Source organism: Balearica regulorum, chromosome 16 (assembly GCF_011004875.1).
Source record: "Balearica regulorum gibbericeps isolate bBalReg1 chromosome 16, bBalReg1.pri, whole genome shotgun sequence".
Classification (NCBI taxonomy): Eukaryota; Metazoa; Chordata; class Aves; order Gruiformes; family Gruidae; genus Balearica; species Balearica regulorum.
In genome coordinates, this window is record NC_046199.1 from 4443195 (window position 1) to 4584100 (window position 140906).

General features: G+C 45.7%; 4 protein-coding genes across 5 annotated transcripts; all 4 read left to right on the top strand.

Moving 5' to 3' along the window:
• The first annotated feature begins 21141 nt into the window (after positions 1 to 21141).
• On the top strand, positions 21142 to 81792 carry PPP1R16B (protein phosphatase 1 regulatory subunit 16B). The gene is made up of 11 exons (XM_075768479.1): positions 21142 to 21279; positions 39766 to 40168; positions 70143 to 70213; positions 72212 to 72357; positions 74596 to 74699; positions 75022 to 75146; positions 77179 to 77304; positions 77661 to 77736; positions 78773 to 78902; positions 79627 to 79795; positions 80392 to 81792. Exons 2-11 carry the CDS (start codon positions 39922 to 39924, stop codon positions 80911 to 80913), a joined length of 1716 nt encoding a protein of 571 aa, XP_075624594.1. The 5' UTR covers positions 21142 to 21279; positions 39766 to 39921; the 3' UTR covers positions 80914 to 81792.
• A 5478-nt stretch (positions 81793 to 87270) lies between these two features.
• On the top strand, positions 87271 to 95249 carry LOC104631020 (protein FAM83D). The gene is made up of 4 exons (XM_075768520.1): positions 87271 to 87769; positions 90623 to 90790; positions 91690 to 91814; positions 92178 to 95249. The coding sequence occupies exons 1-4, from the start codon at positions 87317 to 87319 to the stop codon at positions 93130 to 93132; spliced, it is 1701 nt and encodes a 566-aa protein (XP_075624635.1). The 5' UTR covers positions 87271 to 87316; the 3' UTR covers positions 93133 to 95249.
• A 416-nt stretch (positions 95250 to 95665) lies between these two features.
• On the top strand, positions 95666 to 100948 carry LOC142604129 (protein FAM83D-A-like). The gene is made up of 4 exons (XM_075768654.1): positions 95666 to 96185; positions 97852 to 98019; positions 98600 to 98724; positions 98972 to 100948. The coding sequence occupies exons 1-4, from the start codon at positions 95733 to 95735 to the stop codon at positions 99360 to 99362; spliced, it is 1137 nt and encodes a 378-aa protein (XP_075624769.1). The 5' UTR covers positions 95666 to 95732; the 3' UTR covers positions 99363 to 100948.
• Positions 100949 to 102055: 1107 nt separating this feature from the next.
• On the top strand, positions 102056 to 137308 carry DHX35 (DEAH-box helicase 35). 2 transcript variants are annotated; one of them, XM_075768430.1, is made up of 22 exons: positions 102056 to 102210; positions 104446 to 104579; positions 104968 to 105060; positions 105903 to 105980; positions 108267 to 108371; positions 109632 to 109693; positions 110328 to 110397; positions 110980 to 111039; positions 113050 to 113162; positions 113510 to 113606; positions 114678 to 114836; positions 116182 to 116392; positions 118088 to 118212; positions 118976 to 119030; positions 124085 to 124180; positions 124588 to 124682; positions 125302 to 125379; positions 126534 to 126663; positions 128929 to 129010; positions 129555 to 129626; positions 131967 to 132078; positions 135535 to 137308. In XM_075768430.1, exons 1-22 carry the CDS (start codon positions 102111 to 102113, stop codon positions 135577 to 135579), a joined length of 2172 nt encoding a protein of 723 aa, XP_075624545.1. In that variant the 5' UTR covers positions 102056 to 102110; the 3' UTR covers positions 135580 to 137308. The 2 variants fall into 2 exon arrangements, with proteins under 2 accessions (XP_075624545.1, XP_075624544.1); XM_075768429.1 differs by having other exon boundaries at positions 131967 to 132105; positions 135535 to 135723.
• The last annotated feature ends 3598 nt before the right edge of the window (positions 137309 to 140906 follow it).

Sequence of the window (140906 nt, forward strand, 5' to 3'; positions counted from 1 at the left end):
AAGGCTTCTTACGTTTCCTGTGCCACAGCAACTTCAAACACTAACTGTTCTTTGCTAAATCTCCGCTAGGACACCAAGATTAGAACGCTTTGCTCCAGTTATTAATCTCCGAAATACTTAATGTGCTGTGTAAGACAGCATTTCAGAAGAAAGGGAAGATGCCCATGAACTGTCACTTAAAATTTAGGATTATCCCTCCAGAGACAGCCTGCAATGATCCCCTAGCAGCCAGTCATAAACCAGAAGTTTTGAAGCTTGTGTGGGATGAGCAGGGGAGGGGAGAATGCTGTAATGGATTTAACATTATCCCCAAAGTCATATGGTGGGATTTCCACCCCGGTTCGACATGTCAGGCACAGAGCAGCTGTGCTGATTCCCACTGCTCACTCCCACTGCTTTCTGCAGATAGTGAGCTGGTCCCTGAGCATCAGCTTCAACCAAACTACTCAGTTTTAAAGGACTCAAATCCCCGGCCGGCATGGTTTGCCAAGAGTTCTTCAGGCTCCTTTCGCTCCCTCTTTTCAGGTGCTTGGTTTCCTATATTTGGTTGACAACCAACTTCCCCTCCCCGCCTTGTTCATTCCACAAGCCCGGCTTTACCCCTCAAGAGTGGCAAAGTGCCATAAGTTCAAGTTTGGTTTGTTTTTTTCTTTAACTGCATTGGGTTTTTTACATCCGTAGGGATCTCTTCTTCCTCTTTTTGACCACTGCGCTTGGTTTCTATTTACGCAGCAGAGACCATGGTAAGAGTACTGCACCAAGAGTCAGGAGACCTGGATCCATTTTCATGTCTGTTTACTCACGACAAGCGGTGGCTGTTTGCTCTGGCCTCAGTTCTGGGCCTCAGCATCTGTAGCAGCAAAGCTAACCCGAGAATGGTGCTGGCAGGGGGCTTCACAGCGGGAAGGGGGGTGGGAAGGCTGGAAAGGGGTTTGTGGGGAATGAGGGGAGGTCAAATCATGGAGAAGAGGTCCATCTGTGCTTAATGCGCTGTGGGCCAAGTGGAAGGTCTTCAAACTGCTCATTGCCCAAAGCTGGAAGCAGCACGTGGTATGGTGAGAATCAGTCTATGCAGGCGTGCTTTTATTCCTAAGTAATTGCTATTGACCACTGTCAGTTAGAGAATGGAACAGGCTGGATTTATGGTCTGACTCAGAAGCTTTTATGCTCTTAAAATTCCTGGTTTGAGGCAGATAGTATTTTTTTTTTAGCTTTTTATTTATTTCAGGACTGGGGTGAAGTGTAAAGCAGCTGCTCTATTTATCTGTTCAAAAGTAAATGCGCTGTGCTGATGGCGAAAGCATCTTTTACATTGCCAGTGAGATTTTGTGAAAGCATCCAGGTTCCTGCATTTCCAGTAGCTGTAGTCAGGCGGTTAACATAAAGAGGATGCTCATCCCCAGGGAAGCTTGGTCCACTGCTCTTGGCAGGTCTGTCTGGACAAATGAGCTTTACAACATGCAAGGAAAAAGTATGGCGTTATTCAAAGTCGAATGAATTCCAGAGAAGAGAGACCTTTGGAAAGCATCTAAGCTCCTCATGTTTGAACTACTTGAGAACATGATGAATGATAGAGTATTGGATAGCAGGAAGGCCACGGTACATTGGGTGCCCTCCTTAGATGAAGGGCGTGGGTGTGTGGTGGGTGGACCTCTGGGTGGGAGAAGTTTTGAGGAGTGATGGCAACCTGCAGCCCCCAAAGCCTGGTAGCTGCTGTGGTGGCACATGGGGGTGGCACACGGGGCTGCAGTGCACGCGCTTTCCCGAGTGCCTGATGCTCGAGAGGGGTTGGAGGCTGTTGGCTGCAACTGAGGCCGATTTTCCTCCTCTTCTCTCTAAACTATCACCCTGTTTCTGCACCTCTTCCTGGAGCATCCTCCGTGCTCCTAAACAGCTCCCTATGCCCAGTGGGAAAACTGACTCGCTGGGAGGCAAGTTCAAGTCTGTGCAAACTGTTTTTGTGTAGTCTTAGCTTTCCACTAAAGATTTTGATGTGGAGATTTTGTTCTTCAAGGTGTTCTCACTCTCTTCAAAGGAGAATGACAATAAATAAGAAAAGCTAGCCTGCCTCACTGACACTTGTTTCTGCATTTGAACGGCAGCCCAACCGTGTCCAAATAAGAAACAGTTCTGTTGGTCTGGTCTTCCTGCTCTGAGGGCTAGCAGGGACTTTCACAGTGTTCCTCCACACCATTTTAGAAATAATTTCAGTTGCTGCCAGAATGAGCAGCAGTCCCCCGGGGCATGCAGGTCCCCATTCCTCCGGGGTGGCCTCCCCTGCCACCCCTTTCACCTCGAGCACCAGCTGCCTTCCAGCGTTTTGTCTGCTTAGATAAATCCGCCTGGTGTAGAAGCTATCAGCTAATACGCTGTCGGCAAAATGCCTTAAAAAGGTCCCAAACTGTTTTCTTAGGTGTATTCACAACGACAAGCCCCTGGGATTCCACCGTGTGCACAAGGAGGGTTGTCACAAGGTAAATGCCGTCTGCTAGCGCTGGGTTTGAGCTCTTAGTAAGCTTCTTGCATAACACCTTGCGTAGCTTGTCTAGTGTTAGGAGAAGCACCTCTGATTTCAGAATGTGGCAGAGTTGGTTTTTGGGGTTTTTTTTGGTCATCTTTAAACTTAGTTTTGTGTTCCTTGGGTTAAACGTGGATTAAAACGATGCTCCTGGCTGGCATTGCTTCTCAGCGCTAGGAAATATATTTCAAATCCTGATCCTTAGATCACTTTTTTTTTTTTGTTCCCACATTACAGCTTGGTTAAAATATACCCCACTCCTCCTCTCACCCCAGATTCCTGCCACATACCTGGCATTCCTTCATCCTTAATGAGATGGAGTGGGGGATTTCACCCTCCTGGAATTTTTAGAGGAATACTAAGTGGATTTCTGATGAAAAACCCCATTTAAGATACAAATCTCCGTGAAAGATAGTCCCTGCATGGCAGACCTTGCTTTTGCTGGTAACAGTGAACGGAGTTTCTAGTTCCTTGTTCAATAGCTACTTTCTGCTTAGGCCTTGCTGTAAGTATTGCTGTTGATGGAGACCACGTTGGAGCAAGGTCCCGATGCTGTCGATGAAGCAGAGGAGACCCGCATCCTTGCGAGCAGGGACACCAAATAGGGTAGGGACACCAGTGCAACTCCTGGGCTCTTGGCACTTGAAGTTTTACTGGTTGCTGCAATCTGGACAAACTCTCCACGTGGAGAAGGCAACGTAAAGGTTGTCAAGTCAAAGTAGTTTTCTTCCAGGCTTAGTCGTTAATTTACCCTAATAAAGATAAAGCTGCATTGGATCAAAGGTGCCTCCAGTCTGGTCCTGGTAATGACCTCCAGGAGATGTTGAGGGAGGAGTATAAGAACAGGAACAGTAGTGATATGTGTGTAAAACAGGAAGAAGATTGTAAATAATTACAGCTGGTTAATACTACGTAGCCAGGGAGGCATGCAAACGGGGTGCTCCTGGAGTCTGTCTTTACATGGGATCATCACCATCGCAGGGCTCTGCCCTCTTATGCATGTTGGAACAGACAGGCTAAGTTACCCAAATTACAGAGCTCCACGAGGACGTGGATTTTGGAGTAGCAACACCACGCTGGGCTGTGAACATCCACTTCGGAGGCACTGTGCTGTGTGGTGGATGTTCTTGAACCTCAGGGAAGCTGCTGTGATGGCCCCAAGCCATGCTCTGGCGGTGAAGGGCTGAGACGGGACCCTGCGTCTGGCCAGCAAGCCAGGCTCTGCCTCCTGCTTTGGGAGAGGGAGGTTTTACTGCAACTCCACGGGGCAGGTACAGAGGCACGGAGAGCCCTGGGTCCTGTCATCCTGGGGCCCCAGGTGGCTTTCGTCCTTTCATCCCGCTCTGCCGTGGCAGAGGGCCATGGGCTGGTCTTGCCGCTGAGGAAACAATGGAGAGGAAAGCTTTGATTTTCACCATGATGGACACCCTCCTGCTCAAGGGTGGTGCAGATGGAAGGAACTGGGGCAGGGGGTTCGGGGTTTTTTTGCTTTTATCCTTTGTTAACCGCTGGTAACTTCTTGTTGTGGGAACTGCTGTGACCTCTCTTTAGGTTTTGTTTATGCACTTTGGCTGATGTTGTTCGCAGCAAGCCTTTGATATTCAGCCCCTGGAGCATCCTCTGGCCTGGGAACAGGAAGAGCTGAGCCTGGCTGCCCGCAGACGCGCTCCAGCCCGGGAAGAAGGGCTGGTACCCTGCCGTGGTGGCACCACGCAGCGATGGACCTCCCCATCACCTGGGGAAGACGACTGCGTTGCGTGCCATTATGGACCGTCCCCAAGTTGATGACTTGTGCCCAGCATCCTCCCTCCTTGGGCACAGCAGTGTCCCACACCAGCTACAGACACAGCCCGCAGCTCGGGCAGGAGCAGCTGATGGTGCTGCACTGCCAGCGGGTGGACGAGAGGCAAAGAAGAATCTGACGTTTATGGGAATGTGTTATGTTTTTGTAGGAAGAGAAGAACTAGGAGGTTGCAGAGCTTTTGTACTGGGTTCAGGCTGCAGAGTCACGCCTGGACGAGCTGGGAGATGCCCAACATGTGGGATCTGGGGGAGCTTTGCTCCGGCCTCCTATCTGCAGTGTCCTGGGGGTGCTGCCGCTCCACCGACCCTTCTCGTCAGGGCTGAATTCAGGCTGGAAGGGATGATTCCCCAGCTCCTGAGGGCTTGACCTCCCAACATGCTGTAAAACTTACACGTCCGTACCTTTTGGGATCGCTCCTGTTGGCAGGAGGCTTCGTTTCTGCCCCGGTCCATTTGTCTGGGTATGGAACAAACCCGACTTCTGTAATGATGCAAAAACGGAGGGAATAGTTCGTATTTATACTACTCCTTAGCCCATTCTTTTGAATGCATTTAAAAAATGTTTTTCACAATGCAACAGACTCCCTAGGCAGCAAAGATGACAGTTCCCGGGAGCCATAAACCCCTTGAGTGTGTTTACCCAACTCAAAATGCACTTTATAATATTATATCACCTTCAGCCCACTCTGTTATTTTACATGCTGGGATCTGAAATACGTATAAGCACTGGTTGTGCTGTATGCCTCACAGAGAGATCGGAACAGCCTTTAATTGCAAATTTAGCGGCTACGGATGGCAGCTTTTACGAGGAGCCGTCATTTCAATCACAGGAGCCGGCAGTCATGAACAATTGGTTTTATCAGGTATCAAAGTACACCCTTACAACCTGGGAAGCAAGGCTCATCGAGAGGGGTTTTATCTCAAGCTCCAGACTTTATGGGGAAGGTTTAAGTAGACGGTCACCGTTTCAAGGAGGACTTTAACTTGCAAGTACTCTCCGCTACCCCGCTGCATGGGCTGGCAGCAGAGGGACTGAGCTGTACGGAGCCATGCCGCAAGTGGAGCTGGTTCACGTGTGAACGTCCCTGTTCTGCCAGAAGCAGATACTAAGAAAACAAACAAAAAAATACCCCTGCAAACTCCACTGTTCTGATTTTGAACCCAAAATAGCAATTTGGTATTTCCCACAGAAGGACCCCCCCCCCTCCCCGACTTGTTCTGAGCAGCTATACTGACAATTTCCTTTTTTTTTTTTTTTTTTTTTTTCCCTTCTAGAAGGGTGTTTTGAGCAGCTCCAGCTCCTTTTCCTGAAATGCAAACAGAAATACTCCAGGGTTTTCTGGCTCAGGAAATCACTCCTCAAATCTGGGGCTGATTTCTCTGGAGCCACATACACCAGCCGTCCCCACCAAGCCCTGCCAGAGGTGACAATTTCCGTGGCTCCAGCTTCGTGGACTTCGTTGTCCTCGGCATATTTTTGCTTCATGGGCTTTGTCAGAAGATGCTGAACCAGGCTACCCCTTTCTTTTTAAAGAAGGCATCGTGGCTTAAATCTAGGAAAAAGAAAAAAAAAGAAATCTAGTTTTATTTCCTAGGCATCCTAAGGACTTTCTTGCAATTAAAGCCAAAGTGTGTGTATTTTGAAAGTGTTTTCTCCTTCATGTTTCTACTTGAAAATAAAAAGGTTGTAGCTCACTAAGCATGGCATCAGTTTCTTCCAAGATGTATAATTTAAGCATTTTGAACTTAAGTGCAAGCCTTTAATGTCATAATTTCTTAATACCACTGCCACAACTGTTTAGACATATAATTCATTTGATTATAGTTTCATGTTAAATGAGGAACCATAATTAATATGATCACATTTAATTTCTCCCTTACCAAACATAAAGATAGAATAATTTCTCCAGAGAAAATAGAATTTCCTCAAATGACTAAATGGAAAGATTTTTTTTTTAATTTAGCATTTGGAAAAAGAAGTTTAAGCCATTAGGATCGAAGCAGGATATAAAATACAAAATGCCTTTTTTTTGAGATGTGGAGGGAGAATCCCAGGGAGCCTCGTTTCGTGCCTGCAGCATCCCCCTGCCCCGGCTGCAGACGAGGTGTGGGGGGAGCAGCAGGATTTGCCCTTTTCCTCCTCCCAGCACCTTTACAAGGAAAACCCAGAATAAAAAGCCTTTGGTTGTCGGAGCTCTCCAGAAGACAAGCTCTGGTTTTCACTACTCTCTCCCATTTTTGCCTTAGCTACATTTACTAGCCGTTTTGGGAAGCAGGAAATTGGTGGAGGAGCGGCAATGACCCTGCTGTCGTGCCCAGCCCCTCGGCGTATTCTCTTCGGAGCGGCTCGTGGGTGCTGTGCGTGCACCAGCTCAGCAGAGCTCTGTGAAACGTGGCAGCCTGAGCGCACGGAGACGTTCCCACCCACCCCCAAGTACCTGCACATCAGCGCCAAGCGCTCCGGTGTGGCCATCTACGTCAGGGATGCTCTGGAAAGGTGCGTGGGTGCATTTTTGTGATTTCCACTTGTACAAACTGGGCAGATCCTCCATGCCAGCCGCCCTACCTGCAGGTGAAGCAACCCGTGCAGCTGGCACCGTTTCCCATCCCTGCAATGCCCTGGTAAATCCCACGGGGTTCTCAATCCCAGTAATGACACCCCATCCCTTTACCTTCTGTGCAGAACACCTTCTGCCATCAAGTCCTCGAGCCTGGGAGCGTTTATCTTCTCCTGGTGGAAATTCAGCGCTAACGACTTCGGCCGGAGCGGAGTTACGCAGGCGGAACGTGCCTCGTGCGTACCTGATCAGATGTGCCGTAGCCTTGTCCGCACATCGCTGGTTCGCTTCCGAGCTGTTAGCCACCAGCCCCGATTTTTGGTGCAACGTAAATACTTTTGTGCTTTTTCCTTCTCCGCAGCTGCGCGCTGACACCCACTTGTCCCCCTCTCCGGAGGAAAAGGCCACTGTTACGCTCGTGTTTCACCCTCGGGAGACACAGCTGGGCAGGGCGTCATCAAGAGGGTGTCAAAACAACTTGTGCTCTAGAATACGACCTTCAAATTATTTGCTTAAACTTCTGAATGTAGAAGGAGGGGAATGTACTTCAAGCTATCTCTTTCTGCAGGGCTGAAAGAAGAAATAAGTGCTTATTTCTGCCTCAGTCGCTCCCTGAGCTGATTCCCCAGGAGTACTTTGGTATTAAGCATCCCTCCCAGATCTCTGCCGACATTATTAGCAATAATGGTCAATTAGGTGTACCGGGAAGGGAGGAAGAGGGAAGAACAGAGATGTCAATTTTAGCACTAGCAGGACGAAAGAAAATTAACGTTTGCTGAGCAGAAAGGATTTAGACCCTAGCAGAGAAGGGAAGGAAAAAGTGTAAGCCTCTACAGAAAGAACTATAGAAAATATTTAACAATGCTTTTTAGGGCTTGCCAAATAAGAAAACGCATTATAGCACTTTCACCTGCTGGCTCACACAGATTTGACTTTTGATTCAAGATTATGCAATGTGTTCTGCAGCCCAGGTTTTAAGCGGGGCCTGAAGGTAAGTGGATCCAGGAGCCATTGTATTGCTGGGGAGAGGAACGTGGGCTTGTGCTGTAGGTAGAAGTGGAAATTTGCAGCAGGTCAGGGCTGGGCTGCTGAGGGATTAGGTCAGGATCAGCTCTCAGTGCTGCCTTAAGGAAAATTGAATTTTTCACAGATAAGAGAAAGAGGAGGGGGGAAAACCCCCCCAACCCTGCAACTTAACTAATCACCTGCCACTAAGTAAGGCAGCATGAGCTCTTCACCACCTCCGCTTCGCTTTATAACATTCCTGCAGTAATTACATGGCACATTTGATTGGAGCAGTTCTAATCCTTGCAGAATAAAAGTGATTCTGCCCAGCTCTGGCTGTGTGCTTGGTCTGGGGTCTTGGTGGCTGGTTAGTGGAGGAGGAGGGTGGGGAGGTCAGGGAGATGGGTTTTAGTGTGGGGAAAATGAGTATGTGGGGTGTCCATCTGGGAACCGTAGCTTTATCTCACAGGGGTTTTATTCTCATCTGTGTGATTATAGAAATTCTGGGTCTGTTGACTTGCATTTGCTGATGGCTGCTGGTGGAGCAATAGGCAATGGGCCGTCTCACCTGAAGCAGGTACTGGTTCTCTGACACTTGTTGCTTTTTTTTCCTGCACTGAGGTAACCCTGGCAGCATCCTACCCCAGGTGCTCCCAAGCAGTGCTCTAACTCCTGCGAAACCCCTGCTCAAATCCCTGCTTGGTTTAAAGTTTGTGGGATGGGTGGTTGCTGAGGGTGGGATTTGAATGGTGCTTTTGCTGGGCAGGTGTCTCTGTTTCCTGCTGAGCAGACCTGCTTGCAGAAACCCTGTGATGGCTGCAGGCTCCTGCTGCCTTCCTTGAAGGAGGTTCAATCTAGATAGAAGATACATGTTTCCAGGCAGAAGACAACAGGGAAGAAAACTGCAGACAAGTCTAAGCCAGTGTTCTTGTAACTCTTAATTCAAGAGAAGGCTTAATGGTGACTCTTAGTGCTTCCTACTGTAGCTCCCCAGAGAAGAGCTCCCCAGAGAAGAAGGGAAGGGAAGCATCTCACCAGGGTTCACCAGCGTCAGAACAACTGACTGTTTCCCAGCTCTCTGCTGGCTGAAGATAACGTGCTATGGAGTCTCCTGTGTGATGTTTTGCTTACGCTCCTGAGACTTTTGACCTTCACCCCCAGAAACCCCCCCGTGCTGTTGCCGTAGCTGTGTGTGGCCAGGCTGAGCGCTGGAGGTGATTAAGGGTAGCAACATGGAAGGAAAAAGCCGGAGAGCTGCTGTAGCTTTGCTTTTTCCTCTTGCTCTGACATGTCTGTCGCAGTGTGGACAACAGCCTGGTGGCCCCATAGCAAACTTCTATGGCAAGGGCTCCAGCAGCGCTGCTGAATGCACTGATGAAACCAGCGCCTGTTTCTCACAGGCTTGGTGCCAAGCGGTGCTAGGAGGTCAGGGACCTGTCTGTTAGCGGTGCTGTGGGTTTAAGGCTGGGGCTCAAACAGAGTATTCAGGTTGAACAAGTTTAGTCAGGTGTGCCAGTGACCTGAGCCCTTTCCTTTATGGTCCTGCCAGTTCTGCTGGGGACTCGCTGAGCCGCAGCCGGGCAGTTGCCGTGCTGGCCGCTGCTGCCGGAGGGAAGGGGCTGTCATCTTGGATGAATGCATGTGGAGGACACAAGTTAACTTTTCAAGTTATTTTTCTGCTAGTGGTGCCCTGTGTTCTGGGTGCTGGGTTGATCTACACCGATGTGTCTGTTCATGGGTGTTTTGAGGAGACAAATCTGATCTGCTGGCTGCCATGGCACATCATGGAAGGCATCACTTGGCTGGACTTTAAGGAGGGGAAGTGGATGGCTCCCTCAGTGGAGAAGAGGTGGAAGGGTGTTGGCTGAGTTCTTGAGGGGTTAATCCTGCTGAGGCTTCATTATGTCGTGTGCAATGCTAGAGCACTTAGAGCCTTGGACAGGAGTCTTTTTGGTTATTTTTAAATTTGCAGCAAACAGGTTTCCTGTAGCTCCCGGTTGAGATGGTCAGAGGACAATAAGGCTGTGACGCAGGACAAGCCTGGGGCCAGCCAGGCACACACCTTCATCTGGGGCTGCTGGGTCCACCGCCGTGTTCCTGCAGTCCCTCTGGGCAGGGGCAGGTCTCCTGCCTGTCCAAGGTTATTTCAAGAGCTCTGGGTTATCTCTAAATTGGGTCTCCCCCGCGCTGTAGATGCATGAGAGCCAAAGGAAACCACGCTAACTTTCCTCTTCCAACACTGCTACGTGCCTGTGTCAAGCAGAGACAGCAAAAGCATCGGCTTTCTGGTAATAAGGAATTTATAGCAACCTGTTAACTCCAGTTCTCATCTTAAGAAATTAAACAAGAGCTGCCTGCTTGAATTAATAAAAAGAAACAGGAAAGGATTTTTAATATCCTTCCCCACACCTTTAATGGACAATAGCACAGCTCAACGCTGCAGCCCTCGCGCTCCCGGGGAGCACTGCAATGTCTCCCCAGCTTCGGGCCAGGCTCTGCGAGGCGGCTTCTAGGGCTTTGTCCATGTACCGGGGCACGATGCCACCACGCCAGGAGGTGTGCCAAAGGCAGGCTTCCAAGATGAGTCTCAATATCTGTGCATTCACGGGAGATGCAAACTGTGAGTGTTTTAAAGACAGTCAAACCTGAAACTCTGTTACACCCTGTGGGTATATGTATGTTACATATGTTACATATATATCTATACACACACACCTCTGGCTGAGGACTTAAAACTTACCACACACAGCAAAAGGCAAGATTTTTGCCCCTTTCCTTGGCAGAGCTGATATTTTGGGAGTGGGAATTACTAGGGGATTTGTAAGTGCTCAGTCTGATAACGAGACAAAGCTCCTGTTGATATCTGTGGGAGCAGACTTTAGCCAACATTCATTGCTTTTGGAAGCTTTCCTTCTCCCTACTGTATTTGCGATCTAGACTTTTTTTTCACTGCTTCCTGGTCAGGGGTAGGAATATCTCCTTGATACAAGGTACCAGCATTTTAACATCAGACTGCTGTAGTCCAGGTATCACAATTATTTCTTGGAGTGTGATTTAGGGCACAGCCAAGAAAATAGCTTTTACTGAGAGTACTCACCACAGCTGTGAGACTTACTAGATATAAATCTGTTTCTAGAGACTTTGCTGATGCCTCCCCCTCTGTATGCCTCTGAAAGACCATCACCAAGAAAATGTAAGACCTTACCAAAGAAGCTGAGCTATAGCACTTTCTGTTACATGTTATTTAGCATCCTGAAATGCTGAGTAGGGGCTTCTGAGGAACAACTGGGTAGTTTCATCCACAACACCTGAAGGCTTCAGTGGCTTGGTTTTTTTGAGCCTTCATCCCAAGCTGGCAAACCTGTGTGCAGAGGTCATTTGGCACAAGGCAGACCAGAAATCTCCCACTTTAACCACTGCAAGTGCCCCTTGGGAATAACTTAACACAGATGCCAAAGCGTCTCAGCAAACCGAGGAACGCCTTCTCCGTGCTCCAGCCTGCTGTAAGCCAGCCAGGGAGCCAGCAGTGCCAAATTCTTCCTGACCTCTAAGTAGAGAATCTGCAGAGTTGTATTTCTCTTGTGAGGATGAAAATATTGTAAGTCCTTAAGAAATTAAGACTATTCAGGTTAAGCATCACAAATTCCCCCTTCTTTCCTTTTCCTCCAGAATAATCCTTGTCAGACCCTTAGAAAATGGGTGGGTTTAGGGCAGAGTAGTGTAGTTTGGCGTGCAGAGCACTGGGGGCAAGCAGGCACTGCTGCGAGCTGACCCTTCCCTGCAGGGTGCGTTTAGTGCCTTATCCCCCGTTCAAGTTCTGCTGGTGGCCAGCACTGAGTCATTACACCATTAACTCTGCTGGGATTCTGCACTGAGCATTCAAGAGAGGACTGACTTAAAAAATCAGGGCTTTATTCCTTTGCCTGTGGGTGGAATGAAAAATGAGAGAAATTAAATGCTAAGCAGTTATCAAAATTTAGAATTGTCTCATGTAATAGCTTTACCCAATGTCTTATTATATCTCTGTAATGCCATCTTCTCTTCTATGCTTCTATTTTCCTGGGAAACTCGAGCAGTGCGGTAGCTCTCTGTTGATGTCCTTGCTAATGAGCCAACACCTCTAACGCTTTCAGCCTGAAATAGGTGTTTATGTTGCAGAGGTTTATGTAACGTAAGTGGCAAGGGCTCAGTTCTGATAACTTCATCCCTAGTGATGTGAGTTTTCTCCCATACAGTCACCTTTATAGTAGCTGAATAGCTGCGTGGTTAAACTCTGTTGTTATTAAAGAAGCAGCAGTAGTGCCCTGCAGGGAAGAAGGGACACGGGATGTCAGTAAAAAAATCGAAATGAAGCCCTCTGCAGCCTGCTTGATCAGACGGCAAATCTTCTAATTGCAACTAGGAAGTCACAGTTTTATTAAGAAATGGAGGTGTATATGAACAAAACTCATCTATGAAACAGCTATCATCTTGCTCTTTGTTTCTTTTTGCTTAGTATTTTTCTGTAAGTTCGTTCTTGTGTCAAAACATATTAGAAAGACAAACTCTGTAGGAGAGTAATGTCTGTTACTGGACTAGCTGGTACGACTGGGAACCAGACACCTAATAAGCACTCGAGCTCTCAGAGCAGGAAACTTCCAATTAATATTGATTAGAAACACTTTTTCTCATTACAACTACTATAGCATAGTGATATTTGTTACCAGCACTTTTCTTGTTACAGCTGTTGTCTTGAGTTTTGTTTACTCAGGATCTCAGTGGAAAGATGGTCTTTCATTTATTCCATAACATTAACAAAGCTAGGTAACCGGAATACATATGAAAGCAATTAGAAAAATCTTGACCTACAACAGATGCAGAGCCATACTCGGACTGATTGCTGAATCCACTGAGGAGATACCTTTCATCTGCTTTGCTAAAAACTCAATAACAGTGGGACAAGTCTGGGATGCTGCAAAATAAAACCCGAGTTCATGGCAGGAGTGACTTGTGCGTCCCTGTCACTGTTTGTGCACGGGGTTTGTTCTCTGTATGTTCTCCTGCTCCATTAGGTTGTCTTGATCCATCAATAAACCAGGTCTTAATAGCCTCGGGAGGCAAAAAAAGACATCCCAGTGTTACTTTTAGTGTTGTGTGAGTTGTGTAATACTGAATGTACAATGAGGGCTAGATGCCTTAACCTTGAGTCTGTGTTTTAACGTCAAGTAACTTTGATAAAGGGCTGAGCTTCTGGTGCCTCCTGACGTGTCCGTTGGTGTCGCTTACTTCCCACTGTCCTTAACTCCTAATTATCTAAATGTTCATTTATGGATTTAAAGAGCAAAGGCATCGTACCCTCATTTGGAAACACTGGGCACACGTGATGTGCTGGACTCCGACGGCACTGAGAACATAACCCTGGTTATCAGAGTGCAGCTGCAACAGGCTCTTCTGTCCGTACACTAACACGGCTATCAGGGCACCTCACCCATAAAACCACCCCTATGGAGGAGAAAGCCCTAAAAGTGGAATTTCTGTGTTTAAATCCCTATAACCCGCTCCCTGTTTCTCAGACTGTGTGTCTGAGCTGTAGCTTTCCTTGCATACAGCTGCTCAGACCCGGAGTCCAGTCCCGCTAAAACTAACGGGGGGAACTTTCATTAACTGTAGAAACTAGATCTGGCCCTAAAAGATGGACAAAGGCTTCTAACACCCATGCTCCTGGTGAGGCCTTTATGCCTTCAGCTATCAAATGTGTACCCGGCCGAGCAGCATCGTTAAAGATGCATGAACCGTCAGGATCTCCGTTTCCTGACGGCGCAGGCCCGTGTGCTGCCCAGGGCTCGGAGCGGCAGCTCCAGCGTTAACAGTCTCCTCGTGCTCCTCTGCTTCGCGGGTGGTCGAGACCTGACGGACCGGGACCGTCTCCGCAGTCAGACCGGCCAGGGAGAGCTGTCTGGTACACCCGTGTAAGGACTTGCTCAGAGTCAAGGGGGGGCTGCGCTGGTCGTCCCTGGGGTGCTGGTCCAGGAAATCAACAGTGTGTGGTCGTGCTCAGGAGAGGAGCAGGACCAGAGGGAAAGCACCAGAGCCATGGGGAACTCCCTGTGAAGAAACTCATCTGGAAACTGGAAGATGAAGCTCCTCAGACAGCAGAACTGGGGGACAAGCCATCGCGTGGCTTGTCCATCGCGAGGGTTACGCGATGCAAGTGCCAGACCAAACCGAGGGCTTGGGGTCATGATTCAGGAAACCTGCTTGCAGTTTCTCTGTTCCAAAGGGCTCTGAGGCCAAGTTTCTCTCTGAGATTGGATTAAAAAATACATTAAACAACTGTATATATCTAAACAGAAATTCTAGGCACACCCTTAAACGTTTCAGTTTGTCAAATACCTGAATCCCACAGAGGGTTTTATGACCAAACGTTCTGTGTGTTTAGTGTAAACCAGATTATCATACGGTATTTGCTTAAACCGGGGAGAAAGCTCACAGGAGATGACAAAGCACTGATGAGTTTCAAGTGCAGTGCACAGGAGATTTTAATTAATTGCCAATCAATGGCAAGGTGGAAAGCCCTTTAATGGCAGCAATATGTGATAGGTGGGTAGAAAATGTCGTGTTTCTCCTCTGACAGTGCTCTGACTTTTCCTCTAACCAGCACAATCCTCTGCAAAATTGACTTTTGCTTTCAAAATCAGTGTTGCTTTTTGTATTTACCACTAGACTTAACGCTGTTATGTTCCTGTGATCTAGGGGTGTATCGTTGGGTCTGGACTATTTCCATACATTCACCTTTTTTTTTTTTTTTGAACAGATTAAAGAAACCAGAGGTTAGAAACGTGTAGGGCTGCAGGTGTTTCTTAGGACGGTGTAGACCCCACTTTGCTGATGTACCGAACCTGCTGGCGCGGCTCCGCTCTGGGTTTCTGTGCAAGTCTCTGCTTTCTCTAGGTGCAGCCCCCAGGCTGGAGCGCAGGCTGGAAACACATAGCATGGCAATTATTTTCCAAATTTCTATCAGCTTTGTAAAAATATAGGTGAAGGACTGCTCCTGTTCCACAAGTGAATTGTGGGCTGGATGATTTCTTCAAGGCCAGGAACTGAGAAATTCAAGGATGCTATCAGGAGCGATGGCTTATTTCAGTCATGAGAAGAGATGGATGTAGTTGCAAATAAAATAGCATCGTCTTATCTAAAATCTAAACCGTCCTTCGGTTGTCCAGTGCTGATATGATTTAGGAGCATCTTGCTTTGCCTAATGTGATCTTTTATTTCTAAAAGCCTTCAGCACTGACCCTAGGGCTGTCCAGAAATGCCTGTTCTCAGGTAGCCAGAGAGCCTTGCTTCTGGTTCAAAGTCCTTTTGGAGGCTGTTTTTTGAGGTTCCCCTCCTCCTGAGTAGCTATCACGTTTAAACTCTCTAAGACAGCATCTATTGCTAATATGTTAGTACAAGGAGCTTGTGCAGTACGAGAAGTGTGCCATGCTTTTATGTTTTGACTGTAAGTTGTATCTAGCCCTTAAAACGTCTTCCCCTCAAAGCTTCTTACAGGCACAAAGATATTGAATTAAACCAGCTTACTTCTGACCTTCAAAATTTCCAGCCAGATGCAAAGTTTGCACCTTGAGACAATCTTTCTAATTAATCTTCCTAACCTGCTGTGAAGAGTAAGTACCAGGCGCTAACTGCCACCCGAGGATTGGAGGAAAGAAACTAGATGCAGGGTTGTGATAATGTAAAAGGGTTTTTAGGCAGAAAGAAATGCCGTGCTGGCCAGGTGGTCTCCCCCCAGAAAGTGCTGGAGGTGGCACCTACCCCACAAGTTTCTCTGCTGCAGGAGGAGGGAGGCCACAGCAGGGGACTTTAAGCATTAGAAAAGATGGAAGGATTAATTGTGAGATGAAAGCCATTGTTACTGAAGGTCTGCTGCTGCTCCGGTGGGCTCTGCGCCGCTGCAGTGTAATTCTTGCTTGTCACCATAGTCGGGAGGAGGAAACCAGAACCAAAGCAAACCTCCCCTTCCCTCTAACCCCCCCCCAAAAGCAAGCCCCATCAGATTTCACGCCAGCCACTCAAGTGACCCTATGGGCAGGCTCACCCGACGCAAGGGCGCTGGCAGTACCTCTAACGAAAGGTACAGGCATCGGTGTCGAGGTGGGGCGAGAGGTGCCCACTCCTTCAGCCGCGGGACGAGGAGGAGCACGCCGTTATTACACGGGAACAGAGGTTCACACTGTGCTGGGCAGGCGGCCAGCTCCTAACCACAGGGATTTTAACTCGTAACCTTGCAAGCCGTGGATCTCTGCCCACCAGTCTGTAATATTTCTTTCCTGTCAAGGCATGAAATCTTCTATAGGTCAACCTGCTCCTGGCTTTTTAAGTGTTTGGAGAGGTTTACTCTCCAAACCTGCTCCTGGCTTTTGTGTCTGGAAGTGGCCCTTCTGGGAAAGTGCTGGATGCTAACGCTGTGGCATTGCTTTGGGCTGCGGCTGGAGCTGGTACTGACCGTCTTGCTTGTAGAGAGTTGGCGTTTGTGCCTCCAGAAAAGAGGACGAATGAGTGGCAGCCCTTGGTAAGGGTGAGTTGTACAAATATTGGGGGGGTTGAACAGTTAATTTTTCTTCTTTTGGTGTATTTACAAGGTACAAACTGCCATTGGTGCCATCTCAAGTCTTAGTTTTTCTGTAGTGGTGAGGGTACACTTGGATAACTTGGACTGCTGGGAAGTCATTGTGCCACTTTACCGGCTTATGCCCAGTTTGGGGTAGGCTTTCCTATTGTGGATGCAGTGATGGTCCTCAAGGTCAGGGCCCCTCCTGCCAGCCTTTGCAAAGTTGTGTTTGTAATGATTTGATGATCAAGAATGAAAGATGAATTACTTTTGACTTCTCTTGCTACAACACTTTTTTGTTCTGCTATACCATGTTGGAGCCAGATCTGTGCACCCTCTCTTTTTGCCTCCTGGTTTATTCTTCATCTAATCTTTGATTTCCTCTCATGGCCTTCTACTGAAATCAGCATGAATATCCCAAATCTATCCCTCTGCCCCTTAGTCCCACATTTCTGCTGCTACTTTCAGCTTTCCCTTGGTGTCCTCCTGTGTCCTCTCTTCTCTTACTGATTTCCTCCTTCTAATTTTCCTTTTTCAGTCAGCTCCTGGTTATTCCATGTGCCCTTCTGTAAGACATTTGAGAGCCTTCCCATGACTTCAGCACTTTTCAAGCCCTTGAATCTGTTGTTTGTTTGCTTGCTCTTTGTTTTTTTTTTTTACAGAGAATAACCAATGTCAGTGTTCTTTCACTGTCATGTATCTTTCTCTAAGATAGTGTTTCACCAGTGACAATCCCCTGGTTTAAGCATCGCTTTCTTGTCCCTTGTTGCTTCCTTCTAGACAACCCACGCAGCTGAATCGCTCCTCCCCTTCCACCACCCCACATTTCCCCCTGCACCGCACCACTCATTTCCTCCCACTATCTCGGTTCAAAACATCTTGCCCTCACCATTAAGACTGCAAGCCTTCCCCTTTCCTACTGTTTCCCCACCTCCATCTCCCTCACCCTGTCAGTGCTCTCTGTGCCTCCCCTGTCCAGGTGGCTTTACCTCCTGTGCTGGGCAAGCCCCAGTGCTCAAAGCAGCCCATGTTCACCAACTGTGACCAACTTCTGCCTTCGCTTCTTGTCTCATGGCTTGTTTCTTTTCCCCAGCCCTTAGTGTGCTGCCGGATGTTGCCCACGAGCGTTGCCCAGCAGTGTTGGGACACCGGAGCGTAGGTTGCTCCTCTGCTTTGCAGAAGCTCATGCTCATTCGCAGCAGGTGTAAGTATGGATGTTGTCTACTTGCTTGCCTTCAGCCTTGCTTCTTACTGACAGCGGCTCTTACCTGGAATAAAATACATCAGGAGACTTTGTGTCCTGGTTTCAGCTGAGAGGATTGATTTTTCTTCATAGTAGCTAGTGTGGGGATACGTTTTGGATTTGTGGTGGAGACAGCATTGATAATATAGAGATGTTTTTGTTCTATGGACTTATTGTTGAGCAGTGTTTACACGAGGCCAAGGCCTTTTCTGCTTCTTGCACTGCCCTGCCAGCGGGATGGCTGGGGGTGGACAAGGAGTTGGGAGGAGACACAGACAGGACAGGTGACCCAAACTGACCAAAGGGGTATTCCATACTATATGACGTCATGCTCAGTTTATAAGGAGCTTGGGGGAAGAGAGAGGGGGGGTGGCGGCGTTCGGAGCAATGGCGTTTGTCTTCCCAAGTAACCATTACGCGTGACAGAGCCCTGCTTTCCTGGAGATGGCTGAACACCTGCCTGCCCATGGGAAGTGGTGAATGAATTCCTTGCTTTGCTTTGCTTGTGCGCGCGGCTTTTGCTTTACCTATTAAACTGTCTTTATCTCAACCCACGAGTTTTCTCACTTTAACTCTTCTGATTCTCTTTCCCATCCCGATGGGGGGGAGTGAACGAGCGGCTGCGTGGTACTCAGCTGCCGGCTGGGGTAAAACCACGACACTTTGAAAAATCATGAAAAGAACACTTTGCCAGGGAACTAAAACTGTAGAGATGGAAGCGTAAATTGGAGAGGGGAAAAATGGGGCAGCACCTTCAGGTCGTGCGTGGGGCTGCTGGCACAGCTCCTCCTACGGTGCCCGGCTCCCGCTGCAGCCTCCCTGTGCTCAGCCAGCTTCTGCTTTGACAAGCTGTCACCACGCGAGCGTACGATGAAGCGGCAATCACAAGCACACGCGCTCTGCACGCCTGCAGAACAAGGACCTGATTTTTACTGTTCCCCTCACTTCTGTGTTTTTCAGCTCCCAGCGCAGCCCCAGACTGGCAGCTCCCGCTGTGCCTCTGAGTTACGGGGTCTGCTCGGTGTCCTTCAATCATTGCAGCTTCCTACCTATTTTTTTTTAGTCCAGAAGACTCAACTGGTTGCCAGCTTCTAGTCTGACCTCTGAGTAATTTATTTGTTACAAGAACACAAGAGAAAAATCCTGTTCTTAGAGCTGAGTGCAATCTTACCAGTGAATAGTGAACTTGCTAAAGAAAGGAATGTGAAGGACCAAAACTAGCTGTTCAATCGGGTTGAACATTGGATGAGGTGGGGATGCTCGGAACTGGATCTTTGAAATGCTGGATGTTTTAGTAGTGCCTTTTAAGAAACTTCACTTTTGAAATAGCTTTTTTTTTAAAAAAAAACCACCAAACCTAAATCTTTATAATATTTTTAATTTTCACAAACCCAAAAACTTTATGCAGTGAATTTTGACTGCATTAGAAAACAAACAAATTGTAATCCTATTCTAGCTCCAAATCTTTGCATTGGCAACAGAATCAAGAACTTTGATTTGCTGGCAAAAATGAGGATGATGCAGATGCCTGCGGGCATCTCAACCTTTCCCTCTGCCCTGAAGATCTCCACCTTCTCCTTTCCTGGGCTCTGGGCACCACAAGAGCCTGCTGACGTGGTAGCTGGTCTTATCTTCCCAATTGCAATGCTCATACCCAAATTTGAACAGAAAATGAGTCCTTTTTTTTTTTTTTTTGATCCTCTAGCTGTTAAGATGCATTTCAGCTCCTTACGCTGACTCACCGGTTTGGTGTGGAGCCAGTTGATTTATGTGACTCCCCCCATCATTACCATACGTGCCTCAGAAAGCAGCTGTGCTTACAACACATTTTAAATAAACAGACAACTGAATTATGGACTTCAGAGACTGGTCCAAAGTTGCTCGGCTCTCCAGCGCCCTGGGCTAAGGCTCCGGCTGCCAGACTTGAGCTTCAGAAAGCCTCCTCCGCTCTGCACGGCCCAGGGCTGCCAAGGTCTCTCTCTGGCTGGTGAGGATCTAAGTCTAGTTGCAGATTCATAACTAACCTTTAACTTGGCTAAAATTTTTCCTATTCCTTCCATCCTGCACCTACACCTCTGTGGATCCAGTGAGGAGAAGGACATGGATGTACTTTCTTCTCGTCAGCTTTGTTTTCCAGATTTTTCATGTACAAATGCAGCAATAACACAAGTTTGTACAGTTAAGGCATGTGTCCATGTGTCACTTGGTGACGTTTAAAACATGATTCTGCCACGTTGCAGCAGTAATATTTGAATTCTGGACAGAGCTCCCAGACACTCAGAGTAAACTCCCACCTTAATCAGACTTTCACACGCTGGAGGATCCTCTCTCACACTCACGTACAATTGCAAAGATCCGGGTTTATTACGCGTGAACACTTACCCGCACATTGTGCTGTTCAAAGGAGCACACATTTCAAACCCAAAGGCATTTGTGGTGCTAGAACGTCAGGAGACGCAGAGCTGTCTCCCCGTCGATCTGTTAGGTCTGGGTGGAGGCCCTTTCCCAAGGAGAAAAAGGCCTCATGGTGATTAATCCTCCAAACCTTCCGAAACCTATTTCACCCCAGAAAAGGCAACCGATCCCAGACACAATATCTGACAGCAGCATGAGGAATCCTCTCTGCTCCGCTCCCAGCCCATGCAGGGGTGACTGTGGGCTCCCGAGTGCCGCTCCCTGGCCCAGGAGGCTTCTTGGCTTCTCTCCCAGCTCCGGTGACTGGCTTTGACTCCTGGCCAGGACTCTTATCTGCCTCTCTTTGTCCGTCTATAAAATGGGCATGAGGCATACTTCAGGAATGGCATTTGTTTTCGGCATCACTCACTGTGCTTTAAAAGCCAGACGTGAATGTTACATTGTCTTGGGGGTGGCTTTTAGTTTCTCCTAAAAAATGCTCTGGGGCCCCGTCCCTAGCATCGACCGGCTCTATAGCAAACAGGAACCTGCTGCCGGGCTCGGCTATTTACGCCGCAGAGAGGGCAAAACAGTTTCTAACCCGGATATCCTCCCCAGACCTTCCAACTTCAGCACAGGCAGCAGCATCCTGCACCTCGCGCCCAGCCAAAAAGTCAGAGCAAATCTTATCTACAGCCACACTCGGCAGCCTCAGGAAGGCCGAGGCGTGACTGCAACCCTCCACCAAAAATTGAAGACCTTTGGGTTTTGGGTTTTTTTTTTTTCATATTTATGTATTTATTTTAATTACCCCCCACCCGCCCGAATGCGGACAAGCTCTCGTTTTTCAGAGGCCCTCCCCGCACCGCGCGGGGGGGAGAACTCTGCACCGGCCGCTCTTGCAACATCCCCGGGGATGCTCCTTCGCTCCGCGCCTTCCACCTGCCGGGAGGGGCGGGCTGCGGAGCGCCGGTTCCGCGCCCCCTCCGCGGCCCCACCTCGGGGCGGAGCTGCGGCCGCAGCCGGAGGCGGGCGGGGGCCGGGGCTGCGCGGCGCCGCTGCCTGCCTGCCTCCCTCCCTGCCTGCTTCCCTGCCTGCCTGCCTGCCTGCCTGCCGGGGCGGCGGGAGCGCGGTGCCGGGCCCGCTGCGCTGCGCGGAGCTGCCGCGGGTGAGTGCGGGGCCGGGGGCGCGGAGCCGGGTGGGCGGCAGCGCGGGGAGCGGAGCGGGGCTGGCCCGGCCCGGCCCGGCGGGGGCAGCGGCCGAGCGGGATGCTGCGGGCGCGGCGGTGGGGCTCCCCGTCCCCCGGGCAGCCGTGTGTCCTCCCCACGCCGGGCGCGGCCAGGGCCGCGGAGCGCTCCGCGGGTGCGGAGGGGGGTCCCCGCCGCGGCCGGGGCAGCGGCTGCAATCACGGCGCGGAGTTTCGGTAACTCCAGCCCTGTGCAATCCTAGACCGGGCTGGCGAGAGTCACTTAGGTAATGTAGTCCGCTTCCTTTCCCGGGTAGCATCAGGCACCCGGCTAATCCCTCATTAAATTTGGCTATCTTTATCTTGGGTGCATCTAACGATGAGGACGCAATTACCCCTTTAAGGCAGTTTTTACTCCAGTGAACGACTGGCGTTGGTGTTTAAGTACACGTTTGTACTGCGGGTCATCGTGGAAACCCAAGATGCTGAGGATGTGAATTTCTTGGGTTTGTTTGTGGGTGGGTTTTGCTTATTGCAGTTAGAAATCCTCTCCCTTTTGGCACGATTCGAGTGTGGAAGAAATATACTGGAGGTAGCACACATATAAGCAACCGTAATTCCTGAAATGGCATCAGGATTGTAATTGCTGGTTTCTGTGTGAGATGGTGAAGGTCTCTCTCAGAGAGAGTCTCCTTCAGATACTGGCGGACCAGGTGAACTTCAGCCTGAACTTCAGCCCCTTCTCCAGCTCCAGGGTCTGAGGTGTCGGTGGTGGTAGGGATGCTCGGTTGACTCTATTGACAAGCCAACAAGTTCATGTTTATATCTCTGCTTACTTACCATGAAAAGATCTTTTCTGCACAGTGATAACTCCTTGAGGAGGAGGATGCTTCAAGCTGCAATGAATTAGCAGAGAAGGTGGCTTCTCACAAATTGTCAAGGAAAGCAGAGGGCTCACAAACCTGGGGAGGGAAAAACCCAACAACCCTCTTGGTTTGAGCCCTGCTGTGTTCCCTAAGAAATGCTCAGGGAACCTCAGGAGAAGCAGCTGCCTGGGCTGCCCTACCTTTCACCTTGACCCAGCCTTCCTTGGCCCGGGTGTCCTGAGCCCCACCATTACTGTTGAGTGCTTTTTCACGGGCGGGAGGGCCAAGCGCTGTTGTGGCAGAAAGCAGAAGGGGTTTTCCTGGCTGGAACTGAATTTAGTCTGGAGGGGGACCATGTTAATTGTGAAAGATGTATTAAATCCTGAATGTGAATACTTTTTCAATTATGTTTTTCCCTTCCTTGTTTAATCTCTACACTATGGGTTGGACCAAAAACTGTGGATGATATTGAAAATACTCTTGTTACATTATTTATATGGGTTTTGCTTTAAGTCCTGAGATATCTCATGAGGTTGGGGGGGTGGGGGGGAAAGCAGCTTATTTTCCTTCTGACTGGTAAACATAAGTGACTTTCATAAGAAAAATAAGGTTTAAAGTGTTGAACTTCAGATATCTGTGGTGGATGTGATGAAATGCTGAGATACCGCGTCTTCTTTTTGCCATCAAGATCACGTGTCCGGGCTGCCCATTTCTAACAATGTCTTGTTGTTGAGTCCGTCGTTGAAGGAAAAATGACTCTGTGTGAGTGTGCTGGTACCAATTGTACCGGCTCCTTGGTGCTTCTGCAGCCACTTTGTTGGGACCTTATTTTCCCTTGGTTTAATAATTTATAAAATGCCTGTTGCCTCTAGGCACATTTCATCCAGTAAGAAGAAAAACATCAACCAGTGTTTACTGGTTACGGAGCTTGAGGTTGACAAATAATGAAGCTTTTGTGAATGAGGGGATGTCTCATTTTTATCTTATATAAACTCACAAAAATGCAGGGTTTGTGCTAAAAGTCCTCTGGGGATGTTACTCCTTTCTTATCCCCATCCTTAAAAAGGTCTCTTGCCCCCTGGTGACTTAAAGTGAGTTTTAACTGTGACCTTCCTTAACCTGGTTTTGGGTCTACTTCTCCTTTTTGGTTCCACCTATGTCTGACTCAAGTTTGGCAGCTCTCAGGTTTTTAATGGTTGTGAATTAAGATAGAGAAATCAGGTCCCACATCTTCCCAGGTTTCGTTTCTTTGGCGTGAAAGAGGTCAGTCTCTTTTTTAGGCAATAAACTGCCCTCTCAAATTCTCTGCCAGATCCTTATGAACCACTATCATTAACTGCATTCTAAATCACTCATTGAGCTGGAGGGGGAAAATTGGCCGGCAGTTCATCTTGTCTCCTTTGAAACTGCTAAATGATGATTCAGTGACCTTAGTGGGCAAATTATATCACCAGCTAATTGGCCTGAGAAGAAAAACTTGCCTGATATCAAACAAAGTGGCTGCTGGTTTTCTTCACTCTCAAACCCTCTGCAGCCCCAGGTGATACCTCCAGTTTCAAATACTTACGGGCTTTTGTTGAGGCACTGGAAAGGGGACGAAGTAGACTCTTCTGTTAGCCATACCTGTGCATGGTACCCGCTCTGCCTCCAGCAGGTTTTGAGGGTATCATCCCTTAAAATATAAAAATCTTAACATTTCAAGCTCGCCTTTCTCTGTGGATAGGCCTCTCCTCTTCCTTCTCAGAGGCTGAAACTGCTCACTGGTGTGTAATGTTTTTGGAGGACTTGGCTCTGCCGGGGATCCCAGCAGAGCTGAATTTAGGAAGGAGGCGAAAGCATGGCACAGCGGCCCCGCTCATCGCCTTGCTGTCCCTGTGTCTGCTTTGGGAAAGCCCTTTTCAGGAGCGATGTGCCTCTCCTCAGACGTGGCCCGACGCTGGGAACACGGGTCACGATGAGTCCCCGCGTGGGCAGCGAGACGTGTCGTACGGCTGGTTGGACCGGGGAGAGCGGACGGTGTGCTCTGCCGGCGCTAACGGTCAGTCTGACCTCGCTGCTTGTTTGCTTGTTGAAAATAGTTCAGGGCTGGCGGCTTCCCTGCAAGGAGGGCTGTAACTGCGGGTGAGTGCCAGTGTAGAGGCATCCGGGCATGGCGCGTTCGGCTCTCCTGGCTGAGAGCGCTGCAGGAGTGAGCCGGGATGTGTGAAAGGGGTCAGCTGTTGGCTTTTTGCAAGGCTGTTAGTTGAGTTACACCACCTCCTGGGATGGCCTTGCCAGCTGGCTCATCCTTTAGGGAAGTTTAAAGAGGCTTATCGCAATCTTACTAGAAATCTGTCATCTTCTATTAATCTACTTGTCTCTCCTCATCTCCTTTCCACGTGCTCCCCTGCTCATTCATCTCGACAGCGCCGTTCTGCCCGTGCTGCTGCCGGATGACACCAGCTGTGCTGCTCACCAAAGTCTTGTTTAGGGCATGTTCATTTGTAGACTGTCGGTTTTTGCTGTCCAAAATGGTTTTTCTTTATACAGATAGATAGATACTATATTTTGAAATATTTTTTTTGAAGGTGGCACTCCTGAAAAGACAGCAGAACCTGGGTGCTTTGCTGGCTGGGGTAGAGCTGCAGGAGAATCACGGTACCCAGGAGCAGTCAGGCTTGAGCTCGGAGTAAGCCAAAGCCCACTCCCACGCCAGGTCCTGCTCGGCGTGGAGCACAGCTTGCCTTGCCGCTGGCGGCAGCGTAAGGGACTGGTAATTGTGGGTGTGAATCACTGGCTGCCTGCACCTTCCCCTCTGAAATCAGGATAGTTCCCACTTTGCGGGGGGTAGCGCTGCGCTTGGCTTGAGCAAACGGTACAGATGAAGGGCAGCGGAAAAAAGTGTCGAGCTATGGGAGGTGAGAGGGGTGAATGCTGCGCCCCGAGTCTCATGGCAGAGCAGGAGAGCGTTCATCAGAGAGAACCGATGATGCTGGACTGAGTTGGAACTCGGCGGCACCCCTTGGCACCTCTGCCAGCTGGGCCGAATGTTACTTTGAGTAACGCGATTCTTCCTAATGGACCTTTTCCTTGCAGGTCTCACAGAAGCGTGTCGATACTGGGGTTAACAGCCACGTAGGCACCAAGGGAAAAAAAAACAAATAGCTTGAGGAAGGCTAAGCCTTAATACCCATACAAAGCAAACAAATGGTGTATCGTTTGACGTGGATTAGGTGAGCTGTGAGATCTCTGGCTCTGCAGGCCCGGGTAGGAAATGCAAAGCCTTTGACAAGGGTGGCTTGGCTGTCCCTGCTTCCAGAGACAGCATCCGCGTGCCGATGTGGGTACCGGTGCTGCCAGGAGTCGTGTATCTGCCTCTCCCCTCGACTTTCACAGGGATGCGCTTTCCTCTGCACAGCACATTGTTTGCTATCCTTGAATGATGCTAGCTGGCAGGGAAAGAGATCAGTGTGGGTTTTTTCCAGAACAGTCAGCTGATTTCATCCCATGGGAAGTGTTTGAAAAGCAGGAGACAGGTGGGTTGGCATTCCTGCTTCGTAGCCTTCCATAATTCCAGCAGGAGAAGGATAAACCGAGAAGTGCGGTTGCTGGGTGCTTTTCTATGTTTGCATTTGAAAGAGCTTGATAGGCTGTGATTAATGAGGCTAAATGGAAGCTTGATAAATAGTAAATTCAAATGAACCTCAAACAAAAATGGCTTTATAAGAAGGGTTTTGGTTGTGTGCAAAGTGCAGATCGTGGATTTCATCTAGTGCTGTTTGGTTTATGGTTGGCAGAGTGCATTGCACGGGCTGTCCCTGCCGAGGGGTGTCCCTGTGTGCCTGCTGCAGGAATAGCTGCTGCGCAGCGGGTCCTGCCCAAGCGGGGTCTGCAGACCCTCCTGCAGGCAGTCGTTTCTTTCCTGGTTTAGGTTCATGTAAAATTCCTGAATTTGGACTTTTCTGTATCCCAGAGCTCCCCGTGTCCCCATATCCAGGCTCTAATTGAGGATGCTCTAAAAGCAGCAGGCCAGCTACCATGGCCTTCCAGATCAGAACCATTGGCCTAATCTATTTTTAAAGTGAATTAAACTAGAAAAAGGTACTGCCACTCTAGAATAAGCAGCTACCTGGGGAGTTAACCCAGAATAGTTGTTCTGCTTTGAATTTGCACCCTATCTCACTTCAGAATAACTTTCCATATATGCAAGCTCCGTAAGCACAGAATACAGGACGTGACTTAAGCAAGATCACCCAACAGAGCTAGGAAAACATCTTATAATTCCCAAGGTCGGTCTTCTCTGCATCACCTCCCGGTGATCCGCACACGCTCCTTTACTTAGGCATCCTTTTCTGTAATAAATCTGCCCTGTTTCTTGCTCGATCTCCTGCAGAGACCTGCACTCCTTTCCCACCCCCAGCTCTGCTTTGCTGTAACACCCTGACTGCCAGCTTCCCACAACCGCATCTGCTGTCCTCCCCTGTCCTCTGGCCGGCTGGTGTGCTGGTCGTACACGGCGAAACGAGCATCCCGAGCGCTCATCTCCCCAGAGATCTGCGGCAAGGTTGCTCAAAGATCTTTTCTTAGGCTGGATGGGACCTTATCACCTTTCTCGGTGAGTCAGAGCGAGCACTAGGTAAGATGCAGCGTCAGGTGCCTTTTTCTGAGCCGGGGCTGATAACTTGAGCTGGGCATAGGTGGCAGGCGTAAATTATTTGCAGCGGCTGACCCAGGCGCTGCTCTCGTGCTGTTCTCGTCTTGCGTTGGCTGGGAGGAGGTGTGGGGATATTTGCATGATGTTTTGAGTTGTGCTGAGACACTCTGCTGTTACACTGCTCCTTCAGATTTGTCAAGCTCAAGTTAAATGTATATAATTTTAACATCTCATGATTCTTTGGGGGCTGACTCATGGTTTTTTGGCCTGAATGAATCATAGCTCTTGAACTCCATTGCTAAATTCATTATGCAACAATTACAGGGTTGGAAATGCCACCCTAAGTGCACACAAACAAGCTGGAAGCAATTTTCCCTCCTTTTCTCTCACCCCGTGTTGCCAAGAGACCTCCCTTGTGAGTTAATGCTGAGTAGCTCTTGCCTCCACTCTGTAGGTGAGGGGCTGCTCACACCCTACATCTTGATGCTTTGCCCTTGAGCTGGAAGGGGCAGGAGGTGCAGGTTGGGTATTTCTGAAAGAGAAGAGAGGGGACAGCCTAGGAGGGAAGGCTGGAGATGCACAGCTTCGCTCATCGGCACCAGTTTCCTTAATTTTGTCCCAGCTGCTCCATGGGACGTTACGGTGTAGTCATGGCACCTCTAACGTTCTGTAGGGGAAACCCCGAGTATGAGGCGTTGCTCTACAGTGGCTCCATGTGGCAATATTGGATGTTGGCAGTGGTTCACAGGCACAAATTCAGCTTGGTTACTTGCTCAGCCGCTCAAAGGCCAAATACACATTGGAGGAGAAAGACCAAGGAAGATGTGAGCCCCATGCTGGCTGTGAAGTGTCAGTAATACTCACCATTGTCTTCTCTACTTTATGGTGCTAAGCTGAGATTTGGGGATTTGAGTAGGGCCTGGCTTTTTATTACTGAGGCCTTGAGCAAGAGTTCATCTGGTATGTGAAATTAAATGGGGCTTTGTACTGGGTGAGCTTTGCTTGCTGACTTGCTAAACCCACCAAAGCAGCTGGTGGGAGCTGTGCTATAGATCTGTTGGTGGGATGCAGAAGGGTCGTGTCCACCGTCTGTGGGATCAGATTTCTGGCTTGAAGATGCCCCTGCTACCTGAATTTGACTTTCACTACCAGAACACTGATTTTTTTCTGCCATCCAAATAAAACTGCTCCTCAGAACAAGTACTCAGGTGAGGTCCATACAGGATGGCAGGGTGGGTACCTGTGCCCGGGAAGCCCTCCAGAAAGTCTCCCTTAAGAGCAGCCATTCTTCCCAGCTGAGCCCCGGTCCTTAGATCTCTCTGTCTCTGGGAAGAGTCTCCCCCGGGCAGGTCTGGCTGTTCGCGCATCCCGGTACGGCTGGGCGTGGAGACAGCAGAGAAGGATGGCTGAACCTTGTGCTCGTGGGTGGACCAGGAGAGGGACCTTGGTTCTCCTTGGCCTGTGGCGGCAGAGCCCTGGTGCTTGTAATCCCAGAAGTGGCAGAAGCGAAGTAAGAACTAGACTGACGAGGAGGAGAGCAGGACCAGCAATTCTGGGACCATGTTCATAGTCAAGTTAACGCAAAGTATCTAAAATCATATTTTCAAACTAAGGAGCGGTAAATATTTGATGAAACTGAATGTCAGAGGGACTGCATTGTCAGAGCAGCAACTCAAGCCAATGTACCATCTCTGACTGTGGCCAAGAGTAGATGCAGAAAACGTAGAAAGTAGGGCATGGATGGTGACGTGCGGGTTGATAACTGCGCCTAAAAATAAGGTACTTTAGAAACATAAAATCTGCCTCGCAAGCAAGGCAGTGGCAAGCTGCTCTGCGTGTTTGATTTAAGGCTGAAACTGGTGAGGTTGGCACTGCAGAAAGCTGTGCTAACACTTGGTTGGTATTTTGCCACCAAAACATTTTGTTTCAGTCTGATGGTTTGCATCTAAGATAAGGCAAGTTGCTCTGGAGCTGTGCTTGGGCAGAGGTGGAAGCAAGAGGCAGTGGTGGGGCTGTCGGTAGAGATGCTTTTCCTCAGCCAAGCCCCGCCGGCAGCAGCCTGCTTTCTGTGCAGGGTTTCTGCTGATCTGCATTTTAAGGAGCCTTTGTCCTCTTGAAGTACTCTGGTTCAACTTTCTAGAAGATGCGCTTCTTATATTCCTGCAGGCTTCAAGGGAAAACGGTCTTGATTACTGGGCAGTAACAGTATCTGGTGGTGCTGGTCTTTGCTGCCGTTGTGAATGGGCTGGTACCGGTACCCTATAGAAATTATACGATGCTGCTTGTAGGAGTGTTACGGGGAGGTCTGGCCCACTGTGCCGTAGGTCCGTTAGTGTCAGCTCAGCAGCCTCAGGACCCCCTTCTTGCATGCTGGTGGCTGACCTTGACCTGCAAAGGCTAGGTGGACAGGAGGATGAATTGTTTTGAAGTGGAGGGGGGCGGCACGTGCGTTGTTTAGCAGTGCAATAAATAAGTCATTGCGGAGTTCGCTAAGGTATAAGGGCTGTGCCTTAGATATCAAATCCAGCTATTCAAGCCGTATGGAGCAAAACATCCCACACTGTACTGTGGATAATTCATTTTTCCCAAATTTTCTCTTTACTCTCCCAGCAGAGCCTGTGGGCACCCCACTGGTCCCTGCACAGCAGAGGCAGGTGGGCAACACCATCCTGAGTAGACGTACAGGCTCCCTGACGGATGCAGGATGGGTCAGGGGGCACCTTTTTGTGTTATCTGGGTAAGATCTTTTGAGGATTATTGGACTGGTTATAGATACGCTCATGTCCATAAGCATTACAGTTGAAAGCAGTTTGTTAGCAATAATTAAATACAACTGCTATTTAAAAAAGGATGAATCGGATTGTTGGGAAGAGCATCCTCTCTTACGTCTCCCACAAAATCAATATTCTTGTCAGGTGCGTAGCAGACACTTTCAAATCCTGCCAGTCATATCCAAGCCCACCACAAAGCACCACATCGTCCTGACAGCAGCGCTTCTTACCAGTCTCTCAAAACCCCTCTTCACGCTGCGATGGGCTGTTTGGCACGTTTGGCTCCAGCACCTGGGTGCTCTGAGTCTGGTGGTGGTTGTGCCTGGCTGGTGACATCTACCTCATGTCTGGGGGCAAATACCTGGTGGTAACGCACTCCATGGTGTGCTCCTGTGGTCTTGCAGTCTGGAGACCTCTTTCTTCTGCACAAGCTGGTGCTTCCCTCTGGACCTGAGCATAGATCACTTCTCTGCTGTGGTCCATGTGTCCAGCTTGGAAGTAGTTTATTATCTTTTGGCATCAATGTTGGTATAGGAAACTCCAGTATGGATGTGCAGGGACAAGTCTTCTCTTGCATACCAGCGTCATCTCACAGTGTGAACCCAACATGCGTTGTCCCTTCCTCCCATGTGATTGTTGTTGTGGTGGCTTCGTTGGCTGCTGGCGTTGTCACCACGGTGCTGTAAAGCCGGCAGAATCATGCCTTTGCCTTGGAAAGAGAAGAACAAGGCAGGACTCTCTTCTGGTGGCAAAGAAACCAGAAAAAAAAAAATTAAAAATAGAGGTACATAGTCCCATCAGATGGTAACTCCTTGTGGGGATGCTGTGTCCTACAGCCATGGGGGCAGGTGAGATGCCCACTCTCGCTGTCACCTCCGTGCGATGCACCTTCGGTGGCGAGCGGATGTCCCCTAGGAAAGGCAGATCCCTGTCAATAGCTGAGAGCCTGCAAAAGCCCCGCCGCCAAAACATCCCACGTTGGCACGGCTTGAGGTACCTAGGAGCTGTAAATGGAAAATCCAGGCACTTATCTAGCTCATTGCTGCGCCAGGATAGGGCTGTTCCCGGGATTTTTATTTTTTATTATTTTCCGTGGGCCAAAATGTGTTTAAGTGGCTTTAAACAATGGAAGGATTTCTGTTAAAAAGACTGGAGTGCAGGCAAATAGGGCTTTAATTTGTATCTTAAAGGAAGGGTGTGGGCTCTTGCGATGGTGTTTTTGAGATTCTGTTGGAAATTAGTGTTGGGTGTTGGGGTTTTTTTTCCTATGTCTCATTTTAAAACCTGTTTTGGGGAAAAAATTGTTGTTGTTTTTCAAATTACAGATCTCTAAATGTGTAGTTTAAAATGTCAGGAAGAGGGATGCAGTTTTGGAAGACTCCACACATCTGTCTGTTGCAGGGCTGATAAAAAAATGGAAGCTTTAACCAGAAAAACAAATAAAAGGAGGTAATATCACTGTCACAGATGGGTCGGGCTGCTTTCCCTGCAGGTGTCTGCATTGCAACCCACACTCACATATAATGTGCTGTGGAAAAAAATAAAATGGAAAGCCCAATCGGAGACTTATGCCCTCAATTAATTTTTGTTCCACATAATCGGAGCTGCTGCATGCCTTTCCTTCAATATTTAACTGCCTGGCTCAGAAGATGGGGCTGCTGTCGTGCGAGGGAAGTTCGGGATTCGGTTCATGTTTGCACAGAAATCCCTTTCTGATCTTTCTTTCTTTGCCTGAGGGCAGGGATCCTGCTGCTTCTCTGATGCTAGAGATAAATTTTGTTAGCAGACACTTTTCTTTGGGAGAGCAAAGGGGAGAGGGGAGTGGTATGTAATGAATTCTTGAAGAAATAGAATTTCCTTGTCTTCAAGCATCGTCTTCTCTAGAGTCTTACGGTGCTGCCTCGAGCCTGTGTCTGCGCCGTCTCGGGTACAGTCAGCGGGGACCTGAGGGGAGACCTTGGCTCGTAGTTTGAAGTATACAGTCCTTGTCTAAGGAAAAAAAAAAAAAGAATTGCTGCAATTAGTACATGCTCTCTGCAGATTTACAGGCTGTGGAATAGTTTTCTCTATTGCACTAGGTTAAAAGGGGATGGCTTGTTTTGGTGTGTAGTTTGAAATTGAGCCCCAAACTTAGTTTCTGATTTTTAACTTAATTCGAAATCACGGTTAGATTTTTCAAGTTCAAACGGATTGAAATGTCCCCCTCCCTTCTCTGCATGCCAAGCTGATGGCCAAGAGCCCAGGGTGTCTGTTTTTACTGATTCACCAATTGACCTGAAAGCAGGAGGCAAACCCGAGGTTTCACCCTCGGAAAGCAAAAAGGGGGCAGAGCAGTTTCTGCAGCTCCGAGGCACCCTCAAAGGTGCACCCAGCACCCAGACCAGAGCTACGCTCACCCCGGGGGCTGGAAGAGCCCACGCTGCCCGTGGACATGGAGGGAGAGCCAGCAGGAGCAGAGCTCGGCTGCATCTCCTCGGGAGCCTGGGTGGTTAGTAGGATGCTAGGGAATAAAAATGGAGAGGGGAGGAAAAACCCCAAACTTGTAGTGAGCATAAAAAGTATCCGCGTAGAAGTTCTGGATTCAGAAATGTACCTAGGCAAGGACAGGTTAATGCAGAAAAGTGGCAGCCTTGAGAGGTGTGTGGAGCAGCCGTAGGAAAGAACATTTGCTCTATGGAGCTTCTAGAGTAAGGCTTTCTAAAGCACCTCCAAGTCTTGCTGCCTTGCAGTGGGAATTGGGCGTAAGGAGCAGCTTTGCACAAGACCCACGTGGAGGGAAGCAGACGTTGAGTTGGTCTAGCTCTAATGCTCTGGCTTGCTCCTAGATCAGGTGTGTAAGCTGTGCTTGGGCTTGCGTCCTGCTAAAGCAGAGCCCTCCGTGGCTGCGGCCATGTCCACCCAAAGGCCCAGCTCTCCAGCTATCGATAGGAGCTTAATGGCTGGCGTATATACGGCTGGGGACCATCACCAGATCTGTTTTGCTCATCGCTGGGGTGCCGCTGGAAAAAGCAGCATGTTTCCAGACACGCCGATGTGAGGGAGGACTGCTTGGCACAGAAGTTCTTTTTTTTTTTTTTTTTTTTTTTTTTTTAAGAAAGCAAAGAAAGTAAGCCCATGTTGCAATATTGATAGGAAAAAGAATGTATATTGTGCTGTGTTGAGTGTTTACAGGAAATATACAGTGAAAATACTGAGGGGCTTTCCTCAAACAACTGCCAATATTGTTAAGAGTGGAACAGGGAGGAGAAAAGAAAGAAGCACTTTAAATTTTGTATTACCAGCGTTGGCTCCAAAGAGATTTTTTTATTTATTTTTTTTACTTGCTGTTTTGCTTTTTTTGCTGTATTTCATTCCCACTGCTAGGAAGGAGCTCACTGAAGAGGGAGAGATTATCTGGAACTAGAGATAAAGCGGCCAAACCAAAATGTTTTTAATTCTCTGGGGAAGATTTTAGCTTTAAATTTTGAGCTTTCCATTAAGCTAGAAAAACAACTTACATTGATGCACCTTTACCACCAAACTTACCTTTACATCAAGCAGCACTGAGACTTCCTTTGCTGCAGCCAGGTAAAACAGTATCTTCACTTTAAGACGGTAATTGGGGCACAGATTAAGTTACTTACTTTGCATACAAGAAACCTGTGGGAAAGCCAAGAATCTCTCCCCAAACTCCTGACTGCTGATGAGATCTCTCACCCAGAAGGTTTCTGTACCTGCTCTTCCTCAGCAGCGCTCCAGGGCAGTCTGTAGGAGTTGTGTTCCCTAAGGGATCTTGGCTAAAATATCTATTTTTTTTAAATTTGTTTTTGTTTTGTTTTTTCCTCAAGTGATGTTTCCTGCCACTTTCACCTTCATTCCTTCAGGAAGAACCATTCATTTGGTAGCGCTGAGCATCTGCTGCTTAAAATACTGCAGGAGCCCTGAGCGAGGAAAGGAGCTGTTTGCTTCTCAGCTACCGATGAAATTAAATCATGCAGCAACAATTTTCATAATTTTCACTCCTCTGTGTGTTAACCTGCAGGTGCTGTGGGGTTTGCAGCACGGTGCGGGGAGAATCGCATGGTGCGTGCAAGAAGAATTTGCTACCAGAAGCTGTTAGAGTAGCACCGAGGGACGAGTAGGGATTTACCAATACCTATTGCTCCAATTGCTGGAGCACAGGACTAGAAATAATAATCCTGAGGTGGTGGTGTAGCTCTTGCAGTGAGTTTGGTGCCTGAAGTCAGATGAGTGACCTTGTTCTGCGTCCATCTGCTCATCAGTGGATCCTCTTGACCTCTGGAGAAGGGTTCGTTGCATATTATCTTGAAAGTACTGGCTTAGGTGTGTGTCAGGCTGTTGTTTAATGGGCTGAGGAATAAAGATTTCAGTTTCAAAAAGAAATGAAACCCTTCAGGATGCTGGAAGTGCTGCGTTTTGGATTGCTTACAACTGCAGCCTTTCACCGTGGGTGTTCTCTCCTCCTCCTCCACTGGGCTTTGCGGGAAACGTGACTGTCCTGTAGCATTGGGGGGGGGTGGGGGTGGGGAAACAAGTGTTTTGGGGCCAGGATTCCTTGGAGGGGCAGGTGTGTGTCTGTGACTTGAACTCCCCTTCCCAGTTTGCCGTATGGTTGCTGTTGGTATCTGATCCTCTGTCTGTTTTCATTTGGAAGACCCAGCAGCGGAGTCCCCTCTTAGGAGCAGGTAAGGTTATAATAGTTTGAGCAGTTGTGTGATAAAGCTTGATGTTAACGATGCTCTAATGAAAAGTTTTTTCAGAAGGCTGGAGGAGACAGAAGCAGCTGTAATTAGGAAAGAAATCCTGGTTCTAGGCTCCCGTGGTCATAACAAGAAAGACCTTCTTATCTTGATGCACCTTGTACTAATTAAAAAACCAAACAACAAACCCCCAGAGTTCTTGATCCAGAACAGGGCTCGCTGTTTCCATCAGCAGGCCAGAAGAGGGGTTTGGTTTCCCATCTGCCCGACGGGACTGCAGATCGCTGCAGGGAGCAGCTTGCGTGACGGTGGTGGGGTGGGGAGTGCCTTGGCAGAGCCGGCGGGTTACGTTAGGAAATGACTTGGAGCGGGTTTCTCTGGGGAGGGCAGGGGGGACGCTGCTGCCCTTCTCACTTCCCGTCTGGGCTGCGGGGAGGGAGGGAACGGACCTCGGCTCTGTATGTCTGGTTAGCCCCATGGCACGTCCACGCTTTGGGGCAGCCCCTCTGTGTCCCCTGCCTCGTTCTCCCTTGGGGACAGCTGAACTCCTGTGCTTCTCTCTTCCTGCTGCTCCTGCCTGTCCCTCAATGTGTCACCTCCCGCTCTTGGTGGCTCTCTGGCCATCTGCCTGGTGTTACCGTTGCTGGGCTTCTGGGGCTGGTGTTATGGGCAGCTCTGGTGCTTCCTCCAGACCTTGGGAAGATCCTGGCCAACAGCTGAAACAGCAATCCAGACCATGCATCTCCAGCTGGTTTGTATCACCAGGCAGTGGTGATCCTGAGGGTGATGCCCGAAGGAGAAGCCTGGGAATTCTTCATTAGTGCTTGTTGCTGGAGGATGGGTTCAGCAAAAGGGCTGCAATGGGCTGGTCATCTAGCGTTTCGTGGGGCAGGAAGGGCACAGATTGGCCTTGGCCCTCGTAGGAAGCAGAAGGGGTAAATTTGGCAATTCCTCACCTTGCCATGGTGCAGGAGTTGATGCTGCTGAAATAAGTAAATGGGACAGCCACCTCCTCTGCAGGCTGCTTATGCGCTCAGATCCCTGCTATAGGCTTTCATGCTTGGTTTCCAATTCCAGCTGAGAGAAGATTAGCCTGGGGTAAGGAGGAGAGGGCTATTTCTGTCCCTCTTCGTGCCACTGTCTTGACTATATGCTGTAAACGCAGACGCTTCACCTAATCGGTTGGGCCCGATCCTGCACGCGCCTTCCCACAGGCAATCCGGTGACTGAGAGTGATCCCCTTGACGTCAGAAGTGGCTGCTCACATGCCTGGATCTTGAGTTTTATCTTTGCTTGAATGATGCACAACTTAGTTCAGCAACTAGAGAATTCTGTTTCATTTTAAGGAGTCCCATTCAAGGGTTGCTCTGCCATGGTTTGTGTTTATTTTTTTTGAAGTGGAATAAAACCGAAGTCAATTGATGACACTTAAGTGAAGGACTCTCGCAAGTGTTTGTGTTCTGCTTCGGTGTCATGCTGTGTTTTAAGTAGTGCCTTGGGGGAGATGTGATGGAGGATTTGCAGGTCTCCGCTCCAGCTTCATCGTCTGGCGGAGAGACAAGGAGGCTCTCCAGCATCACCCAGCAATGGGGCTGATTTAGTGGATCCAGCTCCAACCTCAGCAATACTGTGGCAAAGTGTCTGCAAGTTGAATGCTTTGTAGGAAGGTCAAGGGGGGCAGCTCTGATTGTGTGTTGGAACAGGAGATAAATGCACTCGATTTTCTCCTTTGCGGGATGCTAGTGCCAACTTCTGAATGTGAGATGGGAAGAAGAGCGTGTACAGGAGACGAAGGACCCCTCCAGGCAGGGTTGGTGGTACGGGGTAGACAGCATGTTGCAACCACTGGCTCACTAAACTCTCACTTCACAGAATCACCGTCTCTGCTTGTATTGCAAGTGAGCAACCAGTGCCCTGAAACAGTCCTTTGAGCTTAGTGAGACAAATCTTGTACTAAGGTGAGGCAAAATGTAGAGGAAATGCAAACTTTTTTTAAAAAAAAGTAATTGTGTTTGCCAATACTTGCATTCCCTTTGTAGGGACTGATCTTTGACACGGCGGGAGCAGGTCTTTCTCTGCCAGAGCACTGAGAGGACAGCGATGGCACGAGCGCAGTACAATAGCGAGCATCTTGCCTTCCTTTTGGCCCCTGAAATAGTCGCCCGTTGTCCCCGTGGGGCTGGGGGCCGCGTGTGTCTGGCAGGATGCTCTTGGCACGGCAGCAGGCAGATCTGCTGAGCTCATGGAAACACAGTGTGGTCAAACATGAGAAGCAGCCCTTTTTTTTTTTTTTTTTTCTTCTTCTTCTTTAAATAAAACAGAAACCAAAATGCGATGCCTTGCAAACCACAGACACCCACATAGCCAGCTTCTGTGTCGCTTTGCAGGTAAACAGATGCTGAGGCCTGGAACGGTGCTATAGTTAGGCTGACCAGTTTGTGCAGTGAGAAGTCAATGTGCTGCTGCTTTGGTACAAGGAAGAAACTAGGTCATCGGAAAACAGGCAGCTGGAGTGATGGAGCCAAAGTCTTTGTAAGGCTGTGGGGTCTGTGGAGGGTGCTAGGGAACTTGAACCTCAGTCTGGGAGAAGTTGAGCTGTGTCCTCTTCAGGAGGACCTCTCAGAGGTCTCACCTCTCTGTCCCTTTAGAGACTCATTTGCTGGTTGGTTTGAGGAGACGCTGGTTCCTGGTACTTGTGGGAGCAGAAGATGTCTCTTGGTGTTCGTGGATCTCCCCTCTCCATTTCATTCCCTCTGTAGCCTGCTTGAATCCCCCCTTTTGCTCTCTTGTGAGAGCAGAGGAGCTGCTGGAGGACAAAGACAAGCAGAGCAAGCCACGCTCCTCTTCCCTTGTAACTCAGTGTCCTGCTGCTCTTTGCAAGCTGTGGTCCTAATACCACCAAGAAAGCTTCTAGCTTTTCTTGGGTAAACAGAGATATGCTGAAATAAGGTTTATTTGCTTTAATAAACCTGCAGAATTAGGTCCTCGTATCTACTTCAGGTGTGTTTTGGAAAATATTTGTTCATCTTTCAGCGAACAATGGCAGAAGTGGCCTGGAAAAGGAGCAGGGTGGGAGTGCCGTGTGTGGTATGCCGAGAGGCATTTCCTGCCCTTATCTCCCCTCCTTCGAGGTATTGTCAACGGGGCTTCAGATCTGCAGCCCGTGTTACTGGAGCGGAGATTGCCAAAAAAGATACCTTCCCAGGAACGCCTGCAAGGGGCAGGAGCCGTGCAGAGCCGAGTTCACGAGAGGTAGAGAAGAGCTTTCCAGCCAAGCGCCTGTGCTTGGAAAATGCATCTGTCCTAAAGTAAAAGCTTTTTGGAAAGTGGATTATGCCACTCGTGTCGGCAGGGTTTCTGGGAGATGTGGTGAGTCCCGGCTCGTGGGGGCTGTGAGCAGGGGTCGGGGAGAGCTGTGCGGGGTTCTCGTGCCATGGAGGAGCTGCGGCACGCTTCCCTCGCTTTCCTGTGGCGTGCTCAAGTTGTGAGTTGATGTTTTATGTCTTGGGCAAGTGCTTGAATGTCTAGGTAGTATGTCTCTCATGAAAACCTTTGCAAGAATTTGGGTTTGTCCCTATGTAGAACTGAAGCATTTTTTTGCAATCTTAAGTTCTCACAGGACAGAACAGGTTTGGGTTTTTTTTGCTTAGGTCTATTCTGAAACCCTCAAAATAAGGTTTGCAGGTGCAGCTGAAGCTGCCCTTGGCCTTCTGCTGGCCCTTTATACTGAATAAAGTGACTGCCCAGGACCTGCCTGTGTGCTCTGGCTGAGTTTGTTTTCAGTTCTCAAACCAATTATCTTGTGGAGGAAATGGTGTGCCTGGCTGTCAGTCGGCTGAGATATTTATAGGTAAGGTCAAACCCCTGTGGAAGGTCTGTAGCAATGTTTGAAAGGAGTGGATGTCTCAACCTTGCAAAAATTCACTGGGATGTGGTGCATTTTGTGGTGGCGTGGACGTTTCCCTGCAGCTCCTCAGAGTAATGCCTCCCCCCTCTGCAGAGGGACGTAACGGTGGCTCTTCCTGGCTTGGCTGGATAGGGTGAGGTTTGGTATCCTCACCATGTCTCTCACCTGGGTTTAGTTCCCTCTCTTCTGCTGCTGTTTTTCCCATAGATGCTTTTAATCCATTGTTTATGATACTGTTGCTTCCTCTCTTTTGGAGTGGGAGGGTTGAGGAAGGCATGGCTTCAGCTGCCCTGTTGGGGCTTTCTCAGCTGCTTGTGAATAGTTAAGCTCTCCACAGTCTCCCTTCCCCATAAACTCTTTTTTCTCAAGCTGGCTGAACCATAAGAGCTCTCATCTCATGTGATTATTTGCAGCTTACCTCAATTTGGTACGCTCACCTTGCCATTCGATGTGCTCTGTACAGGTCTGTTTGGAAAGGACTCGTTCAATTTGCTTGTGACATTGGCTTTATTTCAAATGCACCTTTCCCTGTTCGACCGCTCCTTAAATCCGGGACGCATTCCCTCCTTCCATGCAGCAGGTAGTTGGGTGGCTGCCCATGGACCTCCTGGTTGATCGCTCTGCAGGTAGAGCTGCTCAGTGGTCTCTGATGTCATGGTCACACCAAGCGTCTGGGGCTGTGATTTAACTGCTCTCGTTGGTGTGGTCATGGAGCCTGTACAGCAAAACCAGAACTTGCTAGTGTGCGGTGAAGAAAAAACCTGAAGGGAGAGAGAAATGAACACAAAACCCCATGTTTTAAGTAGCTGCGGTGGTTACGTGTTACTCATACCTCCCTGGGAGCCATGGCCTATCTGTCCACCCTCAGCTAGAGCTGGGGTGAGAAGGGGCCGATGAATGAAGGAGAAGAGCACGGATGATGCTCCTGGTGGGTAGAGCTCCTCTGGGGAAACCTGTCTGGCCTCGGGGCGCCTGATGGGTGGCCCCACACATCTCCAGCCTCTGGATTATTTGTGCTGGGACAGCCTTGTCTGGTGTCTGTGGCTGCCCCGGGCTCTCCCACTGCAGACTTGGTCCCCTCTGCTCTGCGTTTTGCTGCTCAGACCAAAACGCTTCAGGGAGGCGGCGGCTGGCGTGCATCAGTGCAGCGCGGTCCTGGCTGCCGTGTTGGGGATGCCTGTAATGAGGGGCGATGGTTATGCTGGAAGGGGACAACTGGAGGGAAGGATGTATCTTAGTACTTGAATCTCTCCTGGGTTGTCTGAGGAATGATATCAAATACTATAGAAGATCTTTGCTTATTTAGACTTTCTTCTGTTCATAAAGGAGGGCTGTCTTGAACTATAGACGTGAATGCATTGGACACTAAAACTACTGCTTAATCAAGAAGGTTTTGCTTGGGTGTTTGGAGTAGATGAAGGGTGGAATCACAAAGGCCAGTGAGAAGAGCCAAGCAATTAAAGCACAGTTAAGTGAGCTGCCTTTTGAGATGGTAGGTGTTGCCTGTTGCATTTTCCAATGGACTGGTCTTAGTTGCTTGTCTGTGTGGGATGATTAGACTTGATCCTTCATGCTTTTCTCCTCATTTCAGGTTTCCACTGTATTCTCATCAGACACTGCGATGGGCCCTTCCCAGCTCAGCCTTGAGATGCTGGTATAGCAGCAGGCGGCTGCAATCCAGAGGACCTGTGGTGGGACATCACTTCCTGCTGGGACACCCTTCACCCCCTCTCTCTCAGCAGAAGCCATGGATGCCCACGTGGACCTCCTGACAGAGCTGCAGCTGCTGGATAAGGTGCCCACGCTGGAGAGGCTGCGGGCAGCCCAGAAGCGGAGGGCTCAGCAGCTGAAGAAATGGGCGCAGTATGAGAAAGAGATGCAGCACAAGAAGCGGAAGCATGAAAAGAAGAGAAATGCTGTTAACCGAAAGAAAGTGTCTTTTGAAGCCAGTGTTGCTCTCCTGGAGGCTTCTCTGAGGAATGACTTGGAGGAAGGTATGGCACTTGTATCTGGCAATTTCTTTGTCTGGCTATGTGTGAGGTCCGTGTAGCACTGTGGTGTGCAGAGTGTGTTGGCATCCATGGGCTGGCCTACTCTTGATGTGGTGTTGGTCTCTAGAGCGTTGCCATCTCTGATGTAGCTATGGGCTCCTCAAAGCACTGTGTGACACCAACGTTACCTAGATTGACACCAGGAGTGGGTGCATGAATGGCAGGTTAGGGCAGGAGTTATGACTGAGATTTGGGGAAAGGGAGGCGGTTTTCATCTCTTTACTTTTCACACTTGCTACTTACAGAAGGTGTGAAACACTTCTTCGCCTTCTAGGTGTGCCTATTCTAGTGGTTTTACAGAAGTCTGTTGTGGGGATTTACATGTCAGTGTAAATCTCTTCAGCTTCCCTGCTTGGGGGGATGGATTGAGAGATACATGGATATATGACTTTTTTTCCCTATTTAAAATAGTGAAAAACATGACTTTGCTTAATGCTTCCTATAGAGGAGAATTCCAAATTGTTCAGAAATTGGTTTAATTGCACCATTTCAAAGTGGATTAAAGTGCTTTGCTTTTGCTTCAAAATCTGAAGGGAGGAGAAAAAATATGTCTAAAAGTCAATCCCCATTAGCCTCAGCACAGCACAGGGGGAACCTGTGAGCTCTGGGGAGCCAGAGCCTACTCATCTGCAGAGAAAAATATTTCTCGGAGGAGACCTGGAGGTTGCTGCTCTGCCAGGCAGCGAAATTGGGGTCATCTTCCTGATCCCTTGGCATGGCAGAGACAAGGGAGATGCTTAGGAAACCTGGCCAGTTGAGTTGCATCTCTGCTGGTGCATGCTGCTCTGGTTTCCAGCATCTTTTGCAAGCAGCAGTATGTACTTGCCTTGTATGTGGGTGGAAGGCAAGGACCTCGTCATGTCCCTGTTTCTGAGAAGGCCTTTTGTATGCTGTAACTTGTCCTTGTGTCCTACCAGTGCACACTTTGCACCTGTTTGGAGATGGAGCACTTTGGACAGTGGTGCCTGCCTGGCTGGTGTGTTACAAGCGTTTGCCAAGCCCTGCTGCGCGTCTGTGGTTTTGCGTGCGTTTGTAGCTTCTCTCTGGGAGAGCAGACCTGTGATAATGCCCTGGAAACTGCAGGCTTTTATTTGTTTCTTCCTTGCTTTAAAGGTTTAATAGTTGCTTACAGCTCTCTGTTCCACTGAGCCTGTGTTCCTCACTCTGAGCCGTTGTAGTCTTCTAGGAGAGCCCCAGCAGTGAAGCCAACGAGAGCCCTCCTCTGAAATTGCGTCTGTTGGCGTTGCCTGAGATGACAGATTTGTGACTTGTATCGCCTCTGCCTGTGCTGGCAGATACTTGGTGGGACATGGCTTTGGGTTGTGTGCCCAGCTGCCCACCTGTGAGTGACAGCTCACCGCGTTGGGGTGAATAAAGAGTGTTTCATTATTCTCCTCTTTGTGCGGCGACGGTGCCTCTGCTCAGCGCTTGTGCTGGAGGGTGTGATGGGGCCAGGGGCTCTGTGAGAGGCCCAGCCTTGTACTTTTGCTTTCTGGCTTTGGGTCTGGGCAGTTTGGAAGGAGGAAAGCCCCTTCACTGTCTGCCTGACAAATACTTTCCTATTTTGTGTGAGGCGCACAAATGGCGGAGGTGTGGGCAAGCACGGCTGTGGTGGAGGGTCGCTGTGCGCCTTGCTGGCAGGGAGCAGGCAGGGCTGGCCTGTGCGCAGGCAGCAGCGTTAACACGCTGGTGTCGGGGGTCCTGTGGATGACAGTCCTGCACCGCATGTGGACACGGATACTTTGGGGGGTGCGGGAGCTGAGCTTTCAGCTCACAGCTTCGCTCTTTTCCTCCTGTAAGGGGAAAGTCCGTCGCTGCGGGTCTCTTGGCGCTATAATCGTGTTGACCTCTTTCCGTAGATGAGCCCGAGCAGTGGGCTTTAACCATCGGTCGCTCTTTCCGATGCGATGTTGGTCACACCAAAAGCGATAAAGACACTTCCCTGCTCAGCGGAAAATCAGCCTTTCCCGGGCATCAGGAAAATCAGCATCCCTGGTGCCACAGGTGCTTCCCCTCTGTAGCTGGATTTTTCAGATGCCTCAGGTTTTTAAATTCATTTTATGGTCAATTAATTTAAGTCCTAAAAATAGTGTGTGGGCAGGTTCTGTCCCTGCTCTGCCCCGTGGGACCAGTATAAAGGGGGGAGGGAGGAGGGGACAGCGCCAAACGGGGAAAATTCCTTATCAAGTGCCCTAGGCCAAAGTGAGGGAATTCGTGGCCTTTTGGAGGGCTGGGGTGATTGTTTTGGTGTATGAATCATCTTTTGTTTCCGTGTGGGAAGCAGAGGGGGAGGTGAAATATAAATGATTAAGAAGTTGAGAAGTTAGTGTGAGGAAGGTTAGAGAGCTGGGGGTGCACCTGGCACGTGTCACCTCCGAGCGGGTGTGCCATCTCCATTCTTTGCTATTTTTCTGTAGTTCTGCAGTTACTTTTAACATTCCCACTCCTGAAGTGGGAGAGGGGATGGTAGTAGGTGCTGTGCAATGAAATTGGGGAAAAGAAAGCGGAGCTGGGTAGCGAGTTGGCTCTTTGTCCAAAACATGTCTTGTGCTGCGGCCTAACCTCCTGATGGTGCAGTGGGGTGAGCCTGGTGGGATGGAGTCAGTGGGTGCAACACCCTGCCCTGCGCTTCAGGGAGCAGCTCCGTGTCCCTGAGCGCCTGGACGTGCTGACTTCGCTGTCCTTTGCCTGCACCTTGCTCAGGTGTGACTGAAAGAGCAGCGCTCATTTTGCTCACCTCCCATGCACCCCCAGGTATCTGCAGCACCTTCCCTTGTCCCAGTTTCCTTCTGCCATTGATGGCTGAGCCACCCTGGCTTCCCACCTAGCCCGTGACCTCTCTGGCTGTGCAAAGGTGATGGCCTCAGCAAAGAGGACTTCTTTCCCGTGTAATAAATCCAAGTTTGTCTATGGGCGACTGGGCGTGTTGCAGAATCGCTGTATCCCAGCGTGGTGGCGAAGCAGGACTGAAGGCAAGGGCTCCTGGGGAGCCTCAGCCCCGGTGTGGGCAGGAGCTGCAAAGGGGTGACGGCTCCTGCCTGCTTCTTCCTCGCATCTTCTGCAACAGATCTGTCAAAATATCCCAGGTTTAGCAAACAAGCTGCTATTAAAAGCTCCTTTGGATCTCTGCTGACAGAACCAGGGTAGCGAGTGTCCCACAAACATGCTGGTGGCAGATGTGAGCAGACAGTCACACTGGGGAGAAGTAGGTGATGGGCAGCGACCCCAGACCGAGGGCAGCGGTCCCCCTGGGCTGCAGTGTGCTGGCTGGGACCTTTGGTTTGGAAAGCTGAAATGTCTATGGCTCCGAGGTGAGAGCAGAGCACTCCCGGTTGCCATGTTGGACCTGCTCCGCTCTCCCCCATGGAAGAGCTGGGAAGGACATGCTGTGGAGGGGCATCACGCACAATCAACATTTTAAGTGGAAATACGTTGGAGCCCTCGCCCAGCTCTAGGCACGATCTGAGCTGGGTGCAGGGGAACGGTGCAAAGGGGAGGACACTGAGTGCATCAGAGCTTACAGGGAGCGGCAGTGCTGTGTACGACCTCTGGGCTCTTCTAATGGCTGCGAAGGAGACTTGTTTTATAATGCAGCAAAGCAATGCTTTGTAAGCTACCGTACTAAGTGCAAAGGCAGCTGTGACCCTTCGAGGCCATCCTGCAAAGTGACGGACCAAAATGGTGGGGAGGAGGCTGGTCCTGCCATTCCCAAGGCGGCACCTTGTCCCTGAAAGCACCCCCGGCTGCTGCAGGGCTGTCGTGTCCAGGTCTTTCTACATCGCTGAGCTCCTATAAAAGCATCCCCAGAGCACAGGGAGAGGAGCTGGTGTTCTGTAAATTGAAAAAAAAGAGATCCCAGAGGTGGGTAAAGTGGCTGCCTGTACAGACGTGTGGCACTTGCTGCCTGGAAGTCCCTTTGCGCACCCGGCCTGTTTGCAGGGGGAGCTCCCACTTGAATGGCAGAAGCTGGAGGTGTTCGCGTTAGCTGGGGGGTAAGCTGTGTTCCCTTCAGCAAACCAACAGAGAAATAAAGCCCCTGAAGGACCGATTCACCTTCCAGCAGTGCTGGAGGTGCCCTGGTTTCTCCTGCTCTCTGGTGACGGTCCCTGCAGGCACCCGCTGTCCCCCCCGGCCGTGGCTCCGGGAAGCATCGCTGCAAAGTCCTTCAGCTCCCACCTTCTGGCACTTGATCCTGCAAGCAAAACTTTGTCAGAGCCAGAGTGTTGCATAAAACAGCGTTTCTACAGAAGTTTAACCATGCAGATCCTTACGGCTGGTGAGCCAGGAAGTGAATGAAAACTCAGATTTGATGACCTTGGACTTGGCATCCAGCAAAACGGTTCCCATTAGCAGCGGACACAGGCTTGGGGCTCGCCGGGTCCTGCACCAGTCTGGAGAAGATTTCCGTGGGGAGGGTGTAAGTATTGCACAGCTTATTCCTACGAATACGTCCCCCACGTTTCCCTTCATGCCAACCCTTAAATCTCCTGTAAAGGTGCAGTAATGATGAGTGTGTAAACCCTTTTAGGAGCCATCCCCAGGCAGCTCCTCTGCGCTCCCTTTGCACCTTTCTGGAATAAACCCAACCTTGTCATTTGCAAAGGCACTCTAAAAAGAGGCCCTAATTAGTGTCTATAAATTGCTTTCTTTAACCTTTCCAAGTTGATGTGATCTGTTCCCTTGTTACTAAAAACCTTTTATGAGGTGCCTTAATTTTCCACCCACATTATTAGTCTCCTGAAGCCTTTTACAAGGGATTCCTGTGTCCGTGTCTATGAGCAAGTACATTTATCTGTCTGAGAAGACTTTTCTCCTGGGTTTCGTGCCCTTTGAAGGGCTCTGAAAAAAAAATCTCTTTTATTGCCTGCAGTCTGAGTGTATATCTAGGTATTTGGAGACTGAATCAAGTCAGAAATTAGAAGTTTCTGTTCAATAATAAAGGTGTGTTTTGAGTTTTAAGCTCCCTACATGTGTGTGGTGGGTTGACCCTGGCTGAGGGCCAGGTGCCCCCCAGAGCTGCTCTATCACTGCCCTCGTTCACTAAACAGGGGAGAAAAAGTACAATGAAAAGCTTGTGGGTCAAGATAAGGACAGGGAGAGATCACTCACTAATTATCGTCATGAGCAAAACAGACTGAACTTAGAGAGGGAATTCATCTAATTTATTACTAGGCAAAACAGAGTAGAGGAATCAGAAATAAAATGAAATGTTAAAACACCTCCTCCCACCCCTCCCATCTTCCCGGGCTCAACTTCACTCCCGGCTTCAACCTCCGCCCCCCTCAGCAGCACGGGGGGACGGGGAGTGGGGGTTACGGTCAGTTCATCACATGGTGTTTCTGCCGCTTCATCATCCTCGGGGGGAGGACTCATTGTTCCCCTGTTCCAGCATGGGGTCCCTCTCACGGGAGACAGTCCTTCACGAACTTCTCCAACGTGAGTCTCTCCCACAGGCTGCAGACCTTCAGGAGCAAACTGCTCCAGCGTGGGTCCCCCACGGGGTCACAAGTCCTGTCAGCAAACCTGCTCTGGCGTGGGCTCCTCTATCCATGGGTCCACAGGTCCTGCCAGGAGCTTGCTCCGGCGTGGGGTCCTCCACGGACTGCAGGTGGAATCGCTACACCCCCTCATCCTCCCTCCATGGGCTGCAGGGGGACAGCCTGCCTCACCATGGTCTTCACCACGGGCTGCAGGGGAATCTCTGCTCCGGCACCTGGAGCACCTCCTGCCCCTCCTTCTGCACTGACCTTGGTGTCTGCCGATGTTCTTACATCTTCTCACTCCTCTCTCTGGCTGCAAAAGCTCTCTCTGACTGTTTTGGTTTTTTTTTCCTTCTTAACTATGTTATCCCAGAGGTGCTGTTATCCCAGATGGCTTGGCCTTGGCCAGCGGCGGGTCCGTCTTGGAGCCGGCTGGCATTGGCTCTGTCAGACACAGGGGAAGCTTCTAGCAGCTTCTCACAGAAGCCACCCCTGTAGCCCCCCCGCTACCAAAACCTTGCCACGCAAACCCAACACAGTGTGGAAATGAAAGCCATCCTCTTTGGGAAGCTGTGCGTGAGAGCTCTTGGCAATGCTGGATTTTGTTAATTTTGTTAATGGTGGTTGGTATGTCTTCCAAAAGCAGATTCACATGTTTGGCCACATTTAACTTGGCTTTTTCATGCAATCTGGATGCGGGGTGGCTTGCATATGGCACCTAACTAGATGGCATCTGGGAGCACAAGCAATATTGAATATGCAACTTTCTGTGTTGTCATAACAAGTAAATAATTATTTTTTTTCCTAACTTCCTGGAATTTCAAACAGGTGGGAAAATCATTTCCATAAGAGCTTGAAATGCCAACTTTTCTGTTTGGCAACTAATGCTGAAAGTCCATCTCAGGTTTTTCTGGGATGAGATCCTCTCCCTCCCCAAATCTGGAGTCAACTTAAACATTTTGTTTCAAACCCTTTTTTTAAACAGAAAAGTTTGATCAGAAATACTTTCTTTAATTATTTTTAAAATAACAAAATAAGAGATTTCCTTAACTTCAGAAAGTATTCTATAAAATGCGACACCCTCTGTCATAGAAGAGCTTTGGTTTCAGTGTGTCAAGCTTCTTCTTAATCCCTTTCGGAAAGATCGGCGTGTCTGTTCTTGGGGTGCTGGCTGTTGCATGCACTGAAACACGCTGCTTGCTGTTTCAAGATGTGTAAGTTGGGAAACAGACTCTTTCCATACCTACGGACCAGAAATTCTGCATCTTTTGAGTTTCTCAATTCACAGCAAGGTTCACAGGACAAGCAGCCTCCCTCCTGCGCCCCGCGCAGTGAGCAATTGCTGTTCTTGACTAAAATAGGAACAGAAAACGTGCACGCGACTGCTCTCTGACTGTCCTTGCTAAGAAATGGTGATGTGGGGATCCTGGCTGGAATTTTTTTGATCAAGATTTAAACGCACACCCCCCCACCCCCAGTACACCTCTTGCATGCCTGGCTGCCCACCCCCAGCCCTGTGACCACATCTTTCCGCTTGCACCTTGTTTTGGCTGAGAGCATGTTCTCAGCTTACGTGATGGAAATGGGTTGGTTTCACATCGTTTTGGTTTCTGGTTTTACACGTGTGCCAGCTTCCACCATTTCTGATACTACTGAAAATATTTCTTATGTGTCTTACAATAAATAAATATTGGATTCAAACTACTTGTCCCTCCAGTAAGGGACAATCCCTGTTTGGATTCAAGGTGTTTTAAATCTAAAAGGGATTGGCCAATGACTGATTTTGTTTCTTACTACAATTGACTTACATCACTGAATCGGCTTCTAAAATTTGGCTACGATGTGTTTTGGAGGGGAAACTCATAACCACTGTCTTTTTGGTTGCATGTACCCCTAAATGCAAACTGGGCGTTTCTTTGATTTATTAGTATTGTCAATGGTTGCTTCTTAATGCAACTGTGAGTAAGGTGTGTTCCCTTTCAAAAGAAGATCTGGGCAGTGCGGAGTAAAGGCTGAAGCTCTTAGGGTTGTGCATGCAAGGTGCAGTAGGTAGGATACGTAAGGTCACCATCTGCTCTGCAAACCCTGCCCGGCCAAATCACAGCAGGTAGAGCTCAGGACGCAACGGCCGCCTTCGCTGGGAACGTCAGGATTTTTGTCAGCCAAAGGCAGATTACCGATGGGACCTTAATTCAACCAGGTGCCCAGGGATGCTCGTGCGTACAACAAAGTGCTAAATCCCTGGCGTTTAACCTCTCCCTTCCCTGTGCTGGCTGCGCTGCTTCTAATGCCGTGGAGGCAGCATTGCATGGCGACTTATTTTCTGTTACCTATAGGCTGCCAAATGTCGAAGCCAAAACTTCCCAATCTGAACCTGATAACGCTTGCTGATACATCGCTGGGTTTTTCTAGCTAGTAACTTCCCAGCTTGGTTTTCCTTCTGATTTTGCTGCGGGGGGATCACTGCCTGCCATCTGCACGAGGGGGACCAAGGCATGGAAGTGCAGCGCTGGCCATGGGTCGGAGCAAGCACTGGAAGCAGCGCGCCTGGCTGCCCGCTCAGCGGGATAACAGCGTGGAAGGGCTGACACTACAGCCCAGCCGGGGGGCTGAGCCGTGGGGTTTCTTGTAGGCAACGTGTTGCCTGCCTGGCTGCCTTCCAGGTGTGCGCTGTTACCTATGCTCCGATTAACTGCGTGTTTTGTCCCACTCCAATAATGAGAAACCAGAGAATGTAAAGTAGCAGCTCAGTCTGGGTCCTCTGGCATCTTCTGCATAATAAGCAGCAGCAACCCGGAGTGAAATATTGTCTGTCTTCCCACCTCGGCCATGACCTCTGATAGCCAAGGCTCTGCCTCAGCGCGGTGCTGTGTTCTGATATCTAATCCAGTTCTGCCAAAAGGATGGAAGGAGTTAGCCGGATCGCTCCCGAGAGCTCGCTGGCATCTGGAGTTTTGCAGCATCATTGTGTTTTCAAGTGTATTTTGTTAAAAACCCCAAATGCTCAACAAAAAAAAAAAAAAAAAAAAAAAAAAAAATTCCTCATCTTTGCAGATGAGGATTGGTGGGGAAATTAATGTTTCTTGAGGTGAAGCCTTCCTGCATGGCTAAACCTCACGTGGCTGCTTTACCCTGATGCAATTGAAAATGCAGTGCTTGGATATAGTTTCCAGACAGGAAGAACTTGGCTGTAAGCTGTGGCTGCAGGCTCTGCTTTCTGCCCCTTCTCCTGCTCAAGGAGAACTTGAAAAGTGGATTAAATCTATTTTTTTTTCTCCCCCCCCCGATTTAAATTCCTGCCCTTCTGGATTCAGCCCAGCTCAGCTGGTGTAGATTTCTTCTTCCTAGAATCATGGAAAATAAAGGTTGAGAGGGCCTCAACAGGTCATGTAATCCACCTCCTGCCCCAAGGCAGGATCAACTGTATCTAAAATGCTTGCTAATGAGGTTGGGGTTGGGTATCTTAGTGTATTTATAGGCATCTCCACAACACAAGAGCAGATACCTGTGCAAGCAGCCCTGCTTCTCATTCACTTCTATTTATTTTTTCTATTCACTTATATTTATCCCCCTTTATTTTGCTTTGCATCCCATCCTTATGCTTATTGACTGCGAGTTTTCCTACTTCCGTGAAGAATGCTCTAATTCTTCCTTTAATAGCAGTTGCTATGGCAGCTGGTTCAGGCAGTGCCTTATAACCTAGTGCAGAGCTGCTTTGACGTACGCTTTCACTGCTTGGTTTTTTTAACTCTGAAGCCTGGCCAGATCTTGGGGAAACCTTATTGCCTGCTGCAAATGTCTTGACCAAAAAAAAAAAAAAAAAAATCAGATTCTGGCACAACTATTGAAAATCTCTCCTAAGCCTTGCCTACCCTCTAACCCGTCACCTAAAGGATGCTAAATAGGCCAGGAAGTGAACTGTTTAATTCTGTCTGCTGATGCCTTTGTAATCAAGAGCCAAGATGCAATCAAGCACCCTGCACTCCTTTTAATTCAGGGAACAAGAGCCCATGTGCAGCTACTAGCAAGCGGATGCAGTTTCCACTGAGGTCCCTGCAATTTGCAGCTGCTTATAGCTGAATTTTGCCTCTGGATTCCCTAGATAGCATGAGGTAGACTGGCTATAAATGTTACTCATGTAGGAAACTGGCTTTAGTTGCTCTGTTGTGGTTCTTGTGCTCCATATACATTTTATAACAGTTTGTAGCATCTATCAGTTTGGCCAAGGATTTCAAGCTAGGTTTCAATTCCCTTTTTCCTGGTGGTCTTGTCTGCTCTGCCTGGTTTTGCTTTCAAAGTGGCACAGAGGAGCAGTCCCTGTCTTGAGTGTGAGAGCACCAAGATCTGAATTGGTATAGGAAACTGCCAAAGTCTCATTTCAGTTTGATTTGTGTGCCGTTACCTGGGCTGACAAGAGAGATTCTATTAGTAAGGGAAAAAAAAAAAACCAAACCCAAGAAAAAAAACCCCATAACCAAACAAAAAAACCCCAGTTGTTGTTGTTGGTTTTTCTCCTCAGGACTACTACTATAGTGCTCACCTCTAAAAGGGGGGACAAGAGCAGGAATTAACCTGAAAGTCACCCTCACACTGTTCTCAGCAGTTGCACCAGGCCTGTTTTAACCCAGCTGATGGTTTCCGTAGTAGAGAAGTATTATCTGCACACAGGTTGTATTTTGTCCTGTGTTACACCTACATTTGTCTGGAAACATCCACATTTTGAGTGGGTGGGGGAGATTCTGGCACCTTCAAAGTGTTTCCAGTCTGGTCTGATTCAGAGCAGCAAAGGTTGGAGATCAAGTGCTGATACTTGCATGGTTCTGGTTGAAATGATAAAGCTTGAACGTAGTGAGACACAGTGGCTTGGTGTATTCAAAGTCTTTCAAATCACCCAATCTGAAGGATCTTCTATGTCAAAACCAGCTATTTCAATAAAAGCAAAATTATACCAGCAGAATATTTTTGAATGAAAACATGAAGTCCTTGCACAGGAACAGAGCAGCTCTGCTGTGCCAAGGTTTCGTTGCTACAGGACATCTACGGTCTGCCCAATGGCTTGGGATAAAAAGTCCATGCCAGTTCCCAGCCTGTTGGAGAGGGGAAGGAGGAATGCCCCTGCAGTGAAGGGCAGCCATTTTACTCATGTGAAGGGCATGGAGAGAAGAGCACTTCTGCATCTATGTACCAACGTTGGGTTCAATTCTCATGTGTTGTCAGTGGAGACAGGTGAGATCTGAACTGGGGGGCTGTGATTAACCTTCTGGAGAGTACGTCAGGTCTACAGAGACCAGGTCCTCTCTTAGAAACCTGGGCTGGAAGACACGCGGTGGTCCTGCGGAGAGCAAGTTTCAGCCTACTTAGGAGCTCAGACTCTTTCTGTGACCCTCAAACTTTTCAGACCTGGTTTATTTTTTCACTTCAGATCCTGTCTTTAATTAGCAAGGCCAGAGCAGGGCTTCTTGGGAACTTAAGTGGGGCTCTTCTTTTAATTACAATTTTGGTTTGGTAGCCCGAAATAGCAGGAAAGAAAGAGCCGGAGCTCCAGTGAAGGAGGACAGTCCCCGTGGATCTGCAGTGGCATCCTCCTGGCTGTCAGGCGGTCAGTCGTGGGGTTGTCTTTCCTCCTAAAGCTGATGCTGTCAAAACAATGATGCAAGTCCTGAATGTGATACGAGGCTCCAGTCTAGGCTGTAACCAGTCAGCTTCCAACCTGCTGCTGGATGCTGTGCCAAAAACACAGCGTATCTGGGTTGGTAGGTGGCAGCAGGTCATGGAGAGATGCTGGAAGTCCCTTATTAGAAGGGCCAGTGAGTTTGAAATTTCATCTTAAAGGGCATCTATCTAAGCAGGATTCCCTGTGTGCTTTCATAGTAAATTTATTCTTCCATAACTTTAATCATGCAGTTGTGAAATAGCTAGGAACAAGCTGCTGCTCTGCTCCCAACCCAAATTATTCTCATCTGTGGCAATTTTCCATCATTCTTCAGAGCAAGAAGAACTGTCATTTGAGTACTGGTCAGCACTGAATCTGTAGCGTGGATTCAAGATTTGCGTCATCGTTGCACTTGGTGCTTTAAGGTTTCCCGTGTGTTTAGTAACGGGATTGTTTGCAGTGTGGATCTGTCCAGTTATCCTGAGGGGAACAAAAGAGCAGGAAACATTTCTTGCTTCACTTACATTCAAAGACTTGTCTTCTAGCTGAAGGGCAATATTTGTTGACTGATTTCCTCCTATGAGGTGGGAGTGACAGCTTGAATTGCAGCTAGAGGTGGCAGGAGCCGTGCCCAGAGCAGCGCAAGGGTGACGAGACAGAGGTCTGGCCATCTGGCTTTGCTTGATCCTTGTATTTGGGTTTGAAAGCTTCCAGAAACACACTGCTCATTCAGCCTTCCTGGACCAAGCTCTGGTAGGAGCACGTTCAGCTACCATTAGCTGGGGGCTTCTTGTGAATCCCTGAGCATGTTGGCACAGATCTCTAAAGATACTTGGCTATTTTAACTTCTGCTGAAGTCAGCTTGGTTTGGTCACCTAATGCATTTGTGCTCCTTAGGAATAGAGTCCATCTGAAAAATCCTCAGCTCCTTTCTGTTGGGTGCTGGTTTAAAGACCACCCAGTTAAACACTCCTACCCCACAGTATTAAAATGCACTGACATGGCACTTTGTCCCCCTCGGGCATTGTCCCCATCGGCACCAGGAGTTCCCTGCAGCAGTGGAAACATCTCATCTCTTTGCTGTGGGGAGGAGTGGTTCCCTGTGGCAGCTATTACCCAGTTCTGGAAACCAACCCTGGTGTCATGGGCTCCCCACCTTCCTCCTTCCCTTCCCACAGGAAGAGGCTGTGGGTTTTCCAGCCGTGGAACAGGAAAGAATCGGGGATCCTGTTTGCCCACCCACTGAGCTGCTCACATCTATTTAAAGCTCCTTGCAACATGGTGCTTATCGCTGTGGCACCTCGTTTGCCAGCTGTCCTGTCTCTGCTATGCCCTCTGGAAGGAGTTCCTCCATGGAGCATTGGGCGTGGAGGTCCTGAGATGCCACAGCTGGGATGCTGGAGAGCGTTTCCAAACCCAGCAGGCTGATTTGAGGGGTTAAGACAGCAGCACTGGTTGCTGTGTAACTGGGAAATGAAAATAACAGCTTTGTCACCCACAGACCATGAGGTCTTGGGACCTGGGGGCAAGGGAAGGATATTTATTCACACTCCAGTGGGCAAAGTTGGTCTTGCAGTTTTGCCCTGTCCCAAAGCAGTTTCTTTCTTAGATCCTAATAACATCCAACTCAGTATCCAGCTCCTTGGGAGGTGTCAGGTAGTGTCTGACCTGTGTATGAACATGGAGATTTAGTGAGAGTCATGAAAAGCCTTGGCTGCATTTATTACCTCTCACTAAAATACGAGAGGACGTTGGGTACTGGCTGTTTTGTTGTGGACTTCCCTTTGCTCTTGTTGGGAGGTCTGAGTTCTCCGCGGCTGTGACAGAAGCCTGCAGCACAGCAGACCTGCTGGATGGGAGGCCACCTTCCCACCGTGCACAGAGATAGCTTCAAAGCAGGAGAACCAGGAGTCCGTCCCGTGCACAGGACCTGGGAGTGCTCTGCGCTGCTGCAGCGTATGGGGGAGTCTCACTTCTGCCCAGGAGCAATTTGTGTCATCGTTACAGCTCCGAGGGCTGTTAGCAAAGGCAAGCAGGGTGACAGAGTTGTGACTGGAGAGGATTTGCTGGTGGAAATGCTTGTGGGGTAGGTGAAGTGAAGGCTGGAGGTCTCCTTGCCAGAGCAGGATGCACATGATGCAGGAGCATGGCGAGCGGTGCAGCCTGGCTCTGGGACAGCCTCCTGGAGCAATAAAAACCTCATTAGACTTGGCACAGTTTGCGGTGTACAGGGTGATTGTGTAAAATGCTGACCTGTGGGCTTAGGCGTTTAACCTGAGCAAAATTGCTATGGGCTGGGAGCGGTATTTGCTTTGGAAAGAAAATGTGTACCTGTGCTGGAGCATCCCCTGGGATGCACGCAGCTCCGGAAAGCACTGGGACTGGCAGGAGGGTGCGGGGATGCGGTCAGGGCAGCCTTCTCCGAGACTGCTGGTGGGGGAAAGCCTTCTGCGCTGTCATCACCCCGGGGAGCGAGTCGTTCCCGTGGGGCTTGGGGAGAGCGGGTGCGCAAGGGGCTCTGTGAGGCTTTTTACCCTGCCAGCCTGCGTGCATCGTGCTACAAAGGCGCTTGCATGGGCTGGCCCCGGTGTTAATGAGCAGCCCCGTAGCTGTGCTGTGCATGGCAGAGGGTTTTCCGGTAGTAGTTAACAAGCGAGCGGAGGAGCAGGAGCCAAGGTGCCCAGCAAGTCACTGAGTGGCCACGTTTAACTAAAATCAGCCCCTTGTAAGCTGTGGTGGCAGCTGTGCATAACAGTGAGCTAATCTCGTGGGGGAGAGGATTTGCTGGAAGAGGTGATGGCTCCCAGGTGCCCTGGCAGTGCCACGGCAGTGCAGGTACCAGGAGTTGTATTGAGCTTCCCTTGGGGAGGCCGGCACCGTACCCCTGGGGTGCATCGTGTTGTCACCAGCTACAGTGCTGCGAGCATCCCTGGGGAGGGAGAGCACCGACGTGACCTGCCTTAGTCCGAATGCCGACTTGTATCAGGGACCACATAACCACAGCAGTGTGCGTCCTTGGAGAGGGATGCTTAGGGACACGCGTATGGGCACAGCCAGCGCTTGAACCAAATCCTTCCTGCTGGCTGAAACGGGCTGAGCCAACAGCCTTGGTCTGGCAACGCGGCTTCGACCTGCCTTGTAATCAGGACAGGCTGCCCGGTGCAGGGAGAATGGCACTGCCAGCAGGCAACGAGCATCACTTACTCTAATTAAATTTGGGGGGGGCTTTATTTATGGCCTTTCTTTTTTTTTTTTTTGACAGCTGCTTAACTGGGAAAGTAAGCTGGGGGAGGGAAGCTGTCCTTATTTAAAAGGGTCTACCCTTAGCCCGTAAATCTGGGCCAGATCCACTGGTACACACTGGCAGCTTTGTGCAACCCTGGTAAGGAAAGCGACCATAAATGTCACTTTATAGCTGTTCTGCTTTGCTCGATGAATCTGGATCAGTGTCTCTCTCCCTCCTAATCAGGTTAGTTTTCTTTTGATCTACCCCTGTTAGGGGAAACCTAAACTGATTTAGCTATTCCCATCCATTTTCCATTCGCCTGATGGCTCTTTCCACAAGGCTATCTCGGCTCTACCCTAATTACTGTTGAGTTGTCTGATGTTGTAGCAGGTGACATTCTGGTGTATAACTTTATAAATCTTCACCAGTACTCGCTGGGAATTTTTTGCCAGATGTTTTGTTTCATTTTTGGACAGATTAGTTTTAAATTGGCAAGTGCACTAGATTTAAGGAGAAGACAATTGCTACTAGCTGTCAAAAAAGAAACACTAATTATCAATCATGTTTTATTGAGCCTCTGTTGAACTGATTTGCTGTAGAAAACATCATTTTCTTGTACTCTATCTTCAGGAAATCTGATTTTTGTGAGTTCTGCTCTCTCAGTAGAGGTGATGTATGCTAGAGCATAAAAGAGAGGAAAAATTAGCTCAGGATTAAAATCTGTGACACCCTGGAATTTAAATCACCTGGTTTTAGGAGCATAAAACCATTATCTGTGCTGGTGTGCCATAAAATCATTGCAGATGTGCGTTCCTTGTCGCTTCTCCACGTGAGCCCTGTCCATGCACGTGATTTACAGCGCTTTCCCGGACGCAGCAGGGTTTAGCGAATGCGGTGGCTTATTTGTTTGCTCTGAATAGGGCCCGGTTTTGAAAACGAGCCTCGAGTTACTGTGAGACAAGATAAGAATGGTTGGGGGAAATTTCAGTGTTCCTGCCTCGCTCCGAGGCTGGGCTGCGGCGCTGCGCTTCCCGTGACTCAGAGCGGCAGCAAGGCACCCGCTTCCTTCCGGGTTTTGCAAAGCTGCCGGTACGGTCATTAAGAAAATCAGGTTTTTAGTGAGTTACTCTCCGCTGCATTGCGTTTGATGTCTAAAATATATCTCGCTGTGCTCCTGTTGTCTCTAACGTACTCGAATTGACTGCTTGGAAAGGGGCGTCTTCCGACGCGGCTCACGTAGCTTCTTCCTGACTCCAGGCTGGTTTCGTTTTGCTCCTGCGATAAGTTGAACAAGGGTCAGCAGTTTTTATCGAGCTATTTTTCTTGTGAAAGGGAAGCGTTATCTGCGAGGGGAGATATGGTACCCTGTGTGACATGGACGTGTGGGAGCTGATTCACGGATGTGGGCAAAGAGGACCCCTCGGTGGGTCAGCATAGCCTGGCCCCGTCTCTCACTGCTGGTTCAGTCCTGGGGGGCGTGCTTCATCAACAGCAAATTTCTCTTTCGGAAATATCGGCAAGGAAGGGATTGCCAGCCAAGAAGTTGGGGAGACCTTGTCATTCAAATTTAGTCCACTCTCTGAAGAAACTCCTCGATTTAAATACTCTGGGTGGAGGAAGAAGGGACCGGGTGGTTGCAAAGCATCCCAAAACTGCTGCCAATGTCAGGGCGTCTTTATAAGAGCTCCTGCTTCTCCCACAGTTCCTGGAAGAACCTCTTTCTAATGCTCTTGGACTTTTACTGCAGAATAGAAATCCAAGGGAGGGTTTGCATATCTTGCCCGGCTACTCTGGGGCTCAGGTCTATCTGAATTCCCATCCGACCGGGGCTCTGGTGGGCTGGTGCTGGGGGTGGAGGAGACGGCTTTGCCTTAGGTCTTGTTCCCTTCCCACGGTGACTCTGCAGATCACAACTGCCGTGATTTGTTCCTCTCCACCTGCAGTGGGGATGGCCTTGCCTGAACCTCGCCTGTGTGTGCTCAGCATTCATCTCCACTTTCATGGGTGTTTTATTTACTAGAAATCCCTGGTGTGTATCTTCTCCTTTTTAATCTCCTTGATGCTGTTGCGCATTACAGGCATGAAACACCTCAAACCAATTTGGTTTATTGGGTCTGTCTCGAAAAACAACCCTCTTGAGGAGTAGCCCTGCTGGGGAGCAAGGCTTCAGCAGTGAAGAGGTTAATGCGGTCCGTCCCGAAAACTATCTGTGCCTCGTGCCAAGCCTGATTGTCATCTTGCTCCTTTTAGCCCCTGCAGTTGTTCTGTCCCCAGGGCCCGTGTGTGGCCATTTGATCTGTGAGGGATGCGTGTTTGTGGGGAAACTGTCCCTTGCTTCAGTGCTTCTAGTGCCCTGTTAGGTGGAAGAGGCTGCTGCTCCTTCTTCTGTCCTTCAACCGAAGGTATGTGGTGATGTGTGGAGACCTTGGCCAGCATAACATGCTCTGTTCCCCAGTAATAGGTTGCACAGATCACACTTATGCAACCAAGACCTATTTTAACTCACTTTTTGCTGGTGATCCCCTTTTTCCCAGGTGTGCCATGGATGTGCTGGCTGGAGGAAAGGCAATGGTCCTGTCGGGGCATGGAGCCAAGCCAGAGGTTAGAGCTGTAAGATCTGGCAGCAGCAGGGCAGGAGAAGCGTGCAGCCTTCACCCGCTCGCTTTTCAAAGGGGAATATAGCTAGAATTTGGTTCAAGGTTTGTAGGTCAGGTTTCCATTATACAACCGTACTGGTTGCAGCTGCTCGTGTGAGATCCAGACCTCATTGGATGCTCCTGGTTTGGAGGGCTTCTTTCCCCAGGAATTATTCTTTACGATGAGATGTACAGAAACAAATGGGATTTCTCTGTTGTAGCACTAACTGGGGTGGTAGTGGAGGCTTGGAGTGGGATATGCTTCAGTCTGTGAAACATGGGAAACATCTCAGAAGCAGTTGTTACAAACAGCTGCTTGGAAAGAAATCAGTGTTTTTAAGATTGTTTAATTATTTCAGACAAAGGTAGGACCAAAAACAGTTGAGGGAGGGATCTTACTATTGATTACAGATCTAGTAACGAGGATCAGATCTCCTGCATCTCCCAAAACAGGTACAAGTCCTCTTGGCACAAGTTGCACTGGGCATGTGGATCTCTGCCCGTGTTTGAAGGATAAGACTGCTTGTGTGAGGAAGAGTATACTCTGTTCTAGTGAGTGAGAGTGCAACCTGCCTGTTCATTTCACAAGGGATAAAATGATCCGTGGCATCTCCAGGACCCAGAGCACCTTGATTCCTGTCCTCACGGTGGTCTTTAAGGGCCCTGACACCCTGGCTAACCAGCCCTGCGCTCATTCTTGAAGGACTTGCTCTCAAAAAAGACACTAAGATGCTATGGGCCTCTTCTCCTGGATGTTGGTCAGCAGAAAAATATGTGTAATTTCACCAGAAGCTGCCAAAGTTGCTCAGTTAGTGCTGGCGATACTGAATTTTGGGTTTAGTAGCGGGAGCGCTGGATCTGGCCCAAGTGGTTGTACGGGACTGCACATCTGCCCGGTGCCGCGCACAAGCCTCACACCCACTCCTGGTTCCCTGCGCTGTCACTGGGATCCATCTCTGCAACCTGTAATTAGTGCTGTCAGCAGAGCAGTGTAAGCAGCCACTTCAGCATTAATTACTTTAATGAACTTACTAAGGTGGGTTTAGCTACTAAAGCATTTTGTTGTTACTATAAATTTTTAAGTCAAAATATTAGACTGCAGAATCGATGGGAGATGACGCAAAGCTCGAGCCTGGCTTTTCTCTTGTCTTAATGTGGGGGGTTTTTAGGTCATTAAATCATGCAGCCTTTCTCTTCCGTTGCACAGAAGCTGGCATGGCCGGCAGTGTGGCAGCAGAGCGTAAGGAGGCTCTTCTCCCTGTTTGCTCATACGTAGGTGTAAGGGATGCAATGAGTACGGGGCAATCTGCCATTCAAGCCCAGAAGATGGATGTCACCTTTCTTGCATTGTGACAGCTAAAAGGTGGCCCATGATGCTTGGGCTCTTGTAGTGTTAAATATGTCATGAAAAACTCCCTGATGTGAGGGATCTGCTGGTGAGGGAGCTCTCTTATAAGCAAACAGGATGGAATAAAATGGTTCATTAACAAAACTGGTTTTAATACAGAAGTAAGCAGAGTTTTCACCACTGCGGAGAGGAGAATGGTCCTACCATTGCTAATGGCAAAACTTAATGGGGAATTTTAATGGCTGTTAATTATTTTGAAAACTGCAGGTTTCTTGGGAAATACAATATACTTTGGCAAACTGAAGCTTTTCTCCACTGTTGCAGAAAGGAAAACTGTAATTCCTCTGAGCTGACTCTTGCTGAAGAGGGTATGGGAGGCATTTGAGTTGCGATACTAATGTGGAGAGTCGGAGAGGGTCTTTCATCCCAGGACAGGAGACCTCTCAAAGGGGCGAGGGGGGAGAATTGGGATGTATTGCTTTCTCTCTGCTCCCTGCTGTTGCCTGCAACTCCTTGTTCCCACCATCGAAGAGTTATGACTTCAATGTTCAGAGATACTACGCTGATAAAAGGGATGCTTTAAACCTGCGCAAGAGCTATAGGAATTATGTATTTTTTAATTTGGTGGTTTAAACTATGTATTTAGTATTAATACGCTCAGCATGTAATTACAAAGCAAAATAAATTTAAAACCCAAAAACATCCCTGTACGTGCTGAGACTAAAGTGCTTATCCCAGAAACAGGATAAAACATGAGTGACCTGGTCTGAAGCATTAAGGCAAAGCATGTTCTGGAGGAGAATTTCAGCTCTTTTCCACTTTACATTAAGTATTTGCTAATGAGGCCAGAGACCCCTCTCCAGAGCAGTCTGGTAAGCGTTGGGAGTATTTTGCTCACATCCCCGGTGTGAGCTGTGCCTCTGGGTTTGGACCCGAGCCTTCTGTCCCGTGAGGGAGCATCCCTGCTCCGCTGCCACGATGTATCCGACTCCTCTGCAGTCTACCAAAGGGTTTTCTCTCTCTTCCCTGCTCTGATCTGAAGGGTTTTTCTGAATTCGAGTCATATTCTGTAGATGAAAGCGTTTTAAACTGACTGAGATGGCTTTTGAAAGCAAAGGAGCCACTTGCTGAAAAGGAAAGTGGTGTCGACCCTATGCATGGTTTCTTTCTTTACTGCATCAAAGTCCAGGAAGCTCAGCACAGGAGAGCTGGCAGCAAAGGCTGTCTCGGTTTGTGTTTGCGTGGGGCTGGCGCTTTGGTGTCTGAGGATGTGGCAAGGATGGGTGAAGGCAACAAGTTGAACTTTTATTTCTTTCTGAAAAGTCTAAATAACCTGTCAAGCTCTCAAGCCGCTTCCCCATGGACCAACCTCCCAGCAACAACGAAGCTATATTGCATCATCCAGCCCGGGAACACTCATCTTCCGCTGCTTGAGGTGGTGGGAAGCAGAAATCATGTAGAACTTGTGAGAGAAGAAGTTTGAGTGTGTTGTCAACTTTGTGCGATGAGGCAGGTGAAATATGTATTATGCAAAGTATATGCAAAGTACTTGACAGACTTCAGATCAGCCCAGGTTGTGTCATTGCGTGCCCACTTGTTTTCACCTAATTTAAAGGCCTTTTGTGCAGTCTCTGAGGAGTCATGGAAAGGGATTTTAAACCTTCTTCAATGAGATTAGGAAAGGTTAAGGAAATGAACTGTTTGCCCACTATTCTTGATAATAGAGCACTTTTTTTTTAACTTGGATGCTCAAGATAATGGGTTATAAATTTGGATTACACTAGTAGCAACCTGCAGCAAATGTATGCCATGATCTTTATTGAGCAGACTATCCTCAACTGGGTCAAGCCCAGGGCCCACAAGGTGGATGGTCTCGAGCTTCAGCCCCTGCCTGGGTGGACTCATAACTGCAGCTGCCGTCACACAGATTCTTAGATACCTTCTGTCAGGCCTGTCTCACTGATTGTAACTAGTACTGTAACCGTGGAAAAACCCCTGCATTTCTGCTGAGCTGAGGTGCTGCCTTCTGATTCAGCTCTTAAATGTATGAACCAGTTTCCATACAGCACCTTTGATGATGATGTTCACAGATAAACTCCTTTGACTTCTCTGACAAGGGTTCGTTGGGTGCCAAGGGCTGGAAGAGCGGCCCCTGTGGCTCTCTAATTTTGCGGTTATGTTGAAAACAAATTTGCAGTATGGAGAGTTGGGGTGCACAGGTGTTTTTTTGGAAATGCCCCTGTTTGGTATGTGGCCGTACAAAGATTGCCCATGCCTCCAGGTCCCTCCCACCAAGGAGGAATGTGCCACCAGCTGTGGGACTTTGTGCGGTTGCCCACTGCCTCTGTGCCCCGTGCCGGCTTCGGGCTGTCGCGGGGGTGATGCTCAATGTCAGGAGTTGCTTTGGGACTGGAGGTGTTTTACCTGGAGAGCAAACTGAATGTGCGTATTTGTTAATACAGAAAAGTAGTTCTAGACCATGTGATTTGTCTGTGTGTGACAGGTGCTGAGACGAAGACTGAAGGAGAAGTGATTTGAATCTCGGGGGGAATAGTGGGATTTGATCAGCTCTGAAAACTTGCAGACTTCTGGGACTTGGGCTTGTGAGAGGGGAGATAAAAAAGAGGTTGTCCTGGCTGGGTTGCTGGTGAAGATCAGGGATGTTTGTCAAACGTAGGCTCGGCAACCAAACGTGCTTCATTCTCCACCTTGGTGACAGCACCATTCCTGATTCATAATTAAATGAAGCGTGCTGCCATGCTGCAAGCCCTTCGGATGAAATGGCTCCCCCACCTCTTGCGACTTGCTCTCCTTGCCCAGCCCAGGTCCTCGATGTGGTCAGCAAACAGGTCCAACCTAAGCGGTAGAGACCTTCCCAAGGGAGCGACACCAGCCGAGAGCTGCTGCCGAGTCACAGCTTCGGTTTCTCTTTTTAAAATACCCGTGGACATGATTACCGAACTCTTGTCAAATACAAGGTTCACCTTGGGGTCTGGTTGTCGTCAGAGCTGTTAGCATTGAGATTTCAGCAGCTTTGCCCAATTCCTCTTGGTTGTGCAGCCAAGAGGACAGGGGAGAGGAAAGAAGAGTTTTCTTGTGCTTGAAGGGCAGAGCTGGGACCTGGGACTCAAGGGCATGTCACACCTGTGCAACGGACCGTCACTGTGACCTTGGCAAAGAAACCTGAGCCTCCAGAGTCTTGGTCTAACTGGGGCTGAGATGTCACATCTGTGAAAGGAGGTGAATGCTGATTGTAAAATCCCGGGAGACAGCCTGGAGCTCGCTCCGCTAACGGCAGAGATCTCTGGATGAAAGGCTCTGAAATTCAAATCTCTAAATTGTGTAAAATTTGCTGCTGAATAATTACAGGTTGCAAAAACAGAAGGGCTGCTAAGGATGAGCTGATGCTTCTCTGGTAAAGTTCAGGTTGCTGCTGAACTTGCGTGAAAGTTTTGTCTTTAGCGTTTGCTTTTTAAAAGGAAACCACAATCTCTTTATTTGACCAAAAAAAAAAAAGAAAGAGGGGACTTTCTGCTTTTATAGACATTTCCCTTCCAGCACTGCGCAGCAATGCAGTGTTTCCAGTAAGAAACGGTGCTGGTTTAGCAGATTACACTTCTCCCATGTGGAGTGATGGTGTGAGACACATCTGGGCTGGGCGCGACCCGGGGGCTGGCTCCAGCTCCTGCCGCTGCCGTGTCACGCCAAGCTGGTTTCGAGAGGGCTGCATTGCAGAGCGTGTCCCAGCACACCACGCTTCTGCCTTACGCAGGCGCTTAGACCTTGGCTGTGTGACACCCTGTGTCATGAATGCAGCGATCCATGGGAGCAGACCTAAGGATGTGATTTGGTCCTGTATCTCTTAAAGGTCTTCATCCCCCATGTACTCATCCTAAACTAAAGGGGGACGAAGTTAGAGGGGAAAAAACCCCCTCAAAATGTGCTGATTGAGGTCAGAGCGGATGCTGCTGAGGAGCTGGAGCTTCTCTAAAGAGCAGAGCAAGGTTACAGGTGCACAACAGAGAAAAAGGGTCTCTGAAGTGGGGCAGGCTGAGGAGGAGAAAAGGGGAGAGCCCTGTCTGCCCGGAGCTCCTGGGCTGCAGTCAGTACACTGTCACTGTGGGGAATCGTTTGCTAGTAACTCAGGGAAGCTTGAAAAGCAGATATGTATTTCCCCACCCCTCCACCAAAACCTCTTCTCTGTTACCCTTTTCCTGTTTTATAATTGAGACTTTTAAAAAACATGTGGTTCAGGTCAACATACAGCTGCTTAGCTGAGGCCATAGGATGCCTGAAATACAAGCTGGGGCAGAGGCTGTTGACTCTGGAACCTAATAACACTTTCAAATGGCAAGATGAACTTTTTCCTGCTATACAGAGCGTATTAGAGTATCCTCTGGGAAATACTGGCAGGCTGGCTCTGCGTGGAGCTCGGGGGGGGGTATTGCAGTCTGCTCCTCAGATGACCTGTTATGTTATTGTGTTAATGTAACTGGGGAAGCTCGTCATGTGCTCAGATGGCTGCAAAAGTTTTACCTCCTGACACCATTGCTCCCTTTTATCAAAACACTTCTTAAGATGTAATTTTTATTAAAGCCAATTAATTTTTTTGCTACATTTCCTGTTTGGTACCCTGAAAGATTTATTTTCTAATAAGCTTAGTGTAGACATCACAGGTGATGACTGCTGCGTGCCTCTGTAGATAGGTTTTGGTCCAATACATCAAAAGTAGTTTCTGAACAGGCATATAAGTGGGATCCTCTGCGCTACTTGGATCAAAGACTTTGATGTTGTGTTGCCTGAATGGATTTGCATGTATTGTCATGACTTCCAAGACGAGCTTTTTGTAGGAAGAAAGCTGGAAGTAGCCAGAGCAGCAGGAAAACAGGAGGTCCTGGTTGAGCATTTCCTGACTCTGTAGGTGCCCTTCGACTAACTCTGCCTGAAACACGAAGGGAAGCGAGATGTGGTGCTTGCCTGCATGCACCCACCAATGGTTCAGGTGGGAACTCAAGAGATGGGGAATGCAGGTTCCTACCGAGCTGCTGCTGGAGGATGTGGCTGTCCCTCATCTCTCATTTTCCATTGGTGTTCCCCGCTCAGGCCGCTGGCTCACGTGGCTTCATCGCAGCGGGACAATTCCCTCTGGATGTTGTCGGTGCCTTCTGCTGAGCACCATCACGCTCTAAAAGCCAGCATTGCTCTGCTCATCGCTACAGCTTCTGAGTCACCCTTGGGAAATGTGGCCCTTGGTCTCCTTGATCCATACCTCCATAAGGCTGACTTAAATTGAGGTGGTTTTTTTAGTTCTCTTTAAATCCCTACTCCAAAATGCCTCTTAGAGAGAGAAGAGGCTCTTTGGCAGCCCAGGTGTCACTGTCGCAATGATACTGGGGAATCTGCTCTCCTGGCTCCCTGCCCACAGAAATCCTGCTGCAGGCAGCTGAGCCCGAAGGTTATATAAAACACTTATCCCTGTTAAAGCCCATCATCTCTTTAAAAACCATACCAAAATGATTTATTTATTCTTCCAATAACAGGTGAGGAATGGGAAACCAAGAAAATGATCTCTGACTTTAGTTTTCCTTTATGTATTTGGTATCTCCCACGTGGACCAATTTCCCTGTTAGTCTGAGCAGGAGGAGAGGATGAGGATGCTTTTGAACATAATGCTACGTCCTGAGAAAGGCTTGTCAGATGGCAGCATCCTCTAGTTTTTATTTTCCTTATTGAAATGAATTTGGTTTTGTTTCTGCTGCGTCCTTTGAGCATTGCTGGTTGCAGATGGGTAACTTGCACACTGTTACTTATCTGAGTAATCCCAGGTGGATGGCAGCCATTAAAGAAAGATGCTTTAGCATCACTAGCACTAAGTAGATTATTAAAGCCTGAAGTCCTTTAGATGCAGAAGAAGGAAAACGTGAGATGCAGTAGGTTTGGGCACCTGGCTGTGGCCCATTCATCCAAGACGCAGCTGTAGATGCCGGTCCCCCTATAGTAGTATTCTTGGCACTCTGGTGCTACAATGATGGACAGGGGTCAAAGCATGAAGCAAAAATTGATTGAAATAGACACGAAGGTGGGGAGAAAGAATTGGACCCTACGCATTAAATAAATGCATGAGTTGTTGCCAGCTCTCGCTTGCTATCAGAATAAAACCTGTATACGGACCAGGCTGCAGTGCATGCGCGTCCAAGCTCCGTGGGAAGAGCCTGCCATGCAAAGCAGGATCTCTGGGGCTAAGGAAGGGGATGCCCCGGTAAGCGAGAAGCATCAAAATCAGAAATAGATTTTTCCTGGAGAGAAGCGGCACCTGAGCTGAGGGTAGCTGCCTGAAACGTCCCTGCCCGTGTGACTATGGCACGAAGCAGATGGGGCTCTGCTGGCCTCTTTCCAAACTTCCCAGACTTTGTGGGTATGTTAGAAGGAATGTGTGTGCCCAGCTATAAACTAGGTGGGAAGTGTCGTAACAGGCTTTGAACCTTCCCGAGAAAGCTCAGTGATCAGTCACGTTGGGATGTCTTAGTTGCTAGCTCAGCAGGCAAACTGGGCCATATTTATTTTTAGGCATACTAAATGTTTGAAGCTGTCTGAGTGTAGGGTTTTGTTTTCTGTGGGTTTTTTTTTTTGTCTTTCAAAAAGCTTTTGCAGAGTTTGTCAATGGAGCAGGATGGGCTATCAGTTGTACGTTGCGGGGAGTGGAGGCTGAGTAAGTTCATCCTGTTATTTATTGCTCGGGGTTTAGACATGCTTTTAAATATGAATATCACAGTATGCTGTGTTAGGAAGCTAGATGCTTTGCTGGCAAAGCACTCATAGCTTCAATGCTGTTTTCCTGGCAATGTTTCTCCTGTGTAATAAGCATCCCTGCGAAACCATAGCAGTAAAAATGCAGCTTTGAAGTAGCTGAGCCTACCCATAGGACGGGGCCTGGCAGGCTGGGATCAGTCCTTCTAGACCTTTGCCCACACACCTGTGTGGCGCAGACACCACCATCACTGCTGGGAAGAGCTGCTTCCACCACGCTGGGTTTTTGATTAAAGCTACGCTTGGGTGGAAGTGACTTCTAGCAATGTGTAAAAGTGTGCATCTTAATCCAAGTGAAACTTCTCTTTGCTTTATTCAGTGAAATCGGGTATAAACGTGTAAGAAATATTCTACTGCCATAGAGACCTCAGTGCAATAGTAGCTTTTAAAGGTGGCCTGAGAACGAAGAAGTGAACTAGAAGAATTTAAATATTTTCAAAAAGAAATCATTGAGTGCAAAGGATCAAGATAAACCTGGATTTTTAAAAGTAAAGTGTGTTTAAGTAAACTCGGAGCCCGCAGGTAAGCCTGCTCGCCAGTATGGGCAGTTTGCCACTATATATCTTTGGGAGGAATCAGGACCTCCTGTCAGAAAGGTGTTTGGGGTTTTTTTTCACCCCTTGGTAGCCATATCAGTTTCAGTTGGATTTTTCTCTTATGAGTTATTAATACTTGAGGTATGCAAAAGCTGGGTATAGATGGGAGTGTAATAGTATCCAGAATTTTATGATGTAGCTTATTGACTGAGAGGGAACTGCACCAGCAAAGGCGTTTTTTTCTCCATGGAAAAGTCTTCATCTGGTTTAGGAACTTTTCTGGAAAAGCTGTTTCTGGTGTAAACTCAGTGGGAGGTAACATCGATGAAAAACAATAGTGCTGTAATATCTCTTCAGGTGAGAGCGCTGATTACCCCGCACTGAATTTTCCTTGGGGCCTTTGCAGTGGCTTCTTTGTCTTTCCCCTGATTTATGGGTTTGGGGGAGAATAAGCGAGGCTTGGACATGCTTGGGAGGAGAGGGAGCTCCTGAGAAGTGGGTGTGTTGTGTGCAGGGAGGAGAATCTGTCTGAGGCTGCCCCAGGACATGTGATGGAGGGTGACTTAAACCTAGGATGTATTTTCACAGCTGTTGTGGGAGTTTTTTCCATTTAACACAGCACAGATGTGAATGATAAAATATAAATAGAAGATTAATGTACACCATCTTGGCATGTGAGAGGTTCAATTATAGGCAGAGCAAGCAGAATAATGGAAAATACATTTGAGTGATTGTTCAGTTAATATAATTTGCAATGAATTATTCACAACAATTTGTTCACCCAGCTCTTATTGTAATCATTTTCATTCCTTCATTTGCTATGCATTTGAAACTGCTTCCCACAACTTGTGCTTGACATGTAATAAAGTATATCCACGCATCCAGCCCCTTCCCCCCACCTCCCCCCGCCTACATGCATAGAAGGACAGATTTTAAAGAGCTCAGCAGTTTAGGTACTGAGCTCTCTTTAAGAAGTTAATCGTAAGTGTCAAAGCGGAGGCTGCTCCTGCTGATCTGCCGATGTGACCCATAAAAGCCCATTCCATCAGGCTTGGAGTGCCCTCAGCTCGCAGAGACCCGTTTCCAAGCTGTACCTTGTGCATATGGGGGGATCTTTCTTTCATGCGTGGTGTGCTGAGGCTTTCGCCGACAGAAGGCGATCAGCTGGTGTCAAGTGATTAATCTGCATCCTTGCGAGCTGAAGCGTGCGTTTCCTACCTGGATGGCATCATTCGTGCCTGGAGGTGGGAGGTGAAGGTGTTGGGCTTCGCACCGGCAGGCTTGAAGAGAAGCACTTTGCTTGCTCATGTCCTTGTCCCTTATGTTGTGCCTTAAGCAGCAGAGCGGGTTGGTGGCAGTGTCACTGAGGGTCCAGCTTCCAGCACTGCAAAGCGTCGCAGTTGTGGCCCCCTCTTTCCTATTTTTAAGGCACTGGAAAACCCACAGATGCACATTTCTCCTGAAGGCCATCAGAAAGGAGGGCTTGTTCTTCCCGGCCACATGGAGGGCAGGAGGCTTTCACCCAGGCTGCTCCTGGGTAGTGGGCATGGGGAAGGTCCATGTCCTCCCTCCACAGGTCTGCCCTTAGGGAGCGGGGGGGTGACGAAGCTGCTCTTTGCCACCCCGTGCCTTGCTGTGGGGGTGGTGGGCAGGAATCGGGGCTGCGTTCTGCTGCGAGCTTGGTGGGACCTGGGTAAATCCCCTTGCTCCTAATAGGGGCCATGTGTGATAGGGAATGGCAGTTCTTGGAGACTTCTGCCTAGCTGTTGGGATTTGTTGTGTGGAGCTTGAGGAATATGGAAAGCAACATCCCTCTGACTTTAGACAAAAGAGCCAGGGCTCGCTGCTGCCCAGCCCTGTGCTCCCCTGCCGAACCCCGAGATGGAAACTTCGGCTTAGGGCTAGCCAGAAAGGAGTCTGATCCCTTCTTCGAGCCATGTTTGCCTGGACTCGTTGGTACCACATCCATACCTAGCCTCATTACCTGACTCTTCTGTGTTCTTTTCTGGTGTCTTGTGGTTGTCAGTCTTCGATGTGTTGGGAGATACTGGGGAATGTTCTGAGGGCTGTGGTGAGCCGGTCCCGAGGGCAGATGGGGGCCGAGGCAGGTGCACTGCGAATGTGAAGGCTGCTGCAGGGGTTAGTGGAGAACTCAAAGCTGCTTTAGGGTAAGATAAATCCTTCTCTGAATCTTAACCCTTCAAGGACTCTTACAAGCTCTGTCAAGCCGTGGTCGCAGAGCCTTCAACACAAAACCCAATGCTGCATAACCAGCTGGGATTTATGCTACTGCTTCTTCCCATGGAGGACAGCACTTGTAAGAGTAATCTGCCAGCATCTACTTGTCCAAATGTCCATAATCAGGCAAAACATGATTATGGAGCTGCATGTCATTAGTACACAATGGCTCTTAAATGACTGAGATTGAATTAAAACCCTAATGGCAGAGCATCTAAAGTAAATAAGAGACAACCAGATCCACTGGTGAATGCCTCACCTATCGCTCAGCCTGGATTAGAAGAGCAGGAGCTTGGGGCTGGCCAGAAACACTAGAAGCACAGTCATTAAATTGGATATACTGGCTGGGGTTCAGCGCTCTTATTACTGTCAAGCATGCAAGTGTCGGGGGGGTGAGCTGAGTGTAGGCGTAGGCTTCCTGCGCCGGCCTTTGAGCTGGAAAAAGCTCGGGCTCTTTGGACTCGCCGCGGTGGGGGATGAGTTCTGTTCGTTGTTTTATTCTGGTTTTTGGTATCAGTTTCATCGAGCGGGTGTCGATGCAAAAGTAAATTCTAGCATTTATTTTGGGTCAGGTGAAACAATCTGGTGACATATAGTGTTTTATTTTACTTCTATCCTGTTTTGCCTTCCTTTTTGATAACATCAGACTGGTGACTTCCATACAAAATTTCACTTTGGTTTCGGTTTGCCTTTCTCGCGAGTTTTTTTCTCCAGATCTTTTAAACAAAGCTTCATGAATCGACATTGTGGACATGTTTTCCATGTTCTACCTTGGATGCCAGAAGTGCCCAGTCCCCAGGGACAGCCCTGACGTGTTGGGGAAAGAGCTCCCTCTAACAGTGGGGCAGCCATGGGTCAAAAGCAGCAGCAGCCGAGGCTGCAGGGTGCTTTGGGAGTGACCAGCCTTGCAGTCGTTTGGATTGCCAGCTCTGAAGATGGTTATTGCCCTTTTAGTTTTGTTACTGTTCCTTATTTTGCAGCTCTGGTTTCGCTTAATGGTTGCATCTTTGCCAACAAATAAGATGGGACTTGAATATCTGTTGTTACCCTGGCCCCAGGGAGATGATTATGAACCTCTGGCTTGTGCCTGTGCTGTCAGTGACATTTGAGGTGGAAAAAGCATTAGGTAGTGAAATCTCTGGAGAAAAAGCACAGAATGAGAAAGTAAACAACAGAAGATGGGTATAGATCATCAAGATCTGTCAGCAATGTTGGATTTGAAGAGTTCCTGGTGTTGCTATTAATTTACTTCCCCTGCCAGGCTTATTGCTATTACCCTATGCAAGATCTGTACCTCAGAGCAAACTTTACCTTTTACCTAGGGGCTAATGGCTTTTCGTGTGTTTCAGAAATTGGCATTTTAATGGAATCAATCTTATCCTTTCTCCCCAAAGCAGCAATAAAAAAAAATAAAGCCTCTGGGAAGCTTTCTTCAAATACCCAACAGCTCATGCAAAGTGTCCAAAGCAACCCTGGTGTGCTTTAGATGTGGCAGGTCCCTGAATGTATTGGGCTTCTTGTCCCAGATTGGTAACTTCTTGAGGCAAGACCTCATCCCTCCCACAGTGAGATCTCTCTTATGGTTGTAACTCAGGACCCAAAAATCACTGCTTGCCTTTGAGGTGTCCTGGGCAGCAGCACGCAGATGTTGCACTCAGGTGTTGCAAAGCACAAGATAAAAATGAGATTGTTCCAGCACAACCGTATGAAAACGATAGCTGTAATAGCAAAGTCTCCTTTGGAAGGAAGTTGTATGCTGGTGCTCTCTGCTGGATAAAACCAAGAAGGCCTTTTGCTCACCGGCGCTGTGGTGACTGCAGGTTCACGCCAGCGTTGAGCTCTTGGCTGCGAGATCTCCTGCAGCTCTGCCCACACTGGGACACCCTGACGGTGCGGGTTACCTTTGTCTTGAACTGGCCGGGTCTAGCTGAGAGCAGGGGATGTGTTAGGATTACTGATCTGACTCCTTTCCTCCTGTCTCCTTCCCTTACAGTGTGCTACTTGCTGAAGAGCAACATCAGCCCAGACCTGTGCAATGAAGATGGATTAACTGCACTGCATCAGGTGAGGCGTGGGAGGAGGTCACAGCTCCCTGCCGCTCCGCGCTGTCGCGCCGTCCTGCTGCCCTCTGAGCAGACCTGTCGGGGTAAATGGAGAGAGCTCTTGTATTTCATTTGGTTGCTCAGCTCAAGCAGTGAAACTTCACTGGGTTGTACTGACGATCGTGTTTCTTGGAGAGCAAACTGAGATCAAACCCTTCTCTTGCTGTATCCCAGACTTTGTTCAGTGATAAAAAGAGCTTAGCACTCGGGGCTGGATTTCAGATGTGAACATCATCTCTCTCACCCTTTAATCTTTGCAGGGCTGGGCTGTAAACTCTTAAAGCAGGTTAACTCAAATTTAGAGACTTTGGCAACCCCTGAGTTTTGAAACTGGTTTAAATAATCGATGCACAGGATGTTTGGAGACCCTGCTGCTGCTCTCTGTAGGCTCAGGGACTTCCAAAGGTCTGTATGAGATGGCAGCAGCTGATGGCCAGTAAAATACAGACTTGTGGTGTCTAAGCCTGTGTCCTTCCTCAGAGCCTCTGCACTCATCCCATAAGGGTTCTTCTAGCCTTCTTCCTAAGGCCCCCCGTCCCCTCCCTCCTCATGAGTCCCACTTTGCAGTGCGAAAGCACCAGGAGAGTCAGCCTGCAGAAGGCCTGTGGGACTCGCCGTGCCTGGCAGCTGCCGCCTCCGCTGCACGGAACAGTGGCACGGTTGTCACACTCGCTCCGAGGGCGGAACGGGGACTCGTGGTTTTCTCGCCCTTAGTCCCTGCTGTAAATGCTCCCATTGACTTGGGATTTTGGATTCTTCTGCAAGTCGCTTGCTGTCTTCAAAGCTGGATGGATGTTTGCTTAAAAATGCAAACTGACTTCTGGAAAAATAAAAGGTCCCCACCACCACCACCTCTCTGCACACAGAGAAACGCTGATGGCCTCATTGCTTTCCCCACTAGCTACTGAAGCCATGGAGAATCCCACCTTGCCCCCTAAAGGATCAGTTGTTTGGGAGTTGAGGTGGGAACTTTGCATTCACTGGAATTAATTGAATCCCTGAACAGAGAGAAGCTGCCAAATGAACGTTATTGCCCATTAGCAGTGGCTTCCAGTGAAGGGCGCAGTTACGTTACTGTGATAACTTGGCTATGTGACAGGCACGATTTTAACCTCGCTTCCATATACAACTAGTAAATGGCAGTAGGAATACATAAAGGGTCCTTGTCAGATGGCTGCTTAAATGCTTGTTGTGGGGTGTCATTCAGCCCCGTTACAAGCCCATCCCGCAGTGCTGAGCTGTGGGTCTGCAGTAATGCACAGACCAAGAGACAGAACAAATCTTATTTTCGTGTCTTTATCACACACACGTTCATGTCAAGAAGTAAGCATGAGGTGGATCAAGGAGCAAATTCCCCCTTCCCAAAGGAAAGCCTTTGAGGTCCTTCTTGCAAGCTGCCTCTAGGACTGGCGTAAATGCATCGAGGATGCTGATACTTTTCAGGAGGTGAAATGCGTCATAATTCTGGGAATTCGACTTGCATTTCTTCAGATAACTGTGGTAGGTAGTATGAGCTGCTGGGAAGACTTTTACTCATCACATGCCAGTGTGTGGGATTTTCCCTAAGAAAAGGGAACGTCAGCTTGTCAGCTCATCCCTCGGTATGTGGTTATACTGGTTACGCTGAATTTCTGCTATGTTTGCTCTTGAATATGAAAGACCCAGTGGGACAGAAGCTGTGTGCATATTTGCTGTTGTTCCCTACTGGTTCTGCCCCCAAACAGAAAGGCTTTGTAAAACACCAGTGACCTTCAGTCTGTCCAGTGTAGGTGTTCCGCATGGTGCCTTTCTGACCTGGTTGTGCTCAATTTAGTGTTTAACTCTGTTGGAGATGCTTGTTGTCAAACACTGCAGGATAAAGTAGGTCTCCATGTCCATGTACCTTGATACAACTGAGCAGGTATGAGCCCTCATCTTCCCCAAATTTAAAAAAAAACAGTCTGCATCTCTTCCTCACCAGTGCTGCATAGACAACTACGAAGAGATAGTCAAGCTTCTCCTTAACCACGGGGCCAACGTCAACGCGAAGGACAACGAGCTGTGGACCCCATTGCATGCAGCAGCTACGTGTGGTCATATCAACCTGGTGAAGATCCTCATCCAGCAGTAGGTGGCTTTTTGTGTCTGTCCCTTTCTGCAGATCTGATTCTACCCGCAGCTTCTGTGGATGGAAACCGGACTGCTTAGTACCTTGTGAGATTGCAGCAGTGGTGATTATTCCCTGCTTTCAGGGTATTCATGGGGCTCCTTCCTGCATGGGGCAAAAGGGGATGGAGGAGGAAGAACAGAAAGGCTGAGGAGATGCAGTAAAGCCCTAGATGAATTCGTTCAGTTTCATGAAGCTTCTGGAGACTGGGCCACAATTTGCCATTTTTTGTCTATGTTCTGGTGTGTATGCACCTGTGTTTGTGCTTGTTGAACTGTGCTCGCTGGATGGGTAGAAATAGGAGCAGCCAGGAAGATCCACCCTAAGCTCTTAAACATGACTTCAGGTCTTCCACCCACTGCCAAAGAGACACTGATGTAGGGCAGCATGTTCATGTAGCTCAAATACTCGGCTGAACTTTGTGACCCGTCTTACTGGCTCTTAATTAGTAACTAGTTAGCTTCTTTTAATGCGTTTGTTCCTCAGCAATGAGACAGGGTGCTCGCACTGGACCTTCCACTTGCCTTTACCAAGGCCCTAAAGCTAAAGTCTTTCCTAGACTTGCTGGCAAGGAGGAGGAAGCCAGATGTGTTTTGAGCTGTTCCATGTGCAGCATTTAATAAGCACCTGCTGTGAATCCTGTCTGGAGCAGGTAGCCCTAACTCTGTGTGGAGCCTTCTCCTCCATTTCCTGGAGTGAGGGTATAGAGGGCAGAGCGTGCTTTGGGAGTGTTAACATCCACCTGGCATGGCAGTGACTGCTGCTTCTCCCTCGGGGAGAGAGACTTCTCCCTGTGGTGCTGTCATCTAGGAGACTAGCATTGAAAATTTGGCCCTTCTTTGGCGGTATGATGAAGGAAATGGAGCAGAGGATGCAAACAATGGTGTCTTGGAGGACATTTCCACTTGGGTTAGGAAATTTTTGGATGGAGGGCATAGAAATGAAACAAACAAATGTGGAACGATATAATGCATTCCAGACTCTTAACTGAAGATAGGGGAATATCATGGGGATGGGTGGCAGGGTGAAGAACTGGAGCTTACGGCCCTAGTTGTCTTAGACTGCCCTGTGGTAAGTAGTTGCCAGCAAATTTGGACTAGTAGCCTAATGTTGTAATCCCATGCTCAGAAACAGTCTTCCCTGGACTTTTGAGGAATGGGGTGATTTAATTTGTTTGCTACAATCGAAGTTGTGCTTTACAGGAGGTTTCACATCTCAAATGACTAGTTAAATGCTGCCTTTGACGGCAATGTTACTGGTGATGGGACCTGGAACCCTTGGAGACCATCAGAGGAAGCAGCCCACAGTTCCTTGCTTTTTTATTTGCTGATTAAACTAACACTGGAACTTTGCAAATGTGAATTTCAATGTCGTTTGCTCTGCTCAGGCAGAGGGGAAAAACCAAATAAACAGGAATCTAAATGCAAATGGATGCTGTCTGCTGTCTTTCCAAGGCTGGTAACTGTCAAGGTAGATCAAAATTCAGCTGGAACTATTTAACAGCTAGCTGCAATGGCACAGTTCAGAAGGTGCTGGAAATTTTCTGCTATGTGGGAATATGGGCACAGCAATCAATTTAGCTGGCAATTCTGCTTCCAAATAGTGACCTCCTGGAGGTCTCCAAAGCACTTAGAGAAGTGCCTTTGGATAATCAGAAAGAAAAATTTACCAGTTGACAGGATTATTTTTTTTTTCTTTAATTACTATTTATTGTCAACGTGCCCTTGGCTAGATGGAAGGCTCCCTCCACCATTCAGCCCGTTTCTTTCACAACTTTCCTGGTCCTTGTGAACTTTTCATTGAAGGACTGCCAGATGCCCAGATAAGAAGCTCCTGGTAGTTACTTGGCATTGTTATCCAGAAATTCAGCAAATAAATCGCTTCTGTCATTGAGAGGCTGCCAGTCTGTCCAATGCCAGGATCAGGAGAGGACAGGAACAGCTCAGTGGCTCATGTGCCCCGCAGCCCATGAAGGAGGCATAGCATGCTGCCTTTCATCTGCTTCTGGGATTTATCTTCCCCATTCCTAGCTCCGTGGCCTTGCTTCAAATCTTTCGTACCTCACACAAATCTTGGTGACATTTGGGCAACTGATAAAGCCCAATGAGTTTTTGCTAGGTGCTCATCCCAGTGTTTGGCACTGTCTACTCTAGGACATCTGAGATCCTTTCTCGTGTAACTCCGCTTTCTCCTTGCAGCGGAGCAGACTTGTTGGCAGTAAATGCAGATGGCAACATGCCGTATGACCTCTGCGAAGATGAGCCAACTCTGGATGTCATTGAGACTTGCATGGCCTATCAAGGTAAGAAGATTGAGTTCATGTAAAATACAAAACTGGGTCAGTGTAGTACTAAAAATTACCTTGTTTCTCAGCTCTTGATCTGCCTCTGGAGAGAAGCAGAGAGCTGCTGCCTGGCATAATTTCTTGGAACCTGACTCTGTCAAGTTCCTCTGATTCCTATATAATGATGAGGGTGAAGGACAGCTGTCGCTCCCCTCAGCTACATAGCCTCTGAAAAGGATGTGAGATCATATCAAGCAGGAATCATAAATCTAATTTTACTCAACCAGTGGAGACAAGGACCCTTTCCAACTCTTCTCTGTCTAACTCTGAATTTTAACAGGAATTACGCAGGAAAGGATCAATGAGATGCGGGCTGCTCCGGAGCAGGTCATGATCTGTGACATTCATGACATACTTGCAACTGGACAAGACCTGAACAGGACTGATGCCCAAGGTGCTACGCTGGTGAGTGAAACTGGTGTGGCTTCACTTTTGCCTTCCTTCAGCCCGTGGGTTATGAAACCTGCCCTGTGGCTGGAGTCACACAGAATCAACACGTACAAGTCACTGAGAGGAGTGAGGAAGCTATTTTGATCTCTTTCCCTGCTTTAGTTTATGGTCACGTGGGAACAGGCTCTGTCCGTGAGTACATCTGACATAACTTAGTGTCTGACCCCGCTCTTTTTGAAGCGAATCCCTTGTACGTGTGAGCTCTGTCAGTTGTCCTGCAGCAAGGCTGCTGTGCTCCTGGGTTCTGTCCGACAGTGGCTGGTTCAAAGAAAGGTGTGAGAAACCCTGTGAGGGAGAGCTGCAGAACATAGGTAGCACTTCTTCTGACCTCTGAGGAAATGGGACTGAAAGACCTCCCAGGAATGTTTTACTGCTCATCAGTCTTGTAGTCTGACTCGACTCCCATGGAGGAGACGTGAGAGTCCTCTGGTTTTTGTGGGAGCAGGATCTGGTGTTGGGCACTCTGGAGACTTTCTGCCTCCTCTTCTTTCTGCTTTGCACAGCATCTGGCTTGTGCAGAGGCAATGGAGTGCTGTGTTTATTCACGTAGGATGGCATCTGCCCCTGGGCAGAGGAGAGCGCTCGGGACAAATGTACAGCACAAAGCAAGCTGGCATCTGAAATGACTGGACAGGGGCTGAGAAGGCTGAACACTCCTAGTCCTGTTCCCTTCTTTTTCACCTGCAAACGTGTGTCTTAAACCCTTGCTTACAGCAGTCCCAACTTAAGGAAAGTTCAGTGATGTTGTCATACATGCTGGGACTTCCATACAGCCTTGGTCATTTGGTGCCTGATACCCAGGCCACTTGGTGTCATTCGTTTGATGGCCAGACCATGGCAGTGCATTCAGGTTTCTTAATCTAAATTGTCACCTACAGCATATACCAGAGGCATAAGTGGGGGGGACAGATTCCCTCCAAGGTAAACTTGGATGACTGAAGCTTTTATTGCAGCTTTTTTTTTTTTTAAACATGTTTTTTCCTTTAGCAAGGATTATATACATCAATTTAAGCAGACCCTTTGGGGATGATATAAAAAGGGAAGCCAAGTGATTCCTTGTTAATTCATATGGCTTCTAGAGGGTTTGACCCAGTGCCATAATATTTATGTAGAAATTAATTGAATTGCCAGAAAGTATCGGACTTTATTTTCAGATGAGAGTTTAACTTTGTGTGGTGGAACCCACATGGAAGTTTTTGAAAAGAAGCTTTAATTCTGTTCTTCAGCACAGTTGAAATAGGATGAGCTCTGAGTGGAGTTCGTGTACCTTCAGAGTAGTGCTAGGTCAATGTTTTGCTCAGAGGTGCAACAGCAGACTGCAATTATGAAGATCTTCAGAGACGTGAAGTGTCGTGGGGGACTAAAGGAGACTGTTATTGATGTCTCCAAAGTGATGGTTGTAGTTAGAAGCCACTATCTGAAAAATCAGATTCCCTTAACTAAAAGTAGACAAGGATTAAAATGGTTTTGATTTTCAAATGGTGAAAACAATTATAGCGTGAGTGGAAGTGCACTTGGATGAATGGAGTCCTGACTAAAGCAGGCTGAAAATTTGATCGGAAAAATCACATCCACAACACTTAAGCAGGGTAGAGGAGACATTCTTCTGGCATGAGGAATGCAGAGTTTACAGTGGATGATGTTCTCCATTGCAGGCTCGTGTTTTGATGGTGCTGTTTCCCTACAGACTGGGAAGCACTTAAGAGCCCTTCATTTAAAATGTGAAAAAGTTATTTTTCTAACCCATATATGTAAGTTATTTTAAGAACTGTTAAGCAGTTTCCTCTCCAAACAGAGTTATCTGCAGGTGATACTGAGTTTTAGGAGGAACAACCTGCTTTTGACCTGATGGCATCTGCCATGTGTGAAATGTGCTACCTGTCCAGAACTAGACTCAGATGTTATCCAAGAAATTCCACTGAAACTTGGTGTATAAAACTATTTGTGGTCCTTGCAGATGGTTCATGCTCTGTTCTTTGTCTCCTAGCTGCATATAGCTGCAGCCAATGGTTATCTGCATGCAGCTGAGGTCCTCCTTGACCAGGGGGCAAGCCTGGATGTTAAGGACTGGGATGGCTGGGAACCTCTCCATGCTGCTGCTTTCTGGGGACAGGTAAGGATCTTGTTGCAAATGTCCTGTATAAGGGTGACACTTCTTTCTGCCTGGACAAATTGCAGAGTATTCTGCAAATGGAAGAAATCTGTACTAGGGCTGGACTCACTGGACAGTGTCAGATGAGGTCCTTGGGGCTCCAAAAAGAACCTGTTGCTGAGAAAGTTCGGGGAGAGTATGTCTGTGCAGTTGAATGGTAGGAACAGTGTTGGCCATCACATATGTACCAGAATAATTTGAGGTGAGTTGAGCATGCATGCCATTGCTTCTTCTCTTATTCCAGCTTTTCAGCTTTGAGGGGGATAGCGATTGCCTAAAATACCTCTGTCAACTTGGCTTTCTTTCCCTTTCTTTAGATGCAGATGGCTGAGTTGCTTGTGTCCCATGGGGCTAGTTTGAGTGCCAGGACATCTTTGGATGAGATGCCAATAGGTGAGTTTAATAAGCTTGGGGAAAAAAAAAAGAGATTGCTAAGTTTTTCCCCCCTAAGCATGCTGGAGTCTTCGCATGGTGCTTTCAGAAGCATTGACGTTATTTTTCAGGTGTCCATAGAATCAAAGTTGCAGTTCTTTTAACTAGGACTGAAGTTCTACTTCTGAAAATGCTGCTTCTTGGTCATAAAAACAAAGGAGAAGGAATTTCTCAAGCACCGAGTCTTTCTCCTGTGTGTTTCCACTCATGTTATCCCTCTGTACCTGTGCTTGGGAGTCTCCCTGCTCTTATACTGTAGTCTTGGACTTGAGCAGCTGTTGAGCACAGCCCTAAGACTTGGGTGTCTAACTTTACTTGGATGCAATGAAGTGTGATAAGCTATAAGGGGTTGGGGAGGAAAGAGAAAGCACACACGTCTTGGAACAGATTGAAAGTAAAAATGCTGAAGCGCTAGCATCTGACCACATGTATGATAACCTTGTGCCACATTTTCTTTTGGTAAAAGGTTTTCTGAGCCTTAATTGAAAAGTCTGGGCATCCTTGTTTTGAAGGTTGAAAGTTCTTGTTTTATACCCTGATCTGTTTTGCTTTTGTCTATATTCTTTTTCATTTTGGAGGCTTAAGTAAAAATGCTGTATTCAGGGGAGCTGCAGTCAGCTAATAACAGAAGTTTCTTTTCCTCCCATCTTGAAGCATTGATGCACTGGTCAGTATCTCTCTCACCCTTTCAGGGGTAAAGCACGGCCTGCTGCAGAGATGAGACAAGATCTAGCTGAACAACTGGATCATCGCAAAGTTGAGCCCCTGTCACAATCAGCAGCTCTTGTTTCCTGCTCCTGTTTAGGTGTCTAAACCATTCTGCCTCCCCTAATTTGTTTAGAGACTAATGTGCCTAAGCGTATTCTGCTTAAATTTCCCTTCTCTTCCTCCTAGCATTTGTAGTTGTATATACTAGGAAGGTGCAGTTATTAACATGGTGTTAATGGTACCGCATTTGAACCGTCTGATTAATGGCTTGGTTTTGTGTGTACCGTAGATCTGTGTGAAGAGGAGGAATTCAAAGTATTACTTCTGGAGTTGAAACACAAACACGACGTGATCATGAAGTCTCAGATGAGGCATAAATCCTCCCTCAGTCGAAGGACCTCCAGCACTGGCAGCAGGGGGTGAGTGTGTTCCTGCAGGTCCCCGGTGTGTCAGCGTGGCCACCCAGACGTGGGTGCAGAGCATCCTGCGGTTGGCGTGCGGAGAACAACCCGTGTGTCCTTTCCGAACAAACTCTCAGAAGCTGACGTTCGGTGGCTGAAAGCAGAGCTCCTTTGAAGAGCAGCTCTTTCACTAGAGAGGGGGGGAAATGGCTTTGTGCTGTTGTGGGTTAAGAACTGCTCCAAGCAGAGGACCAAATGATGAGAAGTTACCCTGTTAAACCACTGAAATGAGTGTCACAGAATCAGTGCTTCAAGTGGATTAACTTGAGCTTCTCAGTAATATGTCTCATGGCCAAGATACTGTGCTCAGACACAGTTGGCACAGGTCTTTATGTTTACTAGACACCAAAGCAGTCCTGCAGACCGCAAAACTCCCTAAGCAGCTCGTGGGCTGTTTCCCTCTACACTTACTCCACTGATTGCAGAGTAGATCCATTAGGTGAGCTGTATGAGATCTAACGCAGATTTGCAGTACTACTTTAAAACTCCTTAAAATTCCTCCCACCTTTAATATCCACACCAGTGCCTTTGCTTTGCGTGGGTGCCAGGAAGCTAAATTCACGTTCCATTCCAGTGAGAGGAGAGGCTGTGAAGCACAAGGAGGAGGTGAGAAGAGCTACGGGGTAAGAGGCAATGTCATGTCCTGCTCACAGCGTCGATGCTCCTTCTCCCTGTCCCACAGGAAGGTGGTGAGGAGGGCCAGCCTTTCGGACCGAACAAACCTCTACAGGAAGGAGTGCGAGAAAGAAGCCATTGTCTGGCAGCAACTGGGGGCGGCAGAAGAAGGAAGAAACTCGGGTCTCATTGGAGAAATTGGGGAGACTCGGTCTGACCAGGAGAACACAGACCCTGTAAGGAATCTCTTCTGTATTATGGGAGTCACTGAGGAGGGCCGGTAGTGCAGGTTCAATTGCAGTGGGTGCTCTGGGATGGAAGGGGGCTGAAAAATTCATAACTTCATCCATCAGATGTAAGCAAAAGACTAGATTCTCATTTGGTATAAACTGGGATATCCCACTCAGGTGGAAAGACAGTTTTGGATTTACAGCTGCATAGTTTTGAGATAAGGCCCTAGTGAGCCAGGAAGTTCAGAAAAAATAGCGTGTGCATTTCTTCTCCTTATAGCTGTCAAACTGGTAATCACAAAAGAATTGTAATCTTGTTTCGCAGTTATTTGGTTTTAATTCAGGTTTTGTCATGTTATATTAATGCATATTATCTAGGTTGGGTGGATTTTTTTGTGAGTCCCCCTGAGTTCACATTCCATGTTCCTGGTTGGGGCTCCCAGCATTATAGGGTCGTGTTAGCAGGTGAGTTCAATGTCTGTGCTGCAGTACGTGTCTGGTGGAAGGGCTGAGTGTGAGCAGGCTTAGGAAGTTGTCACAGGGATGACCTGTGTTATGAGGGACAGGGGAAGATGCTTTTCTTTCATGTCTTCTTGTTACAGAATTCAGTGCTGGAGAACTCTTCCCTCATTCCGGAGTTAGCAAACAAAAGCACCCAGTGTGACTCTGAAATCCCGCTCCAGAATGGACTCATGGCATCTGCCAGCACTTACCAGTACACTTTTTCCAACGGGGACATTTGGAGTATGCACACTGACCCTGACAGTAACCCAGGCCACATGCTGCCCTACAGCAACCCTGGGCTCCCCGACACGCAGCAGTTCTGGGGTGCCTACAAAGAGCATAACCATCAAACACTCTCCGAACTTAAGCGGCAGCGGGCTGCAGCCAAACTCCTCAATCACCCTTTCCTCAGCACCCACTTCAGCAGTGGCATGGGAGGGGTTGCCGAGAACGGGGGTGAGGCCAAGTCGCACCTAATCGGATCCAGGACTTCTCCCTACAGCTCCAATGGGACCTCAGTGTATTACACAGTGTCCAGTGGTGATCCACCCCTCTTGAAATTCAAAGCTCCCATGGAGGAAATGGAAGAGAAGGTGCACGGGTGCTGCAGAATTTCCTAGTCTCATCTGTTTCTCACCCCAGCGGAAACAAGACGTGGGTGGGCTGGTTGGATCTATCGCAGCGGCCGGGTTGTTTGAGTTCCAAAGGGAGAATTTGGTCATGGACATCCTGACTGTGGCAGCCTCGTTCATCTTGAATTGTACTTTGCCCTGCCAATTACTTCTGTTGCAGTTGAATGAGTAATGCAGGTGGAGCAAGGCTCTTAGGAGAGGAAGGGATGTGCATCAGTATGATGTAAAAAGAGTCACCCTGGTCTTACTCCCTGGGGAAGAAGGTATGGTGCGCTCCCTCCCCGTCCTTGGGAAGTCATGAGATGCCTTGGAACGAAGAAAGGATCTGAATTAAAATCTTTGCATCTGAGCCTCTTGCTGTAAGTCACCGAGCTTCTGGAAGGTGACAGTTCAGACCTGAATTTTCACTCTTGGGTGATGCACGTATCCTGGAGGGGAGATCAACCCCCACATGGGGTTTGCAAGAGTGGACACAGCTGTTTTCCCTACAGCTGGATACAGCACTTACAGGGCCCGAGCAACAAGCAAGCGTAGATGCTGCGCTTGCTTTAGGAAGTTCGCAAGGTGTTATCTCCTTGCAGTGACAGCTCGCCATCAAAAACTCCACACTGGCTGGGTCCTGTTCTGCTCGTGTAAACCTGTCACTGCAGACTGCCATCAGGTTTTAAGCAGAACTTTTCCTGGAACAGGCTTCACTCAATAGGCTTTAAAACTGATGTTGCAATAAGGGGCCCTGGCAATAGAATTTTACTGCAATAAAATACTGACAAAGGTCTATATTGGGATAAGTAATTTAAAAAAAAAAAACTTATTTGTACTATTTAGACTCTTAATTTGTTAAAACTGAAAAGACTTTTGCTGATCTCACTTTCCTATCGATTCTGTTTATTTACTCTCTACGCTCAACACAGATACTAGGGGCAGTATGCTTTGCATTCTGATTTTTCTGGATTTCCAGAACCACAGGGCTCGGGAGGGATGAGGAGGAAAGGCTTGCCGACACTGATCTAGAGATGTCATGAAAGCGTTGTCTAATCTCCCTAGACGTTATGATACTTGCGTTAACCTGCAGTCTTTGGCTGATAAGTAAATGTTAAATCGTTGCTTTGGTAGTTGAACATTGCAGCAGGGCAGGATATTCTTTTTCTGTCTGTTTTTTCCAGCTCCCATGCTGAAGTCATCAGCAGTGGTTAGTAGCTGTCAGAAGAAGACTTAAACACCTCTATGTATGGGGGAGTCGCATGGCGCCGTGCAGGACTTAGCAAAGCCTCTCCGCTGTGGAGCAGTTGGCACACCAACACGTATTTAGTGACAAACTACCTGAGAAGCACCAGCACGGTGTAACCTGGGGGTTTGGCACTGGCTCTTCAGCAAGTTAAGGCTTTGCGTACCTGCGGGGGGGTGAGAGTGCCCTGTGGGAGACAGCTCCGAGGAACAGCTGAGTTAACAAGTTGTATCTACAGAAGTAACTGGAAATCTTCAACCCTTTTTCTGCACAGAGGGGCTATTGCACACCTATTTGCCTGAGGTAGTATGTGTCTTCTCACGCAATTTAAATTCCAAACTCTGAAAACATAAGCCTGTTTGGGTCTCTGTACGCCAGCAGTGGATTAAATCCAGCTCATGTAGTTGTGCTTCAGCCAAGCAACAGCAAATGCAGCTTCCACCAGTATTCCTTGTAGCTGGCGGCTGTTAGACATCAATACTACACTTCTCACATACACTCCCTCACAGCCTTTCCTTTTTTTTTTCTAGGCTATAAAAAGTTGACTTAGGCTGCCAGCGGCTGTTAAGTGCCACCCTCCACTCCCCATCAAACCTGGCCCATCACTGGAGCTGGATATATTATGATAGAGGGCTCTGGGCAACTCATTCGCTGCTCCTCGAGGCAGCAGAGGTGGCTGTGTGTCACCACCACAACCACGCTGAGCAGGAAGCCCTTTTGGACCTGTGAGGTTATTACCGGGCTGGCAATTGAGTCCTTTTGAACTCTGAAGATAGAGTTTTCTTCCCTCACCAGTTTTAGGAACAAATTAGAAAATGGTAGAGTTGATCTGATTTATTTTTTTTTTTCAAACCTCAGTTCAGTTAAAGGCAGAGGGGTTCTTTGTGTATTTTGAAACATTCAGAGAAGTTGGGCTTCCTCCATTATTGAAACGCATGTACTAAATATAAGACTAGAAAATACTATTGTGCTTGACTTTACCTTAAGCGATTTTAAAAGTCATTCTGTAGTAGAAAGCAGATGATTTGGTAACTGGACTGACTTTACCACATCTGTGTGTGGTTAACAGCAGGTCATCTGATTACCTTGAGAAAATTCTTCTGGCTAACACCACATGTGGCCTGGGTATTACGGAATGGGGAGATGATCTTTCAGATCTCTCGGTTCACGCATGGTGGTGGGGGTTGTCTCTCCATATCCATCCTGATGAGAATTCTGGGCTCAGTGTAATAAATTTTGGTGCCGCTATCCCCTAGGTCGTAAGCGGTGTAAAATTGGGGCCCAACCGATGCCTTCCCTCCCAGGGACGGAGGAGTCGGGCCCTTTTCCTTCTTTTGTGCTATCAAGTGTATTGAATCCTACTTAACCCCAAGGAAATGGAGACTGTTGAATGCAATAGCATTAAGTAGTTTGAGGCTTGCTTTCGCCGAGAGTTGTTAATACATTAAAACTGTAGGAAGCCAGTCAATTTTAGACAAACAGCTTTTACTCCATTGGTATTTCACTCTGTTTATGTGTAAAACTCCAGGAACTCATCACTCTAGCTGTGATCTTGAGCAAACCAACAATTGATTTACTATCAGGCAAAAGATATTACATGTTCTAGATTAGAAAACATCCCCCCTAATTGGACTTTGTATTGTAATTGTAAAATTGGCTGCGATACAGCTCTTGTGGCTCTACCACTGTAAGCTGACCTGCTCACTAAAGTCCAGTGGCGTCTGATCAAATGTAATCAATTCTTATTTAGATGAGAGACTCGGTAATTGATAAATCTTCCAGGATCTGTTTCACAGCCATGCGAAGTATTTATCTGCTACTGGCTTTGGGCTGAAGTTGCATCAGAGTGAACTTGTGAAGGCTGTTGAAGAGTGACCTAGAACGGATTCGTGCTTACATGTTGGTGACATTTGGGATATACTGGTCACTGGCAAATACGCTCAGGGAAGAGCTGGCAGTTCATGCAGAGGTGTTGGTTGTAGGTCTGGGATGAACAATTCTGTGAAGTGGGTGTTTAACCTGCTTCTGCTAAACTATTTTGTAGAGACAGGCTTTTGGGGTAATAACAGACACATGGCTACTCTTACATGAGCCTGCCTCTAGGAATGGGGCTTTTTATTATAAAATTTAGCAGTGTTACAACAATAGTGGAGTTTTATACCTATGTATTTTAAAGGCCATCACGGTGGAAAGCTGTGAGGACATAGCAGAAGGCACTTGGCTATTTCATTCGATCTTAATATTGCTAAAAAGCTGTAGAGACTAGAAATCATGTTGTGACTGGCATAGCTAGCGCTTGGCTTATTAGAGGAAGATTTGAGGGGTTTTATGCTATACTCAATGTTTTTAGCCTCAATAAACATCTAAGTACTGATTCAGAGTCAGGTTAGAGTCCTGCTTTCATAGCAGCAAGCCAAAGATTGTAGTTATTCATGCAGACTGCGCAAAGATTTGAGAACGTGGATCTATTGACGAGTCTACTGTAGGCAGAGCTGCACATGAGAATAACTCTTCTGCTTGCAAAATCTTCCTGCCTGCTGAAGTCATGGTGTTGCTAGCAAACTAACTGGTTGATGACAGCAGCTTTATTTTCCTTGTTGAAAGACTTTTTTTAGATGGAAAGAAAGGTGTGTGTCAAAATAGTGTGTGCTTTACTGAGCTCAACCAAGAAAGTCCCAGCAATGAAATGTTGGATAAGGGCTTAAGTACCATTGCTGGGATCTGTTTGACGCCAGACCTGGAACTGTATTCCACATACCAAGTGATGTGATTTTATCCCACTTAGTCTCACTTCCGTGGTGCTCCAAAATCTTAAACCCCTCCTAATTTTGGGAAGAACTAACTCTAGCTGATGTGATTCTCTACCATCTTGCAGGTGTGGTTGAAGAACCACGCAGATGAGGAACTCCTGGTAGGGGAGGAGAGGAACATGGCAGGGCAATAGCAATAATGAAACAGTGCAATACTCCGTGGAGGCAGTTTATTGAGCAGGGTCTTATTTCAGGGGGTTGAAAGCACTTAATGCCAAATGGCATTACAACTTCTGTTTAGTGTCCTTTTGCTTTAATCTTGGAGCTCTGCTTACCCAAATCTCTGCTGAAACTAAGCCAGCAATACCATGAAATAGGAATATCTTAACTGAGACAGCAATAGCACTGGTCTCCAGTGAGCCATAGATGAACTGTTGTCCATTGGCCGGGGGGTGTTCTCCCTACGTCTGGGTATTTTGTGCCTTATCAAACTTGCTAAAGGTAACTCCGTAACTGTCCCTGGAAGGTTTGTGGTGACTCTACAGTGCTACTCCTTAACTTGGAGGCTGTTTTGCAAGGGGATAACAGTTCAGAGCATACCAGATTTTGAAGTTCTTATTTGCTCTTTCAATTTCTCTCTCTTCCTAAATACATAGAAAGAAAATGTGCAGGTTCTGCATTCTAATTTAACAAATCCCATTGACCTGCGTTGTTACAGCAGTTCTCTACAGGCAGAATCCAGAACACGCATGTAGCAGCAAGGCCTAGCCTCTTACTACAGAAGACAGCTGAATATTTACATTGTTTTGTTTTGCCTGTGGCTGTACAACAGAATTTGTTGCCCCTGCTTGTTCTTTGACTTTCTTCTGCTGTTTTCACGTTGGCCAAACTGGTAATAGACTTCTCAGTTCCCCCACAAAATTCAAGTACCACTGGGTTCTTCAGGCAACATCTGCCGTGGCACAATTATGACCTAGAATATTTTGCTATATTTCAACGGCGGAAGCTGTAGTAGAGGAGACTGTGCTCAACATACCTGTTCCCAAACCTACGACAATGCAATTATCTCCACCCGCAGCTGGAGGGGAGACACGGGCTTTGAAACAGTGCAGATGCAGCCTTAGTATTGCCACCTCGACATCTTCAGCCTATAGATTGCAGCGGGACAGTGGAGGACAGGAGTGTCAGTAAGCCCGGTACAGCTCGGTGCGACTACTGCGTGTACAGGATAGTAACAAATGATTGCAAGCCTTCTGCAATAACTCCTAATTCCATCCATCAGTAGTAAATGATGTACAAATAAAACTTGATGAGATGTATTTTATGTGGAAAAAAAAATAATGTAAGAACTGTATATTGTATTAGCAGCTTTGTGTATAAAATGGCATTTTGGCAATCAGAGTCTAATATATTTAAAACTTTTTTTAAAAAAAGGATATTTGATATTGTACGGAATTGACTTTATTGCTACTGTAAGTATGAAAAGATGGTTTCTTAACATGTTGAAGCAACGCATAAAATCTTAAATTGTATGTAAAACTCATGCCAAAAGAGTATGTCTGACAGTATTAGCACCTGACTCAGTGTCTTTAATAGATTGAATTTTTTAATTTAAAAATTATATTAAATTTCTTTTAATAATACAAAAATGCCACTGAGTTCTATTTAATCGCTTTACGTTTCAGGGCTCTGCCTAAATGTCTGTGCCTCTCCCTCAACTCCAAGTACAGCCAGGAGTTGTCTTGAAGAGTAAATCTGGGCAGCGGGTAGGTGTAACTTTATTTTTCAGCAGGTAGCAGTAATTCGTGATGGGGACAAGAAAGAAGGCCAAAACTAACTGCCTTTCCTGGATTTCGTCATGGCCCAGGCATTAGGCCCAGCATTCATTAACGCGCTTCATTAAGAGGGTCCTTCTCATGGCGGGTGATGCAGGGCATGGCGGATGCCCACTCACTGTCCCGGCCCGAGGGTACGGCGGGACGTGGCGGCTGAGAGGAACGGGGCCGTGCTGCAGTCAGGGGCGGCCATAGGCCGCGTCCGTGTCAGGCCTTGAAGCCGCACGGAGGGGTTCGGCATAGAGGCCACCAGTGGAAGGGCCGCCTCAGCCGGGGGACCTCCGCGTCCTGAGGAGGGGGGTAGCCGGGGCCTGCGGCCTCCAGCGCCGGGCACTAACAGGGCTGCGCGGCACCGGGCCCCAGCGCTGCAGAGAACGGCTTAACCGGCCCCGCTTCTCCCCTTGGGCCCGCCCCAGCTGAAGCGGGCCCGGCCAGGCGGCGGGGCCGCCTCCGCCTCAGCCAACCGGGCCGCGGGGCGGGGCGCGGTTCCCCCACTGGCGGCGGCGGCGCGGCGCTGTTTGGATTCAAAGCCGCTATAAAAGCGCGGGGCAGCCCCGGGCCGGCCCGCACCGCACCGCGCCATGGCCAACCCGTCGCAGTGCCTGGAGGAGGGCGCCGGGCGCTGGCCGCCGCGGCCGCCCGGGCCGTACAGCGAGGCGCAGCGGCTGGCGCTGGAGGAGCTGGTGGCGGGCGGCCCCGAGGCGCTGCGGGCCTTCCTGCGGCGGGAGCAGCTGCCGCCGTTCCTCTCGGAGCCCGAGGTGCAGGCCATCGCGCGGGGCGCCCTGCCGCCCGCCGCGGCCCCGGAGCCGGCGGGGGAGCCCTCGCTCGGCGCCTCGCTCGACGCCTCCTCGCTCACCTACTTCCCCGAGCGCTCGGACCTGGAGCCGCCGGCGCTGGAGCTGGGCTGGCCGGGCTTCGCCAGCGGCGCCTTCCGCGGGCTTACGCGGGTGGAGGCGCATTTCCAGCCCGGCTGCGGGGAGAGCATCTACGGCTGCAAGGAGGCGGTGCGGCGGCAGATCCGCTCCGCACGGCAGGTCAGTGCGCGGCGGCGGGGAGCGCCCGGGGGTCCCGGGGTGTGGGCTCTGCCGGCAGCGCCCTGCCCGGGGCCCTTCTCGAGCGGGATAGCGAACCGGAGCAAAAATCGGCAACGGACTCAATGAGCATCTCTTTCATCTGATAGTAAGCAAGGCCGTGTGGCTTCAAAACCCCGTCGAGCAGAGAAAGCCTCGTTAGGAGGACAACTCGTAAATACACAACGAGCGGTACTCGTCCCGACAGCATACATCTATATGCTGCACCCATTAAATCCCACTTTCCCTGTTACGCTGCTCCGGGGGCGGTGGGCCAGCAGTTCCCTGTCCCGGTGCTGCGTGCAGAACCGCTGCTGTTGTGGCCAAACCACCCGGTGGTTTCCAGGTGATTTTGCTGTTACTCAGAGTGGAAGGTTTCCTATTCCAGGTTCCTCACTGATGTGCTCCGCAAGCCAGATTCACGTGTGGAAACCTCCTACTATCCATAAAGGATAAGACACAAAAAAGGCCTTTCTTATAAAATAATTTCCCTTCATCACCTCTTCCCTTCTTCATCTCATTAATTGCCTTCAAGTAAATGTGCAGACCTGCTCTTAGCAGGACTTCCCTCCTACAGGAGAGGATGGTTTTGATCTGATGCAGAGCATGGCTTAAAAATCCCAGGGCACAGGAACTTCTAACTGTTCTCTGTACCTCGCTATGTTACCTGAGTTCACAGCCTTTGACTGTAATCCCCAGGAGGGAACCACCCTTCTCCTTAGCAGCCATTCAATTGGCTTAGCTAAAATTTAAATGTATAGCTTCCTCTTCAGGTGCCAGGTGAAGCAACCCCTGTGTTGTAACAAGTGTGTGACTTGTGCTCGCACATGGCACACCCTAAATCAGCAACTGAGCTCAGTCCCTGCCCACTTCTGAGGGCAGAAGCTTAGGGCATGTGTAAGGATGGCATGAAGGATGGGCTTCCTGCCAGCAACGGTCACAAACCAAGCTCTGTTCTCAAAGGATCCTTACTGGGTAGATGAGCACAGTCTGGTGACTTGGGTAAACTCCATGAAAACATCTGTTCCTCCAAAAAGCTGTACTTGTTCGTAACGTTTTGCTTTTAGCATCCTGCCAAACGCCTTCCCTCGCAGCGAGCCAAGAGCCAGGCAAGCTGTTCCTGCCGCTGCCGTGTACGTGCCTGATCTGGGGAGTGTTTTTGTGGACACAGAATGGAGAGAAATCCTGACCCCCTATAATTTACTGAATATCAGATACTGTGTGATGTTGCTCAATCATGTCTGAGTTCTTTGGGTTAATGTGAGGAATGGGAAAACTTCAGATGCTGTAGAGTTTCTTCTCAGCTCACTCAAATGCGGTTAGTTTATGTGACTAAAGGGGACACTGCTGCTATCTTGCCTCCGCTGTCCTGAAGGGATGAGTGTAGAGAAAAGGGCTTTCTCTTTCTCTTCTAAACATAACTGTACTTTTAATCATTTTGAGTAAAAGTGTATTTCTTTTTCAGCTGCTAATTCTGGGATTAGCACTCAAATGTGCTGCTAATTGAGTAATCATTTGAAGGCACCAGTGTTTTTCCAAGTGGTTTAGTGTGAATTATTCTGGTTTTGGGGTTTATTTTCTTATTCATCTGGTCTTGGCAAAAGCATCTTATTTTTCTATACCTTCCTTTGACACTTCAACAGGTGATAGGATGGAGAAAAGCACAAGGAGACACATAAGAAGCACAAGCATAAGCTAACTTTATCTAGAAATACCAACATGCCTGTGTATGTTATACCTAAAAACTCATCTGTATGGAACCAATCCCTTAAGGAGCTGGTGGGAATACAAAGCTTAGCCTGTTCTTGTGGGAAATGTTTTCTCTGAGGACAGGCAATGCCACACACAGAGCAGCTGTGTCGCACTCATATACACCTTGGGCATGTCGGAGCAAGGTGTGGGTACTTATCTATTGGATAAGAGCAGATGCCTGCAGCAGTTGTATAATCTGATGCTGGTCTAAGAGAAAGAGAATAGAAATGTAAGTCAGAAAGCCAAATCCTTTAAGCCTTTGTGTCCCCACATGGATGTATGTTCTTGGTTTTGAAGGGTGGGAATTCTAGCACTGAAACGGTGTGCGATGCAGCTCTGAATTACCTGGGGGGATCGTTCATAAGTGTAGGACTGTCATCTTGTCTTCAGCCCACTGAGAGAAATCTTCACATCTTAGCACTTGCCTTCTGTAAAGAACTGTTGAGTGAGTGGAAGGATTTCTTGTGAAAGTACGGGCTGGAAACTCAGAATACCAGATGGTAAGAGCCAGGAAATAGTGATTTCAGTTTGTATATTGTCACAGAACTAGTTTATCTCTTGGTAACTTATATAGGGAGACCATTCCCTTCCTACCACACAAAGAGAAACCAAGATGTTCAGCTGTGACAGTGAGGAGGCCATTCGAGCTAATTCTCCTGCGGGCAGTGGCAATCTGCAGCAGGTATGCCACGCTGGGAGAATGTGAGTGGAGGTGGCTTCTCTGCATTCCCGATTCTGCTGCAATAGCTTCCCCATTGTTACCAAAAGGCCAAATACCAGGAGATTATGTAGGAAAACAGGCTGTGAAAGTGTACAAAAGCAGCAGCAGATGTGAGGGAAAAACCTCTTCAGGGTTATGCTTTGTACTCCAGGGCACAGTGAATTTACAGAAACGTTGCAGGAATATAGAAACCTTCTATAACTCACCAGAGCCTGCACAGCAGGTCAAAGAAATGTGCATCTGGCCTTGATGAGAGCAGCTGGAGAAATGGCTGGGGGAGGTAGTGATCTGGACTTGTGGAAAATAAAGCTCTTAAACAAATGTCACTTTTTTTTTTTTGGCAGGTGATTGCCCTTGTGATGGATTCCTTCACAGATATCGATATCTTCGGTGACCTTCAGGACGCTTATAACAACCGCAAAGTCCCTGTCTATATCCTCCTTGACCAGGACTTTCTACCCCATTTCTTGGAAATGTGCAAGAATTTGGGAGTTTGCCCTGAGCAGGAAAGCGTAAGTACTAAACTGGGTGGGTGTGGTTTGGTTTTATTTTTGGTGATAGAGTTTATGGTTATGGATATCAGAGATACCCTTCTATAACACATCAGACACCCTTGAAAGACTAAAGCATCCTGTCAGTTTGATAACTGATATAAAAAGGGATTTTCTGAAATGTTTCTCAGCTCCTGAAGATCAAGGCTCAATACCTCATGGTTTCAGTGCTACCTCTAATCCAACATCTGAAACTACTCACAAACTCAGCAAAAACCATGCAGAAAAAGCACTTCTCCTACCCTATGCTACCTGTACATAGGAGCTACAGCCCTGCTGTGCAACTCCCTGGTGTGCTGGGTGGAGTGTGCGCTGTGATCCCTGTCCTGAGGCAGCAACAATTTTCAAGCATTTAATTTTGTAAGATCTAAGTAGCTTTATTCTTTGGCTGAAGGATCTGCTTGCTAAGGAAAACAGAAACACAGGAAGCCTGAGCGTGGTATAGCTCTGGTAACATCTCATTTCTGTCCTAATACATAGTTGCTTTCTTTTAAAAGGCTCTGGATGATGTGACCCAAGTGATTTACTTAATTCCTCTGAATATATACTGACATGACTGTGTTGCAGCTTGCACAGACTTCTGTTCACCCCAGTGAATGTTCCTCCGGCCAGGGAAGCACTCCTAGCTTTGTGGGCAGTAATTAATTAGATCTGGCTGTTCTCTCTGTGGACTCTCCTAATTTAACGGAAATTTAGCACCGGGTAACTAATAACACTCACATGCAGACAATGTTAAGGAAGTTCACTTCATTCCTATCTTCCATAGTGTGCATAGCTGCTTTTAGGTAGAATTGCTAATCAACAGGTTTTGGCAGTTAACTTCTATCTGATGTTACTTTTTCCCTTCTTTTCTGCAACAGCTGATGAGAGTTCGAACTCTCACTGGGAACACGTACTACATGAGGTCGGGTGCCAAAATTGTTGGGAAAGTCCACGAGAAGTTCATGTTAATTGATGGCATTAGAGTGACAACAGGCTCCTACAGGCAAGTATTGGGGTCTGCTAGTGCCTGATGAAGCTGTAGGAAGGGGGAGTTTCTGTGAGAAGGATGTATTAACTTGGCTGTTTGCCTAGTGTTAATGAATGCCAATGGCAAGTGGACTAGCTGAGTCTAAATGGGACTAACACAAAGCTGGAAACAGCTTTGGAAAACTGGTTTACACAACTTGTGGCTAGCAAAGCACTTGGCCATGGCTAAATAGAGTTCTTCCTGAAGAGGAGTGTGTGAATAGTCTTGACTTTATACCTTCCTTATGCACAGCACCTCTAAACTGAGTCTTGCAATCTGTAACTGTACATGTTGAAAAGCACTGGAAATTAACTGTGAATCTTGGTTGGTTTTCAACAGTTTCACGTGGTCTGACGGGAAGCTGAACAGCAGTAACTTGCTGCTATTGTCAGGTCAAGTGGTTGAACATTTTGACCTCCAGTTTAGGATTCTTTACGCCCAGTCGATGCCCATCAGCCCGAAGTGGCTGTCCAGCTGCAGGAACAGTGGGATATTTGATCACCTAGCAAACAGAATAGAGTCCCCTAAAGAATATACTGTGGAAGGCAACTTGAGAGCAGAATTTGCCAGGTTGTCCAGTACTCCAAAGAAATTGTTGAAAGAACTGGATCTGGCTGAAGATACTCCTGGAGGCAAACCTTGTAACCTGGGGCGTTCTTGCCTCTGTGAAGAGGAGTGGTTCAGCGATCAAGAGGCCGTAGTGGAACGGAGAAGTGCATCGACTCAAACTGGCCCGTGGGAAGAGAAGCCTGTAGTGACCATGTGTAATGCTGCCATGCAGACCAACGTTGTAACGGCAGAAACTGGCACTCAGACTTCTGTCGCCGCTAGAATGACAGGCACTCAGACTTCGGTTTTGCTGAAGACTGCAGTGACACAGACAAAGGAAGATGAGTACACAGAAACACCCCTGCTTCACAGAAAGCTGTCAAAGGAAGGATCTTCTTTGTCTGGAAAGGCTGTATCAAGTTCTAGTCTGCGATCGCTGTCTTCATCATCGTCCCAGTGCTCTCTTACAAGCTCTACTGGCTCAATATCTTCTCTCCGGTCCTTTGAATATTCTAGCAGTCACAGGGCAGAATATTTCCAAAAACTGCATAAAGAGAGGCAATTCCACTACTCCACTATCAGGTCGAAGCTTAGCCACATGGTGGATATCTTATCCCGGAGGGGACGTGTGCCTGAAAACTACATGACCCAATACACTGGAAGATGCAATCTAAAACAGAGGCGTGACATCAGCGCCAGCCTGCGCAGCCTCCGGGACGTTTCGCTCTTTTCTCTGAATAAATGATTACTGCACTGAATGCAGAACACAAAAGCTCCAGTCTCAAATTGCAGTCACTTCGTACCTGCTGATTCTTTCACTTCCTTCCAGCACTTTTACTTTTTTAATACACGTGTACATCGCTCTCCAGCACTTTGTTTTATACTATGCAATTTAAGCAATAAAAAAAAGGGGGGGGGTTATTTATACTGTAACTACTTGCATGTTCCTCTTAAATGCATTAGTGGTGAAGGTTTATTTTAATTCTGGATGTTTAACCTGAAAAGTAAACTTATTACTGCTTTTTAGGATTGCTGATGCTCTGGCTTTAATTTATGTAAACTTGGAAAAATCTGAGTCAGACTGGCTTTGGAGATTTAGCTTACATCAAGGTATACTTTTTTATATATTGTCTTTTATTTCTACTTTCTTTTGGCATGAGGGGAAACAACTTTTTATAAAAAGAGCCATAAGGCTAATTTTATTCTAAGTCTGACTTCAGAGATCTATATGTTACCCTTTCACTAAAGTTGTGAAGGGTCTGTTGGAGCAGTTGCAGGTTCTTATCTTCAACTGTATCCTTTTTCCATTATTTAAGCCTTCTGAAATGGACTGAGCTAACTAGCTCTTCAGTTTGTTTGTCCTTTCATGCCTTTGTGTAGGTACACACACATTATGTATGTATGTATCTACACATCCTCAGAAGAGCATCTTTTTAAAACCAAGACTAGGAAGTAGCAACTTAGCCCTCCAAGATAGCTGTGCCCAATTTTAGGTACAATCCTGATGTAAATATTTCTAGTATTAGGAACTAAAACCTAGATGTATTGGACCTGTAACAATATTAACAGGAATGTATTGCTGAGGTGTTGGGTTTTTGCTCTTGAGTGGCAGATGAGGCGATATCTGGAGTTCAGTGTCTTGCTGCAGCATACCTGTTGTATTTCTCTTTTAGGATGACTTCAGAGAACTTTGTCTCTTGTGTAACTTGTTGCACAAAATTAAGACTTTTAGTCTTAGCAGTGTAAAAGGAGCTTCCAGTTCTGGCTCTGTCTAGGAATGTCTGAACCATTTTGCTTCCCTTAAGAGACCTGTAAAGAGCTTCCTTAGAGGTGAGACAACCACTGAGGGCACATGGCAAAAGTAAACTGACAAATGCACTACAAAATGTTATTGGTTATGTTTGTTAATATTATTGTACAAGTAAGTTTTAAAGATGTTATTTTTTTTCTACTCTTAAAAGGGGGGAAAAAAAAAACCAAACTGTACTATCTCCAATATTCTGTGTTTCCTGCTCTGTTTATCCTTTATCCACTACTAACTTGGATTGAGGAGCTTAAATGCCACTCCAGTTTTTGAAAATACTCTGGTTATAAAATGGATCTTAGATTAAGTTGCTTTGCAGAGACATTACCTGAGTATGTTTTAGCGGTCCTGTGTGCGTGTTTGTGCTTGCTGGATCACTTATTTGAGCAGAGTGTGGATTCTCTGAGATCTGACCTGGTACTGTTACTCTTTAGATTTGCATCCCAGTACTTCAGGGACCAACTGTACTCTGAATTCTGCCAAGTCAAATCAGAGTCTGGGTTATGTATTTTTTTCTTATTTAAGTGGAAGTGTGTCCAGTAGATGGCACATTTCAGCTGTTCTGAATATTCCCATAAACAGCAATGAATGAGAGAATGAACAAAAAAATAGCCAAAACTCAACAAGGCTGTGACTTAAGTGTAGAACGTAACACTTTAACTTTGGCATTTCTATCTCTGAAATCTGTACGGACAAAGAGGCTTAGCTACTTTTATCGCTTGGATTTCAAAGCAGCCACTCCCTCCCTAAAGCTGTAAGGCAGATGTACAAAGTGGTGCAGGTGAGGAAAAAAGCTCTGTCTGCACTTGTTTAAAAAGATGAGATATTTTCTTGCGTGATCCCTGGAGCTGGAACACTGGGAGTGAAGCAGGTTGCAGAGAGTGAGCCAAGATACACCCTCAAAGCCAATTTCAAGTTGTTTTTAAGAGCTTGTGTTCAGCAATGCTTGAATATATGTAAAATTATCATGTTTGTTCTATGTGCTTTTTAATCTTTATTACACTGTGCTGGTGTGGTACTCTTACAGGAACAAGAAACAGTTTACAAATAAACTCCTCTTGTCATGGGGGTTTTCACCTGATCATCACCGAGCTTTGTTTTCTATTTATTTGGGATTTTGAATCTCAGTGACTAAGGCAGCACTTCCCCTGCTGCTCCGGGTAAGCAGAGCGGCCTGAACTGCAGCCGCCTGCCCGGGAGGGCCGGTTGCCCTCTCTAACCTTAGAAGCAGCTTTTGATCCGGGCTGGGGAGCAGGTCGAGGGCTGGCCTTGCTCTCCCTCCTTAATTCGAGGTTTGCTTCCCTGGGCGGGGGGAAGCCAGCCGGCTCTGCCACCCGTGCCTCTCCCGTGGGCGACGCTTGCTCCAGCGCCCCTTTCCTTCCCCGCTGCCGGCGGCTCCCGGCCCGTGGGGCTGCCCGCTGCTTCCCGCTTCCCCCGGGGCCGGGCGGGAGGCGTGGAAGAGCCTCAGCGCGTGGGGCCCGCCCGCGGAGCCGCTATAAAAGCGCGGGGCAGCCCCGGGCCGGCCCGCACCGCACCGCGCCATGGCCAACCCGTCGCAGTGCCTGGAGGAGGGCGCCGGGCGCTGGCCGCCGCGGCCGCCCGGGCCGTACAGCGAGGCGCAGCGGCTGGCGCTGGAGGAGCTGGTGGCGGGCGGCCCCGAGGCGCTGCGGGCCTTCCTGCGGCGGGAGCAGCTGCCGCCGTTCCTCTCGGAGCCCGAGGTGCAGGCCATCGCGCGGGGCGCCCTGCCGCCCGCCGCGGCCCCGGAGCCGGCGGGGGAGCCCTCGCTCGGCGCCTCGCTCGACGCCTCCTCGCTCACCTACTTCCCCGAGCGCTCGGACCTGGAGCCGCCGGCGCTGGAGCTGGGCTGGCCGGGCTTCGCCAGCGGCGCCTTCCGCGGGCTTACGCGGGTGGAGGCGCATTTCCAGCCCGGCTGCGGGGAGAGCATCTACGGCTGCAAGGAGGCGGTGCGGCGGCAGATCCGCTCCGCACGGCAGGTCAGTGCGCGCCGGCCGCCCCGCTCCCGCACGGCTGCCCGAGAGCCACCTCCTCCTTCGCCCCGTCGTTTACTTTTAAAGAAACGGGTTTGCTTGTTATGCTATTTTGTTACTGCTTTATTTTTTTTTCTTTTCACTGTCTTTTATATTTATTTTTTAATAGATTCATTATTTACAAGCTTTCCCCCCCCCCCATATTGATGAACACCGAGTCCGTGCTATCCGGGCCTGGCTAAGCTCCCTCAGGGAGTTGGCACCTGTGAGTGATAGGTCTGAAACGCGCCTGTTCCCAGGTCTTTTAAGTAGCCGTGGCTTCCACAATGCATGTCAGATATACATCAAACCTTGGGGTTCGGGCAGTAGCTGGCTCTCAAGGGAGGACCCCCCCCCCCGCCCCCCTTCAGGGGTTTTTCCACCCCTGAGAGCCAGCTACTGCCCTTGCAGGTCCTTCACACGGACTCAAGGAGCTTGGGCGAATAATCAGATCTTGGCGTGAAATATCATGAGAATCTGAGTAATAAGTTGACGACAATCCTCATTTTTATCTTAGAGAGGTGAGATGTAAAGAGCAGTCAGACACTGGAGAATTTGTTGGGGTTTTTTTCTTTCTTTTCATATTTGATAAGTATGAAAGACTCCGGAAAACTTAAGTTTTGGAAACAAGCTCACCTTTTTCTTCAGGCAGTGTTTTTGAGGAAAAGACAAGTGTTTTCAGAAATATAAACCTCTTGCCTAGGAACTAGAGATCAAATAATAGACAAATTTATAATAGAGATATTCTCAGCACCCCCAAACATCTCCACAATCAACTCGGCGTTCCTCTTACACCAAAAGTTACTGATGCAGCTGAAGAAGACTGACAGCAAAATGTCTTTCCTCATGCAAAACACTTTTTTTTTATCAGCTCGCTCAGGTTTTTGGAGAGGTGTCAAGTCTCCCCCTGCCTTCGTAGGTCTTGGCAGGGCTCTGGAGGTGGGAGGAAAGGAGAAAAAGCTCAGATTTCTGTAATTTTTTTCTTGAAGGTGAAGTTATGTCGTAAAAAAGGGAAGGGCTTAGTACAACCTTAATTAAATACCATGAGAAATGTGCTACTGAACAGATGCAGGAGTTATTGTTGCTGCTAATTAGTGATAAACTTGGATTATTAAATGGAGAAAAAGTGTCTTTCCATACTAGGCTTTCGGGCTAGATTGCTCATGCCTAATGAACCAAAAGAGATACAGATCCTGGCAAAAGAAGCTTCAAAGTCTGCTGCTGAAATTACAGTAAAAAATTCTACAATGCGATAATAAAAATCTTAAATGATGCTATCTGCTATAAATCAGTCAAGCGACAACAAGATTGGGGCAAATAATCTTTAACAACAATTTCTGTTCATAAATTCAATATATTTTTTTCTGTTTAGAGGGACATAAGTGATCATAGTGAAGGGGCGATGTATATTGTGCCTCCTGTACCCCTTCGTGTACTGTACTCTGTAATCACCTTTACCAAAACACCATTCTCTTCACGGAACTTTATTCTAATCAGATTTATTTTTTCCCTTCTCTTCTCTTCTATGTCTGTTAAATGTTTCAGCAGTCTTGTGAAAGTCAAATTCCTCGTGTGCAATCTCCCTTGGGATGCTGTGGAAACAGCCTAATGTTTCTTCTGAAACTTGTTGCAGATGATTGCCCTGGTTATGGATTCCTTCACAGACACCGATATCTTCAAAGATCTCTTGGAAGCTTGTAGCCAGCGGCAAGTTAAAGCATATATCCTTCTAGATCAGTCTTCATTTTCCCACTTTCTCAAAATGTGCAAGGATCTGGGAGTTGACCTGGAACAGGAAAAGGTGAGCCTTGTCATACTTATAGGGAGAGGGAGAGGGTCCTCGTACGACCGTAAACTTGAGCTATCAAAAGAAGAAACTATTATGCCTGCTGCCACAATTTAAAATAGCTCTAGCTCTTTCTTGGAAGATTTAACCATTCTTGCATAAGGTGACAATTGATAGAAAAACTAAAGTCTTAATAAGTGGATGTTGCAGCTGCTTTCTGAGCACAAATACTAATTGAATATTCAAGGAATGCAAGAGGAATGTCCAGTTCCTAAAGCAAGACTGGAGTTGCTCAGGCTCACTGAGAATTTGGAGAAGCAAGTTCTCTGGAGTCTGTGGAGTTCGGGTCCCTCCAAGATTTGGAGTTTTTTACAGTCACATTCTGCACAACCAGGTTATGGGTTTGTCCCTTAATGCCGCCTCTTTACCTACTAAAACAAGACAAAATCATCATTTGGTTCCTAGAGGGTGAATCTTGTGCCACTGCGCAGCAACCTTTGCTGGTTCATCAGTGATCGTTACTGTTGTGTGTTACTCCTTTAAATGCAATCATTTAACTTTGAAATCCACATGATGCTTGCCTTATCTTTAACAGTTGATGAGAATTCGAAATATCACTGGGAACACATACTACACGAGGTCAGGTGCCAAAATTGTTGGAAAAGTCCGTGAAAAGTTCATGTTAATTGATGGCATCAGAGTGACAACAGGCTCCTACAGGCAAGTGCCAATTTATTTCTGTTGCTTAACATGATTTCTGTATGTGGAAAGGAAAACCATCCATGCTGCAAAACTGCTTTCCTTATCAGGGTTTACATGTAACATTTGTCCTAAAAAAAGCACACTGCTCATCGTTTGGATTATAAGAACAATTTAACTAAATGTGACAAAAGAGAATTTTCAGTTAAAACTTTGTTTACTATTTATCTTGAATTAACTCAGAATTTTCTCATTCTCCCTCTCCTAGTTTTACGTGGACAGATGGGAAGCTGAACAGCAGTAACATTTTGATCCTGTCAGGCCCCGCAGTTGCACACTTTGACCTGGAATTTCGGATTCTGTATGCGCGGTCAAAGCCAATCAACCTCCGAGAGTTATCCAGCTGCAAGAAGAGTAAGGTGTTGGACCAGCTGGTCAGGATAACAGTGGCTTCCAGAGACTTGACCAGGGAAAACTTCCTGAGAATGGAGTTTTTGTATCTTAGAGCATTTGTAGGAAATCTAAAAAGGAAGCGAAGCTGGCTGCATGCCTCCAGGGAGGCAGTCTACATGTCAAATAATGTGATGCATGCCTCTCCTCCACTGACTAAGAGGAATGGCTCGCTAGTTATGAGGCCACACTGGATCGTAGAGAGATGAATTGCATGTTCACGTGGAGTGAGAAGCAGAACCTCAGGAATCACGTCCAGTATTGTCACGCTGTGTTTGTGAGAGCAGCTGGGACACAAACCTCGAACTGAGAGAAAGTGATACTGGAATTGTGGTTTTGTCTGAAGACCACTGTAATGCAGATCAACAGATACAGTTATGGTATTGTCCTAGGTCATATGTGTTTTTCAGAAAAACCCCTCTAATACCTGGAAAGCTGTTACTGACTTCTAGTAGTCTGTCAGGTTGTCATTTTTCAATCAATTCTTACATGTTTGAAGCTGATGGGTCAGCAGTGTCTTAGCTCAGTAGCTCGAACTTTTTTCCTAAGGAATCTAGGTGTAGAAAATAATACTGCTTAAAAGTCTTTGAAGATGAATAGCAGGACTGCTGTATGGCTCTGAAATCAGTCTACACTTAGTCTTGTGTTGCACAAACTCTGTGAACTGTTTGATGACACAGGACTGAAGTGTAGTAACCCTAATCTAGAAACTAGTTGATCAGTACTATGGTACTAGTCCTAAAACATTACATTTTCTTTACAGGAAGCTGTGCTGCTAGGCAGAATAAGCTGACATGTCAGGTGAACAAGGCTTTTGCAATGATTGAATTTTAAGTGACCTTTTCTTTGTAAGAATACTTGGATTGTTGGACATCATGCAATAAATGCATGCAAGGGATAGTATTCCTAAGAGCCTACTATGTTTGTAGTAGAGCCAAATGAGACCATTTTCCTGGCATTACTGTATATATTTTTTGGGTTTTTTATGGTTGCTACTGCTGTCTGCTCTTACAGGAAAAGTCGAGTAGATCTAAAATCTGTAAAGCTGCTGCTACTTCTCCAAAGCCTTACTTCCACCAGACATGCAATAACACGAAAGTCAGAAGTAGAACCATTTTTTTAAGGTTTCATGCAAGCTAATTTTTTTTATTTAAATCCATCCATTTCAGGAGAAAAAAACCCAAAAAATCCAAACGAATAAACTATCCTCCTGAACAGTTGTACATTGAGGCACTGAAATTCCAGCAGCCTGTCGGTGCACAAACTCTCGTTGTCCAACCACAGCAGCTGTGGCGAAAGCAAAGGTACATAGTTCCTCAGGTCGTTCTTGAGGCTTTTGCTACTGCAAAGAACTTGGTTATGTGCGTGTGTAGGTTTGTTGTGGGCTCTCGGCTTCCAGGGGGAAGGTTAAAGCTTTGCTGGGGAATTTCATACGGGTCTGCTGACCATCAGCAGGGCAACATTACACTGGGCATGTGGGGCTTACAGAAATGGTCCCTATGGACACTGCAGTAATGGACTCATCTGTGCCTGTTTTCTTGTGCGCCTACAACCATGGAAATGTAATAGTTCTGACTCTCCTAATCTGTAAATGTTCAATAGTTTATAGTTTAATAGTCCTAACTTTTATCTAGATGTAAAGAAGTTTGAAATATGTATTTTTATTCTTAACTATATTTTCCATAAACACAAAAAACATACAATGTTGTACTTTGCAAAATATTGTTTGTGCAATCTTATTTTCACTGTTATTATCTGTATATGTTTCCTCAAATACAAGTTTTTAACTTTGTTATTCATCTCATTAATAGGCAGCTCTTTCCGTGTGCTCTTAGTAGGACTTTTCCTCAACAGTTGCTAATACATTGATGATACAAAATACTGTGATAAGAGTTGTGTTTATTTTTGATAGAGTAGACTTAATCTGAAAAGTACATTGAAATAAATATCAAGAATTATAAGAATGTCTTATAACTGAATAACCTCTTTTTCTCGTGGTTACCTAAAGACTTAGCGTAATGAGCAACCATGGAGGTATGGCAGTGTGAAGTGCTTCTGTCTTAATCACGTCAACCACACTGCTAGTGTGTCAAGTTATTAATGAGGGTTGAGAATTATTAATAAGAATATAAAATGTGATTAGATTATTTTTTTCCATAAGTGTGAATTTTTGACAGCATTACTAAACTTTTTAGAAGCTGGGTTTGTTTTTTGTGAGTTGGATTTTTGGGTGTGGGTTTTTTTGTGTGTGGTTTGTTGTTTTTTTTTAACTCCAGCCTATACTTAATTAACTCAAAGTCTATATTAAATTTGATTCGATAATGACTTTCATGGCCTGTAATGAGTCTGCGGTGGGGCACCGCTGAATCTTTGCACTATCGCTGCAATTGTTCTTTCCAGTCCTTCAGCTGCCCGGTGTGAAGTGCAAGAGCTGTGGTGCACAGTGCGGAGGCATCCTTCCTGGGGTGAAGGGAAGCGATTAGCTGTACTTAATTAATGCGACAAGGACTTTTTGAACGTGAACTTTCAATCCTGTTAAATCCTAGGTTGTCCCCCAGGTTATACGCTTCATTTTAGTAAGAGGAGTACCTGAGGGGCTCAGCCCTGTCCCCTGGGCATGCATTACCTGTGTTTCACTCTTTCTGCTCAGAGGGGAAGAGTGAGTTTCAGTCACACTTAAAGATTATTTTATCAACTGGGCCTCAGCAGGAACAGCACGGATCTTACACTCGGCATTATTTTTGCCATTAAAATAAGGAAATGTCCAAAGCTCTGACAGCTACTGTGTCGGGGACAGCCGGGGCCTCTTGCCAGCCCTCAGAAAAGCGGAGGCAGCGACGACTCTCCCGCCCGCCGCCACCAGCACAGGCCCCTCGCACGGCTGCGCCGGGCCGGGCCCGGGGGTCGGCGGGGCCGCCTCAGGCCCGGGAGAGAGCGGCGGGGCCGCCCCGGTCGCCATGGCAACGGACGGCGCGTCACGTGGGCGCCGCCGCTTCCGCTTGCCCTCTCACCCCAAAATGGCGGCGCCCGTGGGACCGGTGAAGTTTTGGAAGCCTGGTGAGGGGGTGCGGTCGGTGTGGGGAGTTGTGGTTTCTGAGCGGTGGGCTGTGCGTGTGAGAGGCCCTTCCCGGGCTGTCTGCAGCGGGCCCTGGGGTTCCCTTTCCCCTACCCGGAGAAACCGCGGCGCTGCCTCCGGCAGGCGTCGGCTGTTGGGGGTCGCACAGGTTTTGGACGCCGAGCGCAGCGGAGGAACGTGCTGTCCCTCCGCCGCCGGGGTCTGGGGGGCGGTGAGGGCTCTGTGACTTCAGCCGGGCGCTGCCTGGTACCGGGGGGAGATCGGAGTCTGCTCTCAGCCCGCTGGGGTGCGTGTGCTGCCTTCGGGGGGTCGGGCTGGCTGGGAAGCCCGCAGAGGAACCCCAAGAAGTTTATCAAAGGGAGGTGCGAAGTCCTGTCCCTGAGGGGGGGGATAACTCGGGGTGCCGCACCCCGGGGAGAGCAGCTCAGCGGAGAAGGTCCTTGGGGTCCTGCGGGCAGGGAGCCGCTGATGAGCCCTGGCAGCCGAGAAGGTCACCGGCACCCCGGGCTGCGTGAGGAAGAGCGTTGCTGTTAGGCTGAGGGAGGCGATCCTTCCCCTCAGCGCTGAGAAGGCCGTGGCGGGGTGCTCTGCGGGCTCCCCAGCACCGCGGTGACATGGACTTAGTGAAGCAGGCATGTAAGGCGAAGGGCCACAGGGATGACTGAGGGATTGGAGCGTGCGACGGGCGAGGGGAGGCCGAGAGAGCCGGGACGTGCAGCCTGGGCAAGAGGAGGCTCAGGAGGATCTTTTCAATAGATACAAATACCTGATAGAGGAGTGTGAAGAAGATGGAGCCACACAGTTCTTGCTAGTGCCTCCTGACAGTTCAAGACACAATGGCACAAGCTGAAATGTGAGAAAGTCAGCTTAACCATGAGAAAAACCTTTTCTGCTGTGGGGGCAGTCAGGTTCTGGAACAAGCGGTCAGGCAGGTTGTGGTGTGTCCAACCCAACTGACTTTGTGTTGGACTAGAAAGTCTCCAGAGGTCCCTCCCAGCCCGCGCTGTGCTGCACCTCTGGGATCACTCCCGCAGGCTCTGGGCAGTTCTGTACCTGCCCGTCCACTTGTTCCCAAAGGGGAGCTTGGTGGGTCTGGGTTTGGCAATTTTTTTTAAAACTGATCGCTGCGTTGTGGTACGCTGTGGTTTGCAAAGCTATTCCAGAGTCAAGATTAGTTTAGCAAACAGTTTCTTAATCATTTGACTATTATAGTAATGTGTGTGTATATACAACATGCATATATAAATACCTCAGCACATACTGACAGTTGTGTGTTTAAAAAAAAAAAGTATAGAAAATGCTGTGAAAAAAAATCAGTGGGTGATGAGAAGCAGGATCTGTTAACTTTGTTGATTTGTCAAGATCCAGATATTCAAGTCCCTGGTTCTTGACTTCTCCATCTGTCCTGGGGAGGGAATAGTTACTGGAATCATTGCTAATGAATCTTAAAATTGGATCAATTTGCTGTAAAAGTTGCTTGGCAGCTTTGAATAGGGACTAACTGTTTTTAAACGGTGGTAAAAATGGGAAAAGCCCAGATAAGCAAATCCTACAAAACAGGGGAATCCTTCTCTTTGCTGTCAGACTTTCCCAGTTGAAGCTGCAGCTGGAGGTGATACATTCCGTTATTGAAATGAGGTTTTGTTTCTAGTTCACCTGCACGATTCCGCGTTTTTGGTTGTCAGTAATTTTATGGTAACCTGCAGCAGGAATAAATCAAGTTTCGGTTACTGAGGTAAATTCAGATCTGAAGCAGTGGCATATCTCATGAGTGGGCAAGGCTGAATGTTTATACAGCTGATGTCAGTCAAGGGAAGTTCTACTACATGCCTGACTGGCTGGCTTAAAATCCATGGACATACTTCTGAGAAGGATATCAAAGATATATGTGAACTGTTGCACAGAAAAAGAAGAAAATTGCCAAGATCTTGCTATATAATTTTTCCTCCTTTATCTTCTTTTAAAAATTCAAATATTTATTCACATTAGATTTACTTTTTTTTAATCAGCAGGTTAAAAATTTCATTTTCATTTGAAAGAATTTCTGCATGTTTACTGTTGGTTAATATTTTGATTATTTTCATAGAAAAATTAGTCTTCCATTATATGCTGCTACCCATGATTCCTCCTTGTAAGAAACATATTTACACTGGTTGTATTGTGATACACTAGGCAGAAGTGTATTCTTCCAGTTAAAATTAACTTATGTCATCTAGGCACGGAAGGTCCTGGTGTCAGTGTCTCGGAGGAGAGACAGAGTCCTGCTGAGAGTAGTGGCATAAGCGTAATCTATAATCCTTATGCTTCCCTTTCTATTGAACAACAAAGACAAAAGCTGCCCGTTTTTAAGGTATGGAAGTTCCTTTTGGTATATTAAATCTGTTGCATGATGTCTGGCTTGTATCTTTTTTTTTTTTTTTTTTTTTTGAAAGAGGAGTATAGAATCACTTTACAACAGAAAATAATTTTATGACCTTACTTTCTTTATTTGTTGGAATTGATTGTCCTGTTTGTAAAACTGACAGTAACAGTTGTCAGGCTGTGTAGATTTGTGTTAATTACTATATGTTGTACATGTCATTTATGGATTTTTAAAAAGCTGTTTAGCTTTTGGCAGTAAACTCCATGTAAAATGAATTTACTGTGTCTGTTACATATGTAAATATTGTAACTTTAATTACTTTTTTTATTTTTCTACACATCTTTTCTTGATACTTAAATGTCATCGTCTCTTTCAGCTAAGAAATCACATACTTTATCTAGTGGAGAACTATCAAACTCTGGTGATTGTTGGGGAAACAGGTTGTGGGAAATCAACGCAGATTCCACAAGTAAGTGTCTATTTAACTTGGTAAAATCAGGTATTCCTTCAAGGGGTTTTACATTAAATGTTAAACCAGCAACCCAGAACTGCACTGTGAGAATGGAATTCACCTGGGCTCCTGTGTGTGACCAAAAGGACAGAAATATAAGGTTTCATCTTAAATACCGGGAGCTGGTATATCTGTAATATAAAACCTTCTTCTACTACAGGAAAGGACTATACGCAACTAATAATTTTATTCTGGTACAAATAGTAGTCGCTGTGCTATAGTAGGTGTTTATTGCTCTATCAGAATCATGTTTAAAATTTTGTTAAGACTATGTTTTTAAGAAGGAAAAAAGGTAACACTTTTCTTACGAGCTTTCCTCTTGGAAATTTTTGGAGTATTGTGGTTTTGTAGAATTTTCTCTTTTGTGACAGAAATGAAAAAAGTCTGAGAATGTTTCAAAGTTAGTTCTTGATTTTTAAATTAAAAAATTGCAGACTACTGATGAATGTCCTCCATTTCAATGTGAGCGCAGGACTTGTGCTGCTTAGGTTTTTTTCTTAAAGGAGAAAAATAAAATAAAGGAAAGGAGAGAAAAATGAAGTAGTTCAAAAATACTTGAGACCCAAAGAACTGTTCTGAGATGCTTTCTGAAAGCTTATGTGGTTAGGAAGTAGGTATTGTACTATAGTAGTTTTAATGGTGAGATTAATAATGCACAAAATTTCTAAGTAACTGATTTGCCTAAGGTCATGTATCAGTTAGTGTCAGAACGAGGAAAAAGCACATAGTACGGAGAACTAATACCTTGCTGTAATCGCAGCATGACCAGCTCGTTTCTTATCCTCAATGTTTGTTTGCAGTACCTAGCAGAAGCTGGCTGGACAGCCGAAGGAAGAGTTGTTGGAGTGACGCAGCCTCGTCGGGTTGCTGCTGTTTCAGTGAGTTTCTCCGTGTCCAAATTTTCCCAGTTTGTTGTTGTTATAACCTCCAGTTTATTAGCAGTTTTTGCTGAACAGCAGGAATCACAACTGCATGAGCTCCTGAATGAAAAGACGTTTCTGCTTATCTTCCTCACAGAATTGCTGGTATTCAACCTGAATCGCTGAATCACTGAATTCAACCTGATTAGTAGGTCTTGCCAAAGATTCCAAGTCCAGAATTGTAGATGTAGAAGCTTTGAAATAAAATTGAGTGGTATCAGCAGAACTGTGTGCAGAAGTTAGGGCTGCGCAGGGTTGAGCTATGATTGAAATGTACTTGTGTGACCCTTAACTTCTTTCACAAAGTAAAGTAGTGGTATAAATCTGTGTGTAGTAACATAGCTAGTGGAAGAAAGAGGATTTGTTTACCTCTTTCTGGCAATTCATGTCTAGTTTTCTCAAATCTTTTTTTCTGTGGGTTTTTTGTTGTTCTTGTGGGTTTTTTTGGTTTGTGGTGGTGTTGTTTTCCCTTGTAAGAGTGTTAGGGAAGAGAAGAAATTATTTTATTGTGACAAATCTTTTCGTATATGTAACAGGTCTAGGAGAGCGTTACGTCAGCTAGATCTACTGTGGGGGTAGAAGAGGGGGTGCTGAGGGCAACAACTTGTACTCTCTGGTAATAGCCTGCACAGAAAGTGTCCAGTGCTCCTTGTCTTCATAACTGCTGCCAAAGGCTGACTTGGTGGGCTGAAGTTTCTGCTGCAGCATTCTCTTTGTATAGAAAGCTGAGGTGCCATTTTGTAACCTTCATTTTGCCAGTTCTTTATAAAGTATTAAGCTGTACCTGCAACAAATCAACTTATGCCTCTGGTCAAAATGTAGTAGACTGAGCAGCTGTACAACTTGCTGTTTCATCTCATCCAGTATTCTTTGACCAGATCCAACATGGGTAAGGAAACAGTCTCTAGCAGTGATCTGCATCGTCTACTTTGGGCAGTCTGCCTGCAGTGTCCTCCCTTTTCTCCTTCATAGGACATCCAGCTGACAGTGCACAGTTCTACAGGAGATGTTGTATATACTGCAATGATTTCTCATGACAAACTTACTTCTCTTTTCCCTTTGAAGTCTTAATACATTATTTCTAAGCCTAAAATAAAACTATTTCTCAATTAGGGCTTAGTATATTGTCACTTTTCTTTCAAGGATTTTTCTTCAAGGATGTTGTTGCAAACTGGCTGAACTGTATGGCTGCTGCAGGGAGATGAGAGATACTGTTGATTTATTGCTTTGTCTTGAACTGGAAGTGATCTTTTATTTTAATCGGTGTGCGTGTCTGCTTTCCCATCTAGAGCATGGGGATTGTCAGAAGCAAAGAGAGGTAGTTGCAGAGCCATAAGGCATAGTTTAGAAATTCCCGGATATGTGCTTGCATTACCCAGACTGACAGTTATCCTGAATGCTTGGGCTGAAAGTGACAGTGATAAGATTCCAAGTGAAATCATAAATTCACTGCCTGTCGGTATGGTTTAGAATGTCACCCAAATGACTGAAAGTAGCTTGCTCTTGGAATTCTACAAGGACTAATGTATATATCATGGAATTTTATTGTGTCTTTAGCTATTAAATGCCTTTGTAGCTTGCTGAAACCATGGCCTGATAATACCTAATATTCTATAGAATGTCTGAATAACTCAAGACTTTTAGCTAAAGGAGCTATTGGTTTAAAACCAGCCAAAAATTGTTGCTTCTTTTAATTACTCTGCCAGTTCTCTATTTTCTGCATAGAAGATTCTGTATTATGAAAAGTAGGGTAGCATCTTTATTTTTAAAAAAAAAAAAAAGTCTGAGTAAGTTCAGGGACAGATCAGCTTAACTGATAACTTTTTTCTGGATCCATATACCTGTACTCTTTCCCTTTTTGCATGCCAACTGTGTTCTTAAATTGCAGTCCCGCAGTTGCTGGTAGGTGGTCCTTCCCCAGCGTTGTGACTGGTTGAGTGGCTGCCTGTGTAGGTCTGTCAGAGTACTTATTGCAGAAAGGTACCTCTCTAGCTTTCCTAAGTAGAAGCAGCATGGAACAGATTTTTTAAGTTACACTAAACCATTTAAAAAGTATTGACCGCTTGTATGTTCGGTGCGTGCTGTTATGTCAAACAGAATTTTGTGTTTGAATGAGAACAAATAATTCTTTGGAAGCACTAGCTCTGTTCCTGGTTTGATGCCAATTCTCTATGGACAGAATAATGATACAGCGAAGACGTGCGCTGTGAGCTGTCTCTTGTTTGTAAGAATCTCTTTTCTCAGGTCGCCGGCCGAGTTGCTGATGAAAGAGGTGCAGTGTTGGGTCATGAAGTTGGATATTGTATTCGGTTTGATGACTGCACGGATCCGCAGGCCACAAGAATTAAGGTGAAACATGAACAGTATGTGGTTACTCTGAAAGGGTTAGCTGAAAATCTTCAAGTACTTTTGCAAAATTAATGAGAACCTTGCAATGCCCGTTAGAGAGAATAGATAGTATTTCAGTTTTCCAGGTGAGTATCCCAAAAATGTGCTTGAAATGGCTGTGGCTATCCAAAACTTAATAAAATGAGTTCATGTTCTATTCTGCTAGTCAGGCAGAAAACTAAAGGAGATTTTTCAAGGTAGGTACGGCCAGGTATTGGTACAGTGCTAGTGTGACCTGATACATCACTCAAAGTCATAGGGAAAGGTTGCAGTGGATCACAGCTAAAGTATCCTCACCACCCCAAAAATAGCTTCTGATTAAAAGCACAGATAAAACATAAGATGAGTAGGCTGACTGAAAGTAATTTGATGTGGATTAAATAGCAAGCTTTGCAGCTGGTCTTTAGTGCTGCGAGCAATATTAATGTTGCTTGTGTTGGTACAGATGAGAGTTTGCTTTTGTTGTGCTGGATAGCAGTGATGATGAATGAGAAAATTTACTTTTTGATTATTTTTTTTCTGAGGCTAGTAGCCCTTTGAAAGTGAAACAAATGGAGATGCTTGTTCATTAAATGCAGCTGGGTTGTTGGGTTTTTTTGAGTGTGATGATTAATCAATTGGAGTTGGAAATATGGAGGTTTTTACCTTGCACTCCAGTTCTTGCCTAGTTGAAGGCTACAGTTGGAGTCCCAGGTCAAACTACTGTTTGATGGCTACATAAAGCTGGTGGGTTTCCACTGGCTAGTAGGAAGAAAGTATTAAAGTAAAATGTTGCATTTTGTTGAAATGTTAAGGTTTGTGTTCCGGGCAGAAGTGTGTGATAGATATTAAACAGCCTACTTTGAGAAGGCCAAGACTGGGTTGACACACAGGATGTTATTGGTAGAGCAGATTTAGCCTTGTTACAGTCAAGAGTGAAGAAACTTCTGTTGCCCTGTTCCAGTGCTACCAATCTGTTTGGGTTTTTTTCCAATACAAAAATTATTTAAAAAAAATTCAATACTGATTAAAAAAACAATCGCTCTGCTTATCTCTGGGTTGGCACTCAGAAATACACATTTGGCTTCCATAGCCGAAAATAGATCAATTTAATAGATCACTAGAAAATTAAAGGCAGGGGAAAATTTAGGCAAAACCCTAGAATATCATCTTTAAAAATCACATGGTAATCAAGACTGCTTGTTAAGTTTTTTTTACATTTTTCTTTGCATTCACTTTTAGTTTCTAACTGATGGTATGCTCGTGAGGGAGATGATGGCTGATCCTTTATTAACGAGATACAGGTAAGGAAACATGGAATTAATGATTGCTGAAGTGTAATTTGGAAAACTGCATTTATTTTATTTTTTTTTTTTAGACTGAGATGTGGTTATTATAAATTAAAATACCAAAGGATGGGAAAATTATTTTAGGAGTTCGACTTCTTTATGTTGTAAAGATTATTAGAAAACCCATTAATCATTGCAATGCCAAACCCGTCAGGATTTGGTGCTGTGGTTTTGAAACAAAAGCTAAATAGATCTCATGGAATCTGAACCATTTAATTTACTAGTTTTAAATTCACTTTTTCTTTCTGATGCTAATCAAAGAAAAAAAAAAATCAACAGTGAACACAGGCCATTCTGGTATCCAGAAAACCTATGCAGTGCAGTACAGTAAAGATAAATCTTTTTTTCTTCCATCCCTTTTCAAAAGCTAGCCTGAACAAAGAATAGTATGTATGTGCCACCTGGTGTTATCTACATTTTTCTGTTCTTTGTTGCTGCACTTCTAACTTCCCCAGCTTTCTAAGTGGTTATAAACAGTAATAGTCCTGCAGCAGATTTAAAATAATGATATTTGTAGAAGACAGGAAGACACTGATTCTAGTGTCAGTCAAACCATTTTTGAAATCTTGTCTTTCTGCTTTATTCCCAGTGTCCTCATGCTGGATGAAGCCCATGAAAGGACTCTTTATACAGATATTGCCATTGGCTTACTAAAAAAGGTCATTTTTTTTAATGTTCTCTAAATGTTTTCATTTTCATCCTTTTCCTTAAACCTCTGATCCTGATGGCTGATTAGTGAACCCATTTGAGAGGGTGATTTCTAGTCACTCATTTATCTTACAGCCTATTGTACAACTATTGTATCCAACTATTGTATCCAACTATTTACCTTAGACATCTGACACTCAGGATTCTCTATTTCTTCCCTACATTGCTGAAATGTCTCCTTAGATGATAATAGCAAAAAGTTGATCAGCAGCAGCAGAATGAAGACTATGTGATCTGATAGGGGTTGTTGTTGACTTTCAACCTACTAAAGATATGACTTCCACCAGAAATTAAGAGTAAGCTGTAATGATTACAGACTGAATGCCCTTAAAATGGATATGTAAAACTCCAAACAGTCATCAGGTTGTTAGATCTATGGGGTGATATGGGTGCTTCAGTTCATCAGCTGTCTTGTAGTTTCAAAGTATTTTTAAAAGAGAAGTTACTGGTAATCTGGATGCTCTAAAACTTGGTTCTAGCCTTATATCTCAGAAAATAATTTTTACTCTGGATGTTATTGGTCTCTATCCTAGGTTCAAAAGAAGCGTGGGGATCTTCGACTGATTGTGGCTTCAGCCACCTTGGATGCAGAGGTATAGCTCTCAGATTTGGTTTGAAATGAAGTGACCTTAAGTGGCAGCTCCACTTGTATTTATACACAGCTTATCCTCTGTGCTGCTTGCTTCTTGTGAAGCGTTACTGCTGTTTGAGTGGTGAAGAAGAGAGGAGGGAGTGCAGGAAAAAATCTGGTGTAGTTAAGTTGCTGTGTTTGCTTTTTATTTTGTATTAGCAAACCTTTTTGGAAGTAAATTTAAATATGAATCTGCTTTTCCTATATTTATGCCTGCTCTACTCATATTGGTATTGTTGTATAAAAACATGTTCTCTTGGCTTAATCTAGTTTGTAAGAGACATACATTTAGTACTGTTTTGCTGACAGCAGTAATTTGATACAACCATAGACCAGTACAAATAAGTGATAAATGAGTAAGTTTAATTTCAGTGAGATTAGTTCCCTGATTGACTTGTGGCCTGTGGTAATTTATGTAACTTACTAAAATGTCATTAATTTAATTTTGAGTGGGAACAGAAGAAATGCTCTCTTAGATCGGAGCAGTAGTTCCTCCAGCCCAGCGTTCTGTCTGTAGCAGCAGCAGCAATAGGAGATGCTGTTTAGAAGAGCATATGAGCCTGTCCACCTGCTGTGGTCCACTGTCTCTGAGCTGCTTCTGCATCTGCAGTGGTTGTAATGGAGATATCAGACAGTACATTCCTGCTGTTTCCGTCTAGTATGTGTTTATAGACCTGCTGTTTGTTAATTTGTCTTTGAATCTGCTTGATGAAGCTGTAAGTCTCCAGGACATCATGTGAGAGCAATTTTTAGAAGTTTGCCACCTGCTATATAATGAAGTACTTCAGTTAATTTCTTTTAAACCTGCTAATTTCATCAAATACATCCTAGTTCTAATAGTGTGAGATTTGTTTTTTTTTAAAAAAAAGAAAAGAAAAACCAAGAAACACCCCCCCACAATTTTACATTTACTTTATCTGTTACCTTTGATTCTGTAAACCTCAGCTGTGTATCTTCTCAACCTTCTGCTTCCCAAGCAGAGGACCAGCCTTTTCAGTCTCTCCTCATAAGGCAGCTACTCCATCTCCTTTATCATGGTCTTTGCTTTTCTCTGTACTTTTCCTAACTCTGCTGTGTCCTTCTGAGATGTGGTGGTGAGAGCTGGCATGTAGCACTGAAGATGTAGGTGTGCTGAGATTTCCTTTAGTGGCAAATACCATATGCCATAAATCTTGATAATATGCTGTGTTATGTATTCTGTACATTATATTAGATAACATTACAATACTTTGCTTTTGCAAAATTTTAACTGCCAGAAATCACACGTTTCAAATACTTTACAGTTAACGTAAAAATAAGTTAATAGGAGCAAAATGATTAGTGTGACTATGTAAACATTTGTTTAAATACAGAAAGTTTATGGTAGCTCTATAATGTTCATAAAAGTTGAGATGGGTTATTTGGGTTCTTAATGTTCATTCTTTTGCTATTACACATTGAAAATACTTCATGGCAATAAATCTAAATTTATGAAGGTGTCTTACAACACATAAATCAAAAACTTACATAAATCAGCCTAAATCTGCTTTTATAAGGTGAGATCTTGGTGTTCAGTAAGAGCTGTAAAATTTACTTACTTATCCAAAAATGGGTGAGAATGTGCCAGCCCTACCCAGCTTTAGTTTACGCTTTTAGTTTGTTACTGTTATAGATCCAGTAAAAAGTTTATACATCTGCTTTTTCTAACTGTATCAGCTGATCTAATTGATTTTATCACCTCTTTTCAATCTCTGCTTCTCAAAGTAATAAACATGCAAGGCAGTGTATTTGTGCTAAATGCCTGAATCTCAGGCAGAATAGAAAGCAACAAAATCAAACTTGAAATTTTTAAGTAGGAACACTATCAAAATACTGTCAAATTTCTGAAGAAAACATCCAAGTAGTAGTAATTTAACTTTGTGATGTCTTTAGGCTTCTTCCTCAACTCTTTGAAGTATCAAACTGAAAGTATTTTCTTATTACTTTAATGTAGAAATTCAGGGATTTCTTTAATCAAAATGAGACCGGTGACCCCAGCAAAGATACCAGTGTGATCCTTACTGTCGAGGGGAGAACGTTTCCAGTGGACATCTTTTACATACAGAGGTGTGTTGCTGTTTGATCTTGTCAGTGGTGATAGGAGAGTCTGCAACTGTGGTATCACTTTGTCTAGGTTAGAGCCCAGAAATTCCCAGACCAACGGTAAGGAGGTGTAGCATTCAATTTGGGGAAACGTTTGGATATTGCTCATAGCAGCAGATGTGTTTTTAAGCTTACTGTGGTGTAAAGGAAACGAATTGCTGAAGGCTGATTCCCAAGGCTGCATCATGAACTAAATGTGGCATGGCCAATACATAGTGTCCAAAAGCTAGTGCTCAGTTTGTTCCTTATGGAAGTGAGGAGGCTGCTTCCTATTTTTCTGCTACTGTCTCTGCTGTTTTCTCTCCCCATAGTCCTGTTCCAGACTATGTAAAATCAACTGTGGAGACTGCAATGAAGATTCACCAGATGGAGAACGATGGTGATATACTAGCATTTTTAACTGGCCAGGTATAGACATAAGCCACTTTTTCACTTTACAGCACCGTATTGTGGGCTTTGCAAAGTCACCTCAGTCTTCTGCTTTCCTTAGCTGTGCTTACTTTAATCTCATTAAAGATAACAAATATTTCTGCATTGATGGGAGCAGAATTAAGCCAGCCCAAAAGACTTTTAGAAAATGTAATTATGGTCTTGATTTATCCAAGCTAGTGATGGATGATAGTTTTTCTCATTTAACGCTGTATGCTTTCAGCCTTGTTAATAAACGGAACAGTATACGGGTTTTTTTGGTGCTAGTCACACCTATGAAGTTGACAGTGAGTCATCATTAATAGTTAAGGCAAATGGAATTTACATTTGTTAGGCTTAACATCTGAAGTCTTTGACAGAAAAACAAATTGCTGTGAGACAAAAATTTGTGAGTCTCTTCTGCTCTATTTATGCCTGTCAGCTCACTTTGCAGCTGAGTAAATGGAAGGTAGCTTGTAATTTTTCTAGTGAGGAGCTACTGTGAAAAACTTCAATAACATCTTGCATATTTTCAAAATAAATTCTTCATCCCTATTACTGATTTGACTTTGAAAGCGTGAATTGGGTTTCTGACAAGGCAATGTCTAAATATTTTGTTGTCTCTGTTCGAGTGAGATGCCACCGTTGATCTCCAAGATTAAATGTGAAGTTGAGCAATAAGTGTTCATACTGTTACTGTGTTATCCCTGATCAAGACCCACAGCGTTGTGCACAAAATAGATTGGCCTCCCATTTTGCTCTCACAAGTTGAGATACATGGGAAAATATGCCTGCTTCCTCCTGAACTTTGTTCAGTCCTTCCTTTGTAATTTTTCCCATGTGTTTGTGACATTATCTCAAATAATAATAAACATAAATATATATTTATTATGAATAGCAATTTATGTAAGAATATTACAAAATTGAGAGAGCTAGTTAAAAGATCCTGGAGCTTGAACAATTAAAATTATATTGGGATTATTTTGGTGCATAGTTTGTATATAGGTGACAGCTATGTGGTATTACAGTGAAACCTCTCTCATGCTGTCCCCTGTCTTGCTCTGGCTCTAGGAGGAAGTGGAGACTGTTGTTTCTATGCTCATAGAACAGGCTCGGGCCCTTTCTCGCACTGGAATGAAAAAACACCTCCGTGTTCTGCCCATGTATGCTGGGCTGCCTTCTCCTGAGCAAATGAAAGTGTTCGAGAGAGTTTCTCACAGTGTCAGGAAGGTAAGGCTGTTGTGTATGTCTCAATTTCTACCACCCAGATGGGTATATGCATTACACAGACTGTATATATCAGGTTCACGTCATCAGGCTACTGCAAACGCCTACCGAGGGAGGCTTTTCTGCATCTCCTAACACTGCCTGTCAGTTTTCAAACTGTGAACCAAGACCATGTTCTCTAGCTTCTCTTTTCATCGTTGATCAGTCCTAGGCATGTCAGTTCTCCTGTCTACCTCATCAACTTCTCAATTTTCAAGAGTCTTTGTACAAAACCTGGTACTTGTCTACATACAGTTGCAGCTTTTTATACTCTGAAGTCCTCTACTTTTACTTGGTTTTATTTCTTTTTGTGGTCTAAGCGTCTATGCCTGTTTTCTACCAGTAATGGAAAAATCAGTGACAGAGTGGGTAAATGCTGTATTTTCACCTAAGAAATAAGTTAAGACTTGCTTGGTTTTAGTAGAAAAAAAGCTTTGTTTTGACTTCTGCAAGTCTTGTTCGGATATTTAATGTCACAGAAGTATATAGTTGGTCATGATTAGCACTTTCTGCTTAGGCAGAACCTATGTTGGGGCCGAGATAAGCTGATAGAATTACGCAGGGGTGACTTGTTATAATTCTTGTGGCTGCTGGAGTCTTAACAAGTAAAATTGTTCATCTGGTCTTGAAGAACATTGAGATATATCCTGGAGAGAAAATAAGTATTTGACATTAGTCAATTAACTTCCAAGATTTACTTTTTTAATTTCAGGTGAAATAAGGATTAAATTTCCCTCTGTCATCTGGGAACAATTATTTTTTAATATTTTAGGACAGATATATATATAAAATATAATATTAGAACATATATATATTTATATATATGTGTAATAGGAAAATATATCTCTCTGCAGGAATACTGAACGTGGAATGCTTGATCAACTCTGTTCCCCTCCTTTCCCCTGCCTCACCCCAGTGTTAGAAGTAACAGCTTAATAAAACTGAGAAGCAGAAAGAAAATATTTTTAGTTTGCTGCATAAGAACACTTGATTTACAGTCAGTTGATGTTTTTCTGTGCAAACGCTGCCAATGATTTTCTCTGTAAACACTGCCAAGCTCTTTTATGAAGAGAGAATAAATTTGAATAAGAAAGTGATTGTGAAGCTGCAAAAACTGGGCTTATTTCAAGCTGACAGCTCTTTCTGCTGCATGTAGTGTATCCTTTTGTACTCCAGCATGTGTTCACCAGAATTGTCATATCTGAGATCTTTCACGTGGCTTGTATTTGAGTCCTGGTGCACTGATGCTAGGGGTTGATAGTGTAATTGAGATTGGGGAGTTCACAGTTCTTTATGTCTGTATCTGTAGGTAATAGTAGCCACCAACATTGCTGAGACCTCCATCACAGTTCACGGAATTGCATTTGTAATTGATTGTGGTTTTGTGAAGCTTCGGGCCTATAACCCCAAACCAGCCATCGAATGCCTTGTGGTGGTACCAGTATCTAAAGCTTCGGCTAATCAGAGGGCAGGACGTGCCGGCCGGAACCGCTCTGGGAAATGTTACAGACTTTATACCGGTCAGTAATTTGACGTGTAGGGAAGGTGAACTTCCTGGTGTGACTTCCACCTTGTTGTACAGTGGTTTTAGTGTTAGATTAAGAACATAACTGTGTTTTTTCTTTCAGCAAGAGATAGAAATTTCCCTTCATTATTCCTCCAGCTTATTTAGAAATACATTGTTCATATGTGCTAAGCGTTGGAAACTGAATCCTTTTATGAGTCAGAAACACAAATTGAGCAGGGTGGGTACTGTGAGATTGTCAGTGATTGCAAACCTGTCATGTTAATGCAGCTTGTAGAGTGGCAACTCTACTAAGAAGCTTATTTTTTAATTTTTTTATTTCTGAGCAGTTGCTTGAATTCATAATACCCACCTATAACGTTCTCTTCTGTGACTAAAGTCTCCTTTAGGCTGTGCATCTAACAAAGGACTCTGGAAATCCTTCAGAAAACTGAGGGAAAACTTCTTTACGTGGCCCCTTTTTCATAGGAATAGGTGCCAACCCCAAATACATCTCATAATCAATGATCCTGGCACTGCACAAAAATTACTGTTACAAATAAAACAGTTCGCCACCTAGCAGTGTTCAGAAAGCTGCAATCTAACTGTCTCGATTATCAACTGTTTAAAGAGAAAAGACTTTGCAGTTGAGTACTGCCATTGCTTATGTGCCTCAGGTTCCCTCTAGTTTTACTGGAGCTTCAAGACCTAGAGACATCAAACATATCTCTTAAAAATGTGTGTGTGCTTGCCAGAGTTGCCACATTAAACAAAGACATGATTTACTCTCCAAACCTTTGTGTGCAATGAAGAAGCAGGAGTGAATGTCTGCTGCGAAATATACCAAGCTTTTTAAGTATTTTACTGGAGAACCATGACTACACTGAAGTTATTTTTGTGTGTCCAAGAGCTGGCCTAATGGGCACTTTAAGAAACATTTTAAAGTTCCTTTTAAAGTGCACCGAAGAGACAAAAGTAGAGAAAAGGTACACTATATTTGTCTTAGTGAACGTCTGAGTTAGAACAAATAGAGGGGGGTTCTGTATAGAAAGGAAAATAATTTGGGTAGAAATATTTCTTGTTTTGATTTGGAGTTTTAGCTAAACATAGGGATGTGTGTGTGTGTATCTTCACTGCACAAGAGTTGGTTAATGGAAGGTACAGGAATTTTGACCTTACATGAAGTATTTTTCCAGACTTAGACTGTATAGTGAATGCGCTTTATAAAAGGCATCGCCAAATAAATTGGTTTTCAATTTTTAGTCATTATTTTAAGTATGCTTTTTAAAACCTCATTTTGTTTGAATAGTTACTAAAACTAGTAATCTTATACTGAAAGCATGCTGGTTTTGAACTTTTCCTTGTCCCTTTCAAAAAAAAAAAGGATTTTTGTAGTATTGCACACTACCTTTTATTTTCTGATTAAAAATATTAAACCAGAAGAGAAATAAAGCATTTCTAGATTTTCGTGAAGAACTTATAACATTTCAAATTGAAATGTGGGTGGGTAAACTACAGAATCAGTAATGTGGCCAAAACCATTGAATTTTCTATTTAAATTACGGTTTCATATCTCTGAGAGTTCTTTTACCACTGTTAAGTATTTATACTCAATAATTGTAACTTGAAATGGGTATGATTCTATCACATTGACCGCATACAGCGGGAGTTGAAACCTGGTCCCAAATTGCTTTGTTTTCTCCCACAACAGAGGAGGACTTCGAGAAGCTGCCGAAGTCCACGGTTCCCGAGATGCAGCGCAGTAACCTGGCACCCGTCGTCTTGCAGCTGAAGGCTTTGGGAATTGACAACGTGCTCAGGTTCCCCTTTCTCTCAGTGAGTCCTGGGCTGTAAAGTCTGTCACCTTTCTGTAGTGTGAAGAAAGATGACTAGGAGACTTGTTGGTAACCCACAGAACCGTTAACCAGTACCCATTGCCCTGTTGATTTGGAAAGCATACCGCATTGCCCGCTGTCAGGCAGCAAAGTATTTTTTAGTGCAGGTGATGTGTGTGACAACTTAGAAACAACAACTGGTTGTATTCTAGAGTTTGCTGTTGGAAGTGCTGAGAAGTTGAGAAAGGCCTAGAAAAACAAACTCTGAGATTCTGCAGAACTGTAACTGTAGTCCCTTTGCACTGAATTTATGAAGAGGAAAATTGATATCTACAAAACCAAACCTATGCTTGTCTGTCTTGTTAAAAAGAGCAGTACCAATTTTTAAATTTGCTTTCTGTAAAGTCTCTAGCTACTCTTCTATTGATGTGAAAAACTAGTATTTCAGAAAGTTCAGAAAGTAATTGTTCTGATCACTTTTGGCATCACTGTTGGACAAAGCAAGCATGCCTTTTCTAGCTCAGATTTTGAGAGCATCGTAGTGATGACACTGAGCCTGCTGATGTGCTTTTGACTCGCAGCACTGGTGGTCAGTGGAAGAGTGATAGGAAGAGTCTGAGAGCTCTTTCTTCATTTTGCCAAAGTAGGAAGGTAGGTAGGTAGAACTCAAAGGTTTTGCAAAAGAGGGAGATCTAAGAATTGTTATGAAAACTTGTGTGTTCTATGATGATAACTTTAAACAATGCACACTTTTTTCTTCACAGCCACCTCCTGCACAGTCAATGGTGCAAGCTTTAGAATTGCTGTATGCTTTAGGAGGTGAGAACTTTATGCTTTGCTTTATTTATGCTATAGGAGTTATGAAAAAAAATTGTTAATTTGGATTTCATGATTGGATGGACATTGAGAACTGTGCTTAGAGAAATGCAGCCTCGACTGGTGGCAGCTTTTTCTTGGTGTATTTTTAAAGCATACCTCAGTTTCCTCTGAATTTACTTTCTTTTCCTCTGGTTATTTCAGGCAGGTAAGCAAGCAAAAGGCAGCAGTAACTTTCTGAGAGGAACTAGAAATCTATTGCATAGAATATAAACTAGATTTTAAAAATAGGTATTTGTCCAATCTAAACAGTTATAGCAATCTTCTGTGTATTTCCTTGCACCTTCATGGGAGGAACCAGCTATTTGTCCCTGCTAGGAACAGTGCTCTGAGCTGATGAGGCTTGATTCTCTCAGGCACATCCTCTGTTTGGATTTCTTCAGTCCTGCAGAGTGGTATGAAGATACAAACAGAGTTTGGACGCTAATTACACCAGTACATGAATTAGACGCTAAATTTACCTGCATCCAATTAGATAAGTTGTTTAATACTCCAGCTTTTAGTGTGGTGATCTTTCATTTTGTGTTACTGTGCCAGTGATGGAAACATGTAGCATTTGCAAGTATAAACAAAAAAAGTTGAAAGTAAAGATTTGACATCTCTTTCAGGTTAGGACTGACTGTAATAACCTAGAATTTAGCATCATTAATATAATTGCTACTTTGTTTATTCCTTGGTCTGACTTTAAAAAGCATAGTGTGTCTCTTAAATTTTTCTGTTAGCATGTTACATTCATTATCTGATCTTCATGTGTGTGTGGGAACTCTGCCTAAACATTGCAAGTAAAATCTGATGCTTGAATTTGGGAGAGGCTGGTCACTGGATGCTAGAATTCAACCCAACAGAGAGCGTGCTTCTCGATGGCTTAGCGAAGCAAGTGTCACGTATTAGTTTTCATACCTTCTCATTGGTATGATTTTAAAGGTATGACTGACAAAAGTTATTAAGAGCTAATCTAGTTAAAATTTTAAAAATGCGTTTTAGTCTGTGTCTCTGCTCTGAATGTAGTGTGGCTTCTGGCTAAAAGACCACACCTTGTGTAAGGTAGTGCTAGTGGTGGTAGTCCTGCAGCTGAGAGAGTTCAAACCTTGCTACAAGTCAAATTGTTCTGATTCTATTAGCTGCGAATACGATGCAACCACTGAACGCACATGCGCACACACCACCCCCCCGATCATTCCATAAGGCAGCATATTTCCTCCTGGATGAATTGGAACTACTTTTCTCCTGCTCGGTGTCTGTGTTTCAGTGCACAGCCTGCTTGCTTTTCATGTTTTTAAATGCATAGGAGCTCATTTGCACGCAGCTTGCATAGTCTGCTCTAGTTTTAGTATTGAACTTTCTAGTTACGGACAAATGAACAGATAGACACAAACTTCTAATGAAAAGAAGAAAAAGCTAGTCTAACAGACCCAGAGAGGATAATTCAAAGTCATTTCTACTACTTAGCTACTTAATAGAATATCTTTTTTTTTATTATGTTCTCTGAATTACTAATCACAGCTTGTTCTCAGATTCAGTAGAGAGTCTGAACAACACTCTTAGTCATATGGTTTATTTTTAGGCAGTCCTGCGAGGAGCAGGGAGTTGGACTCAATGGTCCTTATGGGTCCCTTCCAACTTGAGATATTCTATGACTCTGATTCTAAATGTGGTCATTTGGGTTTTATTCATTATGCTGCTGTTGGATACCTATAACACTCAAATCACACCATAGTAATAGTTTCATATGCAGTTTTCAATCCTTTTTTTTTTTTGTGGTGAGTGGCATGTATGCTGTCTAATTTTGTTTATAGGAAGAACTATTGTTGGGTTTTTTGACAGCTATTTAATCTTTTTGAGTGCAACAAACTTAAACAAAACAGAAACTTGACACAAGAACAAATAATCAAAATGAAACTCTGTTTGACTTTTAACTCAGTGTTTGTAGTTAATTCAAAGTTAACAATATTTGCTTCATAATGTAAACATGAGGAAAAGGGTAAAAGAGATTGTGTAGAGTTTGGAAGCTTCCAGAGGTTTGTAGCTGTTTTTACCTCACTTACAAATGCTGTTGTAACTTGTGGCAGTCTGCTCTCTTCTTATTCTCACAGAGCTGTAACTCTCTGCTTGGCTGTGATTTTGCTCTGTGCTGATTCAGTTCCATCTTGCAAAGGAGAGTTTCACTTACAGCACTTGGTTCTTGGCAACCATCTCAAGCTTGGAACAAAGACCTTCACAGTGGCTCAGAAGCGTGTTGCAAGGATGAATTCACAGCCAGAACCACCTTAGGGAAACGGAGAGGAAAGGTCAATAAACTCCCTGATTAGCTGTTTGATGTTTTGGCAAAAGTGTTATGCTCGTGGTAGCTTTGCAGAAAAGTACAGAGCTGCTGCTCTGTTGGCTGCCCAGCTTTTGTAGCAAAGTGCTGATGGTGGTGTTTAAGATGGAAAGAAATGTGTGCGCATGTGTGTGATAGATGGATTCGCTCTCCAATTTTTGCTGAAGTTTAAGGTTTTAGGTGGTTTATTACGGAGATTTTATCTAAGTTGCAGAGGTGAAGCTGCCCAAGCGTTTGCAGGTGCAGGAAGTATTAAATTTCTGTTATGCAAGTGTGAACGCATATTTCATTATTTGCATTGTAATAGCATGCAAATGTGCAGTTTAGGGTCAGGACCCTGTTGTGCCAATGCACATAAGAGAAATTTATTCAACAGAACTGTCTTATGCAGAGCAGATACTCTTAAGGTTGAGATAGTTCTGTTGAATAAACACATCACTGTTTTCAGACTGATTATTTTCTAGTGATGTGAACTGATTGCATCACGAGTATCTCTTCTCAGCCTTCTCCTTTGATGTCCCTTTGAAAGTCTGAGATGTCGGTTGGAGTTTATTCTTTTTAAGCGTAATTTAGAAGGTTAAAAGTGGCTTTATTTTTAGCTTTATTTCACATCCAAGACTTTGAAGCCTTGTTTGTAAGTTGTTGCCTATCAGAAACAACCACTCTAAGTTTAAAATAAAGTGTTTTAATCCCTTGGCATGTCACATACTAGTGGTTGTTACTTGAAACTTTTTAGTGACATGGGACTTGAATAATCTCTCCTGAGTATGTTCAATAAAAATCTTTGCAGTATCTTTTTCAAAGTGGAGCTAAAGATCTCTGATTTCATACATATATATATATATATATATGGATCTAGATGGTTGCTTTCGAGATTATTTGAAGGAAACTCTTACCTATTCCAAACTTGTATTTTTTTGCAGGCCTTCTGTGTGTATTCAGTCTTACTGCTACGAAGACATCTGTGCACAAGCTATATATATATATATATATATCTATCTCCATGCAAAATTGCACTGAGATTTGTAGGATACAGCAGAAGCCAAAGGATTTTGGCTTGATGCACCTGTAGAAAGTCAAAAAGATGACAATTATTCCTTTTTCCTACTTAGGAACCCATTTATCTCTCTGTAGATGAAAGACAGCATATTCTAAGCTATTAACTGGTCAAATTAAAGCTATCATACCTTAATTTTTGCAGTTTCTTTGACTGTGTGTTTAAATATATTTATCATTTCACATAAGCTGCCTTTTGGACCTATTTCTGAAGGAAAATGTTTTGACATTATGTGAAATGTCTATTAGGTTTTGTTGAACAGTGTAGGGGTGTGGTGAGTGAATTACTACGTTGTCATAATAAGTGAGATGATAGCATATCAAATAATAAAGGAAATTAAACACTTGATAGGGGTATCTGTGGGTTCAGATATGCTGACATGAGTTATAGGAGACCTCATTCCTGGACTTGATTTTTGGTTTTGCTTTTCTCTGTGAAACATAGCTGATGTACAACTGTGTTTTTTTGTCACTATGCAGTTTGACACGTAAATATATAATGCATGGGCCACCGTTGTGCTTCCTCAGTCTACTCTGCTGTGGTTATTTATGTAATCTACAGTGCCCCAAAGTCCTGTTATTGGGCTCTTCTGTCTCTCCTTGTGTAGCTTTTCTCTTGTGCTCTGCCTCCTTGTTGCACCTCATACCAATTGGCTTGCTTGCAATTTTCTTTTCTCTTTCAATTCTCACTCTTTGCTGACTTTCTTAATGAGCTCTTTTCCTTCTATCATTTTCTGTGTCTGTATTTTTTTTTTTTTCCTATTTCCTGTGTTCTTTTGCAAAGGAAATGCTTTTCCATTTAAATCGTTCCCTGATTCAGCATCATGTTCTGGATTAGAATATAATTTGCCTGGGTAAACCATGCTGCAGGTGTTTGACTGTAGGAAGCCATGGAACTAAAATGAGAAACATGCAGGGTTACTTAGTGATAACCAGGAGTCAAAAAGCAAACTGTCGTATCTCTGTCCTGTACCACTTCATCTCCAGTAAAAAGGGTACAGTTGGAACATGGCTGACAGTTTAGCTATTGATGCGTGAGGCTGTACGAACTGCAGAGAATCTTCATCAGCTGTACATCTCTAGATGATACTAAAGTTAAATTGTTTTTCTCCATGACCTAAGCAGATGTGACTCAGCAAAATGACATCCTACCCCACCACCTCCCAGTAGTGCTTCCTGTTTCTACAATTATGCCTGTTCCATAATTATGCCCTTTTTTAATTCTCATCAGGACTCCTTCTGCTTTCTGTCACCATGAACAAAGATGTTGCTAACTAGTTAAAAAGAAGATACACGAGTCTAACAGCTAGTGGGCACTGACTGCCATTGCATTGACTTTGACTGCAAGTTTTCTAAATTATTGGCAGTAGCAATGGAACTTGGTCAAAATGAACAAACTTGTGTGTTAAAAAAACCCAAAACAATACCAGTGACCTACAGGAGAGTAAATGGATATTAAGGGGCACCTTTAAGCTTGGTTTAATATACAACTAAGAATTGCTGAACATATTTGCTATATTTTAGCTCTTAATTCTGCTCTTTAGTACACATTAAATTGCTAAACAAGACTTTCTGTGCTACTTTTACCTGTATCACAGCTACATTTATTAATATGCTGTAGGTTTGGATATGCACTGCCGTTTAACAGAGCCTCTTGGAATGAGAATAGCAGAGTTTCCTTTGAATCCTATGTTTGCAAAGATGCTTCTGGAATCAGGTAGGAGAAAAAAAAAATCAGATTTGTTTCACAGGCTTGTGTTGAGTAAAGGATATTGTCTCTAGTGATTATAGTGTAGTGTTAGACATTTGCTCAACTTGAAACAAACTATATGCTTCATCTTGGTATGGTGTTTACTGAAAAGAATTGGTTAAGCTCATGAACCTCTCTAACAAATAAGTCTAACAATTTAACACCCTAATTAACAAGTCTAACACATTTGTCTTTTGTGTTTCATATTAAAAAACATCCACTGTTTATACTAAAAAAAAAAATCTAGGGGTTTAGGTATTTTGGTTTTATATGCCTTAAAAATATATTTCACTTCTTTTCCTCTTTATTCTGTATGGGGATAAGTTGAATGGAAGAAGCATTTCCTTTACGGAATTTCTCTACTTACTCCTCAGGAAATTTTGGCTGCTCCCAGGAGATTTTGACAATAGCTGCCATGATGCAGATTCAAAACATCTTTGTGATCCCTCCAAATCAAAAAGCTCAGGCTGTAAGTTCAGTCATGTCTTATTTTGTTTTTGTTAGTTCCACGTTTCTGCATTTCTGCCAAGTATTTTATTGATACTACTATATTTTATTGACTGCAAATTTGTACAAAAATGAAGCAAGGTCTTGAACTGTACCTATCGGTTACAGGTAAAAGAAGAAACTGAGTAATGGTGGGAACCATGGAGTCCTTTACTAGTGTTAAAAGACTCCTTCTGAGAACCAAAATCATGAAGGGTTATAAATAAATATTGGTCAATATAAGCGTCTGTAGAGGCGGGGGAGAAAACCCCAAACAAAAAACCAAACCTCCCCAAACACCAGTTCCTTTCAAGAGGAACAAAAAAAGAAAGCATTAGGATGTAGCAAGTGCTCTATAGATAACAGGAGCCTAATTTTAATGCATTCCTCTCTTGCATTTTGGGGGTTCTCTTTTTTTTCTAATTTAAGTTTTAAAAGTGCTCCTGAATATAGGTGGGCTAGTAAAATATTGCTGTTGCCTAGAGGAACTACCCTATATGGTGAGAGTTACCAGGAAATATGCAGATGATGGGAACTATGGATATTGGACTGATTTTTGCAAAAATCAATGTGCCTATAAAAATATATTTCTTCTTCTCCAGGCCAGGCAACACAGAAAGTTTGCTGTAGAAGAAGGTGATCATCTCACTATGCTTAATGTTTATGAAGCCTTTGTCAAAGTAAGTCAGCTCAAGTGTTTGTGGATTTGCAGGAATGGGAAGAGTGTGAAGTCCTGAGTTCTGATTCTGGAAGTCCTGGATATAGCATCCTCAAAGTTGAGGAATTAACAAGTCTATTAAGTGATAATTCTGCTTTAAAAGTTATTCTGGTCATATTTTGCCACAAACCTTCTGTCGTTCTTCTGAACAGTGAATAGAAAGAATTTGATTTGTGTATAGCATGGAAGTCTTATGGATAGACAACTGTATTTTCAAGGAGACTGGGATTTTTGAAAGGGCCTGGGAAAAACAGATATTCAAATGCCAAATGAAATTCATATTGTCTCATTTTTTCTGTGGATGTCTGAGTTTTACTGATGATAAACTGCATCTAAATTTACAGTCTTTTTTTCTTTTTTTTTTTTTATTACGTCATTGATCATCATATCCTCTTTTTCATTGACCCTAACACCAATCTTAATACTTCTCTGTAAGCTGTGGTTTTACTTAACGGTTTTGAAGCGCTATACCTATTTGGGAGAAGTATATTTTGCTGGTATAAAGCACTTCTGTAATAATATATTTGCAACAGTGTTGAGTTGAAGCAGTATAACCACTCAAGTGTTTAAATATGACTTCTCTCTCCCTAGCCCCAAAGCAATGAGTCAGATACCAACTGAAATTTTGCCCTTTAAATTTTATATCTCCCTAATTCTCTTTAGAAACAGCCAAATGCAGAGGCTTTGGAGTAACTGCTGGCTTCTGGAGAAATAGTTCTTTGCATAGAGAAGACCAATGAAATCAGTGTATAGAAAAGGTTGTTTGCATTTTGAGATGATAAACTAGTCTGTTTTCAATGTGATGCATTTGTGAGAATGGAATGACTGATGCTGTTCTCTTTCAACACTTATGAAGAAATGAAGTACATCTGTTTGAAAATACCCCATAGCATTTGTTCTACTATTTAGAAGTTGATTGAAACATGTTTTGTAGTTATTGGTGCTACGTACTCTTGTTAGTTGCTATGTAAACAGATAATTTTCAGGGAAAACAACATTAAATATGTTGTAGGAAACAGAAGAAAAACAGAAGGCAGCTATGGATCCAAAAGAGATTGGGTTTTGTTTTGTTGATGGTATCTCATTGTAATTTTTTCTATTCTTCTCACTGCACAGCACAGCAAGAGCTCTCAGTGGTGCCAGGAACACTTTCTGAACTACAAAGGGCTTGTTAGAGCTTCTGTTGTAAGAGAGCAGCTGAAAAAGCTTCTCGTCCGCTTTAAAGTGCCAAAGAAGTCCAGTGAAGGTGAATTATTTTTTTTAACCTGTTGTCCAATACATATTAAAGGTAGTCTTCAAATTGTCAGTCTGCTTTCTGCTGTTCTTGTGACCTTTGAAGTATTTTCTTTCTGGCCTAAAAATAATGTTAATTAAATCCAGATTTTTTTTTCCTAAAAATAACTGCAGAAGAGTGTTTTAGCCCATTTTTACAATTAGCATTTAGTCCAGTCTTCATTAGTTAAGTTTTCCAGCAAGAACTTATAACCACTGATTATATATTTAATGGACAGATTTATCAAGAGTGTCATAAATAGATCACCCTATTCCCTCTTTTGACTTTCCAAAAAGCGATTTTTCTAGTATGTTCAAAGTGATGTACAGTCAGTCATTGGGATCTGATTTCCCGCAGTGCTGTGCGTGCATGGGTGCCGTGACCATGCTACACCACTTAGACACACCCAGGGCTATGGGGCTGGATGGGATCCACCCCAGGGTGCTGAGGGAGCTGCCAGAGGTGCTCGCCAAGCCACTTTTCACCATTTCTCGGCAGTCCTGGCTAACTGGGGAGGTCCGAGTTGACTGGCGGTTAGCCAATGTGACACCCATCTACAAGAAGGGACGGAAGGAGGATGTGGGGAACTACAGGCCAGTCAGTCTGACCTCAGTGCCAGGGGAGGTTATGGAGCAGATCATGTTGAGTGCCATCACGTGGCACATTCAGGACAACCAGGTGATCAGGCCCAGTCAGCACAAGTTTATGAAGACAGGTCCTGCTTGACCAACCTGATCTCCTTCTCCTTCTTTCCGCATAGTGGATGCGGGAAAGGCTGTCAATGTTGTCTACCTGCACTTTAGTAAAGCCTTTGACACCATTTCCCACAGCATTCTCCTGGAGAAACTGGCTGCTCATGGTTTGGACGGGCATACGCTTTGCTGGGTAAAAAACTGGCTGGATGGCCAGGCCCAAAGAGTTGTGGTGAATAGAGTTAAACGCAGTTGGCGGCCAGTCACAAGTGGTGTATCCCAGGGCTCAGTGCTGGGGCCAGTTCTGTTTAATAGCTTTATCAGTGATCTGGATGAGGGGATTGAGTGCACCTCAGTAAGTGTGCAGATGACACCAAGTTGGGTGGGAGTGGTGATCTGCTGGAGGGTAGGAAGGCTCTACAGAGGGATCTGGACAGGCTGGATCCGTGGGCCAAGGCCAACTGTATGAGGTTCAACAAGGCTCAGTGCTGGGTCCTGCAGTTGGGGCACAACAACCCCAGGCAACACTACAGGCTTGGGGAAGAGTGGCTGAAAAGCCACCTGGCAGAAAAGGACCTGGGGGTGCTGGTCAACAGCCGCCTGAATATGAGCCAGCAGTATGCCCAGGTGGCCAAGAAGGCCAACGGCACCCTGGCAGAAATAGCGTGGCCAGCAGGACCAGGGCAGTGACCATCCCCCTGTACTCGGCACTGGTGAGGCCGCACCTCAAGTTCTGTGTTCAGTTTTGGGTCCCTCAGTACAAGAAGGGCATTGAAGTGCTGGAGCGTGTCCAGAGAAGGGCAGTGAAGTGCTGAAGGGTCTGGAGCACAAGTCTGATGAGGAGCGGCTGAGGGAACTGGGGTTGGTTAGTCTGGAGAACAGGAGGCTGAGGGGAGACCTGATCACTCTCTGCAACTACCTGAAAGGAGGTTGTGGCCAGGTGCGGATTGGTCTCTTCTCCCAAGTAACAAGTGATAGGACAAGAGGAAATGGCCTCGAGTTGTGCCAGGGGAGGTTTAGATTGGGTATTAGGAAAAAATTCTTCACCAAAAGGGTTGTCAAGCGTTGGAACAGGCTGCCCAGGGAAGTGGTGGAGTCACCATCCCTGGAGGTATTTAAAAGCCGTGTAGATGTGGTGCTTAGGGACATGGTTTAGTGGTGGGCTTGGCAGTGCTGGGTGAACCGTTGGACTTGGTGATCTTGAAGGCCTTTTCCAACCTAAATGATTCTATGATTCTATTAGTTCCCAGCACCCATCTCTAACTGCTCTGCAAATCAGACTTCAATGCTTAGCTGTCACACAAGGTTGCTCTAAGGACTGTGGAACTATCTTCATCGAGACACCAGTGGGAATGGTAGTTTTTTACACAGTAACTTTGATTTGCTGTGAAATTGATGTCAAAACAGATTGCAGGGTCTGTCTGTCTTCAAGCTTTTGCTATCAAAGCCTGATGCACTGTGAAAAGTTATTTTAGATGATTAAGTGGTATTTTAGGGATTTTTGCCATTCCATTGATGCATCTTACAGAAAAAATCTTCTTTTCAGGTGATCCAGATCCTGTTTTGAGATGCATAGTTTCTGGCTTCTTTGCTAATGCAGCTAAATTCCACTCTACTGGAGCTTACAGGTAAAATACGTAGTTTCATTATAACTGTTGCTTAGTTTAAAAGCTCCTTTGACTGGATAAATCTAGGTATAATCAACAAACAGATGCTTCTTTAGACACTTGCAATAAGAAACACCTGGCAGTTGATTTACTAAGTATTTGAAGTTTTGTATTTTCAAACTGCTTCAATGTTTATCTTTTCTCTTTGGGAAATATAAATGATTAAAGTTATTGATAGTGGAAAGCTGTTACTAATAGTAATTAGCTTGTGTTAACGTAAGCAAGAACAGCATCTCTGTTGCAGCACTCCCAGTGCAATGAATAAAAGCCTGAAACACTACTTTTTCATTTAGCATAGCTAGAACTCTTTCAGGATGTTAAATTACCAATTTTTCCTTTTGCTGGGATTTAAGCCTGGTTTCATCTGTTCATTAAGTGCGGATGTTTTTAATTTGTTCCAGTTCTTTCATTGTTGCCTTTTATTAACATTCTTACTGGGGATGAAAGGAACCAAATGTTAAACAATAAATAGACTCTCTATCTGAAATAGTATCTTGCTTTCAAGGACTATCCGTGATGACCATGAACTTCATATCCACCCCACTTCAGTGCTGTATGCAGAGAAACCTCCCCGCTGGTAAGTTAAAGCAGCTTTCACCTGCTTTGTGATCTTTATAAGACATTCTCAGCATCCAGACATTTTCATGAATGACTTTTCTCCATCAGTGCAGGAATAGAAGTAGGTGGTCATGGCTCCCACAGAGAGAATTCAGTTGGTATTTCCTTTGCAACTTTTTGTAGGCAGTATCCAAATAAATCAGGAATATAGTGATGTTTAACTGTCAAAAAAACCTGCAGAGGTTGGAAAGCAGTTAGGTGACCCTTTCTTAGTGGGTGCCATACCTTGCACTGCAAATTGCTCTACGAGTAGTCTCTGTGCCTAGATAGAGCTAGGGTTAATTTATTAAGCCTATTAAGGAAATAGCCTGCCAAATAGGTGCAGTAATTGCAAATGGCTTGCTAGGAGAGGGCATTCATGTAAAAGGTTACGGATGTCTGGCAGATCAAGGAAAGGAATTGTCATACATTCGTAATGTCTGGGATATTGCAATTCCATTTGTAATGTCAAAGATGCTCAGATAACAAACAGAAATGTGTTTCTAATGATCAGGTCAACATGATCAACCTGAAGTATTTGGACTCTGGTCCTTCTTTGCCTGTTGCTGAGACTTTGAAGGATAAACTTGGCCAGTGTCATCTGTTGTCTTTGAATTGAGCTCCTACACCTGGTGCGTAGGGTTTGCAGCAGTATAACTGATTGGAACTTGGCCAGCAATCACACTGGCTCACAAATTAAAGTTTGGCTCAAAAAATAAAAATAAGCCTGGCTCACTGTACCAATTCTTCAGGGCTGAGTTGAGCAGAGTGTAGCTAGAGTAATTTTTGCCACTGAAACCAGCCTTATTTGATGCTGTTTTGTCAGTTGTTTTTTTTATCCTCCTGTCACTGCTATTAAAAATAAAACACAGTATGTTTGAAATAATAAAAAGAACACTTTGCAAATATACCTACTGTAAGCTAGAAAAACTCAAAAAGTAACATCCTGAAAGAGGTTGGGTCATGGGAGAGTAACAGAAGAATAAATTGTGAATAAATTTATTTGGAAAGAAAGTCTAGTGGTAGGAGAGTACTGGAAGAATTCTTTGCTCCAGCACACACTTCTTCCAGGGCTCGGCTTTTAGATGATGAGCCTTCAGTGTGGAACTTCCATCCCAGCCTTGGGCACTTCCAGACCTATAGAAAAGCAGAACTGTAGACAGCTAGCTGGAAGTCTTAACTGACAAAACTTAAGACTGCTCTTTGCTGCACAGCCTGTTTGCTGTTGGTGGCAGCAGTATTGCTGGAGTTTTTAGGAATAGTGATTCTGGGCTTAAATCTCTTTTTGGACCCACGTGTTGCAGAACAGGCAGAGAGCTGTCTTCCAAGGCCACGTGGTGTTGCCACCACCAGCCTAAAGACGCTGCTGGCTTGTGGCATCCTGTAAGACAGGAGTTTAACTTACTCAGCAACCCTAGTTTCAGTGTTGCTGCTGCCTGGGCACCCATCCTGTGTTGAGGGCTTCAATTCTCTGTCTCTTAGAGGTGTATGTAAAATGTGTTCTCATGCTTGTTTGCTTTCCTCAGATTTCTCTTTAGTTGTATTAGTTAGTATGTCTCGGACCACGTTTGGCAAAGAAGAGAATTTTGATCTCTTCCCTCTTTGCTTTTGAGAGCAAAATACCAATTAATGAGAGACCACAAACCTTGTGGGTTTGCACCTCTAATGTGTATAGAAGGCAGATAACAACTTGGGGTTTTGGTGACTAACCCTTCAGCGAGTGGGTTTGCGCTTCCTTGGTAAAAATGACTTTCCGTACTGAAGGGTGACTTCAGAAATAGGTTGCCCATGCTGGGAGCAGGGATTGAGTCCACATGGCTGGCTGTTTCTAAATCTCTTACCAGGAGATGTTCTGGCAGTAGTTAAAGCTGATCTTCTTCCAATCCTTATCTTTCTTGTCTGCAGATAGGCACCAAAGATAGTCATGCTGTGATTTGTGCCCTACTTGTTGTGGGTCCAGGGTTTTGGTGCCTCTGACATCCTTCCTTGTGATATCGCAGAGTAACTAATATTGTCTCTTCCAAAGCATCTGTTATGAGTCCCCCTTGGCCCCATTATAAGAAATACTCTTTCTTTTATACCTTGCATCCATATGTCCTGGTAATATGTGAAGGTGTTTTTAAGGGCAGTCTAAAGGTTGTTTTAATGTAGAGTACTTTGAACAACCAGAGGGAAAGTGATAAGAAGCTGTATTATAACTTAAAGACTCTCTTGTCACTCTGTAAATACTACCTCTGGCAGCATGCATGTGAAAATATGCTGCTAATCATCTCTCTCACTCATTGCTTTATAGCAAACACTTTTTTTTTTTTCCTCCTAGGGTAGTCTACAATGAAGTCATACAGACTGCTAAGTATTACATGAGAGATGTGACTGCTGTTGAATCTGCGTGGCTCTTGGAACTGGCTCCTCATTTTTACCAGCAAGGAACGGTACGGAATCGGCATAAAGCCCAAACGGTACCATTGCTGTATTAGCAGCTCTTGTATCTGAACTTTTGATGTGTTTATGTTTTGTTGTTGTCTTTTTAATGGTACAAAAATTAATTTGGTTTTGTTCATTGTAGTGGTTTTAATATAAAGAAAGAGGATAATAAATTGATGCATGAAAGCTTTTTCCCCTATTATCCAGCCAACAGACGTGATCTCAAAGTTACAAAATAGTATATTGCTCTGGCAAATGAAGTCTTTAGCCATTTTACACTTGAGTATAAGCACTTGGTAGCACTCCTATGAGCAGTGCTATAGCTCGGCAGTGGTCATACTTTGCACGATCATTTTAGAGGAGTCTTTGCATGCTTTGCAAATGGTTGTGCAAACCCTGAGCTTTTTTTTTGAGCATTAATTAAGTTTCGTACAGCTCTGATCTGTTCAAACTTGAAGTGGCAAAGAACAGCTACTATTTGTGCAAACATAGCTTTTCTTTACAATTATCTTTTAATAGTTGCCACCGTGCTTTATCAACTCTGTGCCACATGAATCCATCATTCTAGGCTTATTCACTGGTCATTCTGAGAACTGGATTGGTATTATCTAAATCTTAGTTATGCTGGAGCTGCTGATACCGCATTGCATGTAAAAACTCTATAGGCAAGATTACCAATTCAATCTTGCATGTGAATTTCCCATGGGAGATTAATAACTACTGAGCTTTATATTCTAAATTAGTGAAGTTTTTCTAAAATACTGAGTGAAAAAATGCACTTGCATGTAAGACCTATGCAGAAAGAGATCTGTTTGTGCATATGAGCAGCCATGTTGCAAAAATTGCTGTTTCTGATTTATACAGCTGTGTGGTGGGTTGACCCTGGCTGAGGGCCAGGTGCCCACCAGAGCTGCTCTATCACTCCCCTCTTTCATTAGACAGGGGAGAAAAGGTACAATGAAAAAAAAACTTATGGGTCGAGATAAGGACAGGGAGAGATCATTCTCTAATTATCATCACGAGCAAAACAGACCGAACTTAGAGAGGGAATTCATCTTATTTATTACTAGGCAAAACAGAGTAGAGGAATGAGAAATAAAACCAAATCTCAAAACCCCTTCCCCCACCCCTCCCATCTTCCCAGGCTCAACTTCACTCCCGGCTTCGACCTCCGCCCCCCTCAGCGGCACGGGGGGACGGGGAATGGGGGTTACGGTCAGTTCATCACACGGTGTTTCTGCCGCTTCATCATCCTCAGGGGGAGGACTCCTCTCATCGTTCCCCTGCTCCAACATGGAGTCCCTCTCACGGGAGACAGTCCTTCACGACTTTCTCCAACGTGAGTCTCTCCCACGGGCTACAGTCCTTTACGAACTGCTCCAGCGTGGTCTCTTCCACAGGGTGCAGACCTTCAGGAGCAAACTGCTCCAGCGTGGGCTCCTCCACAGGCTGCAGGTGGAATCTCTACACCCCCTCATCCTCCCTCCATGGGCTGCAGGGGGACAGCCTGCTTCACCATGGTCTTCACCACAGGCTGCAGGGGAATCTTGCTCTGGCGCCTGGAGCACCTCCTGCCCCTCCTTCTGCACTGACCTTGGTGTCTGCCGTTGTTCTTACATCTTCTCACTCCTCTCTCTGCCTGCAAAAGCCCTCTCTAACTGTTTTTCTCTTTCTTGAATATGTTATCCCAGAGGTGCTGATTGGCTTGGCCTTGGCCAGCGGCGGGTCCGTCTTGGAGCCGGCTGGCATTGGCTCTATCAGACACAGGGGAAGCTTCCAGCAGCTTCTCACAGAAGCCACCCCTGTAGCCCCCCCAGCTACCAAAACCTTGCGATGCAAAACCAACACAAGCTGCTATGCTATGTGACTTTTCTGAAAATCTGATGTTTGTTTTCTTTCACTTCCTGGGATTTTTGGAAAAAAGCAAAACTAGTGCACGGAGGACCTTACGACACACTTCTGTGGTTACAGTGTACGACAGCATCGGCACTGTCCACATAATTGACTTGAGAGCGTTGGGGCTTTTTTTAAGTTCAGCTTGGCTAATTCATCCCAGTTATCCAGATATCATCTATAAATTCACTTACTGAATAGCTAAATATTTTCTGCCTCTTTCCTGTAACACATTTCACAAAGGCAGTCATGATCCCTGCAGGGTAGGCCCTTGAGTCTTTAGCTGCTGTTAGATGTTCTGCAAGCATGGTGTGAAAAGGAGGTGAGCCAATGTTCCAGTTGTATCAAATCTGCTCCTGGAATAATTAGTCCTTTCAACTCAAATATTTACATGTTGTAACATCCCATGTACAACATAACGTCCCATTACGATAAGGCCTCTCCATGGACTAAAGTTTGGTGCGAGGTTTTCCTTTAGGTAGGTGATGTCAGGGAGTGTGACTCAATGACTTGTTCAGGAAAAACTTGAGTTGATTTTTGTAAGCGAAGACGACTTGTCTTACCTGCCTGACTGAGAGAGCATGTTTTTCAAGGTGGTACTACCAGTGTTGTAGATAGTCTATGAAATTACATCGGAGCCTAATTTTTACCATTGCCACCCTTTTGATTTGATAAACTCTGTAGTATGACTTGAGCATTGCTTTCATCCTAAAATAAATGGAAGCTCTGGAGGATGATAGTGCTGGTTTTGAGGAAAATTATCTTTTCTGGTTTTGTCAGTTATCCTTATCAGCCAAAAGGTTTGAGTGTCTTTTATACAATGTTTAAAAACTAGAAATGTTCCTGTTCTGTAAAGCTTTGAATTATGCACATAAATTTTCAATAAGCAAGTCATTGCAAGACACACAGTTATGCTAATTTATAGACATTCAGACCCTTTTTCTACTAAAGGATTCATCCTTGTGCTAATAAGAGATTTCTGAAATAAGAGAATTTTTATTCCTGTATCAAGTTACAAACAAATTACAACTGAATAGGATTCAGTGTTAAAAAGTTTTCTTCTACAGCTTGATGATGGTCTCAGTCAATTATGTCTCATTCCAAATTTTGCAGGACTTTCTTCATGTTTCATTCCACATTTTTGTAGGTCTTTTTCTTTAAGAGCATAGAGGTTTAAAGGTCCAACACAACTACAGCTGCAGTGTTAATACATTAGTTAAAATCCTGTACTTCACGTATGTACTCCTAGTGTTGGTGCAGATGTATTGTTGGGTGCACATACATCTTTCTGTGCATATTTGATGCTGGCAACTTGCTTGCAGTTAGTACAGAAGTACTAGAAGATGATATTTTTATACCAAGCCAGAATATGACTTTGAGATATGTGTGGGTTTTCAATGTCATAGGTTTATTTTAGCTATATCAATAACAAGCAGAGCTTGGGAAGGGTGGTATTTGATATTTGTATAAGAATTTATTTAATTTGGGATTAAAGACTGAAAGCATTCTAGTTGAACGTTTCTAATTGTGTAAACACTAAACAATTGTTCTTTTATTTTCTTCTCTTGCAGCATCTTTCCTTGAAAGCAAAAAGGGTTAAAGTAGATGACCACTGATTTGACATGACTGAAGTCTTATGACATCAGATGCAGAACCTACCAGTGAATTCAAGCTGGCTACAGTCCATTCAGCAGTCAGTTCGTTAGCAATTTGTTCTTACATCAACTTAAATGTTTAAATGCCTGCCAGGATCTGTAGGGGTTTATGCATGACCAGTACTTTGTAAACCTATGTAGAGCTTGCATTGTGGACATTTTATTCTTTGCCTACTTGACCACTGTTCATCTGGGCATGTTGCTCCTTTTAAATAGGTAGAAAAACAATTTAAAAAATAAGAGGACACACAGGACCACAAAACCCTGAAACCTTCAAGAAGGAAAGCGCTTTCCTGGAGCGATACGGCTGCCTTATGAGAGTGGGGAGTAGGGTACCCTGCCTCCTATCACCTAGAGCACTGTGACTACTACCGGCCAAACTGCGACTGACTCCTGGCAGCAGGAGCTCAGGGCAATGAACTAGCCCTTGAAACACAAGGGGCTGCCATGGAAACATTGATTTCATGTTGGACCATCCTGAACTGGTGCAGCTTGTGCTCCCAAGCAGCAAAAGTCTCTTGCCTGAGGTTGAGCTGCCCCGGGCTCCACGTGCTGTAACAGTCCTTCTGTAGGTAGCTTTGTGTTAAAGTGTCTTGTTTCCCTACGTGAAAGTTGCTGTTTGGGGAGGGGGAGGAAGAGTAGCTCAGTGTTTTTAAGAAGGACTGTTTTGCTCAATTGGGGGACTATACACCTGTGTTCACAAACAATCAAATTCACAGCTTTTCTTTTCTTTTTTTCCCCCTGACAAAAGAAAAGATGTTAGGCTCTCACTACTTGGAAATACCAGAAAATTTCAGCAGGGGTGTGTAATGGAACACTGTCATTTAGTCTCTGTCGTTCAGCAAAGGTGAAAATGTTCTGTACTTTCCTATAAGGAATGCATTCCTATATTTATTTTTTTTATTAAGAATCTGTTCTTTGCTGCTTGGGACTCTTCTTCATGTGCTACTGTAAGAGAAGGATGCTCTGAACAGTTGCTGCTTTAATTGGGACTCCATGGCTACTTTTCAGTAAGGAACTGTACCCTTTTGTGTTCTCACAAGATAGCTGGATACATGTATTTATTTTTTCCAACTCTATTGATATTTATTTTAGAAACACATTGTTTGAAAATTTTATTTTTGTAAGGCAACTGATTTGATGAATGTAGTTTTGGCATATTATAACTATAATTTTATTTTCCTTAAAAAAAAAAAAGTGTAAATAGGCAAAAATTTCTACATAGAACAAATGCCTTCCTCGTCACAGGACTGCCTTGAAAACTTTCCTGAGAGCTTCTTTACTTTCTCCCTTCCAAACACCTGCAGAGAGAACATGTTCTGTCATGTGCAGCATGTGGGCTGTTCAGTGTCTACGTACTGACTGCCAGCTGTACCAGTCTCCATGTATGGCACCAGCAGCATGACAAACCGTGTCACCTTCCTTGTCGTTTTCCCTGTGAACCTCACCATGTTACTGCTCTCTGTCTTAGAATGGAAGCTGTCTGGGGCGGGGACTGTCTCCTAGCCAGAGCTGACAGCATTGTTGGCACTTACTAAAAAAGATTCAATTTGCAATTTTTTTTTCTTTTTTTCTTAAAGGATTGGAGAAAGAGCTGAATATGAAGACTTGTAAAATGTCTGTGTCTCTCTGTCCTCTGGAAGTATTCTTGAGAAAAATAAAACCATTGAGTCAAGGAACCTTGAGAATGAATCACTTCAGCCTAAGTAGTGGGTAATTCCCAGCGTAGTGGGCGGTTGTACTGTGCTGGTCTGAGTTGTGATGAGCTGTCAGTGGCAGGCCACTTCACTTGCCAGTTCTGAGAATTTGGGTGGTTCTGGAGAACCACTTCTCCAGATGTACTTTTACCTGGCTGTACAGCTGCAAAATTTTCGCTTGGAATGAGTGTGACTCCTGCTAAGTTAAGAACTGAGGGGTGTGAAAGCTTTGTAACATGCTGCAAGCAATTGTACTTTTATAAGAATGAGTGCAATAGGTTTTTGTAAACAAACCAGAAATTGAGACTTGTCTTTCTGTAGCTTTACAAACTGTTGAGGTATTTCTGGAGGTGCAGAAGAGGCAGGCTGTACTAGAGATGCAGGCTAAGAGTAAGTGTTTTTAGAATTCAGATTAAGGTTAACTTGAGAGAGAAAGCACTGCTTTCATCAGTAAACCTGGACCCTCTGAAGGTGTTTGAAGACAGAGACCTAAAACTTGAAAGACCTGAAAATCTCTTTACTCTGTAAAATTTTGGCCTGCAGCTCTCTGCGAGATTTGTACGTAGCATTATGCTTTAAATAACTTTGCTGAAGGAGATGGGCAACTGTGCCTTGTTGTTGGGTCTCTGCTGCATAAACAGTCTCTGCTGTTGTGGGGAGGTTGGAGTCATTTGAAGATGTTTGTAAAGGAGTTTATAAAACAGTTGAAGGATTTAAAACCTGGCTTTTAGAGAATAAGGTTAAAATATTAGATTCCTGAATTAAAATGTTGCTTGAAATAGAAGTCATGCCACCACTGGCAAGGAGATAGTTTTTTGGTTTTGGGTTGGTTGTTTGGGTTTTTTTAAAGTAAATTTGCAGTCCATTAGTGTCTAATTACTGTGGGGGGAAAGAAGGAGCTATACTCCTGAAGTCCATCAGAAAGCGCTCTCAGTGTTTCTACTTATGACTTATGACTTTAGTGTTGTTGAGTTGTAGAATAAGATGAAGCTAAATTGGAATAAAAAATCAGCCAAGACAACATTAATTGACATATATTTCTCATCTTGTAGATGAAAAATAATTCTGATAAACTGATGGGAGTCACAACTCTTCCTGCTTAATCTCAAGAAAGAGACCAGTAATTAAAAGACTAAAATGAAAAAAGGGAAATAAATAAGGGAGATGTTACTGCCTTTTCTCAGTGCTTTATGATAAAATACTGATATAATAGGACATATAATTGAGCTATGCACACAGCGATAGTCTCTAAACTTCAAGGTAATGTGATGTAACTTATTTTTAAGCTGAGTTACTTTTACATAACGTACAATAAGCACATTACAGACAGGCATCAGGGAAAAAGTGGTAAGTCAGGTTGCATGCATCTTCACACCAAAAAAAGCCATTTACCATTTATCTGTGTGAGTCACTCTGGATCTGGTGGTTTAGATCTCTTCTGGCTTGTGGGCAAGTGCAAGCAGTGAATAATTTCCTGTTCCAGCAAATGGAAAACCAGGACAGAGACGCTAAGATGGGGAGAGTGTTGGAGCAGCATTTCTGCATGAGGGAAGACAGGGTTGTAAGACACTAGAAACGGGTCTGTAATTTCATCCGAATTCTGCAGAGACACTTCTGACTGCCAGGGAAGGCTGGGCTTCTCTGATTCTGTTGGGAGCCCTGGTTGTAGGGAAGGAGGGAGAGAAAAGAGCAGAGAAGTGGAGAGGTATCCGCAGGAAGGTGCGAATGAGTGCAGGGTTTCTTCACTGTCAGGTCCCACGGTGACTCACGGCAGTGCTTTGCTCTGATTGCTGCTGAGCAGGTGGTTACAGGCTTGGGTGGTGGGAAACAGAGCTTCCAGAACCTGATTGGAATTAATTAGCTGAGCCAGTATTGCTCTGCTTGTCCTCTTTGTGTGACTTTTGTGATTAAACCCCCTGACTGGCAATCCTGGAGTCAAGGACAGAGCTGCTTGTTCGTGGGGTGGGCAGCTGCTGATGCAGGAGCACAGGCATGAGGACTTCACTCCCGTGGAGGCTGTACGGGGCCGGGCACAGCTATTCCCCCTGCCGTGCTGGAGGTGAAAACCACCTACGTCATACACCGTCTTTGGATTTGTAAGGTGATTCTGTTCTGAAATGTGGCTGCAAAATCATTCCTCATGGTTCAGCTGCTTTCTTTACCAAGGAAAATTAGCTGTATCTGTTTTTTTTCCTCACTAGCCCTTCAGAATGCTCTCATTCGGGAGCATCAGCATGCATCGGTAACTGCTGTCATCCCATCACTTGGTAAGGGTCACTTACTGGGCTAGTTCATCACTTTTGAGCAATTCCATTGAAGGCAACTTGGACCCACTGTTTATTGCTGTGATTTCATAGTTTTATATTATTCTCTATCAAATGGCCGTACTATCAACTATTGGCAAAGAAACTCAACAATACAACTCAATATTTAGTGTAAATTCTTCTAGGGGGACCTAGAACAAACAAGTTGCAGGATGAACATAAGTGGCACATGGAAAAACTGTCCTTATTTCTAGTTTCTGGTCTGTTCCCAGACTTTCAGAGCTTTTGTCCTTGAGAGCTTGGATGGGGTTCTGTCAATTAATAACTTTAACTTTCTCAGAGATGAGCATTTTTGGCTTAAAACTGACTGCATTTTGAGAAAGGTGCCAGTAGATGGCAGGCATCAGTTTCGAGCAGCAGTATCTTGGGGAACAAATAGTTGGCCAGTTCTTAACAGTTTTTCTTATTCTTCAGTTTTAGCATTAAATTAGTTTATTGATAAGTAAGATGAGGAAGGGTAAAGGAAAAAATCTATCAGTGGCTGTGGGATAAAGTCAGTATTTGAAGTGCAGAGATTAGTGAAAAAGCCTGGAGTGTTGTGTGCCCCACTGGTTTAAAAACACACAAACAAGAAGTCCCAAAAATCCCAACCAAGAAATTCTGTAGCTTTTCTTTCAATTAAACATTGGAGTCATAAAACTGGCACCTTAGCTGTGAGCTGTAGCTGGAGGTCGGGGGGGGTGGGGGGTGTGCTGGGTGGGAGTGTGTTAACGCTGCAAGGAGACTGACAGCACTTCTTGCTGGCTTTTATACTTCACTTGTCCAGGTGACCAACCATAGTTGAAATTAAAAGAGGTTTTTTCACTTTTTTTTTATCCTACTTCCAGCTCTCATCTTTTTAATAAGCTAAATTTTGCAGCCTTCTTGACTAATAGAAATACTTTCGTAATAAGAAAACGAAGAGCTAATAGAATCCTTCAAGTTCAAAACTCCAGCACGTGGGCTCTGTACGTGCCCGGAGTTCCTCCTGTGGAATCACAGCCCGAGGCTGGAGCGATGGGCCCTGTTAAACAAAAAGCATTCCTTGTGTTTTACTGATGTGTCAGTCGAAGGCTGCAAGCCGTCTTGGTTACATAGACCTTTCTTCTTTCCCTACACTGGTATTCTTTTCACAGCTCACTTCATAACTAAGGTGTTCTAGTGTTCAGCTGATGAAGCTGTCTTGGTTAAAACCATTTGACCCTGTAGATTTTCCTCTCTGCAGTACTGGTAAACTAGCGAAGTGCTGCCTCCTGGCAAAATTTGGTAAAATTGGAAACCCTGGAGG

What these genes read in the sequence shown, in the direction of transcription:
- PPP1R16B (XM_075768479.1), top strand. Translation starts at nt 39,922, where the DNA reads ATGGATGCCCACGTGGACCTCCTGACAGAGCTGCAGCTGCTGGATAAG. An exon ending in GTGAAGATCCTCATCCAGCA is followed by an intron (nt 72,358 to 74,595) that starts GTAGGTGGCTTT and finishes TTCTCCTTGCAG; the next exon opens with CGGAGCAGACTTGTTGGCAG. An exon ending in CTGCTGCTTTCTGGGGACAG is followed by an intron (nt 77,305 to 77,660) that starts GTAAGGATCTTG and finishes CCCTTTCTTTAG; the next exon opens with ATGCAGATGGCTGAGTTGCT.
- LOC104631020 (XM_075768520.1), top strand. Translation starts at nt 87,317, where the DNA reads ATGGCCAACCCGTCGCAGTGCCTGGAGGAGGGCGCCGGGCGCTGGCCG. An exon ending in TTTGCCCTGAGCAGGAAAGC is followed by an intron (nt 90,791 to 91,689) that starts GTAAGTACTAAA and finishes TTTCTGCAACAG; the next exon opens with CTGATGAGAGTTCGAACTCT. An exon ending in GTGACAACAGGCTCCTACAG is followed by an intron (nt 91,815 to 92,177) that starts GCAAGTATTGGG and finishes GGTTTTCAACAG; the next exon opens with TTTCACGTGGTCTGACGGGA.
- DHX35 (XM_075768429.1), top strand. Translation starts at nt 102,111, where the DNA reads ATGGCAACGGACGGCGCGTCACGTGGGCGCCGCCGCTTCCGCTTGCCC. An exon ending in ATGTTACAGACTTTATACCG is followed by an intron (nt 116,393 to 118,087) that starts GTCAGTAATTTG and finishes CTCCCACAACAG; the next exon opens with AGGAGGACTTCGAGAAGCTG. An exon ending in ATCGGCATAAAGCCCAAACG is followed by an intron (nt 132,106 to 135,534) that starts GTACCATTGCTG and finishes CTTCTCTTGCAG; the next exon opens with CATCTTTCCTTGAAAGCAAA.
- LOC142604129 (XM_075768654.1), top strand. Translation starts at nt 95,733, where the DNA reads ATGGCCAACCCGTCGCAGTGCCTGGAGGAGGGCGCCGGGCGCTGGCCG. An exon ending in AGATCCGCTCCGCACGGCAG is followed by an intron (nt 96,186 to 97,851) that starts GTCAGTGCGCGC and finishes AACTTGTTGCAG; the next exon opens with ATGATTGCCCTGGTTATGGA. An exon ending in TTGACCTGGAACAGGAAAAG is followed by an intron (nt 98,020 to 98,599) that starts GTGAGCCTTGTC and finishes TATCTTTAACAG; the next exon opens with TTGATGAGAATTCGAAATAT.